Source organism: Equus asinus, chromosome 3 (assembly GCF_041296235.1).
Source record: "Equus asinus isolate D_3611 breed Donkey chromosome 3, EquAss-T2T_v2, whole genome shotgun sequence".
Taxonomy (NCBI): Eukaryota; Metazoa; Chordata; class Mammalia; order Perissodactyla; family Equidae; genus Equus; species Equus asinus.
The window spans coordinates 96,142,622-96,253,352 of record NC_091792.1 but is presented as its reverse complement, the minus strand read 5'-3'; the positions used below and the strand labels follow the sequence as shown (position 1 = coordinate 96,253,352).

The window sequence follows — 110,731 nt, the reverse complement described above, 5'->3', positions numbered from 1 at the left end:
ATATTCGCAAACGCCAAAACTTTTCGTTTTTTAGGCGCTAATTTTGCAGGGGTTGCTAAAAAGTCCCTGGAAGACCACGCAGAGTTAAACTTATTTTTGAAAGGGACTTTTTTCAGTATATACCTAAGACTGACACAAAATTCTTGCTATTTACCACCTTTTCCTTCTTTTATTTTTCTCGCTATCCTTTATTATGAGATAAGAAAAAATACCCAAATTTGGAGTCGGATAAACAGGCACTGACGGATTACTTAGTTAATAACTTCTGTGTGAGACAAGAACTACACAGACAAAACAATAGAAAATACAAGAGTGTAATGTAAAATGGTGTGCTACAGTCTATAATTACTAACGGGGCACGGAGGACGTACAGGTCAACGTAAGAGACTGTAGCCCCAGAACACCATGGAGGAGGTGAGACAGGTTGCAGGGGAAGCAACAATCACTTTGGAATCAAGCAGTCCTGGTTTTAAACTCTGGCATCTCCACTTATTAGTGTTTAACATTTATCAAGTTTATTTTCCCGTCTACGAAATAAAAATGACAAAGCCCAGGATTCTGAGGGTTACGTGAAGTGAGGGGTGTCAAGCAGCTACATAGTCTCTGCCTCGAATGTTAATTCTACTTTATTCTGCCATGCTAGTTCTACTTTATTCTGCCATAGTCAACACCACCCCGTATCTCCCTCCTCAAACTCAATGCTTAGGATTTAGCAAGGCGAGCGGCAGGAAATTAGCAAAGGCTTGGAAGTGGGAAGGTCTGTGGCCTGTGCAAGGAGCGTGAGAAAGCTGAATGATGCACAGGCTTTGTTGGGGATCCGTAGGTGAGTCCAGTTTATGAGGAGTCTTGAGAGCTAGTGTGAGAAAAAATCCTCATGGTTAAGTGATTGATAGTACTGTGGGGCACCCCAGGAAGGAAGAAAGGAGTGAGGTGGGGTACTCAAACCTGGTTGGATTTTGGGAAGCGAAGAATCCCCCCAAAAGGAAAAAAATTCCCAGTTTATTCTACAAGGTTAGTAGAACCCAAGGTAAACAGTACCAAAAAAAAGACCCCTGGGGGTTGGGAGGGGGGGTTCCTTCTTTCTCACTGTGATGATTTTGTTATGGAGACAAAACTGAGTATTAAGATATCAAACCCCGGTGGTGCAGCCGTTAAGTGCGCAGGTTCCGCTTTGGCGGCCCAGGGTTCGCTGGTTCGGATCCTGGGTGGGGACATGGCACTGGTGTGACACACCATGCTGTGGTAGGCGTCCCACATATAAAGTAGAGGAAGATGGGCATGGATGTTAGCTCAAGGCCAGTATTCCTCAGAAAAAAAAAAAGAGGAGGATTGGCAGATGTTAGCTCAGGGCTAATCTTCCTCAAAAAAAAAAAGAAAAGAAAAATCAAAGCCAGTAATGTGGTAGTAAGAAGAATTCACACTGTGACAAAGTATGGTTTATTCCAAGAATGGTGGTTTAACATTAAGAAATCTCCTTTATTAAGTTAAATGAGAAAAGCCAAATGATATTCTCTAGGGATGCATTGTGTAACATTCAACAGTCATTTCTAACTGTTAAAAATTCTTAGTAAACTAGAAATAAAAGAACATTTCCTTAATTAGATCAAGATAATCATCAGAAAACAGCAGTAACATCATACATTAGAGTCAAATGGCAGAAGTATTCACATTAAAGTCTGGGACCCAACAAGGACGCAGGGCTGTAACAGCTATTATTGAACATTTTTTAGGGTGTCCCAGCTAAATGCAATTAAATGAAAAAAATAAAAAAGTAAAAAGAGTTTTAAATACTGGAAAGAAGAGACTAAATGGTCCTTATTAAAAATAATCACAAAAGAGCTCAGTGTTGTGGTTAATTGCTCTGGAGCCAGACTGCTGGGTCCCAAGTTCTGGCCCTGGCACTTAATAGCTTGTTACACTTAATAGCAAGTGTAATCCTGGGCAAGTTACTTTCCTCTTGCATCTCAGTTTCCTCAGCTGTAAGTAGGGAATAGTGTATACATCATAAGGTGGTTGTGAAAATTAATGAGGTAATATGTATAAAGTATTTAGAAAAGCGCCTGGTATGGGATAAGCACTCAGTGACTGAAAACCGTTAACAATCAAAGCTACAATACAGTCTAAAATATAATCTAATTTTTTACTTTTTCAAAGAAAGGATTTTAGCTTCTAAGAGCCATTGCTGTTCAAAACATCTGTATTTCAAAAGAGAATCTTTGCTTTACATTGACATGATGGCTTTTCCAGATGAGCTAAAAACATTTATTCAACAAATATTTGTTGATCATCTACTGGATCCCAAGCACTGTGTAAGGCCCTGGGAATAAAGTGGTGAACAAGACAGAGCAACTCTATCCAAAGGAACTTTCCACAGTGGCAGAACTGCTCTTTATCCACACTATACAGTACAGTAGCCATTGGTACAGTAGCCATTAGTCACATATGGCTATCAAGCAAATAAAATGTGGCTAAGGAATGGAAATTTTCATTTTATGTGTCATTAATTTGAGTTTAAATAGCCACGTGTGGCTGATGACCACAGTATTGGACAGCACAGTTTTAGAGGAAGTGACAGACAATAAACAAGTAGAAAAAAATTAAAGCTTTTTAAATAAATAAAGTTTCTGAGGGAAATATCAGTACAAAAAATGAAAAGATGGTGGTCTAGAGGTATGAGTTGGGTAGAATTATCAAGGGTCAAAACAAAACCTGTCCCTGGGTACCCATTACATGCTAGGCATACTACTAGGTACAAAGTATACACTAGTTAATAAAATTTTCTTTAAGTTAGTTTCCAAAAGATTGTTCAGAAGTTCCTTTGTTCATAAGTCTATTTGTCATAAGTCCAGGATGTCTCTGTATAAGCAACCAACATGTATAAATCTATGTAAGTGTTATTCTCGCCTTTATTTCTTTTTCATTATTATATAACTCCTTTTATAACAGATCCATAATCCCTTGTCAACAATTTCAAAATCCAAAATGTTTCAAAAACTGAAAGGTTTCTGGAAGCTTATGACAAATGCATTTAGCAGGAAAATCTCGCACGCTATGATATAAGATATTAATATTCTTTGCAACATTCAGTGTGAATATCCATATACGTCAGTGCAGAAATATGAGTGTATTTGGTTATGGGGCTTGATTAAGGCCAGAGGGTTTGGAAGGAACTTTCTGGGTGATGGGAATGTTTTTAACCTTGATTGTGGTGGTGGTAGCATAAGGGTATACAATGGCCTAATCTCATTAGATACACTTAAAATGGATATGTTTTATTACATGTAAATTATACTCCATTAAAATTGGTTTTAAGGAAAAAAATGAGAGTTTTAAAAATTGTTTGTGCGTGTTCTTTTCTAAAATCCAAAATATCCTCTATTCCAAAACACATTAGTACCCAGGGGTTTGAAATGAGAAAATGTAGATCAGCATCACTTTGAACTCACCCTAGGTTTTTTCACTTATGGTACATTTTGTGATTAATAATGTCAAACCATCTAAGAAAATAAAATTAACCACCAAAATTATTGGTTGGTGGCAAGTAGAGTTCATTTACTTTTCCTCTGGCAATAAGATTTATTTTCCTGTGTAATAGTTGTTTTTGTTTTTCTAACTAAAAGGATAGAAGTAGCAGACCCTCTGTAATGTTCCGATGTACTTGTACCCCTGCTAGGGGTATAACTGTCCCTGTGGCCAGGAGTGGGGTTTCTCCATGAAGGAAGTAGGTATTGCCAATGTTAGTGATCCTCAGAAGAGGCACATCTTGAGACAGGATATGGGAACTTGAAAGAAGGCCCACAGTAAGAAAGGGAAGTGTTTCTCTCAGCCTTGCTCATTTGGATCTGGACACATAGAGTTTAATATGTTTGAAGGAATACACCCATCTTTCTACCTAATAGAAGAAAAGTCTGCCTCTAGAGAGATGGGAAACTAGATAGAGTTTTTTTTTTTTAATTTTAAAACATCTTAAAATTCTTCATGATTTATAACCACAAGCATTTATTTTTCTCATGAATTGGCTGGGCTCACTGATCTAGGCTGGGCTCAGCTAGGCCAGGTTGGAATGCAGGCTTATGGTCGGGTTCCCATTTGGTTCCATATATCCTACTTCTGGGGCCCAAACTGATAAGGCATTAGCTACCTGGGGCATGCTCTTCTTCTAGTGGATCCCAGGAACACAACAGGAATGACTGGAAATATGATATCCTTTCTAAGGCTACCCCTCACCCTCAACCAACTGGCACACTGTCATTTCTGCCAATGTTTCATTGGCCAAAACAGGTCATATGGTCAAGCTCAACATCAATGAGACGGAGAAAATATATTCTATCTACTCTAGTGAGAGGTACTGCAAAGGTACCTGCAAAGGGTGTAGATGTACAATTCTAGAACACAGAAGGAATGAAGAATTGGGAGCAACGATCCAAACTACCACAAGAGGTAACGATGATGATGCCTTGCACATTGGCCTGAACAGTTGTAGCATAGTAGGAGGTTGGAACACTTTAATACCTTATAATCTTCATGAAAACATCCCATTTTTTGGACGTAGATAAATGACTCTTCAGTCTTTTGTAAACTGCGATACCTACAGAGCATTAACCTGTTTATTCCAATCAAAGTGCTGTTCTTTGTTCCTCCAAGGTAAAAATTCTGGAGCTGGCACTGGCCTGGGGCCTGTGAACACACAAAGGTACCCACAAAGCTATCTGCTACGTAGTTGTAACTTACTATCTATAGTAAATAGGCTGCTTTCAGCTGTAAGTCAGAGAAAACCTCAGTAAAAGTAGCTTATATAGCTCATAACTACCTTTATATCTATAAAATAAATAGTATAGACATAGGCTTTTCTACAATAATTCAGCAGAGAAAAGACATCATCAAAGACAGTGGCTCACACCTCCTTTCCGTGCTACCATTCTCAAGGTTTTGCCTTTGTCTTAGGCTTGCCTTCTCATGGTTGTCACCTAGCATCATACATAGACATAATACACACAACACACAAAAATCAGCCACAGAGAAGAGTATTTCTTCCCATGCACCACATTTTTTTTATCAGCAGGTTAAACCCAAGAAGACTTCCCATCGTGATGCACTGGTCAAACCTGGACCATATATGTCTTAAACCATTCATTAGCAAAAGGGAGTGGAATTACCATGAATGACCTACAGCAGGGGTCAGCAAATTAAGGTTCACAGGCCAAATCCAGCTCATGGACTGTTTTTGTTCAGCCTACAAGCTAAGAATTTTTTCGTATTTTTTTACATTATTAAAGGGAAGAAGAACAAGAGGAAGAGGAAGAAATAAAGAGACCACATGTGGCTCACACAGTCTAAAACATTATTTGGCCCTTTACAGAAAATGTTTGCAGACTCCTGTCCTAGAACAATCACGATTCACCTTAGGGGATGAAGAAAGGCCTACCTTGTCTGCACACCACATCACGTATGTGTAATTTCCTTCTGCTTTCCCCAACCCTTGAGTAAAATCTTATTAACCATTACTGAATGGCCCCATTATTTACCACTGCTAAGGTAAATTAAAGGAAAGGTCAATGTCCACAGGTGTGTCAGAATGTTATGAGAGAGCAGTGGCCATTCATTTCTGTATTGTGGGAACAATAGCGTTTAGTGAAAGATCCACAAAGGGAGTGTGCATCTCAAGGGAAAACTCTGAGAATGTAAGGTGCTGACACCTTCCCTTCCACTGCCAACATGTCACTCCCTTGTCTTCTGGACTGCGGAATTTGTGACTAGAAGTCTGTTTCAATTCCTCTGTATGTAATGTGTCTTTTCTTTTCCCCTGGCTGCCTTTAAGATTCTCTCTTTATCTTTGGTCTTCAGCAGTTTGAATATTGTGTGTCTAGGGGTGTGTATGTTTCATCCTTTTAGGGAGGACCTGAGATTCCCTGGATGTATGGTATGATATGTTTGATATCTTTCATAATCTTTGGGAAATTCTACTGATCTCTTCGAATCTTTTTTCCTGCGTTATTCTTTCTCTCTTCTCCTTCTTAGATTCCCATTATACGTATGTTGGGATCATTTTGTTCCACAACTCTTGGATGGTCTATCCACCCCTTCCACTCCTTCACCCTCACATTCTTTTTTCTTACTTTGGTCCTTAGTTTGGGTCCTCTCCATTGACTTTGGGTCCTCTCTATTGACCTGTCTTCAAGTTCCCTGATTCTTTCCTTGGGCTGTGTTGAGTTTACTCACGAGCTCATTGAAGGCATTCTTTATCTCTATTGATACGTTTTTTTTATTTCTAGCATTTCCTTTTTATATTTTCTTGTAGTTTCCATCTCTCTGTTTTAACTCATCTTTTCATTCATGTTGCCTACATTTTATATTAGAGACTTTAACACATTAATCATAATTACTTTACATTCCCTGTCTGATAGTTCCATCATCTCTAGATTGCTTTGTCTCTTGAAAGTGGTGCATGTGTTTCCTATAATTGCTGATTGAATGCGGACCTTGTGTGTAGACAGGAGAGGCTGAGATAGATATTATTTATGCTTAGAAATGGGCATGCATCTTTTTCTGCTAGGCTGTTATTGTAGGAGGTTGAGTTAGTCTAGTCAGGAGTTGAGCTGGGCTTGGGTTTTATTGTTGCTATGGTTATGTTCAGTGCATCATCATTTTCAAATTCCTCTAGTTATTTTGTGCCTATGGTTAGGACTGCTTTGCTAAAGTTTCCTTCTCGATGCTGCTGTCCTACTTTCAGCTTTAGGCCTTCTCTGCTCCTACCACTCAGAGAGGGTCAGTCTAGCTCATGCCCTTCTCCAAGCAGTAAACTGCTTGTTGCTTATTACTAGACTGGTTGTAGGGGTGGTGGGAAGGAAGACAGCTTTTCTGTGGTCCTGTTCCAACTTCATTTTTAGGCAGGTTCTGCGTTCCTAGGTCTCGGTGATCCTGACCCTCCCCCAGCATTATGACTTGTAATAGAAGGCCGAGGACAGTTTCCAGTCCCTCCCGCAGGATTAGAGGTGTTTTTCCTTTTCCTATTTCTCCAGCTGTAATGGGTCTCTACCTGTCCCTTGGGGAGAACAGGCTTGCTGCCTTTCTCCATCAATGTAAGTCTCTTTTTCCTTAGCGGGGAAGAGCCTGGGCTTCTTCCTCCCTTTCCTGAAATGACAGCCACTCCTCTCCTCTAGGCCTGTAACACCCAGGAGTCTTCCTCTTGTCTGCCACCCTGTCCTCCGTCTTTGTCTTGTCTGCCCAGTGGAGGTCCCTGGAGAGGTGTCTGGGAGTGGATGTGAACTCCCCTTATGATTGTGGCTCCCATAGGGTTCTACAAGCATGCCAGCCCACACTCAGTCTTTCACAATTTATTAAAAAATTTAGCAGAATTCTCCTTTCCTGCTTGTATGGCTGCCCCATCTTCCTTCCCATGCTCTGCCACAGATAACCCAGTGCTTGCATCTCATCTGTGTTTAGAAGCACCTGTCTTTTCTTGATTTCATGCTAGTTGGTTATCCTGTGACCTCAGCTCTCTTACTGGCTCAATAAAAGTTACGATTTTGTAGATAAACTAGCTTATTGTTTTTGCAGTGAGAGAAATGCTCTTTCCAGCTTCATAGACCTAGGCAGAAGCTGACGTCCTCCAGGACTTATTTTATTAACAGAGTCTGAGGGTCTCTATTGTTGGACCACAATTCTCATCATAGTTTATACCCAGGACAGTCCTTCTACTGACTCTCTTAACCTACCCCTTCCTACCTGACTTTCTAGCTCCCAGAACTCTTGCTTTACAACCCAAGTTTCATTATCTGCTTCTGGTTGTTCCCACAGTTGGTGGCAGATTTGCACCATCTTCTCTGCTCACTGACGTTAGTTCCTACTCAGTCTTTGGATTTGTATAATCCTTGATTTTAGTGCCACCCCTACAAGAGAGAGATTGAGACTGAAACAGTATTACATTCAACGATTCTGGGATTTTCTAGGTCTCCTAATTACTCAACTGTGTTCTTCACTCAATTTAACAAATATTTTTTGAGTACTTACTAAACATAAGGCACACAGTTCTGGATACCAAGTAGTTTACAAAATGAATCAGGCTATCACATCTCTTTTCCCCTTCTCTCTCACTTCCAATTCAACTACATGACCCCACTTGAAACACGAATATATGGGAACCAGCAAACACGCACAGTGGGCAGTAGATGGCATGAGTGAGGCCTCAGGTTAGAGTGAGGATAGAGAGAAAGGGAAGAGGATTAGAACACACTGGATAATGGAGAGAGTGTAGCCTCCACGTGGCAGGATAGGACCTGCCCTGGCACTGTTCTTTAGGGGACCTGCTGGTAATCCTGACCCCAAAGGAGCTTTGGGGAAGCCGAACAGTTGTGTTGAAACTTCTCTTCCTTGGAGGCTGAAAGAGTACTAGTCTTCGAATTACTAGAGAAGATGGAAGACAACTTAAACCATAAATAAATACATAAATACACAAATAGAAGCACTTGAGATGACTAAATTCAATACATACACACAAGACTAGGGAACAAAAAGCATGCTTTTGTTCCCTTTTTGAGATTTTACATGCAGTGAAATGCACAGATCTTAAGTGTACAGTTTGAAGAACTTTGATAAATCTATACACCCATTTAACCCACAACCCTATCAACATATAGAATATTTCCATCACCTCCTGCTACTTCCCAGTAAATTCCCATCCTTCCTCATTTCCCCTCTGGGCAATTTCTGATTTTTTATCATCATGGATTAGTTTTGTTTGATTTAGAACTTCATGTGGATAGAACCTTATTGTAAGTAGTTTTTTATGTCTGGCTTCTTCCGCTCAGTATAATGTTTTTGAGATTCATTCATGTTGTTGCGTATATCTGTGGTTTTTTTCCTTTTTAATGCTGAGTGGTATTCTATTAAGTGACTATACAACACTGCTTATTCACTCTCAAGACAACGGATGTTCGAGTTGTTCTCACTTGGGGCTATTATAAATAAAGCAGCTATAACATTTTTACACAAGTAAACATATGAAAATCATGATTTTTAAAACATAACATTGAATATATATTGAAGGAGAATGATTGAGTCTTACTAAGTAGCCTGAAAAGTAGAAAAGGTATCTCAAAACAGAGCAAAAAATATAAAGAGAGGGGCCTGCCCTGCAGCCGAGTGGTTAAGTTCCAGTGCTCCAATTTGGCGGCCCAGGGTTTCACTTGTTGGGATCCTGGGCATGGACATGGCGCCGCTCATCAAGCCATGCTGAGGCAGTGTCCCACATGCCACAACCAGAAGGACCCACAACTGAAAATATACAACTATGTACCAGGGGGCTTTGGAGAGAAAAAGGAAAAATAAAATCTTAAATATATATATATATATATAAAGAGAGAAATTATGATGAAAAAGTCAAGTCACTTTGAAGATAAATCTAAGAGACGTGATATATGACTATTCTGAGTTCCAGAAGAAGAGATAGGAACAGATGAAAAAAAACAGAGGTAATAATTAAACAAATACTAATAAAAAATTTTCCCGACCTAAAGATAGACTTGCGCCTGCATACGAAAGGGATCACTGAGTTTCAGGCAGGATCAATGAGAACAGATACTCCTAGGCATATCCTAGGAAAATTCCTATAAAGAGCAGAACTTAAAAACTGCCACGTGGAAAGAACAAGTTATTTCCAAAAAGAAGAAAAACAAGAAGAACAAGGATGAGGATGGTGAGGAGAAGAAGAAAGATGGGGAAATAACCGAAGACCAACCAAATGAGAACAAGCAAAGGCTATTTATTCCGAGTTTGCTATAGCAAGGGAACTGGCCACCATGGTTTGCGTTTGACAGTGACTCAAAGGCAGGCAGAGGAATGGGAATGCTTTCTAGTGGGAAAAGGGAATTCAGGTATGCCCTGATTGAAGGCTGTTGGCATGGGGAAGCCATTGGCTGGCTATCTAGATGTGGGGTATCCTGTGTGATTGGTTAGGGGAGCATATTTGGTTTTCTCTGATGGATCCTTGGTCAGAAGTGGGGGCAAAAACTAGGGAAGCTGTCAGTTATTGATCAAGTACTGGCCATTTGTGGCTGATGGCTACAGGAGCTGTTGTTTGGCTTCCTGGCATGGGTGCTGCAGATAGTGAATTGATTTCCTGGACTTGTTGCTACAGATGACTGGTCAGAGCTTTATTTATATATAAAAATAAGTGGTCGGGCTGTTGTCCTTATATCAAGAGAGGGAAAATGAAGAGAAGGGGAATTTGTGCTGAGAAATTTACTTTGAATGTATATAGTAATGTAAGTGAATAATGACAATGTAACTAGAAATAACCAAGTGATAAATTAAAGGTTCCTAAAATAGAAGAGACGTACTGCAAAGGCAAACCACATACTTGCTCAAGTGGAACAAAGTACCAATCTATCTCAGTGAAACCTAGGAGTTAGATGGGGGTTGAGGGGGAGCAAATAAAGATGTTTTACTTTTTTGAAGTAAAGGGTGGAAAGTGTGGAAGCAAAAACATTCTGAGTCTCATTTATTGAGGTGTGATAAAGAGGGTGACGGGCTAAAGTGTCTAGAAAGGAGGAAATAGCTGAAAACTTGTTCTCATGTAATATTAGAGAAAAAGTGATAGTGAATGTCAGAGGAGGGAAGATAATCACTAATTAAATTGAAAAGAAGATGATAGGCTGCTTTTTTTTAAAGCTTTAATGCACATTTTACACTAGTTACACTGAAAAGAAAATGATAGAGGATGTGACAGAACAACATAATAAGAAACAGAATAAATGGCTGAATTCGGGAAAGAATTAGAAATAAAAATACCATTTTAGAAATGAAGACTAAACCAGAAGGAAACCAGGAGTAAACGAAAATGACAGATAATGCCTAAAAAGAAATAGAGTGAAAAGGAGGAAGTTTTTAAAAATAAAAAAGATGTGAAAAAAGAAATTAAAGATTTTGAGAAAAGGTGACTAATATTAAAGACAGGTAAAGAAGATCCAACGTATAGATAATAGTAGTTTCTGAAGAAAGAAACCAAAGGAATAGAACAAGTACAAAAATGTATAAAAAAAGATAATGTTGTTGAAAAAAATGGAAACTACCTATTGAAAGAGCACACTGTTTACCTGAAAATGACCAACGCCAACACATAGCCTAGTAGAATGAGCAACGTTAGAGGAAAAAATTAGGGCACATCTAGACGAAAAGAGTAGGTGACTATTTATAAGGGAAAGAAAATTAGACTCACATGAGATATCTTTCACCAATGTTTCATGCCACGGAATATGGAGTACTGTACCTAAGATTCTCAAGAAAAGTGAGTCAAGGTTTATTATCTCTAACAAAACTAATTTTCAAACATAAAAGCCACAGGATGTTACCAAGATGCAATGAAATGCAAGAATATGGTTTCTATGAGCCCGTCCTGAGAAATCTATTAAAGTCACTAGCTTCAGACAACCAAAAGGACTAGAGATATAAGAGCTGAGTAACTCATGAGTTACTTATGGTGAGCATTAAATATGCATTACTTATAGAACTAAGACTAGATGAGGATTAACAGGAAGAAAGTATAGTTTATAGTGCAATATGTGCTCACAATATAGATATAGTCAATTATAAAAAAAGAGAGGAAATGGGGAGTGAAATAGCGGGAAAACATTAAACTCTTTTCAACAGTCTTATTGGGGGTGGTGGTATTAGTATTGTTATTCTGAGGCTGTTGTGTGTATAATGTGGGATGAATGAAATGAATAATTGTGGAATATTCTGATTCTATAATTCCCTATGTACTTATGAACCAGGATTCTGGATGTGGAAGTAACAAGATACAGATGTAATATAGAAGAGGTTAAGTAAAACCACCTAAATTGGAAGTTTCAGTAATAAGTAACTCATGAGTGACTTATACATATTTCACCATTTCCTAGTTCTGTCCTATGAAAAGGTCCCAAAATGACCAATACAGCAGCAACAGCATCCCTAGCACTCAGAAGGTTTTTATCTATAAATATCATTCCTAAAAGGAACTAAAGGAACAAGGGATTCTTGGAGAACTGGCTGATTCTGGGTCTAGGCTGGGAAACACACAAAATGACTCTAGAACAATTGTGTCATGCAGCACTAGCAATATTTGGAATAAATGTAGAATAAGGATTAGTGCTCAGAAAACACAAAATATATACAATCAGCTAAGCTCTTTTTTCTTGTAAAGTGAGGTGTATTTGAGCTGGGCACATGGAACATAGAGTGGAAGATGTGTCAGAAAAGGACGCCAGGGGCTGGCCCCGTGGCCAAGTGGTTAAGTTTGTGAGCTCCGCTTTGACAGCCTGGGGTTCACCGGTTGGGATCCTGGGTGCAGACATGGCACCACTCATCAGGCCATGCTGAGGCGGCGTTCCACATAGAAGAACTAGAAGGACTTACAACTAGGATATACCTATGTACTGGGGGGCTTTGGGGAGGAAAACAAAAAAAGAGGCAGATTGGCAACAGATGTTAGCTCAGGGCCAATCTTTCTCACCAAGAAAAAGGGCATACCTTTAAAAAAGAAAGAAAGAAAGAAAAGGATGCCAGGATAACTTCCTTTGCATATTTGTAGGGAAATTGTGAGGCAGTAGAGACCATCTAGTTGATTATGTAAAACTGGGAGTTTCCTGGACAAGGAAATGGCCTCATCAGACAAGACTTTAGTGAGAAGAGCTGATATACTAGTGGTGTTGATATCTGCCAGAGCAGTGCTACTCAAACTTTAAGGTGCAAGAATTACAAGAGGGATTTTGATAACATGACAATTTTGACTCGGTAGGTAGAGGCTGGGACCCAAGGTTTTACATGGTGTAAAAAAACTAGGATTTGTGCACTTTCTTTGAATTAATTCAGATGTGCCTAGCTAACTTCTTGCTAGCAACTGAAAAGAGGGAGAGAATAAGCTCCTAGTGCTACCCAGGTTTGTTTTCCCTCACTGCTGTTGGCCTTAAACAAATAGCCAGTTATTTCTCCAGCAAAAATGAGTTTATTTGGGATCAGCAAAGAATTGCAATTTGGAGTCTGCAACCAGTGGCAAGCCACATGCAAGTTCCTAGCAGCAAAAGGAGGAGAAACTCTGCTTTAGACGGGAAGAGGAAGTTGGGAGGGCTATTGTAAACAGAGAGTTTCATTGGCTGAGTTGTGACAGTCTCTCATTAGCTTAGCTACTTCCTGGTCAAGAAGTCTTTCTTCTTCCTGTTGGGCTTTACTATCAATGTAGGGCATGAGAGCTCTGTCCCCACTCCTTTTTTTTTGATGAGGAAGATTGTCACTGACCTAACATCTGTGACAATCTTCCTCTATTTTGTATGTGGGATGCTGCTATAGCATGGCTTGATGAGTGGTGTGTAGGTCCACACCTGGGATCCAAATCTGCGAACCCTGGGCTGCTGAAGTAGAGTGTGGGAACTTAACCACTACGCCACCAGGCAGCCCCAAGAGCTCTCCCTTTTGGCCTCCCAACTCCATTTTAATGAGATTTTTGTTTATGAATTTCCACATTCCCCCCCCTTCTTTTCTTTTCTTTTCTTTTTTTTTTTTAAAGATTTTTATTTTTCCTTTTTCTCCCCAAAGTCCCCTGGTACATAGTTGCATATTTTTAGTTGTGAGTCCTTCTAGTTGTGGCATGTGGGACACCGCCTCAGCATGGCTTGATGAGTGGCACCATGTCCGCACCCAGGGTCCCAACCAGTGAAACCCTGGGCCACCAAAGCAGAGTGCACAAACTTAACCACTTGGCCATGGGGCCAGCCCCCACATTTTCCCCTTTTGATCAAGATCTTTCTCTGAAAGCATTGCTGATCAAGAGTCAGGTTTTTCTGGTTTCAGCAGCCTTTTGTCCCTCACCTTTCCTGGGTATTGTGTCCCATGTTGAAGGGAAAGTACACAGATTGGAAACTATTGTGGCCACATTTGAGTAACAAGGAGGGGTAGCAGGGAGAGCTCTCAGGCATTTTTCTTCTCCAAAGTCTGTATGCTATCAAGATCATAGGCACTGGAGAGCACCTGAAGCATTATGTCATCATCAAAGGTTTGGCAAACTTTTGGCAGGCCTGGTCCAGACATCTTGGGAAAGCCGCCTCATCAGATGTCATCTGCTGCAGTTTGGGAAATCTTTACTTTCATGTCACCAGATGATGTGCAGGTCCAGGCAGGGTTTGGTGCTTTCTTCAGGTGTGTCACGTGAATCCAAGAGTCTATTCCTTACAGCGGCACAAGGGTTAGTTACCAGTACCTGATAGAGGCTTTTTCAGCAAGGTTGAAGAGCATCCTTCTGAAGGGGTCTCTGCCAATAAACGAAATCTCAGCTGCAAGGTGTGATGCTTAAGGTCTTTGTCTCCCTGGAGTGCACTGTGAAAAGAGCACTCTAACCAAACATAACCAAAACGTGGTTATTTTTCATAGAAGCCTTTGCAATACTGGAGTGTATCTCCTTTTATCAGCTGAGGGTCAAAAGAAGTAGGAGTCAAGTGCTTTGGGTGTCCTGTGACTGTCTCCAAGGGTGAGAGCTTATGAGTTCCAAGGGGGTGGATATGAGGTTTAGAAGGACCAAGGGCAATGCTTTTGGCCAAGGTATTTGGAGGGTCTCTACGAATTTTGCCAATTCAGTCTTCATAATGCTCTTAGTGCATTCCACTAAACCAGAGGATTGAGGGTGGTAAGCGCGGTGAAAGTGTTGTAAAACAGGCCAAATAGTGCAGTCTTGTTGAAGTACCTGACCAGTAAAATGGGTTCCTTGATCACTATGAAGCTTGAGAGGAGTTCCCCCGGTAAGGCTAATCCTTTTCCAAAGGACTTTACCCACAGGAGAGGCAGTAGGCTGTCTACAATGGAAGGCTTCAGTCCAGTAAGCAAACATACAAGCCATGACTAAAATGTGTTTATATCCACGACATGGGGGAAGTTGTATGAAATCTATTAGCCAAACCTCAAATGGTCCATTAGGCAGTCTAAAATGTCCAAGAGCAGTACAACAGGCTTCCCTAGATGATATTTTGGAGAAGTAGGACAAGGGAGGTAGACACTTTTTGTGGCCTTGTTAATATTTACCCACCAATGTTGATTCATGAATGCCATCATTTTGTCAGTAGACTAACAGTTAAATGCATGTGCAGTGGTTAGGAACGGGAATTTTAGAGTCTCCAATAGGACTGGGTTGTTAGTTGGTCCAAACCAGACGTTTCTCTTTTTATAAAACCAACAACTGTTTAATTTCCAACCTTGTTCTTTTCTGAGGCCAGTTGTTGGGCTTCTGTAGCCAGTTTTTCTAAGTTTCCCTTTGAGGAAATATCCCTTTGGACCATGACAGAGGCTTGGCTGCTGTTGGTTCCTTTAAGGGATGCATTCCTTGCAGAAATATCAGTAAAGTGATTTCCTTTAGCTTCCAGAGAGTCAAGTTTAGAATGCCCTGGGATTGTAATAATAGCTAACGTGGCAGGTAAAAGTATAGCATCTAATAATTCCTGAACACAGGGACCCCATTTTTAATTTTATTTTTAATTTTTAATTTTATTTCTGCTAGAAGTAATGAAGCCACGTGGCTTCCACTACATTCTGAAATCATGAGCTACTTTGAAAACCTATCTACTATCAGTACAAATATTGGCAGATCTGCCCTTGGCAAAAGTACAAGCCCATGTAAGAGCGTATAATTCAGTCTGTTGGGTCGAAGTAGCCATAGGTAAATGCGCTGCCTCAATGATATCAAAAGGAGTAGCAACAACATACCCAGCATAGTATTTGCCATTGCCACCCTTTAAATAACCATCAGTGACCATGAGAAGTTGGCGTGACCCAAAGGAGCTTCCTGCAGATCATCACAAGGAGTCAGGAGGTGAGCTGTCAGCATTAAGCAGTCATGAGGGACTTTGTTGGTAATGCAGGGAGCAGAATAGCAGAGTTAAGGTTATTAGAGTGTAAAAGAGTTATGTGAGGAGCAGTTAACGAAAGGATTTCATAGGAGGTGAGGCGGTTGATGAAAAATGTTGAGTGTGATGAGAATTCAGGAGGGCTTCTACTGCATGAAGCACAAAAGTGGTTCAAGGGGATTTCACAATGATTTTCTTGGTGGCTTTAACCAAGTGGGCAGTAGCAGTAATGGCTTAATGCAAGGGGGTATCCCCACGCCACAGGGTCCAGTTGCTGGCTATAACACCCTATGGGTCGATGGTTCTCCCCATGTACCCCAAGGGCATTCCCTTCCTTTTCATATACAAAAAGGAAAACGGGAATCTGATAATTGGGAGGTTCAAGGGCAGATGGGTTCATTAAACTTTCCTTTAAGGCCTTTAAGTCTATGTTGTCTGGTTCTTCCCATAAAATTGGGTTGAGGTTGCCTTTCTTTAGTAAAATATATAGAGGTTTGGCCAGAAGAGAGAACTCTGAAATCTGGTTTCATCAATAACCAACCAGCCCAAGAAAACCTTGCAGTTGGTGCTTAGTTTTGGGTTTGGGGAAATTTAGGACACCATGAACCCTGTCTGGATCTAGGTGTAGCCTTTGTTCTGATGTAAGATGCCCTAAATATCGAACCTGGGTTTGGGCAAACTACAATTTCTCCTTGGTGACTTTCTGGCCCTTCAAGGCTGAAAGCTTTAGCAAGTGGAGGCTGTCTTCCTGTGAGGAGACTTCGGAGGGAGATCAAAGAAGCAAATCATCCACATATTGCCACAAAGTAGAGCCCCTAGGGGACTTCACATCATCGAGATCAGACTTCAGGATTTTTGAAAAGTGGGAAGGGCTCTCAGTAAACCCTGAGGCATTACTGTCCAGGTGAATTGTGTTCCGTCCGAGTAAAGGCAAAAAGGTGTTGGCTAGCTTCATCAACCAGAATGATGAAGAATGCTACATAAATTAATTACTATAAAGGATTTGCTTCCAGTGAGAATGGATGTCAGTAGCATATAAAGGTTAAGAGCAACAGGGTGTCGAGGGATAACAATGTTGTTTATTGCTTGGAGGTTCCAGACAAACCTCCACCCTCAGCCCTTGGGTTTTCTCGCAGGTAAAATAGGAGTATGACAGGGACAACACAGGGGATAAGGAGGCCTCGAGCCTTGTCATCCTCCAGTATGGGCTTTATACCTTGAAGGGCTTCTTTATTTACAGGGTATTGATTAATTCTGGGGAGAGGTTTTGAAGGATCTATTTGAATCTCAGTGGGAGCTGCACTCTGAATTTTACCAACATCAGTTGGAGATTTTGCCCACAAAAAGGGTAGTAGTTGATTCAACAGAGACAAATGAACAGCGTTTCCAGAATCAGCTATAGTACCATCAGAAGCAGCAGCAAATGAAAGATGTCAAAGGAACAATTTAATTCACCTGGTTGGCTGTTTTGATGACTACTGTTAAATTCTAGAATTATTCCCCCTTTTGAGAGAAAGAAATTCTGGCATGATGCTTTTCCAAGATGTCTTGGTCTAAGAAATGAACAGGGGTGGAGGAACTAAGGAGAAAAGGGTGTGTGTCTCTCAAAGGGCCTAGACAAAAGGGAATAGGTTTTGAGATGGAAACCTTTTTTCTATTTTATTTTTTACTGAGGTTATGATAGTTTACAAGCTTGTGACATTTCAGTTGTACACTATTATTTGTCAGTCATATTATATGTGCACCACTTCACGCTTTGTGCCCTCCCCGCAACCCCTCTTTCCCCTGGTAACCATTAATCTGTTTTCATTGTCCACGTGTTTGTTTATCTTCCACATATGAGTGGAGTCATACAGAGATTGTCTTTCTCTATCTGTCTTATTTCACTTAATACCCTCAAGGTCCATCCATGTTGTTGTGAATGGGACGATTTTATCCTTTTGATGGCTAAGTAGTATTCCATTGTATTTATATACCATATCTTCTTTATCCAGTCATGAGTCGATGGGCACTTGGGTTGCTTCCACGTCTTGGCTATTGTGAATAATGCTGCAATGAACTTAGGGGTGCATGAGTGTCTTTGGATTGTTGATTTCAAGTTCTTCAGATAGCTATCCAGTAGTGGGATGGCTGGGTCACATGGTATTTCTATTTTTAATTTTTTGAGAAATCTCCATACTGTTTTTCATAGCGGCTGCACCAGGGTGCATTCCCACCAGCAGTTTATGAGGGTTCCCTTTTCTCCACATCCTCTCCAACATTTGTTGTTTTTTGTCTTATTAATTATAGCCCTTCTGATGGGTGTGAGAGCTCATTGAAGTTTTGATTTGCATTTCCCTGATGGTTAGTGATGTTGAACATCTTTTCACATGCAGGAGGCTTACTTTTAAAAAGAGGTTCTGATAGGTTCAGATAAAGAAGAGTGGGGAGGTTCAGGGAAAAGGGGAAGTCTGGGAAGAGAGTTAGCATCGGGGAACTGAGGGTATAGAGGAGGTGTAGACCACATAGAAGGGAATGTGGAAGATGGTGTCAGAGGTGGGGCCTGAGACACGGAAAGCTGGGAAGAGGAACATGAGGCTTTGAAAGCCATTTTATCTTTCTTTAATCATTTGTTTGCCTCTGTTAATCTTAAAATTTTATTTTGCAAAGAGGCAATTTTAGACTCCTGATAACATCTGGAAACCTCAAAATACCAATTGAAACAGGTGTTCCATTCAATTTTGGGAATTACAGAGCTATGGCTGTCCAACTTGGTTTTAAGAAAAGTAAGTCTTGGGAGTTCAAAAGTTTCCCACAATGGCCACTGGTAATCTAAATCACTTTTGGTTAAATCAGTCCATTTAGTTAGAAATATGCATGAGCAATGACCATGGTTTTTATACAAAAAATTGGCTGGGATTCCCATGGGGGGCACCCTCAAAATATTTAGATAACTGGGATCCCAATTCTCAGAGGTTTTTCTCTAGAGTAAAATAATAATTCTCAAACAGCCTAAGCAGCTCAAACAGCTTAAACAGTTGGCAGCTCAAATGGCTTGAACAGCTCAAACAGCCTGCAGGCTTAATACCAGCCAGTCCCTATAGAACAGTCCAATTTCATTAAGCTGGACGGAAGGTCGAGAACAACACCTTGTTGTTCCAGTGAACGGTCCAGTTCCAAAGGGAATCGGACCCAAGGCTGGTCAATGCAGTTCCAAAGGACAGTCTGCTCCCAAGGGAGTCAGGCTGAAGGCTGGACAGCACAGTTCCAGTGAAACAGTCTGAAAGTTGGGCTGAAGGGTAGCACAGTTTCAAGTATGGGAACAGACCAGTTCCAAAAGGAATCAGACTGAAGGCTAGCGCAGTTCCAAGGAACGGCCTGATTCAGAGTCAGGCCGAGGTGCCACCGGAGTACTGTCACACAAACAAAGCCTTAACCAGAAAAGGACGAAGCCTTAAAATGGATCTCAAATAAAGCCTGGAGAGCTTCAACTGCAAAGAGGGTGGAAGCTCAGATCCAGGAGGAAGACTTACCCTCAAACCCCAGGGTCAGCAAGAAAATCACGGAGCTCAACAGGCTCTGTTGTGTGTACTGCACCCCTTTACTCACCAGCCTCCAAGTCGTTGGAGGTCTTCTCTGGATCACAGTATGGTCCACCAAAGTGTTGACTTTAAACAAATAGACAGCTAGTTATTTCTCCAGCAAAAGTGGGTTTATTTGGGATCAGCAAAGAATGGCAATTTAGGGTCCACAACCATGGTGAGCCATGTGCAAGTCTCCAGCAGCAAAGAGAGGAGAAACCCTTTTATAGAGGGAAGAGGAAGTTGGGAGGGCTTTTGTAAACAAGGAGTTTGAGGAGTAGTGGCTTCTTGGTGGCTGAGTTGTGACAGTCTCTCATTGGCAGAGCTTCTTGCTGGTCAAGAAGAGGACGTCTTTCTTCTTCCTGTTGGACTCTGCTTTTGACGTAGGGCATGAGACGACCCCCTTTTGGACTCCTGACTCCATTTTAATGCAGTTTGTGTTTATCAATGTTCACACTGCTATAAGTAAAATCTAATAATATGTAGCAATCTCTTAGAAGTTGGGCAGGGGTAATGAGCAGTCTGGAAAGGGAAGGCATTGGCATGTCAAAAAGTTTAGTAAAACTGCTGCCTACAATAACTAGGAAGGCAGACAAATCCCTCCCTAGCTTGTAGCTCTAGTGGAGGTATTTGGAAAGAGCCAGTGCGTGTGTGTGGCTGCATCTTTTTGCTTTCAGCAAGGTATTACAAGCAAGTCTGAAGTCAGAGTAAAAAGAGAATAGAATGTCTAGAAATTCTGGGGCTTCACTAAGTTGAAAAAGCCAACTGTTTATGTACCCCTAAACAGCAGAAGAGAAGACTTGGCTTAGTGATTTCTCATAGTCCATTAAGACTTTTTGGTAAAAAATAAAATAAACAAAAAATAAACAAAAAACAACAGAAAACAAAGATAAGCTGAAGCAAAAATCAAATGAATAGACTTCTCTTCTCATTTAAGCCTATTGTTTCAGATGATTTCAAGGCTTCCATCATTAAAAAGAGGACATTAAGAATGGACTGAGCATGGAAGCCAGAAAATAGGGCAGGTTTAACAACTACTAGAAAGAACTTTGGATGTGGTTACTGGCAGCAGAAACTGTCTGGAAGCAGCAGAGGTTACTGAATACTCAATGAAATTATATATATATATATATATAAAATTTATATATATATATATATACATAAATTGAAAAACATGGCCTAAAAAAGCCCTCAATTGTTCAAGCCTGGGGGCATTCCCCCAAACATGTTGGGAATACTCTCCAACATCCAGTTAGCCTGTATCCAGAGGGCAAAGCTTGGGCCCACAAAACACAATGGACAACGGAGATCCTCTGGAGGGGAGAACTAGGGTCTAACTAAGGAACTTAACTCCACTACCAGGGTAGTGAGTATTCATAATTCCTGCCCAGGATTCTAGCTATAGACCAGGACCTGCTGTATGTTTTCCTTTTTTCCCCCTGAGTTTTAACTGGGGTTATCCTATTCCTGTCCCACTATTGTTTTGTATTACTAGTGCAGGCATGGGGCAGATAATTTGTTTTGTAGTGTATATGTATCTGCACCATGACAAGCCATATCCCACCCTGCTGGAAAGGACTGTGCGTTATCAGACATCCTGGATTTTGAGCTGATATAGAAACTGAATGGGAAACTGAGCTCTGGAGGAGTGTAGGAGGTGAGAGTGTTCTACTGTAGGAAGGATACACAGATATTTAGGGGGTCAGGAGGACAGATTGCAGTAGAGACTATTGATTGTTCCTCTAAAACCATCATTTCCTTTTTCCTGGGCACAAGACTGCCAATTGGAAACTCAATTTCCAGCGTCACTGTTGCTAGGCATGGTCATGTGACTAAGTTCTTGCCAATGGAGTGAGATCTGAATTGATGTGGGCACTATCCACATTACTTTCTTAAAAGAACTTCCTTATTCTGGTCTTCTTTTCTTTCCTCTTCTCAATAGAGGGAACATGCTAATTATAATATATCAAGCTGACAAAATTAGAAAGTTTGACATTCTTTGTAGGCAAGGCTGTAGAAAATTGCACTCCTACATGTTGTTGGTAGGAAGGCAAAAAGGCACCATCCCTATAACATGCAATCTGGCAGTATCTCTCAAAATTGTAGGTATATCCACCCTTTGACTCTCTTCTTGGAATGTATTTTACCTGTACACATATAAAACAATGCATGTATAAGGTCACTCATTGTAGCATAGATTAACTAAAAACAATTTAAGCATCTAGCTTGAAGATTAAATAAGCTATGGCATCCCCTCATTATGTAATACTCTCCAGCTCTACAAAACAATGAGGAAGCTCTCTGGATTTATGGTAAGATCTCCAGGAAAAGTGAAAAAATCAAGGGCAGACTAATGATATGGTGTGTTATCTTTTGTGAAAGCAAGAAAGGATAAAAATGTACATTTATTTACTTGTATTTGCAGAAAGAAACTCTATAAGGATTCCTGAGTAATAAACATCATTACGTATAAACGTAGGGTGACCATATAATTTGTCATCCAAATAGAAGAGTTTCTAGAGTGGACGAGCGTGTTATTAATAATTACTCCAGAACAACAGATGGAAAATGCCACTGTCCTGGACAAACTGGGATATTATCAACCTAAACAAAGGATACGGAGTGGACGGGGGAATGGGTCATTTCTCATCGTATTTTACAAAAGTATCAGTCTTTGGTGAATTGGAAATAAAAAGAACTCGTTCTTAAAGAACGAGGTACAGCAAACCACGGACGTGAGACACGGAACTTAATGAAAACGCAGTAGTTTCGCGTACCCGACATTTACCGGAGGTGCACAGGCGCCGCCGCTCTCTTGGAGTTCATCGTCCAATCCGAAGTGGGAGCGTGCGAGCCTGAGCCTGTGGGAGAGCCACGGCGGGCGTCGGGCTCGAGGAGTGCAGCTTCGCGTCACTCAACCCTCGGGGCGGGCCTAGCGCAGGCTCCCACAGCCGACGCTCTGGCCCCCACAGGCGCTACTCGGTGGCATCTCGAGTTTCCTCTGGCTGCACTCTGGAGGACTACACTCGGTTTCCTTCTGGCCGTGAGAGGCCCAGCAGCCTGGGCTGAGCTGGAAGAAAGATGGCGGCAGCCGTGCGACAGGATTTGGCTCAGCTCATGAATTCGAGCGGCTCTCATAAAGATCTGGCGGGCAAGTGAGTATTTCCCAGGGCATGGGAGGTGGGGAGGGAAACCCCAGCTTGTTCTCCTTGGGCTGATGGCGGCTTTCGCGTGTGAGGCTTGGAGCCGGCCTGAACCCCAAGCGGGCGGGCCTCAGGTCGGTTATGGAGGCAAATGTTGGGAGCAGCAGAAAGCTGAAGGGGACCTTGTGCAGGGAGCCCTCTGGGCCATAGACCTAGGGTGACTGTCAACTCTTTCAGTCCTTGATAGCATCCTTACCGGTCTCTGGAAACGCAGTCGGAGGGACAACTGCTCCCACGGCCTTCTCTGGCGCCTCTTCCCACCGCTCGCTGGCTTCTCACACCGAATTCTCGCCTCTTTTTGGACCTTCTTCCCCCCTTTTCGCTTGAGGGAAATTTATGTTCTGGACCTTGATGCAGAAGTCCCTTTTACGGGGAGGCGGCTTCTTGAGGCTGGCGGGGGCTGAGGAGGTATGGCCGCTGTCACGTCGTCCGGAACCGCTCGGACCATCTTCTCTGGGTCCTTGTGTTCTGGGTACTCTCTCTCCGCCACCAACCCTGCAGAAGGGCGCATAGGCAGCATGTCCTCATGACGTGGGTCAGGATGTCTAGATTAGTAATGTTTGCAGGAATCTGGATTGTTTAGGAATTTTGTCGGAATTTATGTAGAAGGCTTAGGTCCACTCCAAGTTAAAATTTGTGACTTGTGCCTGTTCTGCCAGCGGTTAGTCAGCAGTGTTAATCGTAGATAGATGTTGTCCGTTTTCTCTTCGTAGATTTCACGGTACTATTCTTTTATAATGAAGTGCCTTCCGTTTAACGTATGCTTCTCAAATTGATCCGAATATTTACATCCTGACAGCTGAGATCACTTTGATCTGTATTGGTGAGATACACCTGCTCTAACCTGGCAGTTGAAACCGTGACGGTGTTTTACGTAGGCTGTGCTGCCTTTTCTGTGGTGGTGGTAAACGGAATCCACTTTTATCAGTGGGAAACTTAGCTGTGTATCTTGGGCTTAACTATTTTGTGCTGCGATTTCTCCCTCAGGACAATGGGGATAATTATAGGACTTATTCTTGTCTGAGGACAAAATGTGTATGTGTGTTTATATACACTTATATTATACTTATATCACTTAGAACACTATCTGACGCTTAGCAAGTGTCACAAGATTGTTGTTGTTGTTATTATTACACAGCTAGTAAATATGTAATGACTTACTCCATCAGTTGGAAATAAGTTGAATATGTCTTCATGGGTTAATCTTTTTTGCATGTAATTTTTTTAGAATAGATGGAAGTAAAACTAGCTTGGCCTGGCCTGGTGGCAGCAGTTAAGTTCCCACGCTCTGCCTTGGTGGCCCAGGGGTCACTGGTTCAGATCCTGGGCATGGACCTATGCACTGCTTATCAAGCCATGCTGTGGCAGGCGTCCCACCTATCAAGTGGAGGAAGATGGGCATGGATATTAGTTCAGGGCCAGTCTTCCTCAGCAAAAAAAAAAAGGGGGGGGGCAGATTGGTGGTGGATGTTAGCTCAGGGCTAATCTTCCTCAAAAAAAAAAATAAGTAAAACTAGCTTATTTTTTCCCCATGCTTGCTTTCTTCTTTGTTTGCTGAAGAAAAATAAGTGTGTTAGTTATTAGAAGAGATATAGTTTTTCAAGTATTTGCAGAATTCTGAAACTTAAGCTTAACATTTTTTTCCTCAATTCTGAATTGCAGATAAACAATAATACCTATCCTCATAGAGCACTTCAGTTATTTATTGTTGTATAACCAACCAAAAACTTCGTAGTATAAAACAGCTATTATTTCTCAGGATTCTTTGGGTCGACTAGGCTCTTTTGCTGGTTTGGTCTGGGCTCACTCATGCAGGTGCAGTCAGCTGGCAGCTCAGCTGGGGTTGGTAGGGTAAAACGGACTCAGATGCACCTTGGGCTGTTGGCTGGGTCTCTCTCTCTTCACATGGTCTCTCATTCGGTATCTTAGCTGAGGCTTCCTTACAGGGCCACAGGAGTGTTCTGGGAGGGTGAGAGTGAAAGCTGCAAGGTCTCTTACAGCCAGCCTTGGAAGCCTCACGGCATCAGTTCTCTTGTACCGGCCAAAGTCAGTCACAAGACCAGCCCACAGTCAAGGGGAGGGGAAATGGAGTCTACCTCTTGATGGGAGGAGTAGCCAAGTTATATGGCAAAGGGGCATGGTCAGAGGGAGGCATGATTCATTGGGGCCCCTTACTGTAAGAATATACCACATGGGGTTATTGAGAAGATTAAATGAAATAATGTGCCTGATAACTGATGGCAAGTGTTTGTGAGATAAGTCTTGGCCTTGCCTGGTCCTTTCTGGGCAAGAATGTGTCAGGGTATTTATTTTCATAACCCAACAGTTCTGCCAGCTACATGCTTTGTGAGAGAATCACTCTTGAAATATATCAGTAGCTTTAGGGTTTATGTTAGGAGCTGAGTTAACAAAGGATTTCATATTAAGGAATGATGGAGAAAGTTCATTCTAAAATATTGATACTCTGTCTTCCTACCAATTAGCAGGATATCTATAATGGAGTAGTCATTCAGTAAATGTTGGTTGAATTGAAGAGTAGCTAGAAATGTGCAGAGCTTCTATTTGAACCCAGGTTTGTCATTTTTTTTTAAAGATTTTATTTTTCCTTTTTCTCCCCAAAGCCGCCCCCCCCATTACTTAGTTGTATATTTTTAGTTGTGGGTCCTTCCAGTCGTGGCATGTGGGATGCTGCCCCAGCATGGCCTGATAAGCAGTGCCATGTCCGCGCCCAGGAGCTGAACTGGTGGAACCCTGAGCCGTCGAAGTGGAGCAGACGAACCCAACTACTCGGGCACGGGGCTGGCCCCTAAAAAGCTCATTTTTAACCTTAGCCGCATATACTACTATTCTTACCAAAACTTCAATTAGAAATGCTTTTCTATAACTGAATTAACACAGCAGTTTAAAATTGATATAAGAAATTGGCCTTATGAGAAGCATTTTTTCAAATTTTATTTTTTGTGTGTGTGAGGAGGATTGGCCCTGAGCTAACGTCTGTTGCCAATCTTCCTCTTTTTGCTTGAGGAAGATTGTCCCTCAGCTAACATCTGTCCCAGTCTTCCTCTCTTTCATATGCGGGATGTTGCCACCGTGTGGCTTGGTGAGTGGTGTTTAGGTCCACGTCTGGGACCCAAACCCGTGAACCCCAGGCTGCCAAGGCAAAGCACGTGAACTTAACCACTACGCCACCGGGCTGGCCCCCTTGCAGATTCTATAGACTGCTTTTGCACATATTATGTGTTGTGTTCAGTATCTCATATAAAGCTTTAGGAGGAGAGTGTTGAGAGAGAGATTTGAGTAGATAGCTGTTGTGATAGCCTGTCTTATTCAATTGACTAAAACGTAGTTGGTTCTTCAAAACTCAGTTCAGATGTTATTTCTTCCAAAAAGCCTTCTCTGAACCGCGAGCACATAGTCATACCCACCCCACACAGGACCTGCCTGGTTAGTTGCTCTTCCCTATGCCCAGTGGCATCCTATATTTGCCTTCACCATAGCACTTAATTGTTTGAATTGTCTGTTTACCTGTCTGCTTCTCCAACTAGAATATGATCTCTTTGAGGGCAGGTGTGAGGTCATGGATTATAGGTCTTTGTTGAGTTATCCTGTATAAATAGGACTCTTGTTTCTTTTCTTTTTTTCTCAGTTCTGGGGTAGGGCATGTACCTGGAGCAGTATAGTGGGCCTTTGGAATATAAACGTTTCTTTTCTTTTTTTAAAAAATTTTTTAAAGATTTTATTTTTCCTTTTTCTTCCCAAAGCCCCCCGGTACATAGTTTTGTATTTTTAGTTGTGAGTCCTTCTAGTTGTGGCACGTGGGATGCCGCCTCAGCATGGCCTGATGAGTGGTGCCATGTCTGCGCCCAGGATCTGAACCAGCAAAACCCTGGGCCGCCGAAGCGGAGCTGGTGAACTTAACCACTCAGCCATGGGGTGGCCCCTAAACGTTTCATTTTACAAGAAGCTGTTAGCCTGGAGAAAGGAAAGTAATGGGAGACCTTTTAGCTGCCTTTGACTGTTAGAAAAGCCATTTTGCAGAAAAGAAAATAGACTGCTCTGCCTTGCAGAGGTAGACTTTGGATTAGAACTTTCTAATGATAGAGTGGAGTAGAACTGTCAAAAAATGGAGGATATACACACACGTGCACACACGCAACCAACCAACCAACGGAGGATATACTGTATAACCTCAAAGGCCCCTTCCAGCGCTCAAAGGGGCCTTCCAACTCAGATTCTCTGGATCTCTGTTATTCCCACACACAACAGTTTCAGTGGTTTCCATCTCGAGTGAAATTCCCTGACATCTAGTGTTTACTATGTGCCAAGCACAACGTTACTTACATTTTTTAATCCTTAACAAGTAATATTATTTACATTATGTATGAAAAAACTGAGGTACAGAGGTGAAATACCTTGCTCCAAGGTCACATAGCTAGCGGCAAAGACAGTATACAGCCTGTCAGCTTGGCTCATAGCCCTTAACTCTAAGCACATGTACCTTTTGGCCTTTTTCACCAAACTAGACTAGATTTCAGATAGTGATTTTTGTGAAGTTGAAATATTTGGAATGCTTAAAGATCAACCTCATTAGGAAAGTATTTTTCTCTTAAAAACTATATTAGGGGGCCGGCCCGGTGGTGCAGCAGTTAAGTGTGCATGTTCCGCTTTGGTGGCCCGGGGTTCGCTGGTTTGGATCCTGGGTATGGACATGGCACTGCTTGGCAAACCATGCTGTGATAGGTGTCCCACACATAACATAGAGGAAGATGGGCACACATGTTAGCTCAGGGCCAGTCTTCCTCAGCAAAAAGAGGAGGATTGGCAGCAGATGTTAGCGCAGGGCTAATATTCCTCAAAAAAAAAAAAAAAAAAAGGGAAAAAAACTCCCCTATATTAGCACTTACCTGTTTTTAAGACTTTGTCTTTAATTTTCTGCAGCTTCATCATCATATCTATGTGAATTTTTTACTTATCTATGTCAGTTAGCTTTTGCTGTGAAATAAACCACCCCAAAACATAATGACTTAAAACAACACTCATTTATTTAGCTTACAATTCTGTTGGTTGTCAGTCTGGCTGGGCCCAGCTGGATGGTTCTTCTCTGCTCCATGTGTTCTTTGTTCCACGTGGGCTCCCACATGTATCTGTAGACAGCTGTGCTTCTGTGTTGGCTTGGGCAGTAGAGGTGACTAGGCTGCATATTTCATTATCCAATAGGTTAGCCTGGGCTTGTTCATGTGGCAAAAGCAGGGTTCCAAGAGATAAAATGCATGCACGGCCTCTTGAGGTCTAGATTCGGAAGAGGCTCTTCACTTCTGCATTCTGTTGGTCAAAACAAGCCCAGATCAAAGGGTGGGGAAATAAACTCTACCTCTTGATGTGAAAAGCTCCGAAGTCACATTGTCAAGGGGCAGAGATAGAAAGAGTGAAAGAATTGTGGCCTCTTTGTAAATGCCCTACTGCGTTATCCTGGTGGAGCTTTATTGTATTTCTTGAATTAATGAATTGGATTCTTTTATTGTCCTGAGAAGTTTTCAGCTATATCTGTTTAAATGTTGCCTCTGTCCCATTCTGTTTTCTCCTCTAGGACTCCAGTGAAACCCCTTTTAGGTCCCCTTACTGTGACCTCTGTCTCTCTTACCCTGTTTTCTGTACTTAACCTTTTCGATGCCTTATTCTGGACAGGTTCTTCTAACCTGCTTTATAGTTTATCATTTCTTCAAGTGTGTCTAATCTGCTGTTAAGAACTCCATTGAATTTTTAAGTTTGGTTATAGTATTTTGTAGTTTTATAGTTTTTGGTGACTCTTTTTTCAAATGACGCTTTATGATTATCAGTTTCTTGCTGAAAGTTAAAGCTTGTCTTTATTTCCATAAACATGATAAGCAGAATTGTATTACAGTCTTTCCGATGACTCTCGTATCTGGAGTCCCTGTTTGTTGCTACTATCTGTTGCTTTTCTTGATTCTAGCTCATATTGTCATATGCCTTTTAATCTTCATTTCTTTAGCAAATTATTTAAAAATGTATTTTTAGAAACAGTTGGAGGGCTAGGATATTATTACCTTTCAGTGAGAATGTTCATTTCCTTATGCCAGGCACCTAAGGGTGCTAGCAGTCTAGGACCAAGACTTCAGAATTTTTTGGTTTACCTACATGACCGTTGGAATAGAATTTGTAACCTTATTCCACTCCTTACTCCAAAGCGCTAGTGTTTCCTCCTTTGGCAGGCAAGGAACTCAGATCTCTTTTATTCTAACTCTAATAGTTGGCAAGAAGTTGCAACTTGCCTCTCAGTTTTTCCAGCTGATGGCAGAACTCCCCAAAATAGAGCCCACACACTCCTCCCAACCAGAAGTGCCGCTTTGCCTCTCAGCTGTCTTTCCACAGTCAGCAGATGCTTTCAGGCAGAAGCTACGGTTCACCTCTTTGTGCTCTTATTCTCACCTGTTTTCTCTTTCTTGTTAGGATTTTATGCTATTAAAAAATTTTTTTTACATTTCTTTCAGCTTTTTTTTTTAAGATTGGCACCTGGGCTAACAACTGTTGCCAATCTTTTTTTTTCTGCTTTTTTTCCCTCCCCAAATCCCTCCAGTACATAGTTGTGTATTTTAGTTGTGGGTCCTTCTAGTTGTGGCATGTGGGATGCCGCCTCAGCATGGCCTGACGAGTAGTGCCATGTCTGCACCCAGGATCCGATCAAGCGAAACCCTGGGCCACCAAAGCGGAGTGCGTGAACTTAACCACTTGGCCACTGGGCCGGCCCCCTCTTTCAGCTTTTCGTCTTCTCTTTTTTGAGATAGAGTTGATCCAATCACCTAGTTCACCATTACTATAAGTGAAAAATCTATTAATACATACCTATTCCACTTATTTTGATCCTAAATAGTGACTCTGGTACATTTTCATGTGTATATGTTTTATTTACCTCCAGATTCCTTTCATGTGCCAAGAAATCAGAAACTGACATACCAAAGTTTACATAAATAATAGATGCTCAATAAACATTTGTTAATGATAGATGGATAGGATAGATGTTAGGTTCCTTAATTAATGAAATTTACTTTCCTCCATAATATTTTTTTAGGGAAGAAATATTTGGTACTTGTCATGTTCTCCACATCAATCACCTTTTCCATCTCTTCCATTGAGTGCATGTTGAGTGCTCATTAAAAAGCTATTATTATCCTCCATGAAGCCTTCTCTGACTTATCTAACCCATTTTGGTTTTACTCTCTTCTGAATTAAAATATTATCTCTTCACTTGTCCTATCTCTCATATTGTTCAGATTTATTGTAACTTTTGTTTTTGTTTTATTGTAATTTAATACTTGATATATTTTTTAATTTTTATTTTCCCAGCTATATTATAAGATCTTCAAAGACTAAAGTTATTTACAATTTTTTTATTATCCTACACAGAGTCTCATATAGCATCTTAAAAAGCCTAGGTGCTCAATTAGCATTTTTGGATGATTTCATATGGCAGTATTAAATGGCTTTTTAAATCTCTGATTTAAAATAGGTTCCTTGGTCATTCCATATTATTATTGTGAAAAAGTAAGTTCCTGTTCTTAGGTAGTAGAATGTACATATTAGAGAAGGAGCAAGGCAGCGTCCGGCCCCACTTTGCGCCTTACTTTCCTGATCTATGAAAGTTGAGAATTTGAGTAGGCAGTTTCTAAGGCTTTGGCAAGTTATGTAATTTAGACAATGTAAAACTTGTATGACTTTTCAGATTTTTTTTGTGTGTTCCCAATATACATTAGTTGATTGATAAGTTTTGAAACTGTGTGTTAAAAGTTAGATTAATGAACAAATTTCTATAAGTGAGACATTGTCATCCTTGAATATAATATTATTAGTATAAAATAATCTGTGGGGATATAAGAGTAAGAGGGCTTAGCCTTGATTTAATTGAATATGAAAAATCAGCTAATCAAAAAAGAAGCAATAATAAACCATTGAATATATTAACTAAAAACATGCCCAGGCAATAAAGTAAATGTACAATATAGATATGGAAAATATTATGTGTGTGTGTGTGTGTGTGTGTGTGTATAGAGAGAGAGATTCTATATAAATGAATTTTCAGATGACTGAATTTTATCCCAATAAATAAAATGAATAAAATGTTATCAATACTGTTGAATATTTGAGTGCTTATGATGTGCCAAGTACTGTTCTAGGCATTGTGTATATAGCAGTGAACAAAACACACAAAAATCCCCGTCCTCAGGGAGTTTAGATTTTTGAAGGAATTTGTCATTGCCTAATAATTGTCGTTGTTCCTGTTTTTAGCGACTCTCTCATCCTTTTTGGAATGCTGATTTGAATCTTATGGGATCATGAATATTAGGCAGAATAGTTATTGGAACTGAATGCAAGTAAAGTGTTAATAGGCACTGACTGACTGCATAAAGAGTGTGCTCTCAGTGAGTTTGGCTTGGTGGAGTTTATTTTGTACACCCTAAGATGTTCAGTCTCTAATATTTGGTTTCATTGCCTGGTCAACATTATCCTATTGTTGGTGACCCTAGATCCATTAGGTCCACAAGAGAAAGAGTTTTGGGTCACCTCCAGTAACGTTCTTGTGTGTCTATGTAATATATAGTTAAAGAAAATAAGAAAATGTAGCTTATCTTTTAAGCTGTTTGAAAGGAAATTGACTTTTTAGTTTAAATTCAAAACTAAAACTTTCAAGAAAAAAATTGCAGCTTAGATCCAGTAACTTAGAGTTATAGATGCACTGTTTTTTGTGATGGACTTGAAAACTTTTTAAAAATTATGTTATACTGTAAGGAGAACTAAAAGTGGCACCTTAGAATTAGAGATTTCGTCTTTCTTGTGATGGACTAGAAACTTAAAAAAAAAAATCTGTGGTGTGCTGTAAAGAAAACCACAAACTAGAGCCCCATGAGAGGAACCAGGGTAAATAGAAATGAATAACATCAAAGTTAGCATTAGAAGAGATAGTGCCCTCTGAACGTTATTTTTGTTTGATATTGTTTTAGGTATCGCCAGATCCTGGAAAAAGCCATTCAGTTATCTGGGGCAGAACAACTAGAAGCTTTGAAAGCTTTTGTGGAAGCAAGTAAGTGGAATGAACATTGCATGTTTGCCTTGTATTACTGAGTTTTAGGACTTTAAAGCTTGCTCTAGCCTTGTTTTATATCAAATTTTCAATATAATTTGCATTGAAATTGAATCAATATGCATTGAGATTGATTGATTTTAGAATTTAAACTATTTACAACTTAGTTTTTTTCCATGAATTGTCTTCATTACATTCAGAGTTACATTCCCAATTAAGCTTTTGTGTAGTCATTGATACAGTAACCGATGGGAGACAATGTAGCATAATGATAAAGAGAATAGTCTGGATTCGAATCCTGGTCTGGCTTGTTAGCTGTGTCATCTTGGATAACTTATTTAACCTCCTTGTGCCTCCTTTTCCTTGTCTGTAAGATGAGGATATGATACCTACCCTGTAGAATTGTTGGGAGAGTAAATGAGTTAATATACATAATAAAGAGCTTAGAATAGTACCTGGCCTATAATAAGTGCTGTACAAGTGTTAGCCGTTATTAATGTTAAGAACACACCTTTTGAATGGGAATTAGAAATTTCCCTTCTTCAAGACAGGCTTCCTCACTCCCTAACTTCAAACATATCCAGTTATCTTGGAAATTACTCAAAATTCAGGCTGGAATTTATACTGAGTTAACAATATTAATGATACTTGGTAGTGCTTTACACTTTACAGTGTGCTTTCGCACACATTATCCATCACACAGGATACCCCTTTTAATACCCCTGTGACTAGAGAATGTAGGTATAGATATTCCTGTATAATATATTGTAAAACGAGTCTCAGGATTAAGTAAGTTTTTTTTTTTTGACTAGATTCAGTTAGTCAGAGGCAGAGCCCAGACTAGAAACTAAGTTTTCGGATTTATAGTCCTTGTTACTTATATTTCCCTGAGAAGTGCTAGTTTGGGTAGTAATTTCTTTCTAACAGTTATAGGTGCTAATGGCATTTGTGATGAACCTGTTTTACCAATTGCATCCAGTATTATTCAATAATGAATTCCAATGAATGTGCTATAAACTGATTAGTTACAAGACCTGTAAGTTACTGCCTCAAAAAATTGGGGCCTGCAATGTGAGACAAACTGGCCATGGTTTCAGAAAACCTTAGAAATGTCTTTATTGAGAGCATTGCTGTGTAGTAGCAAAAGAACAGTACTTTTTATAAACTTGGATCTTTAATATAAACTTTGTATTCTAACTTTTTTGAAATGCGTGTGTATTGTCTAATTTTTTTAATTTTAATTTTTATTTTATTGAGGTCATAATAGTTTATAACATTGTGAAATTTCAGTTATACATTATTATTTGTCAGTCACCTTATGCCCACCCCAACACCCTTCCCCTCTGGTAACCACTAATCCATTCTCTTTGTCCGTGTGTTTGTTTATTTTCACGTATGAGTGAAATCATACAGTGTTTATCTTTCTCTCTCTGGCTATTTCGCTTAACATAATATCCTCAAGGTCCATCCATGTTGTTGCAAATAGGACGATCTTCTTTTTTTATGGCCGAGTAGTATTCCATTGTATATGTATACCACATCTTCTTTATCTATTCATCAGTCAGTGGGCACTTGGGTTGCTTCTACATCTTGGCTATAGTGAATAATGCTGCAGTGAACATGGGGGTGCATAAGTCTCTTTGAATTGTTGATTTCAAGTTCTTTGGATAAATACCTAGTAGTGGGATAGCTGAATCATATGATATTTCTATTTTTAACTTTTTGAGAAATCTCCATACTGTTTTCCATAGTGGCTGCACCAGGTTACATTCCCACCAGCAGTGTACGAGGGTTCCCTTTTCTCCACATCCTCCTGCATTTGTTGTTGTTTGTCTTGGTAATTATAGCCATTCTAACAGATGTAAGGTGATATCTCATTGTAGTTTTGATTTGCATTTCCCTGATGATTAGTGATGTTGAACATCTTTTCATGCGCCTGTTGGCCATTTGTATATCTTCTTTTGAAAAGTTTCTGTTTATATCCTCTGCCCATTTTTTTTTAACTTTTTATTAAGATTATGATAGTTTACAACCTTGTGAAATTTCAGTTGTACATTCTTGTTAGTCATGTTGTAGGTGCACCACTTCACCCTTTGTGCCCTCCCCCCACCCCCCCTTTCCCCTGGTAACCACCAGTCAGTCTCTTTGTCTATATGTTAACTTCTACCTATGAGTGGAGTCATACAGAGTTCATCTTTCTCTATCTGGCTTATTTCACTTAACATAATACCGTCAAGGTCCATCCATGTTGTTGTGAATGGGACAATTTTATCCTTTTTTATGGCTGAGTAGTATTCCATTGTGTATATATACCATATCTTCTTTATTCAATCATCAGATGATGGGCACTTAGGTTGCTTCCACGTCTTGCCTCTGCCCATTTTTTGATCATGTGATTTGTTTTGTTGTTGTTGAGTTGTTATATCAACCGAATGTTTTTTGAACCATCATTTATTTTCACAGTAACTGCTGATTTAAGACTTAATTTATCTAAGCAGTGGTTCACCAGCATAATGCATTTCTTGAACTGTAATAATAGTGATGACAATAACTAACATTCATTGAGTGCTGTGTGCCAGATACTATTTAGAGTGCTTTATATGTATGGCATTTAAGCTTCACAACAGCCTTATCCACATTTTACAGATGAGGAAACAAGCTCAGAGAAGTTTCATGTCTGAGGGTGTTTAATCAGGAGTCGTGGAAACAGTGATTCCAGAGCTTTCCTCCTTAATCACATATAATACCCATAAATATTTATAAATAATGTCATAAAATATGTCAATACAGGGGCCAGCCTGGTGGTGCAGCAGTTAAGTTCGCATGTTCCACTTTGGCGGCCTGGGGTTCACTGGTTGGGATCCCAGGTGTGAACATGGCACTGCTTGGCAAGCCATGCTGTGGCAGGCGTCCCACACATAAAGTGGAGCAAGATGCGCACGGATGTTAGCTCAGGGCCCATGTTCCTCAGCAAAAAGAGGAGGATTGGCAGCAGATGTTCGCTCAGGGCTAATCTTCCTTAAAAAAAAAAAAAAGGTCCATACATCCAGTGCTGACTTAAGTTCTTATTTGTTGTTTTTATTGGGAAAGTACAAGTGGCAGTAACTATCACTACTTGATTTAAATTTCATGAAAAGTATTTCACTGTTTTCTTCTTTAACTCCTTTTTGTAGCTAGGTGGGATATAAGTAAATAAATAAAAATATAGGTGTTTCTGTATCTTCATTTTGTAGAAAAATAAGAGAAAGGAAGAATATAAAATTCCCAACTGTTAAACAAAATGCTTTTCCAACCTTTTTTTTTTTGAGGAAGATTAGCCCTGAACTAACTGCTGCCAATCCTCCTCTTTTTGCTGAGGAAGACTGGCCCTGAGCTAACATCCATGCCCATCTTCCTCTACTTTCTATGTGGGACGCCTATCACAGCATGGCATGCCAAGTGGTGCCATGTCCGCACTCGGGATCTGAACTGGCGAACCCCAGGCCGCCGAAGCAGAATGTGTGAACTTAACCGCTGTGTCACCGGGCCAGCCCTAACCATTTCTGTTTCTTAGAAAAGTTATGATATTTTTGCTGTTTTGGTGTAGTCATCAAATAATTCAGCATAGGGAAAATTTATTCTGTAATATAAGGTGATAGGGGTGTGGAAATCCCTGAATGATGCATTGAAGGTTGCACTAACATATATTGTTTTTAATATTAATTTTAGGTAAAGATTGATTACTTAATGAAAAATTTATAAATTATTCATGTTTTCTTATCTCTTTTTTTTTTTTTTTGACAAGTGGTAAATGAGAATGTCAGCCTCGTGATCTCTCGACAGTTGCTGACTGATTTCTGCACACATCTGCCTAACCTGCCTGATAGCACAGCCAAAGAAATCTATCATTTCACCTTGGAGAAGATCCAGCCTAGAGTCATTTCATTTGAGGAGCAGGTAAAAATCTAAAGCAGTGATTTTTGAACTTGAGATAATAGCAATTATTTTGAGAGATATCATTAAATTTTTAAAGGAAATAATCGTTCAATTTCATTTTTGCTACAACAGTGTGCCAAACAGCTTTTTACAATGTAAAATCAAATAAGTGTTAGGATGTTGTAACTCCAGCTGACATTTGCTCATATATTACAATTTGATTTTATGAACCAAATGTTATTCTATTTTAAAGAGAACTTTCTAAAATCAGTAAAATTGTTAATTATGCAGAAAACTTAGGAAAACTCCAGCGTTATATATGCAGTAATATAAAAGCAAAACTTACTATTTAAATTATTACCATAATCCACATTGCAGAAATGTATTATTTCAGTTCACTATTTTAATATTCTATGAATGTAAAATTCATAGAAAAATTTGGGTGGTCTTGATAAACTTTTACTATTTAGTTACCATCTTAATATGTTGGATGAGAGCATTGTCATAATAGTTAAACTTAGCTGTTTATTTTAATTATTTACTAATGTCAGTTGAAATAATTTAACATGTATACCTACTGTTCCAGGTTGCTTCCATAAGACAGCATCTTGCATCTATATATGAGAAAGAAGAAGACTGGAGAAATGCAGCCCAAGTGTTGGTGGGAATTCCTTTGGAAACAGGACAAAAGTATAGTAAATAGTGGATATTGGATGGAAATATATAATTGTTCACTTATGTTTTTTCTTATATTCTAGTGCAGGAAACAATAAACAATTTAATAAGTGAAAAATTTTGTAGGATATTAGAAGGTGAGAAGCACTATGAAGAAAAGAAAAGTAAGGGGCAAAGCGGAGGACTCGTATCATTAAGTAGGGGGATTGGAGTGATAGGGTGGTCCCGATATCACCTTCTCACACACTTGAAGGAGGTGAGGGAGTGGCACTGAGCTATCGGAGGGAAGAGTAGCAGTAGGTCCTCTTAGAGAAGATGGCTAGTGCAAAAGCCCTAAGATGTCAGCGTGCGTGGAGCGCTTTGAGAAGAGCAAGGAGACCGGTGTGGGTGGAGTGCAGTGAGTGAAGGGGAGAGAGACAGAGGAGGAGATCAGAGAGTACTGGAGGCCAGATTATGTGGGTCTTGTAAGCCATCGTAAGGCCTTTGGCTTTTCTCTAAGTGAAATGAGGGGGAGCCATTGGAGGGTTTTGTACAGAAGACTAACAAGATCTGATTTATATTTTAAAGAATCATTCTGACTACTGGGTTGAGAATAAACATGTTATGATAGAAGTAGGGACATTAGTTAAGAGGCTTATATACTATTGCAGGTGACATGGAGATTGTGAGAAATGTCAGATTCTGGATGTGTTTTTAAGGTAGAGCTAGGGATTTCCTGACAGCTTGGATATGGAATTTGATAAAAGGAGCCAAGATGAGTCCTGATTTTTGGTCTGAATAACTAGAAAGATAGAGTTGCTATCTACTGGTGAAAAATAAGTTTTGAGGGAAGGTGAAGAGTTCCATTTCAGACATGTGATAACCAAGTGGACATATCTAGTAGGGAGTTGAATTTATTAGTCAAGAGTTTAGGAGAGAGGTCTGGGCTAGAGATCTACATTTTGGAGTCATTGATGTATAACTTAAAGCCATTAGATTGGATGAGATTTCCAAGGGAGGGAATATAGATAGAGAAGAGGACTAAGTACTGAGACCAGAACATTCCAACTTAAGAGCTCAGGGGCAGGAGGAAGATACAGCAAGTGAGAAGGATTATCCATTCAGGTAAGAAGAAAACCAGGAGAATGTGGAGTGTGATGTCCTAGAGCCAAAGGAGGAAAATGTATCAAGAAGAAGCGAGTGATCAGCCATGGTGTTGATAGGTCAGATAAGATGAGGAGTGAGGGTTAACCTTTGGAGTTAATAGTGGGGGTCATTGGGGACCTTGACAAAAGCTGTTTTGGTGAAATGGTGGGAGTGAAAGCTTGATTGCACTAGTTTGAGAGAGAGTGGGAAGAGAGGAATTGGAGATGGTTAAGTATGGGCAGCTCTTTGGAGAAGTTTTCACAAAAGGGACCAGAGAAATAGGGTAGAAGATGACAGCAGAGGTTAGGTTAAGAGATTATTTTTTCTTTTATGATTCAGTGGAAAGTAAAAATTTGATGTAAGAGGGTAGGCGAGAGCATTCTTGCAGGAGTAGACAAGAGGGAAGGAATCTAGTGGAGGGATAGGCTTTAGATAGAGGCTTAGAGTTTCTCAACCTTGGCACTGTTGGCATTTTACACTGGATAATTCTTTGTTGTGGGAGCTATTTGTATATTGCAAGTTGTTGAGCAGCAGCCCAGGCCTCTGCTTACTAGATGCCAATAGCATCACCACCCCTACTTATGACAATCAAAAATATCTGTAGACAGTGCCACGTGTTCCCTGTTGGACAGAATGGCCCCAGTGACCTATGTTAACAGCCAGGAACACAGATTATGTGGGTGCAGACATTAGTGACGTGGTGATGGAGTTTGGGCACGTACTCTTTGATTACTTCAGTATTCTTAGTGAAGTCAGAATCAGAGTCTTCAGCTGGAAGTGTGGATGGGAGTGGGAGTTGTGAGGTTGAGGAGAGACAGGAATATGAGAAGAAATTCTCTAGGAGAGTAAGACAGTGAATGAACTAGGATTGTATAGAATATTTGGCAGCATTAAGGGCTCATTCAAAGGTCATGGTGATTAAAATGAGATCAGTCAGATTGGTTGGGTGTTTTTTTCCATCAGAGTTCATGGATGTGGGAAAGGAGTGGACAAACTGTTGGGTTTAAACAGAGTTATGATTTTGCCCAAGTATGACAGCAAGAGAGGGACGAGGAGTATGAGTGTATATGCAATTCAGTGATTATAGTGACTGACCATAGGAGTTAAGCTGGGTATGAAGGGAAGTGAGGCCCTTAGGGGAAAAAGTAACAGTGTAACACGATCAGTGGTTTGAAGGTCACAGTGGGTTCAATGGATGGCTGGGTTTGGGATACTAGAGAAAGTGAGATGGGAAAACAAAAGATTAAGATGATAGTTTATTCAACCAGTCTTACCTTTTTATATGTATTTTTAAAAACATTTATAGTTCTTTGAAACATTCCTGCAAAGTATATTGTACAAGGATGAAAGATGTGAGAATCTTGGTTATATTATTAAACACACTTGCCCTTTCACTTGGCAAGTTTAAAAATACCAATTGTGAATGACTTAAAAATAATTTCAGCTGCTTCTCTACTCTTTGACCAGATGAACGAGGAATTCTTTTTTGTCTTTGTTAGTATTTGTGGTGATGAGGCAGACACTACTTCAGGCATCTTGCTTCTTAGGCATTACTTATTAAATTGTTACGCAGTGATACTCCTTGAAAAAGCAGCCAGTTTATACAAAAGCCTTCTTATGTAGGTGTTGAATTTTGCTGTCCAAGACCCTCTTGTTAATTTTTTTTTCCTGATAGTTTGAAAAGGCTGGGCTTTCTTGATTGCTTTGGTCTTGTTCTGTCTGGAGCATTTTCTCCCTTGCACAGAGCAATTGATTTACATTCACTGGTATTTGAAATAAATGTAAAATTAGATATTGTTCTTTGCGGTGATGGGAATTATCATTTTGATAGTACTCTAGCATTATCTTTGTGAGGATACCAAAGAACTGAAAATTTTAGTGGTTTCCTACACAAGTTAAAGTGATTAAAAATAGAGTTTGGATAAATAATTAGGACTTTTTTCTTTAAAAAACGATTTCATTCTGATTATGAAAGTAATAGATACAATAAGCACATCATAAAATTTGAAAGTATAGTCCTGTTTATAGCAGTTCATGTAAATTTGAGTTGTGAATGGAAATAATATAGTGCAAAATATTAATAAAATATAGTTCATGGAAAAAATTGAATTAGTATAAAAAATTTAAAAGTGAAGAAATAATTTCAAAGGTGAGGCCAAGTGAGAATTGTAAACTCTGTTCTTGCCACATGGTGGCACCACTTTTGCTGGTAAATAGAAAAGATTTTTTTTGTGAGGACTAATCTTGAATTCTTTTAGTTTTGAGTTATGTGAGGTCTTCAGTTATATATTTCTTGCATAAAATGTGACCCCTGGGATAAAGAAGAAAATGAAAACCACCTGTAATCTCACCACCCAGAGATGATTGCTATCTTGGTATATATGTATAGAAATACATTTTAATGGTGTTTCACATAGTTTTATACAGTTTTCTCACTTAGCAAAAATACGTGATGACTATTATCACATATTAATGATTATAATAACTGTATATTTATGTACCACAACTTAATTGATTACCATAAATATAAGGTGATTTTCATTTTCTTCCTATTTTGGATATTTATGATTAACTTTGCAAATGAATATCCTCCTTGTACATACATATGTGTGCACATCCTTGATTATTTTCTTAGGATTTATTTTCTAGAGGGAGAGTATAGTGGATAAAGAGTAGATGCATTTTAAAGAATTCAAAGGGTTGTTGGAGAGAATATTGGCAAATTGTTTTCCAGGGTGGTTGTATTCATTTATAGTCCTACCAGTAGTATATGATGTACTCCTGAACTGGGCATTTTTTCTTTTTAAAATCTTTGACTTGTGAGGTGATTTGAGGATTAGAAGAAGCTAAAATGTAGGGACCAGCCCCGTGGCCGAGTGGTTAAGTTCGTGCTCTCTACTTAGGCAGACCAGGGTTTCACCGGTTCCGATCCTGGGCGCCGACATGGCACTGCTCTTCAGGCCATGCTGAGGCAGCGTCCCATATGCCACAACTAGAAGGACACACAACTAAAATATGCAACTATGTACTGGGGGAATTTGGGGAGAAAAAGAAGAAAAAAAATGGCAAAAGTTGTTAGCTCAGATGCCAAGCTTTAAAAAAAAAAAAAGCTAAAATGTAATATGACAACAATGATAAAAATAAAAATTCAATAAAACTTACTTAGAAATGTTTTGTAACTTTTCTATAATGTAATGCAGTAAAAATTTTGATTCTGTTAACAAAATATATAAGGAAAAATGTATAATTATATATATATAAATTATTTTCTACCATGCCTAAAAATTTTCTTGATAAAATATTTGTCCTTCTGTGGTTTTCTGTTATGTCCTAGACAGTACAATGTAGATTATAAACTGGAGACATACCTGAAGATTGCTAGGCTATATCTGGAGGATGATGATCCCGTCCAGGCAGAGGCTTACATAAATCGAGCATCATTGCTTCAGAATGAATCAACCAACGAACAGTTACAGATACATTATAAGGTAACAGATGAGCTGATTTGGAATTAATTTTGTATTGGAGAATCCTGCTATACTAAGATGCTCCGGAACATCTGATAAATGCTATTATGTATTAGAAATTCTCTCTCTCTCTTTTTTAGTTTTTGCTTTTGCTTTTTAATTTCCCCCCCTCATTAAAGCATTTTCCCTCTATAGGTATGCTATGCACGTGTTCTTGATTACAGAAGAAAATTCATTGAAGCTGCACAAAGGTACAATGAGCTCTCTTACAAGACCATAGTGCACGAAAGTGAAAGACTAGAGGCCTTAAAACATGCTTTGCACTGTACCATCTTAGCATCAGCAGGTAAACTCATCATTTATGCTTTAATGAACAGTCAGTTAACTTTGCTTAATAATTTCAGGTTCGTTACTCTTGGAGGATTTAGCAAGGAACTATTCTTCAAGTGGATGTCTTATTGATGCAGTTAGGGTAGGTTTAGTTTAAACATTTAAACACAAAAACAGCAATAAAATTGCTAATTTAAAAAAATTTAAATGTACATGTATTAGTTTATTACCAACATGTATTAGGAATAGTTAAGAGAAATAATATGAAGTTTAGTTCTCCTAAAATATCACTGAACAAGTGGATATCAAATTAAGTGAAAACTACATAGAGGGAAACAAAAATTAAAATCTAGAGATCGGTGATAAGATAATTAATGTACTGGTTTTGGGATTTTTTTTACCTTTCAAACCTCAGTTTTAGACCTGGCATTTATCCTTCACTAAATATAAAAAATAAACTATTATTTGTTCTTTTTACTAAGTTATAGCATGTAAACTTATAAAGCAGAAAGGACATTGAGAAGAAATGCTGATAGTTCTAAACCATGGCTTTTCTAAATCATTTTAGAATGTTTATTCTTAAACTGTGTTTCATTGAGAGCCTAATGACATTTTCAGTCTGCAGAATTCATTCTTTATGAAGCAGTGATCTTATTTATTTTATTTTTGTTACTGAAAAGGCGTTATATAAACGTGATAGTGCTTCCTGTTCTAAAGAACTGTTAGGGGTTTCTTGTATTTCCTTCAATAGAAAAGTGTGTATGTATCTGTATCCCCTTTTGTTATACACAAATGATAGCATGATAGACACACTTTTGCAATTTGCTTTTTTCATGTAGCTGTGTGTCTTGGTGGTCTTTATATGTAAATATGTACAGCCTATTCTTTTGTATCTTCTATTGCTTGGCTTTATCATATTTTATTTAGTTAACTACAAACAATGCTGTAGTGATTATGCACATATTTGAATTTATGCATAGGTTAAATGCTTTGGTCCAGGGGTACATACATTTAAACTTTTGATAGAAATTATACTTTGCTCTTTAATGTTACACTCCAAACAACAACGTCCTGTGTACCTGATTGCTCACACACATATATATTACCAATTTGTAATCTTTGCTAATGTGGTAGATGAAAAATAGTATCTTATTCTAGTTTTAATTTTAATTTCATTTATTATGAATGCTCTTTAGCATCTTTTCATGTTAAAAAAATGGTTGAAAAACATGTATTTTTTTTGAGTGAATTATTTGTTTATGTCCATTAGCCATTTTTTGAGTTTTTGTCCTTTTCTTGGTGACTTATAAAAGTTCTTTATGTATATAAGAAAATTAACCTTTTTTTTTTTTTGCCAATTTTCATCTCTTTTTGGCTTTGCTTATGACGTTTTTGCCATGTAAAAACTTTTAGTTTTTATAAAGTTCAATGTATTAATCTTTTCTTTTTTTAGCTTCTGGGTTTTGTTGACTTGCTTAGAAAGGCCTTCCCTATTCTGAAATTATATAAATTCTCTCCCGTGTTTTCCTCCAGTACTTTAGGCTTTAGGTTTTCAGATCCATTGGTCTCAGGACCCCTTTACTCTGAGAAGTTGAGAACCCTAGAGAGCTGTTGTTTATGTAGGTTATATCTATTGATTACTGTATTAGAAATTGAAATGAGAAAGTTTAAAAATGTTAATTCATTTAAAAGTAACAATAATTGATCCATTACATATAAACATAAAGGACATATTTTTGTGAAAAGAACTATATTTTCCAAAGCAAAAAAAGTTAGGAGAATGGGATTTTTACATTTTTTCAAATCCTTTTAATGTCTAGCTTAATAGACAAAAGCTGAATTCTTAAAAGTACTTCTGTATTCAGTCTGTTTTGTGATATTGTTTAGTGGAAGTATGTGAAGAAAATCCAGCCTCACACAGATGTGTAGTAGAAAAGGGAGGCATATTTAATGGCTTTTTCAGATTTTTATGGATATTGTTCTTTGATACTATACTAAACTTGACAAGTGGTATAATATTTTATGCGTTAGGTGTGATGTGACGTCTGAAACCATATCAGTGAGATTTTGCACTCTGTTATGTTAAAGTCTTGGTCTCTCTTGCGCTTTAAATGGATCTTTTGCCAGTGCAAGATTTTGTACTATCATGTATTGGTTATTTGGAAAACACTGGTTGGCTGAGTTAGACAGAGCTTCCACATAGTGATGTCCTTTATTATATAGAAAAATTACATTTGAATATAGTACCACTGAGCTCATTAAAAAAAAAGCTTTAAGTATTAGAAAGCTGTCAGGCTCATGGTGGCAGATACAAGTTTTCCAAAAATTATTTTTTCTTGAAAACTTTAATTTTATCAGGGGCAACAAATATTCTTGGTTGGTGGAGACAGACTCACTTTGTTAATTTTTAAGAAAATGTCTGCCGGATACTCAAGTCTGAAAAACCATAATTTGTCAGTTGTTATTTCAAGTAATTGGTGTTCTATGGAAAAGAAACACTGGTTCAGCTTGCAGTGTTTCCTTGGGACAACCATTGTTCTTCGATTTGCAGCAGAAGTGCTTTATGTGCATTTCCCACTTTGTCACACAAAATATTAAAAAGATGTATTCTCAAGTGTCAAGATTTAACAAATAATTTTTACTGCTGCAGGGACATTCTTAAGTGAAACCACCATTTTTTGTTTTGACTGTGTGTGACACAATACATTTGGTGCCACTGCCTTGATTTGTGTTGTGGTACCAGTAGTTTTAGCCACCATTGCTTTTGCACCACTAGTGCAAATGTCAACACAGTGAAAAAAGCAAAGGATGTCTTTGTTTTTTTAAAAAGAAAATGGTGTTCACATCAGTGATCTGTTGAAAAGGCCTTGGGGACCCCCTTTGAGAACTGCTGCTTTAGGGTTTCATTTAGTACCTTCCTACTTCCTCCTAGTTACTACCTCCAGCCCCCAACTCTCCGAGAGTAATCATTAGTATAGATTAGTTTACCTGCTTCTTGAATTTACCTGTAAATTTTAATCTATTTGGATTTATTTTAGTGTAAGGAATGAGATAGGGAATTAAGGTTTTTTTTTCTTCATGGCTAGGCATTGGACCTAGCATCCTTTATTGAATAATACATCTTTTTTTCCCTATTGATTTGAAATGCGTTATAGTAAGATTTCTGGACATAATATTCTCTTCCATTAATTAGTCTATTTATGAATATACTAGTACTATGCTCTTTGAATTATTGTAGCTTTATAGTATGTTTTATTATCTAGCAGAGCTTCTCTCCTTTCATTATTCTTTTTCTAAATTTTCCTGACATTTTGTCATAGTTGCTTTCTCTCTCGTTTATACACATGCACACGTTTTTTGATGTATCGTTTCAAAGTAAGTTGTAGGCCATCATGACACTCCTTCTTTATATATCATCATGCATCTCCTAAGAATAGGAACATTTTTCTATGTACTTGCAATACCATTATCATCCCTAAAAAAATTTAACAAGTGATTTTGCTATAGAAGCTAGCATCTGGTCCCTGTTATCATTGCTTCAGTTGTCTCAGGAATATCTTTTACACTTGCCTTTTTCCCCTGAACAAGGAAAAGTTCATATGTGGCATGTGGTGATTATGTCTCTTTAGAATCTTTTAGTCTAGAATAGTTTCCTCGCTTTTTTCCTCCATCTTTATTGAGATATAGTTGACATATAACATTGTATAGTTTCCTCACTTAAAAAATACTCACTTTTTGAAGAGTTCAAGGAAGTTGCTTTGTAGAAGTCCTTCATTCTAGATTTGTCTGATATATATTGTTTACTTATTCCTAATCCTGTGTATTTCCTGTAAACTGGAAGTTAGCCAAACGTTAGATTAACTTCAGGTTAAAACTTTTCTAGCAAGAATTCCTCATAGTGACGCTGTGTAGTATGCTTGCTGTTGCGTCCCATCAGAGGGCACGTGATGTCACGTTGTCCCACCATTATTGATGCAAATTTGGTCATGTAGTTAAGGTAGAGATTCCACTGTAAAGGTATATTTTCCTCTTTGCATTTTGGAAATCATTTATGGGATGCTGCTTTGACAACTCTAAAAAATCCTGTTCCCCAACTACCTTTCAATAATTTAGTATCTATTAATAATCCTTGCTTGGTTCATTATATTGTGTGCTGAAAAATGTGATTTACTACTAATTCTATTCTTCTGCGTTTGTTAGCTGCTATTCTTCTGTAAGAACTTTCCTTTTGATTTTCTTTCTTCTTTTAGTATCATTAAGGACTTTTTTTCTGCTTATTTTTCTGTGTGTATAATATATACACAGAAAAGTGTACAGCTTGGGGCTGGCCCAGTGGCATAGCGGTTAAGTTGGCATGCTCCACTTTGGCAGCCCAGGGTTTGTGGCTTCGGATCCTGGGTGCAGACCTACACGCTACTCATCAAGCCATGATGTGGCGGCATCCCACATACAAAATAGAGGAAGACTGACACAGATGTTAGCTCAGGGACAATCTTTCTCAAGCAAAAGAAGGACAATTGGCAACAGATGTTAGCTCAGGGCCAATCTTCTTCACTTAAAAAAAAAAAGTGTACAGTTTGATGAATTGTAACAAATGAACATTAGGAATAGTACTGCTATGAACATTCTTGTATATTTGACTCATTTTTTATTTATTCCGTGTGTTATAGTAAATTATATTTATAATTAATTTGATGCTCAAGTTCCAAATATGACCAGATCATGTCTTTTTGACATGGCCTCATTTTTTGAATGGTTGCCTACATTGTAGCATAAAAGATGCCTTAGACTCATTTTGTATTTCTCCTGCCCCAGACTTGAAATCAGCTATTTTTCAAGGATCCCTAGTTCCTTTTAATGAAGATACCAAGATTGGGATGCTAGGTGTGCTCATTACTTCTGGGTGTCATTGTGGTTAGGCTCTTACTGTATATAGAGCTAGAAAATATTTAAATAGAAAAAGGTTGTTCAGGGCTGGGCCCGGTGGTGCAGCAGTTAAGTTCACACGTTCGGCCTCAGTGGCCCGGGGTTCACCAGTTCATATCCTGGGTGTGGACATGGCACTGCAAGGCAAGCCATGCTGTGGTAGGCGTCCCACATATAAAGTAGAGGAAGATGGGCATGGATGTTAGCTCAGGGCCAGTCTCCCTCAGCAAAAAGAGGAGGATTGGCAGCAGATGTTAGCTCAGGGCTAATCTTCCTCAAAAAAAAAAAGAAAAAGAAAAAGTTTGTTTATAGAATTATTGCCATTAGTTTGGTTTCTGTAATGTCATCAATTGTCATGTAATTTTTCACCATTTAAAGATCCTTGAAAGTATAAATTGAAACTATGAATATTGTTTCCAATCTGAGAAATATTTGTTCATCTTCTATAATTTTTCTTTTTCGTGAGGAAGATTGGCCCTCCACTAACATCTGTTGCCAATCCTCCTCTTTTTGCTTGAAGGGGATTGTCCCTGAGCTAACACCTGTGACACTCCTCCCCTATTTTGTATGTGGGATGCCACTACAGCATGGCCTGATGAACAGTGCTAGGTCTGCGCTTGGGATCCAAACCCGCGAGCCCTGGGCTGCCAAAGTGGAGTGCGTGAACTTAACCACTACACCACCAGGCTGACCCCATCTTTTATAATTTTTTTTTTATTATTACCAAGGGACTGCATGTTCATTTATTGAAATACAAATAAACAAGAAGAAAATAATACCTATAATTGGAATCACTCATAACATTTTGGTGTAAACCATATTCTTCACCTATGAATATACAGTTGATCCTCATTATTTGTAGATTCCATATCTGTGCGTTTGCCTACTTGCTAACTCCAAAATCAGTACTCGTGCTTTCACAGTCATTTGCAGACTTACACAGAGCAGCAAAGAATTGGAGTCCCCTGACTTATGTTTCCAGCTGAGGTTGAACAAGGTAACCCTCTGCCTTCTTGTTTCAGCTCTCATACTATAAACAAGTGTCCTTTCGGTGGTCAATTTAACACCATGGGTTTCACATTTTGTGCTTTTTGTGGTTGATTTCACTGTTAAAAATGGCCCCTAAGCATAGTCCTGAAGTGCTCTCTTGGTTCTTATGCATAGGAAGTCTGTGATGTGCCTTATGGAGAAAATACGTGTGTTAGATAAGCTTAATTCAGGCATGTTTTCTGTGAGTTCAATATTAATGAATCTTCAATATATATTAAATAAGGTACCTTTAAACAAAAACACACATGAACAAAGTTACATATTGATCAGCTGACAAACATGTTGTGACCGGAGGCTCGCAGGAACCCAGTCCTGTGTTCCCACTAGGGCAGCAGTTAAGTAGTCCCTGATTCAGTGGTGGCAGCAACTTTTTAGAACGTAACTACTGCAAATAATGAGATTCCACTGTATATTTTAGTAGGCAAAAAATAGGTCGTGCGATATTTTTCATTGAAGACATAGATGGTGAGAATATTTGATGTTCATTTGTTTCCCTTAGGACAGCAGCGTTCTCGGATGCTAGCTACTCTTTTTAAGGATGAAAGGTGCCAGCAACTTGCTGCTTATGGGATCCTAGAGAAAATGTACCTAGATAGGATCATCAGAGGAAATCAACTTCAAGAATTTGCTGCCATGCTGATGCCTCACCAAAAAGCAACCACAGCTGATGGTAATGATCATGTTTTATAAGTGTGTGGTAGTAAATATTTAGGTACACGTTAGTGGAAAGTATGTTAAATTTGAAGCATCTCGATGTCTTCCTATAATATTTTTATGTAACAGTTGATGATTCCTTTTTTAAAAAAGGAATATTATATTGACTGAAGATGAGTATCATACACAGATATGGGTTTGAAGTATAAAAATAGCTCTCTTGGAAAGTATTGTGGAATGATGCATTTTTTGGAAAGGCTAAGGGCAGAAGAATTATAGGCTATGCTTATAGTGCCTGGTTTTTTAAAAACTCGAACCGTTTGATTAGGTACCTTAATTAACCTTAAGCATCAGTTTGTAGTAGAGCATAATGATCCAGTCCTATTTTAGATAGAGCAAAATTTGGCACAGTAACTTGCCCAAGGTTGTTCAGGATGAAAGTGTTGCCAATAAAAATAGATATTGGTGTCGTGTTTCCTAGCCAAGGGATGTATTTGCTTAAGTTGAACTACCTTTGCCAGGAAATAAGTTTTTAATAGTTGCTTGTTCATAACATCAATTATTTTAAGTATGTTTGTCTACAGAGATTTGAAAGTAGCTTATAACAATAACATATGATACTAAAAATATAGATGTAGGCCATCAGAAACCTGGAAAAGGTTAAGATAAATGTACAGATCTGTTAGACTCACTGCCTTGGGTTCATTGTCATCCTGTATTGAAGAGAATTCAGTCGTAAAGGGTTATTTATGTAGGGGCTAGCTGAAGGTTGTATGCTTTACCCATCTTACAGCCCTGGATTGAATGAGGGGATTATTTTGACCCCCTATTGAATTTCTTTATTTAATTGTCCTTTAAGAAGCAAACCAAGGGATTCTCCTCTTTCTGTCTAAAGGAGGGTTTTTTTCTATAGGATATTCTTTATGGATATCCTCAGGAAAATTTCCTTTACAGTCTTAGGATTAGTTGTGATTCTCCTGAGCAGTTGGTTTTTATCTTATTTAAACACACCGTGAATTAATAAACTGATTGGTTTTCTTATTTTGGTTGGCTACGAGAAAGCTTAAAATTAAATTTGAAGCCCACCTGTAAATAGTGTGTGTTTTGATTGTTGCTTTTGACTTTTAAATTCTCGTGTCTTTTGTTCTGTGTATTCTTCTGAGCAGCTTTAAGTTCTTTTTGCAGGAAGATGTCTGACAAACAAGTTAAAAGCTAGATAAATAAGAAAAAGTTTCCAGAATTGAAACAGTTAGCTTCAGATTGGACTTTGAGCTTTCTGGCTGTGAAAGAAGCATGAAAAGATATAATCAGAGAATTTTTTTCTGAAAAGAGGGATACTCTCTAGGATCTCTGAGGGCACAAATGATTCTCAGATTTTTCACACGGGACTGTATACGGCGTCCAGGGGTTTTGTCATCTTCCTCTTGCATTTTAGAACTTTTTGCTTTCCTTATTTCTTCTTGGACATTTGTGTTTATTGGCGTTACAACCCTAGGCTACCAATCTTGAGACATAGTTATTTTTCTTTAGTTATAATTCAGTGATTTCTACTATATTCCCAGAGTTGTGCAAAATTAATACCAATCTTCTGCTCTATAGATTTGTCTATTCTGGGCATTTCGTATAAATGGAATCATGTAATATATGCTTTTTGTGACTGCCTCCTTTCATTTAGTGTAATGTTTGCGGGGTTCATCCATGTTGTAGCATGTATCAGTACTTCATTCTTTTTTTTTTTTTTTTTTAAGATTTTATTTTTTCCTTTTTCTCCCCAAAGCCCCCCGGTACATAGTTGTGTATTCTTCGTTGTGGGTTCTTCTAGTTGTGGCATGTGGGACGCTGCCTCAGTGTGGTCTGATGAGCAGTGCCACGTCCGCGCCCAGGATTCGAACTAACGAAACACTGGGCCGCCTGCAGCGGAGCACGCGAACTTAACCACTCGGCCACGGGGCCAGCCCCAGTACTTCATTCTTTTTTACTGCCAAATAATACTCGAATATATGGATGTACCACATTTTATTTCTTTGTCAGTTGACAGACATTTAGATTATTTTCACTTTTTTGCTATTAAATAATACTGCTATGAACATTTATATAGACTTTTTTTGTGGATGTACATTTTTAATTCTCTTGGGTCTATACCTAGGAGTAGAATTACTGGGTCATATGGTAACTCTGTGCTTAATCTTTTCAGAAGCTACCAGATAGTTTTCCAAAGCAGCTGCTCCATTTTACATTTCTGCCAGCTGTGTGTGAGGGTTTCATTTTCTCCGTATTCTATTCCACATTTATTATCTGTATTTTTGATTTAGCCGTCGTAGTGGTTTTTTGTTTTTTTTTTTTTTTGAGGAAGATTAGCCCTGAGCTAACATCTGCTGCCAATCCTCCTTTTTTTGCTGAGGAAGGCTGGCCCTGAGCTAACATCCATGCCCATCTTCCTCTACTTTATATGTGGGACGCCTACCACAGCATGGCTTGCCAAGCGGTGCCATGTCCACACCCGGGATCCAAACTGGTGAACCCTGGACCGCCGAAGCAGAATGTGCACACTTAACCGCTGCGCCACATCATGGTCAGCCCCTCACTGTGGTTTTGATTTGCATGTCGCTAAGGGCTAATGATCTTGAGCACCTTTTCATGTGCTTATTGGCCATTTGAATATCTTTAGAGAAATGTCTATTCAGATCCTTTGCCAGTTTTTTAATTGGGTTATCTTTCCTTTTGTTATTGAATTATAATTATTCTTTATATGTACTGGATCTGATCATTATCAGATAAATGATTTGCAAATATTTTCTCCCATTCTATCTGTTGTTTCTTTACTTTTTTGATGATGTCCTTTGAAACACAAAAGTTTTTAATTTTGATGAAGTCCAGTTTATCTGTTTTTTCTTTTGTTGCTTGTGCTTTCAGTGTTGAATCTAAGAATCCATTGCCCCATCCAAGGTCATGAAGACTGGTTCTGTTTTCTTATAAAAGTTTTATAGTTGTAGCTCTTACATGTAGGTCTGTGATTCTTTTTTTTTTTTCTTTCTAGTGGTTGCCAAGATTTATTGAATGCTTATGATGTGCCATATACTCTTCTAAATTTTTTACATGGATGCTTGCATATAATCCTCACATTGACCCTATGGGGTAGACACTGTTTGTTTTTTTGTTTATTTTATTGCGGTCATAATGGTTTATAACTTTGTGAAATTTGAGGTGTACATTATTATTTATCAGTTTCTGTATAGACTGCATCATGCTCACCACTAATAGTCTAATTTTTATCCGTCACTGTGTATATGTGCCCCTTTACCCCTTATGCCCACCTGCCAACCCCCTGTCCCTCTGGTAACCACTAATCTGTTCCCTTTATCCATGTGTTTGTTTATCTTCCACATATGAGTGAAATCATATGGTGTGTGTCTTCCCGTCTGGCTTATTTCCGCTTAACATAATACCCTCAAGATCCATCCATGTTGTTGCAGATGGGACAATTTTGTCTTTTTTTATGGCTGAGTAGTATTCCATTGGATTTATATACCATATCTTCTTTATCCACACATCAGTCAGTGGGCACTTAGGTTGCTTCCATGTCTTGGCTGTTATGAATAATGCTGCAGTGAACATAGGGTTAAATAAGTCTCTTTGAATTGTTGATTTCAAGCTCTTTGCATAAATACTCACTAGTGGGATAGCTGGGTTGTATGGTATTTCTATTTTTAATTTTTTGAGAAATTTCCATACTGTTTTCCATAGTGGCTGTACCAGTTTGCATTCCCACCAGCAGTGTATGAGGGTTCCCTTTTCTCCACATCCTCTGTAACATTTGTTGTTTTTTGTCTTGATAATTATAGCCATTCTAACAGGTGTAAGGGGATATCTCATTGTAGTTTTGATTTGCATTTCCCTGATGACTAGTGATGTTGAAGATCTTTTCATGTATTTGTTGGCCATCTGTTTATCTTCTTCTGAAAAATGTCTGTTCGTATCCTCTGCCCATTTTTCGATCAGGTTGTTTGTCTTTTTGTTGTTGAGTTGTATGAGTTCTTTATGTATTTTGGAGATTAACCCCTTGTTGGATATACGGTTTGCAAATATTTTCTCCCAGTTTGTGGGTTGCCTTTTCGTTTTGTTCATAGTTTCCTTTACCTTGCAGAAGCTCTTTAGTCTGATGAAGTCCCTTTTGTTTTTTTCTTTTCTTTCCCTTGCCTGACTAGACATGCTATTTAAAAAAATCCTTTGAAGACTGATGTCAAAGAGTGTACTGCCTGTATTTTCTTCTAGGAGCTTTATTGTTTCACATCTTCAATTCATTTTGTCTTTAATCCATTTTGAGTTAATTTTTGTGTATGGCATACAATAATGGTCTACTTTCATTCTTTTGCATGTGGCTATCCAGTTTTCCCAGCACCATTTATTGAAGAGACTTTCCTTTCTCTATTGTATGTTCTTAGCTCCTGTGTCAAAGATTAGCTGTCCCTTTATCTCTTTTTAATCTATCCAGCCATTCTGTGTCTTTTGATTGGAGAATTCAATCCATTTACATTTAGAGTGAGTTTTGATATATGAAGGCTTAATACTGCCAGTTTATCTCTTGTTTTCAAGTTGTTCTCTCTATTTCCCTTGTTTCTCATCCCATGTATTTCTGAGAACCATTTCAATTTGGTGATTTTCTCTGATGGTTTTCTCTTTATTTATCATTTGTGTCTCTGTTCTGATTTTTTCATATAGTGGTTACCATGAGGTTTGTGTAAAAGATCTCTTAGGGGCCAGCCCAGTGGCATAGTGGTTGAGTTCATGTGCTCTGCTTTGGCAGCCCAGGGTTTGTGAGTTCAGATCCCAGGCATGGACCTACACACTGCTCATCAAGCCATGCTGTAGCAGCATCCCACATACAGAATGGAGGAAGATTGGCACACATGTTAGCTCAGTGATAATCTTCCTCAAGTGAAAAGAGGAAGATTGGCAATAGATATTAGCTCAGGGCCTGTCTTCCTCACCAAAAAAAAAAAGATCTTGTCGATGAGATAGTCCATTTTCTGATAGCCTCCTGTCTCCTTAACCTAAGCAATTTCCATCCCTTTCCTCTTCCCAAAGTTATTGTTGTCACAACTTATTCCATTTTGTGTTGTGAATTTGTGATTAAAATGAAGTGATTATAGTTATTTTTGATGCATTCCTTCCCTTTATCTTTAATTTTATAATTGTTTGCTAACTTGTTCTGATAGAGAGCTGCAATTTTCTGATTTTGTCTGTCTATTTATCTCCTTGCTCAAGGCTTTGTAAACTTTTTCTTTTTGTTTCAGGTATGAGGGCCTTGTTGATCATTTCTTGTGGGTGGGAAGTCTTTTGGTGATGAATTCCCTCAACTTTTGTTTATCTGGGGAAGTTTTTATTTCTCTATCATACCTGAAGGATAGTTTCGCTGGATAGAGTATACTTGGCAGGAAATTTTTGCCTTTCAGTATTTTGAATGTATCTTTCCACTATCCTGTAGCCTGTAAGGTTTCTGCTGAAAAGTCTGCTGAAAGCCTGATAGCTGTTCCTTTGTGGGGTATTTTCTTCTTTGGTGCCCTTAATAGTTTTTCTTTGTCATTGACTGGCTGGTTTTGCTGATATATGCCTATTATTTCTTTGAACAAGTTCTCTGCTCCTTTCTCCTTCTCTTCTCCGTCTGGAATACCTATAGTCCTTATGTTGCATTTCCTAATTGCCGGATATTTCTCAGAGAATTTCTTCGTTTCTTTTTAGTCTTAGTTCTCTCCTCCTCCACCTGAAGGATTTCTGTATTTCTGTCCTCTAAATTACTAATTCTGTCCTCCATAATGTCAGCTCTGTTTGTTTTTTTTTTTGTAAGATTCTCTCTGAGCCTAACACCTGTTGCCAAGCTTCCACTTTTTTTTTTGGCGTGAGGAAGATTAGCCTTCAACTAACATCTGTGCCACTCTTCCTCCACTTTGCTTGTGGCTTGCTGCCACAGCATGGCTTGATGAGGTGTAGGTCCATGCCCAGAATCTGAACCTGTGAACCTGGGCCACCACAGCAGAATGTAGTGGACTTAACCACTTCACCACGGAGCTGGCCCCTCAGCTATGTTTTTTAAGGATTCTAGATTGTTTTTTGTCTTGTTCATGTGTTCTGCATCTCTAGCATTTGTTTGGTTTTTTTTTTTTATAGTTTCAGTCTCTTTTGTGAAGAATTCCTTTTGCTCATTAATTTTATTCCTTAGTTTGTTCAACTGTCTTGCTGAGTTTTCTTGTAGCACATTGAGTTGCTTTATGATAACTATTTTGCACTCTCTGTCATTTAGATTGTAAATTTCTTTGACTTCAGGGTTTTTTTTTTTTTTTTGAGACTTGTCATTTTCCTTCTGCTCTGGAGTGTTAATGCATTTCTTCATAGTATTTGATGGAGTGAACCTTTGCTGGCACATAGTTGTAGTATCTGGTTCCAGATTCCGCCTGCCACCACTGGTGGGGAGTGAGGCAGGAGCTGTGTTTTCTGGACCCACCGCATTCTTTGGAAGTTGTGCCAATAGAGCTCTCTGTGTTTGCCCACTGGCCACCACTACTTCACACACACAGGCACAGGCACTCTGGTACAGATGTGCTGCCCTGGCCAACTGGCCTATTTGCCTGGGCCGATCTGGTGTGCCAGGCAGGAGGTGGGTGCTTTCTTTCATGCATGCAATCCCATGTGATGCTGTATTATCCCTCTCTGCACTCACTGGCAGCCCGCCTGTGCTGCTTGGCTTGGTGGAGGTGCTGACATGGTGTCTGAGCCACCTCAGTGTGGGGTGTTCCCATGGTCTGGGAAGCAACTCTGAGAGCATAAGTGTTCCCACAGAGGGCTGCCTGATCACCCATCTCCTCTCAGTCATGCACCAGCTGCTGCGTGACATCCCATGCCCTAGATCACTGCTGTTGGGGAGGGGGAGGAGATTCACTTACCTCCTTCCACTGCTTCCCAGGGATCCCGTCCCCCCACCTTCAGGGGTATGGCTGCATGGATCTCTTAGACGTCAGTTTGTGCTGTGTGGATGTCCTCTTTTGGTTAATGAATGTCCTTTTCATTGTATCTTAGCGAGGATAGACTAAGGGAACAGCTCACTCCACCATGATGCTCACATCCCCTTTCATTTACTTTCAGTTAATTTTTATAAGTGGTGTAAGGTAGGGGTTCAGCTTTGTTCTTTTCCATCTGGATCTTCAGTTGTCCCAGCATCATTTGTTGAAAAGGCTACTATTTCCCCATTAAATTGTCTTGGCACCCTTGTTGACAATCAATTTTCTGTAAATGTGAGGGTTTTTTTCTGGACTCTGAATTCTATTCCATTATTCTGTATGCCTGTCCTTCTGGCAGTACCACACTGTCTTGGTTGCTGTATCTTTGTAGTAAGTTTTGAAATCATAAAGTGTAAGTCCCCAAACTTTGTTTTTTTTCAAGATTGTTTTGGTTCTCCTGAGTCCCTTGAATTTCCATTTGAATTTTAAGGTCAGCTTGTCAGTTTCTGCAAAGAAGCCAGCAGGGTTTTGTGTGTTTGTTTGTTTTTTGAGGAATATTGGCCCTGAGCTAACATCTGTGCCCATCTTCCTCTACTTTATATGTGGGACACCTGCCACAGCATGGCTTGATAAGCAGTGCTTAGGTCCACACCTGGGATCTGAACCGGTGAACCCCAGGCCCCCGAAGCGGAATGTGTGCACTTAACCACTGTGCCACTGGGCCGGCCCCAGCAGGGGTTTTGATAGGAATTGCAGTGAATCTGTAGATCAATTTGGGGAGTTTTGCCATCTTAAGGATATTAAGTGTTGCATACATTTCTGTTTATTTAGATCTTTAATTTCTTTCAGCAATGTTTTGTACTTTTCAGACTATGAGGTTTATATTTTTATTCCTAAGTGCCTTGTTCTTTTTGATGCTATTTTAAACAGAATTATAGTCAGCCCTCTGTATCTGCGGGTTCTACCTCCTTAGATTCAACCAACCACAGATTGAAAGGCCTATGATGGTTGTGTCTATGCTGATCATGTACAGACTTTTTTTTCTTGTTATTATTCCCTAAACAGTATAGTATAACAGCTATTTACATAGCATTTACAAGTAATCTAGAGATGATTTAAAATATCCGGGAGGATGTACATAGGTTACGTGCAAACACTGTGTCATTTTATATGAGGGACTTTGAGCATCAGTGGATTTTGGTATCCACAGGGAGTCCTGGAAGCAGTTCCCTCCCCCTGGATTCCCAGGGACAACTGTATTTTCTTAATTTCATTTTTGGCATGTTCATTGATGCTGTGTAGAAATACAACTGATTTTTGTAATATCTTAGTCTGTTTTGGCTGTTTTAAAAAAATATCAGAGTAGGTGGCTTATAAACAACAGAGACTTATTTCTCACAGTTTTTGAGGCTGGGAAATTGAAGGTCAAAGTGCTGGCAGATTCAGTGTCTGATGAGGGCCCACTTCCTGGTTCATAGACGGCTGTCTTCCCACTGTGTCTTCACATGGTGGAAGGGATGAGGGAGCTCTTTGATGTCTCTTTGATAAGGGCACTAAACCCATTCATGAGGGCTCCAACCCTTGAGACCTAATCACTTTCCAAGGCCCCCATCTCCAAATACCATCACGTTAGGGATTAGGTTTCAATATTGAATTTTGTGGGGATACAAACAATCAGTCTTTAGCATGTAGATACGTATATTTTTACAAGTTTCACCTTTAGCAAATTTCAGTTCTGCCATTACTAAGCACTAGTCCTATTTCAGAGCTGCTGAATTAGTGAAGTAATAATTATCTCACTTACCACATAAATAATTTTGAGAATTAAGGTTTAAAAAAGTAACTACCACATTTTTATCTTTCATTTTTTCCCCCATCTAAAGATACAACCCTTCCAATTGGGTGTATTGCTGTACTGCTTTTTAAAAAAATTGTGGTAAAATATACATAACATAAAATTTACCCATTTAAAGCATTTTTACAGTGTAGTTCAGTCACATTAAGTACATTCCCATTGTTGTGAATCACTAGCATCCATGTCTGCAAATTTTTATCTTCTCAAAGTAAAACTCCATACTCATTAAACATTAACTTCACATCCTCCCCTCCCTCAGCCTGCTGTACTGTTTACTGACATGGAGTAGACAGGGAGAGGAACAGGCCTGAGGAGAGAAAGCAAGAAGTCCTCTTTTGAACATATTAAATTTGAGGTGTTTATAAAACTTCCAAGTAGAGGTCTTATTTAGAGAGCTGGATGTATAAACCTGAGCTCAAAAGAGAGATCTGGATTAGAGAGAGGTATGTGATAGTCATCAGCATATCGATGGTATTGAAACAATATAGAAAGAAAGAACAGATGAGGGTGTAAAATTGTGCCCTCTAATTTTCGAGCTAAGAGTGAGAAGGAAGAACCAGCAAGGGAGACTGAAAGATAGGAGTTAAGACATAGGAGTTAACTAGAAGAGTATAGATAGAAGTCTAGAAAAGGGCAACTGGAACATTACGAGAGAGGGGTTCACAGAATGCTTCCCTTGGAGGCTCTAAGTATATCTTGTCCACAGCACCTGTCATAGTACTTGGCCTGTAGTAAGTGCTCAATAGAAATATCAAATAAGAATGGATAAGGGGTCAAAAGGTACAAACTTCCAGTTGTGAGGTAATTTCTGGGAATGTAATGTGCAGCATGGTGACTGTAGTTAACAATACTGTGTTGTGTATTTGAAAGTTGCTAAGAGAGTAGATTTTAAAAGTTCTTATCACAAGAAAAAAAATTTGTAACTGTGAAGTGATGGATGTTAACTAAATTTATTGTGGTAATCATTTTGCAATATATACATATATCAAATCATTATGCTTTACACCTTAAACTAATACAATATTATATTATCAATTATATTTCAATAAAACTGAGGGAAAAGAAAGAATAGTGTGAGCCGAGCAGTCTAACACCTTCTGGATGGGGCCTTAGGTCCAGAACTCTGTCAGGTCCTTTGTTACCTCCCTTGGGAGGATGCCATGCCTCATCTCTCATATGAAGGGAGCGGATCCAGCCTTCTAGAAATTTTTCACATTCCCTCAGAGCAAGGTGCTTGTGGGGTGCCCAAAAGAATAGAGATCAGGGACTTTTTCAAGCTTGTAGAACAGGTTGCATGATTGTTTTGCCACTGCTTGCTAATAGAAGTTTATGCTTGTAGCAGGAAAAGAAAAGTTAGTGAATCCGGTAGCCAGCCTAAGGAGGCAAAACCCCCCCAAACCCAAAGGGTTTAATCTATTCAACTAGTTAGTAACTACTTGCCAATCACTCATTTTCTAAATATGGTATTTGTATTTAATTGTATATTAAACTATATCAAATAAGGCATTTTGGTTACTTTTTAAATTTTGATAGGAGAAATAAAGACAGTAGTTATGAATTATTATAAGCCTAGAAGTTTTAGAGGAAAAGGATGCATCTTTTAAGAATTTAAAACTAGTTTCAAACTTTCAACTGTTTAATTTATATTTATTTAAGGTTCCAGCATTTTGGACAGAGCTGTTATTGAACACAATTTGTTGTCTGCAAGCAAATTATATAATAATATTACCTTCGAAGAACTTGGAGCTCTTTTAGAGATCCCTGCAGCTAAGGTATTTTCTTGTTTCCAATACATAAAAAGAAAGTTGAGACTAAACTATTGAGGTAATGAGAAAATAAAATATATAATTGATAAATGTTGGCAGCTTCAACAAAAAGATACATAAAAAGCTCAGGTAAATGGAAATAAATTATTTGAATATTAAAATAGTGCTATAATGGAATTGTCTGTGTTTTGGTTTTTTTAAACTGTACTTTATGATAAAGTGACCTCAAATGAAAATCTTAAAGGGTTGCAGGTTATGATACCCATTTTGTGAGAATCTCATTGTTTAGAGTCTGGGTTTTTGTTTTTGTTTTTTCCTTTGGTGAGGAAGACTGGCTCCGAGTGAACATCTGTTGCCAGTCTTCCTCCTTTTGCTTGAGGAAGATTGTCCCTGAGCTAACATCTGTCCAATTAGTGTCTGTTTAAATCCACTTCTTAGTGGTTTCTGATTTCTGACTAACTTAAGATTTTGATACATGCTTTAGTTCTTTTTTCTGCCCTAGATTGACTCAAAGGTTAAGTATTTCATCTCTTTGAGAGAATGACTGTGGTGATACTCCAGGCTCGTCTATTGTAACTTCTGTGCTCAATTTAACTTAAGAAGTTGACTGAGTTACTATGGAATTAATTTCATTCTTAGTCATGATAAGCATTTAATTGGCTATGCACAAGTTCCAACAAAGTACCAGTAATATTTAGTGGGTCTTTCAGGTGTTATTTAAAAAGCATTCTCTTAATTTTAAATAATAGTAAAAGCAAGCAGTCAACCTTCACTTTACCTAACTTGCAAACCTTAAAGTCCTGTAGTTAGGGGATCATGTCCCCTCTTATCTATTAGTGGAATTTTAATTTAGTGTTTTCTAACACAAATCCTTTACATGTACACATTGAGTGCACAGTAAAGGAAGTGGAACAATATGGGAACCAAGGCTTTAGTTACCATGAAAAGAGGCTTTCTTCTTAGGCTTTGAGGCATGGTCCCTTGCTGAGACTAAGGGACATGAGTATATTTTTAACAATAAATGCTAGTCACAGTCTGTTCAGGAGTGATTCAGGGTTGATTGCGAAGATGGTCAGTATTACTGAAATAAGTCACAACCCAGTTTGCTTACATAGAGTATAGGGAAACGTGTCTTTAGGAGCTAGGTAGAGGACCTTTTGCTCTCCTTTAATTGTCTTTTAAATTCTTCTAATTCCCTTTTAAGTTTGAAAATCTATTCTTCCTTTCACCATTTCCTTCAAAAATATTATTTTCTTAAAGAGTTTTTGGGGTGATAAAGACTGTGAAAATTGAAATGAAATAAGAAAAACTAGTGGTTTTTTTTGAGGTATGGATCCCAGTGAGAAGAAAAATTGTTAGTTTGATTTTCAGCAGAGGAAAATCTATAAGAGGGATAGATTCTTGTCCCAAATCTCACAAGAAAAACAGATCCTGATTAACTTAAGATAATGGATTGAACCTGGAAAGAATTGGGGTGATTTAATAGGCAGATTTCCAGGATTTACTCTTGTGATGAATGGCAGATGAACACATATGTACAACTTAGGGGTGGGTGGCTAAACCAAGAGCTTTCAGTTCTCATCATATGAGACTAACGATTAGATGTGATAATTAAAGTGTCTGAGAGTTTGTTTGTTTTTTAACAGGCAGAAAAGATAGCATCACAAATGATAACAGAAGGCCGTATGAATGGATTTATTGATCAGATTGATGGAATAGTTCATTTTGAAAGTAAGAAGTTTTGCTTATTTTTGTCATAATGAAATGGCAGTAAAGTGTTATATGTTTATGATTAAAACATGTTGAATAATTTCCTTTGACCCAGAATCTTACGACTGGAATGAGCTTATTTCCCAAAGAAATAATTTAAAGTAATTTTTATGAATTTATATTCATGAATCTACTTAATGGAGCGTTTTCTATCCTGCAGAAAATTTTGAAACTGAAGTAGTTATATCAATACATTCATTTACTCATCAAACATTTGTTGACCACATACCGTAGATCGGGCATGTGGAAATGACAGTTACATTTCCTATTCAGCAGCTCATTCTAACAAATGCCCTTTTATCTTTCAGGCCTCATCTTTCCTTTTCAGCATATTCAATAGGGTTGATCACTCACTCCTTTTTGAACCCCTCGCTCCCTTGGCCCCCATTGTCTTGACCTCTGTCATCTTCACCCTGTCTTCCTGCCTTCCCTCCTCCTTCTCCAGGCATGCTTCCCAGTCATCTTTGTAGATTCTGTAGTGCCTCTAATTTAAATGTTGGGTTGCTTAGGGCTTACTCCTAAGCCTTCTTCTCCTCATTCTCCTAAGTTTCCCTAGGTATCTCATCTATTCCCATTGACTCAGTTACCATCTCTATGAAGACAATGCTTAGATTTACCTTTCTAGTCTACATCTCACCGAGTCCCAGACCCAGTGACTCTGACTACTGAGCTTTTCCCACCTGATTGTTTCGTGAGCATCTCGGAATGAACATATCCAAAACTGAATTCATTATCTCCCCTCCATACCTGCCTCCCACAACAACAACCAACTCACCAGCCATCCAAAAACTGCATTGTTCACTTTCTCCAGCATTTCTTATCCTTGACCCCTATTCTTCTTTGCTGCCTGGAATCCTTTCAATTTTACCTCCTAGCTGTATCTGGAATCCATGTACTTTTCTTCATTTCTTACTATCACCAGCCTATTCTGAACCCCTACAACCCCTTCTGGGTTTGGGGAAGTAGCCTCTTGACTTTTTTCTCACATCTACAATTGCTCCTGTCTAGTCCATTAGCCCTAGTATAGCCAGAGTCATTGTGATCTTTTAAAAATGCAAACAAAAAGAAAAAATAAGTAAAAAATTATTAAAGCATGTTACTCTCTTCCTTGACACACTAATGAATGGCTTTCTCACTGCTTGTAGAACAAAGTTCTAGAAAGTCTCCAAAAGCTCCCACATGATTTTTTTAGCTTTCTCTTCTCAGTCCAGCCATAGAGGTCCTTTTGTTTTTTCCAGCATTGTAAATTCTTCCCTCATCAAACATTCTGAAATATCCACCCCTCTCCACAACCAACCTCTCAAGCTATCTTCTATTTGTCCCCATGTCTTAGTTTGAGAACGTTACTCACTAATGATTTTCTTGACTCCCCAGGTTAGGTATAGCTTTAAGTTATATGTTCTTGTCACCCTGAATTCCTTCCTAGCATTAATCATAATTATTTTCATTTCTGTAGCTATTTGTCTAAATGTCTGTTTCTACTTCCAAGCTAAGCTTCCTAATGGTAGATGTTAAGTCTCTGTTGTTCTCCATGGTATATCCAACATCTGTTCCAGTGCCTGCCACGTAATAAGTGGCAAATAAATCAGTATTGAATAAACAAACATAGTATATGATGAATAATATAGCAGAGGGGTCACTAAGTGAAAGGACAACTTAAATTAATATATTCCCACTTCATAGAATGTGGAATATTTTTCTTGGATTTAAAAAATTACAGTGATAAATATGCTGATAATAACAAGCAAAGCATTACAAGGATAAAGAAAGGAAGAGTTCATATTATCTTTTTACTTCCACTCCCTTCCTCTAATCCCAGCTCCCTGGCATGACTAATAATAGTCTAAAGTCTTGTGTCTTTCTACATGCTTGTACAGATAAGTAAAACCATAGAGAGATTTTTAAGTGACGTTATAAAGTACATAGTATTCTACAATTGTTTTTAAAAGTTAATGTACCGTGGACATGTTTTCAAGTCAGTAGATACAAATCTAATTTGTTTTAATAGCAGCTAGTATTTCATGGAGTTCGACTATTCAGCTGCTGATGGCCATTCAGGTGGTTCCCTGGTGCGTATCTTTATGTCCTGGTACACTTAGTTCTACAGAACAGAGTCTCAAAAGTTGCATCCTTTGTGGCATACATCTTTTGGTTTTTAATAGCTGCTACCAATTTGCTCTCCAGAAAGATGTAGCCATTTATACTTTCACCAATATGAGAGAATGAGTCAATAGCTGGTTCTTCTTCTTTTTATCTTTTGCCAGTTGATGGGAGGAAATATTAAATTATTTTTCTGTTTATTTCCTTGGCTGTAGTGAAGTTTGATAGCTTTACATGTATTAGCCATTAGCGTTTCCTCTTCTATGAACTGATGTTACTTTTTCTTGTCTATTTTCTTCTTCCCCCAAGCCCTCTCCTTCAGACGTCCCAGGGTAAATTTGCTGTAGCTTTTGGCTTAATGATAATTTTAACTCTTTGTTTGCTATGTGCATTACAAATATTTTTCTTATTCTATCAGTTGTGTTTCTGTAAGGCAATGCATACCATAAACACATTTTGTGGCCAAATGTGTCCATTTTTAATTTTATGGCTTTTGAGTTTCCTGTATTGATTAAGAAGGTCTCCTTCACCTTGGAGTAAAACTAATATTTTTCTAAAATTTCTAATATTTTTATTTGTTGTATATTTAAAATTTTAATCTGTCTACAGTTCATTTTTGTGTATAATTTTAAGCTATCATCTAGTTTTTTAAAGGTGGATCGCCAATTATGCAAGTATCATTTATTAAATAAAACATGCTTTCTGGTCTGTGACTTATATTAAGTTTCACATGTATTTTTAGATCTATTTTTATATTCCACTGATCTCTAACAGTATGGTAATAAACCAATTTATAGTAAATTTTACTATTGGTAAAGTAACTACTGTCCCTCTACTTAGTTTTTTAATTGAATTGAAATTCATGTAACATAAAATTAACCGTTTTAAAGTGAACAACTCAGTGTCATTTAGTTTATTCACAACGTTGTGCAGCCACCATCTCTACCTAGTTCCAAAACATTCCATCTCCCCAAAAGGAAAGCTGTGCCCATTAAGCACTTACTTCTCATTCCTCCCCCTCCCCAGCCACTGGCAACCACCAATCTGTATTCTGGTCTATGGGTTTATCTATTGATGGATATTTCATATAAATGGAATCATGCAATATGTGACCTTTTGGCTTCTTTCACTTAACATAGTGTTTTCATGTTTCATTTAGGTTGTAGCATATAGTCAGTACTTCATGCCTTTTTAAGACTGAATAATATTCCATTGTATAGGTGTACCACAATCCTACCACTGGTTTTAATTTTCAAAATTATCTTGGCTATTCTCAAACATCAATTCTTCCATGTTAACTTTAATAATTTTGTCCTGTTTAGAAAGCAAAACAGAGAAAAGGGGGATTGTCTTTGGAATTTTGTTAAATTTATATATTAATAGGAGAGGATTGATATTTTTATGATATTGCATCTTTCCATCTGGGAATGTGATTTGGTCTACTCAAGTTATTTTTATGTTTTTAATTTAGATTTTTTTTTTTTTGAGGAAGATTAGCCCTGAGCTAACTACTGCCAATCCTCCTCTTTTTGCTGAGGAAGACTGGCCCTGAGCTAACATCCATGCCCATCTTCCTCTACTTTATATGTGGGATGCCTACCACAGCATGGCTTGCCAAGCGGTGCCATGTCCGCACCCGGGATCCGAACCAGTGAACCCCGGGCCGCCGAGAAGCGGAACGTGAGAACTTAACTGCTGCACCACCGGGCCGGCCCCCTTAATTTAGATTTTATAGATGTTTTTCTTCCTTAATTCTGTGCCCATTTTTGTGAGTTTTGGTGCTGTTTTGAATGAGATTTTCCCCCCCCAGTTTTTTATTTCTAACTACATATTGCTGATATAGAGAAAAACCTGCTAGATTCATGGTGAGTTTTTTGTTCTGGGTTTGAATATTAAAATATTTATCCTTCAGAGTCATGGTAGAGACAGCCTTGAATATATAGATTTACTTTCCCCAGTAGGTGGCAGTGTCTTATGAGTCAGTAAACATTGGGGATGAGACAGTTGGCTTCAGTGAAGCTGTCTTATTGCGGTTGTGGTTGAGATTGGTTGGTTGGTTTTATTTTGTTTTCGTGAATAGTAATAATATGTATCTGTGTGTATATATACTTTTGTTTTATATTTTGTGCCAGTGATTTGGGTACTTTTCTTAATTATTGCTTAATCAGCTTAATTTTATTAGCCACAATTTTTGGAGTAAACTTCTAAGAATTATACTACTGTATTTATCTTTTAACTCACATTTGCTGTGAATACAAAGGAGTAATTTCAACTTTGTACATTATTCCTTTTTTCTTTAGCACGAGAAGCCCTGCCAACATGGGACAAACAGATCCAGTCACTTTGTTTCCAAGTGAATAACCTTTTGGAGAAAATTAGTCAGACAGCACCAGAATGGACAGCACAAGCCATGGAAGCCCAGATGGCCCAGTGACTCCCTGCAGAACCTCTGTGCACACTACATCTTTTTCCTTGTTGTACAGATTGATTTCACTCTCTCTCCAAAGCATTTGCATCATGACCTTACATATTTCCATTCCTTTTATGCTGGATTCTATTTAAAGAAGACATTATCAGAGCAGGAAGTACAAGCATTTAAAAATACGTAGTTCCCATGTATTCAGGGTCTCTGTGCATCAAACTAAGATGTTTTGAAAGCTTTTTCTTTAAATGGAATAAGTGAAATATCTGTGGCTGAAAAGTTTGGGATTTGTGATAACTTTGTAGTCATGTAAAACTTAAGTGCTTTGTGCCTCTCCAAATGTGATTATTCTAATAAATGGAGAAGTGAGCCAAATAAAGTAGTACTTTGTTTTCAATTAGTAAACAGTGTTTTGTTCCTTTTTCCTTTCAGTTAGCAGATAGTGATTTATACCATATGCTAGAAATGCAAAGATAAGCCATACTGCGTGTTCTGCAGGCATTCCCAGAGTCTCAGAGCCAGTAGACAGAAGTGTAAATCCTGTAGTCGTACCAAGTACTGGAGCACACGAGCAGGAGCTTGTCATTTGGCAGAGAGGGATCAGGGAAGGCTCCTTGGAGAGGGTTATTTCAACTTTGCTTTATAGAGAAAATGAGGAAAGGAATTTTTTTAAAAAGTTTGTGGGTGACTACCAGTTTGAGCTCCAGCGTGTGAAGAGCTTGGAAGTCGTCACTCCATCTTGACAAGAAAAAAGCTGAACAGGCTGAAAATCAATGGCTTTTCTTAGATCCACCAGAGAAGTGAGGTCACAGGGCAAAGCACCCCCGTAGCCCCCCACTCCCCCCACCCTTCACCCCCCACCAAAACTGGAGAGACAGGCAAATAGAATCACAGTAGAGATCAGCTTGCCAGGAGCAGGATCTGCCTGAGCTAGTAACTGATATGGACAGTGAAATGGTAGCTTTGACAAATTACTAGAGGCTGAGTGTGGACTAGCTTGACAGTTAAAAATCCCTGAGGGCCCAGTCTAAGGGAGCCCCCCCATTTTCTAGGATTTACCCCCAGGAACCCCACCAAGTTCTCGTAATTAAGATCAGGGATCCCGTTGTGTTTCAGGCAGGGCAGGGGAGGAGAAAGCACCTATTTGAAATACACCTAGAGCATTTTCCACGACAGCCTGCCTCCAAGGGAAACTACTTTACCAGAGCCTTACCTGACCTGGGGCAAAGGCAGTTAGACGGTTCCAGCCACCGTTAGTCTTCTCGTTCATAGAAGAGGAGGGAAAAAAGGCTAAGAAACACTTCCGAAGGTCATAGCCCAGGGACTGAGGCCAAGTAAAAACTAGATGTCAGATTATAGCATGCTTCCCAAATACCTTACCACCACCGCAACAGAGCTCCAGGACAGTGTGAGTGGATTATGACTGCGAGCTGCAAGACAGGCTCATTAAGAAAGAATTCTTAGGAAAACAGCACAACAGGGAAGAAGAAAAACAACAAGGAAAATAGAGGAAACAGAAGCCTCTGCCACTTACCAGCTGCAGCAAACATTAAGTGCAGCCCAGCTCCTGTGTAGATTAATATAAATTCTTATACTGAAAGCCTAATTGCCTCAGTTCCTATTACCAGATACATCATGTCTGGCTTTCAACCAAAACACAACAAACCATGATAAAAAGCAAGAAAAAACACAGTTTGAAGAGACAAATGAAGCGTCAGAACCAGACTCAGATATGGCAGGGATGTTGGAATTATCAGAAATTATCAGGAACTTTTAAAACAACGATGATTAATTTGCTAAGGGCTCTAATAGAAAAATGAACGAAATTATGAGATTGACCCTTGAAATTAACTAATGCCATAAAGACACTTTATTAAGAGCAAAGAAACAGAATCATGTTAGTAAAATCCTTTATTTGGTTTATATTTTAAATGTAATACAAAATTTATAAGCCAGAAAATATAATAATATGAAAGCAAGGAGAAACTAAGCTGGACCATTTAGCAAAACTAAAGGAATATTCATTTAAAATAAGTAAAAGTTTCTTTTTTTTTACCCCATCGTTGTGATTAAACTCATCTATCATATTTCAGTTGCAAAAGGTAGAGAAGTACTCAAGCTGAAGAGGTGCCTGCTGATTTTAGGTGCTTCCATCAGAGCGCTTCACCTAGAAGGCATACACAAAGAATAGGTTGGAATTTTCTCAATCTACTTTTTTATTTATTTTTTTGAGGAAGATTAGCCCTGAGCTAACATCTGCTGCCAATCCTCTTTTTGCTGAGGAAGACTGGCGCTGAGCTAATATCCGTGCCCATCTTGCTCTACTTTATATGTAGGACGCCTGCCACAGCATGGCTTGCCAAGCGGGGCCATGTCCGCACCCAGGCTCTGAACCAGTGAACCACAGGCCACCAAAGCGGAACGTGCAAACTTAACTGCTGCACCACCAGGCCGGCCCAACTTTTTTTAATAAGCATGTAATTTTAGAATTTTATATTCACCAAAACGTTGCAAAGATAGTATAGAGAGTTCCCATATACTCTGCACCAGTTTCCCTATTGGTTAACATCTTACTATGGGAGGTTTGTCACTATAAATGAGCGAATGTTGATATATTATTACTAATCAAAATCTATATTTAGATTCCTCAGTTTTTACCTAACGTCCTTTTTCTGTCCCAGGATCCCATCCAGGACAGCACACACATGCAGAGTCGTCATGTTTCCCTAGGCTCCTCTAAACTGTGATGGTTTCTCAGACTTTCCTTGTTTTGAGTAACCTTAACAGTTTTGAGGACTACTTGGGTATTTTGTAGAATGGATCTCTGTTTGGGTTCGTCTAACGTTTTCCTCATGGTTAGACTGGAGCTCGGGGGTTTTGAGAGGAAGCCCACAAAGGCAAAGTGCCATTCTCATCCCATCATTTCAGCGGTCCCTGCTGTCAACATGACATCACTGATGATGTTAACTTTGATCACCTGGCTGAGGTAGTTTTTCCAGCTTTCTCCATTGTCAAGTTCCTTTCCCCTCCTTTTCATACCAGACTCTTTGAAAGGAAGTCACTATGCAAACCTACACTTAACGAGTGGGGAATTACGCTCCATCACCTTGAGGGAGGAGTATCTACATAAATTATTTGGAATTCTTCTGTACTTCTGAGAAATTTGTTCTACCCCATTTATTTATTTAATCATTTATTTATATTGGTATGGACTCAGATATTTACTTTACACTTTGGGTTATAATCCAATACTACCTTATTTTGTTACTCAAATTTTTCCAGTATTGGCTATTGGGAGCTTTTTCAATTGGTTCCTATATCCTTTTGTCTCAATCTATTTTTTTTAACATAAATCATGTTATTCTTTGATCCTTGTGTCTTAATTCTTCCATTTCAGGTATTTGTATATCTAAAGGTTTATTGTCATTGAATGATGGAGGGTCCGAGTTGATGAGCCAGAGTCAAGACCACCAAGCTATTTTACTTCAAACCAGTTCAAAGAAACAGTAAGATCATTTCTCTGAGGTTAAGAAAAAAAATAGTTCAGATGTCATGTTTCATTATTATGTATGTGTGAGTAGATATTTCATCCAAATTGTCTCATCTATCTGTTTAAATGAACAGTGTTGAAATGGTCTAACTCCACATCTTTGCTTCTGACCTCATCCTGTCCAGTCTGTGCTATATACCATTATCAGATTGGTTTTCCTAAAGTATAGCTCTATTTACTCCCTTACTTAAAGCCTGCAGTAACTCCCCATTGCTTACCAAAAAGGAAGGCCAAATCATTAGCCTAGTATTCGTGACATTGCATGCCAAAGCCCCCAACTCACTTTTTAAAATCTTTCAGTTCTCATTATTCTCCTACTTAGATCATATGTTCCCACCAAGTTGGACCTAAGCTGATAAAGATGTTTTCCCTTTTTTTGCCTCCTTAGTTTGCCTGATGTTGTTGCTGATTAGAAGCAACATGCATTTCTATTAATCAATCAAGATCACATCTTGTGTCACAGGTCTGTTTGCCCATTTGATCCATTTCCACCCTTGTCTGCTCTGCTCTGTGCCCTGGGAGGCTGACCTGGGGACCACAGGAATACTTTTCTGCCCTCCGCCCTCCTGGTGGGTTCAACCAAAGGGAAGCCCAGAAGGACATCGGAAAGTGAGGTCAGGGTAATTTTTCCCTTGACTCCTTCCTATCGTATGGGGTTGCCTCAGGCTGCTCTTGTCTCTCTATTGAGAGGTTATTGAGAGGTTACTCTTCCTCGCAAGGTGGGCTTCACACAGGTCTCTCCTTTGGGATTCACGTAACTGCTCCTTCCTCTCTTGCCTGAGGCCTAGGGGTGGTAACAGTTCAGTTGTTGCTAGCCCAGGTTGCTGTACCATCCCTTGTCATTTCCCTACACCTCACATCATAGTTGATTCCAACTCCTAGTGACCTTGTGTAGAGCAGAGCTGAACCTCGCATCTTCCAACATTATATCACACAATGCTCTGCTGCTATTCAGAGGGTTTTCACGCCCAGTTTTTTTTCCCCTGGGAAGTGGATGGCCAGAGTGGTCATGGTCAAGTCCTTCTTCCTAGTCTGTCTAGTCTGGAAGCTCTGCTGAAACCTGCCCACCATGGGTGACCCTACTGGTATTTGAAATACCGGTGGTATAGCTCCAGCATCACAGCAACACACAGCCGCCACAGTAGGGCAACCGACAGACGGGTGGTGTAGTTCCCTGACTGGGAATCAAACCCAGGCCATGGCAATGAGAGCACCCAATCTTAACTGCTAGACCACAGGGCTGTGAGTACTCTTCATTAAATCCTTGAATTATCACAATTTCAGTGCTATTTCCCATTGTGACGCTGATACTTCCTCTTTAGAATCAAAAACCACTTCTTTCCAGAAACTTTCAGTTATGCATCTCACAGAATATGATCTTTTCTTCCTCTGAACATAAAATAGCACTTTGTTTAAAGGCATTAATTTATTTAAGCGCTTCTCTAATCCCCTCTCTTTGAGTATAAAGTCTCTAAGGACAAGAGAACCAGCATATTTACTTTTGACTCCCACAGCACCTAGCAGTTCCTGCATAGCACTAGGTACTTGATACATTATTTGCTAAATAAATGCCTTTTTAATATGTATCTTCCAAGAGTTATTTTTGTTAACTTACACAGAGTTCTCATTCACTTGAGAAAGGAAGTGAGATATTGCAAAGAATGGAAAAATTGTTTTCTTTCCATACTTAAGATATATTCTAGACAAGACTGACAAAAATCATGTTGATGTCTACTTTACTACATCTTCAGTAATTAATTCTGAGACTCGTGGAAAAATTAGTTGGAAATGACTTGATCGAATTTCAGATGGCGAAATTCTATATCACATTTCCAAATATTTTGTATTCTGTATCCACTCTTTCCAAAGTTCACCCTCTCCAATAGGACTTATCTGTTTAACTTCACCTCATGATTGATAAATGCTTTATGCCACAATCAATCTAAATAATACATAATATATAATTTTCATTTGCTCTACTACTTTGTAATTTACCAGTGTCTTTTGTCAATTTGTCTTGGAAGGGAGCATGTGTACACTTCTTTTGTATCTCACCATACTCTGGTATTTTACAAGTTGTGAGTGCTTCATTTAATACACCAGCAGAATTTGGGAGAAGCCTAGAAAAGTCACTGTCCCTTTATTTACTAAAATATGGTTTCAAAAGATAGAGCTATTATTATGGACTGAATATTTGTGTCCCCCCAAAACTCACATATTGAAACCCTAACCCCCAATGTGATGGTTTTAGGAGGTGGGGCCTTTGGAAGATAATAGGTTAGGCCTCCTTGATGAGACTACTGTCCTCATAAGAAGATCACTTTCTCTCCATCATTTGAGGACACAGCAAGAAGGTGGCCATCTGCAAGCTAGGATGAGAGCCCTCACTGAGGAACTGAATTGGCCCACATCTCTATCCTGGATTTCCCACCCTCCAGAACTGTGAGAAATACATTCCTCTTGCTTAAGCCACCCAGGCTGTGATGTTTTGTTATGGCAGCCCACACAAGCTAATATAGCTGTCTTCTCCATGAAAAGAAATCAAAATCAATCTTTATATTAAGATATTTGAAAGACTTAAAGAATTGTTATTATTGAATTATTATCCAAAATAATGCATCATTTACAAAGCTCTTAATTCTATTTCTAAAAAATCCATGGATGCTGGGACTTACCATTAATTTTTTTAGAACATATTCATTGCTCTCCTTCTGTTGATATCTCTCTTGATTTGGCAAAGAGAACATTGAGGACAGCAAAGGGTCACCATAAAGTCATCACAAATGGATCCCTGTTTGAAAATATAAAAAAAATAGAAATGTAAAATCCACTTATTTGAGAATTAACGCTTGTGGATTTTCAAGATGTTTTGAAGAGAAGTAGGAGGTGCTGATCCTTTGAATTCAGAGTTTGGATGGATACATTTAAGAAAATGTTAATTAATTTTTCCTATAACTCCTGTCTCTTTTTATGATATCAAATGTTTCCTATACTTTGTAATATTGAAAATAGAAGATATCCAACCAAACTATCAATATAAGAGTAAAATAGAGTTTCAGGAAGTAAAATCTCAAAATTCTTTTCTCCCACACCCCTTCCCTGTCTCAGGAAGCTTCTAAGAGGATGCCTCCACCAAAAGGGGGGAGGAAACCAAGAAAGAAGAAGAGACGGGATATAGGAAATAGGAGTCCAACACAGCTGAGAGGCTCATGCAATCTCCAGGGTCATGGTGAGGAGATCCCAGGGTGAGAGCTAAGCTCCAGGAGTGGAGAGCAACTAGTTCAAAGAGTAGCAGGTCAGTGAGCGATTTCATCAAGAAGACGAAAATGGTAGAATCCTGATGTGTTGTTGAATGTGTTGAGAAGAGATTTAGAAAACTGGGAAGGAGTTTGGAGTTGAATTACTCATTGGTAAGTGGAAAACTCCTAATGAAAAAGGCAAGAGTTATTAATACTAGGAAAAACAAAGTTTAGCAGGAAAAGCAATCATAGGCCACTACATGACTCAGCTCTGAAGAGCAAACACAGGCATCAAAATGTAAGCACTGAATATGGATTTTATCAAAATGACATATAACTATAGCTCTTTCCTCTTCCTTTTGTTCTCTTTAGTAGTTTTAGATGCTCCCCAACTTATTTTCATCCTATTGGTGATTACCCTTTAATTTTTACCCACAACTTAAAATTATACTTATGCTGAGATTCATCCAAGTTGTTGGGTGTATCAATAGTTCATTCCTTTTTATTGCTGAGTAGTATTCAATTATATGGATATATCATAATTTGTTTATCCACTCACCTGCTGGGGGACGTTTGGGTTGTTTTTAGATTTTGGCTATTACAAGCAAAACTGCTCTGAATGTTTCTTGTCAAGTCTTGGCATGGATATGTATTTCCTTGGGTAAATATCTAGGAGTAGACTGGCTCAGTCAATTGGTAGGTATAGCTTTAACTTTTTTTTTTTTGTGAGCAATATTTGCCCTGAGCTAACATCCATTGCCAATCTTCCTATTTTCTTTTTGTCTTGAGGAAGATTAGCCCTGAGCTAATGTCCGTGCCAGTCTTCTTCTGCTTTGTATGTGGGATGCCTCCATAGCATGGCTAATGAGTGGAGGAGGTCCACGCCTGGGGTCTGAACCCGTGAACCTCAGCTGCCGAAGCAGAGTGCACAAATTTACCCACTTGGCCACGGGGCCGGCCCCCATCTTTAACTTTTTAAGAAACTGCATTTTACATTCCCACCAGCGCTGCATGAGAGTTTCAGTTCCTCCATATTTGCCAACACTTAGTGGAGTTTAGTCTGATTAATTTTAACCATTCTAGTAAGTGTGTAGTGGTATCTCATTGTGGTTTTAATTTGCATTTCTCCAATGAGTAATGATGTTGAACATCTTTTTATGTGCTTATTTGCCATCTAAATATATTTTTTCTAATTTTATTTTATTGTGTTAGAAACACTTAACATGAGATGTACCCTTTTAACAAATTTTAAGTGTACGCAACACATTAACTTGGATGAATCTCAAAATAATTATACCAAGAGAAAGAAACTAGACAAAAGAGTGCACACTGTATTGTTCTATTATAGAAAACTGTAGAAAATGCAAACTAATCTATAGTCACAGAAAGCATGTCGGGGGTTACTTGGGGAAGAGGGGAGACGCAGGAAAGAAGGGTTACAAAGGGGTGTGAGTAAAGTTTTGGGGGTGATGAATGCGTTCACTATCTTGACTGTGAGGATGTTGTCATGGGTACATACGTATGTCTAAACTTACCGCTTATATACTTTAAATATATGTAGTCTATTGTAAGTCAGTTATAACTCAATAAGCTTGTTTTTATAAAAATGAAGAGAAAAATTTAATTTATTTATCAATGTCCAACAAGATAAGCTCTTTAGAGTGCCTTCATTTCTTCCTCTTCCATCCAATCTTCCAAATTTTGTAAAAACCAAATAAAGTTTTAGTTTCAGACTGTTACTAAATTTTCAAACTCCTAAGAAGCATTTAAAAAAATTATGTACTAAGCCTTTAAAAAACTTGCTAACTTTCATAATAAACAATGATAGCATAATAAATAAAAGAGCTCCCTCAAATCAGAAAGAAAAGACAAAGAACCCAATAAAACAATGAACAAGGGATATGTACAGATAATTTATATAAGAAATGCAAAAGCACAATAAATTTTCAAAAAGTTGCTTGATCTAACTAATAAGAATTAAACTAAAACAACAATGAAATACAATTTTTGCCTCTCTCATAGGCAAAATGTGAAAAAAAATATTACCTAATACTGGCACACATATAATGTTAATGGACTATAATATACAATCTTTTTGGAGGAATATTTCACAGTATCTTTCACATTTTGAATGTGCATACCTTATGATCTATCAATCTAATCTAGGACACTGCTACAAAAATACCAGTGCACATGCAAAATCATATGCACAACTATTTAAACTGCAATATTATTTAACCTTTCATCAATAAGGAAATGATTAAGTAAATTAGCTATGTGATGGAATAGTATGCAGACATTAAAAAGAATCTGTATTGCCAAAATATAGTGGGTCCACTGTATGTTAAGTGGAAAAAAGAAAACAAGTTACAGTATAGTATAATCCTCCCCCTTTTTTTTTTAAGGAAGATTAGCCCTGAGCTAGCATCTGCCGCCAATCCTCTGCTTTTTACTGAGGAAGACTGGCTCTGAGCTGACATCAGTGCCCATCTTCCTCTACTTTATATGTGGGACACCTGCCACAGCATGGCTTCATAAGCCGTGTGTAGATCTGCACCCAGGATCCGAACTGGCAAACCCTGGACCACCGAAGCAGAACGTGCACACTTAACCGCTGTGCCACTGGACAGACCCCTAATCTCGTTTTTTAAAAACAAAAATAAAACAAAAGAGCCCAGCAAAGCCAAAACCCCATGTGTGGATATCTATATCTATAGCTACATCTAATCTCTGTTTACATGCCTTATAGGCATAGAAAAAAACCTGAAAGAGATTTCACACTAAATTATTAATAAAGTTTATCACTGAGTAGTGGAATTGGGCATAAAGAGGTTAGATTTTCACTTCTTTATATACTTCTGTGTTTGAATCTGTCATAAAATTATCTATAACATTTATTATTTGGTAATTAAAAAATGAATAAATATTTTTAAATGAAAAAATAAAATAATTTCAATGAAATAAAATAAGTTCCTAAAATATTCTGCCTATTCATTTATTCCCTGTGATGGTTAATTTTATGTGTCAACTTGGCCAGGCTACAGTAACCAGATATTTGGCCAAACTCTATTCTAGATGTTTCTGTGAAAGTATTTTTAAGATGAGATTAGCATTTAAATCAGTAAACTTTGAGTGAAGCAGATTACCTTCATCCAATCAGTTGAAGGCTGTAATAGGAAAAGATTGACTTCCCCTGAGCAAAAAGGAATCCTGCCAGGAGGCTGCACTGGGACTCCGACTGCACCTCTGCCCAGCCTGCCAAACTACCCTGCTTTTTGGACTTGCCAGCCCCCACGATCAAATGAGCCAATTCCTTAAAATCTTTCTCTTTGCATATCTATGTCTATCTATATCATCACCTGTGTCATCATCTATATCTATATTTATATCCATATCTATCTATATCATCATCCGTATCTCCTTCTGGTTTTGTTTCTCTGGAGAACCCTGACTAATACATTCTCCTGTTACATACAGTGATGCTTATGGTGGAACAGAGCATGCTCGCGTGGAAAGTTAGAGTTGAATACTGACTCTACCACCAGTGCATATCTTTGGGTGAGTTACTCCACCTCTTAAAACTTTAAAGTCCTCTGGAAGATGTGGTGGACCTACCCACTTTACAGGGATGGTGCAAGGATCAAGTGAGGTAGCATATGTAAGGTATCTGGGGCATAATAGGTTCTGAATAATCCTCTTCCATTGTCTGACATATGTTGCAAATATGAGTTGTCTATTTTCTAGGGTTTTCAACAGAAACCCAGAAGGAGGTCACATAACTAGAGAATCTATTGCTACATCAACTGAATACAAGGTTGCACACGCTAGGAAACTCCTCCCCATGGCCTCCATGCTTATAACAACTATTTTGAATGCAGGTGCATATTTCAATGATACAATATTGTAAGAGACTCACAGGGATGCCATATCGGGTCCGGTAGAGGGTCCTCATCGCGACACTTGTTCCACAGAGACAGCATTCATTCATATCAGATGCAACTTGACATGCAAGGCACATGAAACAAAATGTGCCACAGAAACCTGGACACATGAAACCAGAGGGAAAAGTTACTCCACTCTGCCCCCACTACAGTTGAAAGTTAGTTTGCTTTCATGAATTTCGACAGTCCAAACCATGAGGCCCTTGCCACATACCCTGCTGCTGAGTCCATCCTCAATGCTTTTGTTCAGTGTTGCAGCAGCTTCTCCTTTCTCCTCACCCAATCACTTCAGGAATGAACGCACCTTGGAAAGTATGTATGCTTTTTGTAGTGCTACCTTCATCCATTTATTGAATAATTCACTGAAAGTGAGCCATATTCCAGAGATTATCCTCAGTACTGACAATGCCTCTCTCTGAAGTCTGGTCGGGAAGTCAGGTAGTAGGAAAATTTCCCCAACACAAAGTTACTTAAGATGCCAAGGGGCCCCCCACAGAAATGGGAACTTCAAGGCTCAGAGACGGAAATGCTTCTTGATCCAAATACTGAAAGATAATTAGGAATTTTACAAGTGGACAAAAGGGAAAAGAGCCTCTTTGAGATAACTTGGAAAGTCTTGGCAATGGCTGGTGTTCATTCAATATGGCTGGAAGCCAGGGATGGGATGGGGATGAAGCTAGAGGATGAGGCAGGTTGGGGATGGGACGATGAAGAACTGTGAGTGCTCAGAGGTGGTTATGAAAGTCATGAGGAACCACTGAAATACTGCAAGAAGGCTGAATTATTTGGTCAGATCTACAATTAAGAAACCCTGCCTTGAAGCAATTAAGCTCATATTAGAACTTATAATTCACTCACTAGTGGCCGGAAGATTAAAATGTTCATCTTTAGAGGGTTTTAGTAATGTAGTCTAATTATCCCTATGATTTGTAGATGTTGAACTAATGCCCTTAGATATGTAAGCCATCACCCCAGGGCATCCAGTAAGACAATGAGAGTGAATAACCAGACCCAACTATTCCATTTCCCAGGGAATGTTTTCCCTCTATGTTTTTCACAGTAATTATCTACTCCATTCCAAATTTCAATTTCACTGGTACGTTAAAGGTTAATGTATTTTCTTTCCTTGTCTCAGAACACTATGCAGACTTGAGCAGGCAAATAAACTTCAGAGGAAATTTTTTTGTAGGCAGGTTTATTTGTTTCTTGGTTGGTGTCGAGAACAAAGTGCTTTGATCCTCTCTGACACCCCCATCGCACCCCCAAACTTCCTTTCCCACGTTCACTTAGATCTCATAAAAAAAGAACAAAGCAGAGTCAGAGATATTTTTCCCAATGAGAAGCTAATTGCCTTTAGAATTCTTTATTCTCAGATATATAAAAAGCCTAAATGTACAAGTTACAATAATTCCTCTCTGAGCTCATGCTGAAACCATGGACAAAAACTCTCCGTGGTGCACTGGGCACAATATAACCAGAAAGTGAGTCTAATTTATGTGTGACAAGAAAAGTGTTCCATTTTTTTAAATCAAGTTAGACTTGAAATATCTCTTTTAATTTAATGTATGGTCTATTTATAATCATTAGGCCAGGACTGTTCATTGTTAGAATCATCAGCTTTTATACTGTTAAGCCCACAACTTATTTGAGGAGTAAGACTATTCTTTGAAGAGCTGGGGAAGCATCAACCTCTAATCAGCAGGGGCCTTTTTTCTGAACATCCTCGCTGCCTGACAGGCAGGTGCTCTGCAGGTCAGGAACTTTTACTGTCCGTAAGGGAAGAACGGGGGAAGGTGTGGTCTTCAGTGATCCACCTCCCCCAGCTCAGGGGGCACTTTTCCCAGCACTTACAGACACCGCAGTCGCTGAAGCAGTCGCACATGCCTGTCTGCCAGTTGGAGGTTTGGGAAACAGGACCACTTCCAGGCTGAGTCACAATGACCACTGGCGCCGCAGTTTGCATTTTCGATGCAGGGTCTTAAATGGCTGTGATCTGAAAAGGAGAAAGTTGGTGTAAGTTGCCTCAAGGTTGCTCTTGGAAGCCTGTTTTGAGGCACTCTCTTTGCAGGTGAGTGAGGCAATTTAGATCAAGTCGCTTGTTTATCTTGGAAGAACACAATCTCTATCTCCACTTCCCAGAGGACTGGGGCCCCTGGGGGGAAGGAATTCACTGAACTGATTAAAGGAACAGATGCTTCTTTTGGAGCAAGAGAGTGGAAAAGGGTGGTTTGTACTGTTTTTAGACCTTGTATCCTAGTAACCACACACGACAGGGCAACAAATGACCAAAGTGTGATAAAGGTCAGAAGTAGCAAATGATGGAGAAGAGGCTTCTTTAAAGTGGCCTCATGCAAAGGATGCTCAGTTATTTTGGATGAGGATAAAACCAGTTTAATTTTTTTTTATAAAGAATGAAGAAGCTTAAAAATGTTCTTTTAAATGTTTGTATCTGTTGAACATCATTACCATCAGAAAATAGCTCTAGGCACTTCCCTTCCCATTAGCAAGTGTAGTATGCAAGCATCATGTATTTTTTTAAGTTTTAATAAAATTATTATAAGTACAAAACAAAGAATACAAAATCTGGCTTTAAGTATTTTAAAAAACTTCTAAAATGAGAGACATTGAAAAGCCCTAAGGTTGAGAGAATAGCAAAAAGGGAAGAACAGATAATTCACAAAAGAACACATGAAAATGACCCTTAATGTATTAAAAAGAAAAGTTCAGATTCACTCAAGATTTAAGAAATGTAAATTAAACACTTGTCAGATTGGCAAAAATTAAAAAGTATGCACATTCTTTTGGCAAGGCTTTGACAAACAGGCACTCTAATATATTGCTAGTGGGAATGCAAACTGGTACAACCATTCTGTTGTTGGAAGGAATTTTGGCTTAACAAACTATGTATGCACTTACCATTGAACCCAGTGATCCCACTTCTAGAAATTTATCCTGAAGCTATACCTCCAACAATGCCAAAACACATATGCATGAGGTTATTCATAGCAGCATTGCTTTTGCAAAATATTGTAAATAATCCAGAAGCTTCTATATGGGAGAGTGTTTGAATAAACCATGGCACATCCACACAACAGAGTGTTATGCAGCTATCAAAAAAAAAGGACGAGAACAATCTCTATAAACTCATATGGAATGATTTCCAGGATATACTGTTAAGTGAAAAAAGCAATGCACAAAAGAGTATCTATTGTAGGATATCCTTCATGTAAGAAATAAAGGGATATAGGAAAACATACTTGTATCTGTTCAATTGTGCAATAAGAATTACAGGAAGAATAAAGCAGAAACAACTGAAATTTGCTACGTTCCAAGTAAATGGGGGAAAGGTTGGGAGAATGGAAATGGAGTAGTAGGGATGGGGGTGACACTTCTCTAAGCGTACCTTTTTGTATGGCTCTGACTCTTTGAACCATGCTAATATTTCACATATCAAGTCAACCCATAAATGGATAATTAAAACCAACTGGATGGGGCCAGCCCAGTGGCATAGTGGTTAAGTTCGTGTGCTCTGCTACGGAGGCCCAGGGTTCATGAGTTTGAATCCCAGACACAGATGTACACATCACTCGTCAAGCCATGCTGTGGAGGCATCCCACATGCAAAATAGAGGAAAATTGGCACAGATGTTAGCTCAGGGCCAATCTTCTTCAAGCAAAAAGAGGGAGATTGGCAACAGATGTTAGCTCAGGGCCAATCTTCCTTGCCAAAAAATGTAATTAATTAATTAATTAAAAGATTTATTCTACTCACAGGTCATAAAGAGGGAAGCATGGCATGCCCAGAAGGTCACACAAAGTCACCCAAAAGCCTGAAGTTTGGTAACTGCAGGTAGGGATAGAGCAGAGCAAGGACCCCATGGGCAAATGCCTTTACTTAGGGTCATAAGTGAGGTAGCTTGTGGCATGCAGGAAACATTCTCACTGGGTAATTTGAAAGTACCTAGGTCAACACAGCAAGGAGGGATGGGTAAGATGGGGAGGTCCTGTTAAAGCTTATGAACACACATGTTGGGCTGAGTACGCAGAAATGGGCAATAACTAGATAAAAGTTCAAAACAAGAACTCAGGGAGCCATTGAGGCAACAAATAACAGCTTTACATTACATACACACACACATTGATACAGATCTGTGCATATACATAAACATACTTCCTAGGTCTGTCCATTGAGAGGATCTAGAAGTGACAACAACCCAGTATCAATGAGCACACCTTGTGCCCAAATCTTGGCTTCTACATACCATTTTCCTACAAAAAAGAACTAGAGTTCATTGGAGAAATGACTGACTCCAGGCCTGGGGCAGGGAAAGGACAAGAAGAGCCTGGAACATCTTGTGGGACCAAACAGTAAAAAAGGGCTCAAAAATGGATTAGAGACAGGACCTCAAGGCCAACTTGATGGCTCTCTCAATGGCCAAATCTAAGACATTTTGATCAACAAAAGAATGGTAATAATGGATTATACGTCATCAACTAAAATAAGTTTCCATGATTCCATACTGATGTAAATAAAAGAATAAATTTTAAAATGAGGGAGAAAGGATAATGCTTTTTATGGTAGAATTCCTATTAATGAATGTAGAAGAAATGATGGAAATACAAGATCTCCATTTGGCAAACACCACAGTAATATTTGTTGTAGGTAAGACTCATGGATGGACGCTAAAATTAGTAGGTTTTGAAAGTATGATGAGAAACAAGATATTTACATGGTCTCGAAGTATCTCCCCACAGGTTACTTACTAATTACAAAGGGGAAAACAGCAACTTTATAGTGGAGAAACCTGGCAGACACTATCTTAGCCAAGTGATCAAAGTTAATATTACCAGTAATGGAACATATCAACATCATGTGCCTCTTCATTATTATGCACTGAAGGACACAACATCCCTTCTGTGTTATTCCTGTCAAAAATGCATAATCAGGATCTAATCACAAGAAAGTATCAGACAAACACAAAGGGAGGGATATATTGCAATATAACTGGCCGATACTCTTTAAAAGTGTCAAGATCATGAAAGACAAATAAAGACTGAGGAAATACTCCAGATGGAAGGAGACTAAGGAGACATGGCAACCAAATGCAATTTGGGATCCTGAAATGACTCCTGAACAGAAAAGAGACTGTCAGTGCTCTCGAGCCAGAGACCATGAAGAACACATCTGTAGTTGAACAAGTTGGATTCATTACTTGTTGTAGCAAGGGAGAAGGCACACTCTGGGGGAACTTCGGGGTGTCTCAGTCAGGGGATGGTAGAAAAGACTTTTCACAGGATTTAGGCTTTGGTTGGGTGATTTGGAGGAGGATCAAGGAAGTAGAGATGCTCCAGAAAGTGGAGTCGATTCTATAGTTGGTTGCATTAATAAATCTTAGCTATAGAGAGGGCTCACTACAGGGAGGTAACGCGGCAGTGGGTAAAACAGCAGCAGTCTCTCATGCTAGCCAGGAAAGGGAAGTGTTTGGTCTTTTGTGACTTAGATAATGTTTAAACTTCATCCGAGTTCAAATATCATTATGGAGTGCCAGTGTTTTTATCTTGATGGTCAGGGTCACAGAGTAGCCTTATCTGATGTTGATGCTCTGTGAAACCATTTGTGTGCAAGAGGAGAACGTCAAGACCCGGTGTGATCACCAACATGGATGGACCTTGAGGGCATCATGCTAAGTGAAATAACTCAGACAGAGAAAGACAAATACGTGTGATCTCACTAATACGTAGAATCTAAAACAAAACAGAACAAAACAAAGCACTGAGCTCATCGATAACAGAGAACAGAATGGTGGTTGCCAGAGTCGGGGAGCTGGGGGTGGCTGAAATGGGTGAAGGTGGTCAGAAGGTACCAACTTCTGGTTACAAAATAAATAAGTCCTGGGGGTGTAAGGTACCGCATGGTGACTGTAGTTAATAATACTGTATTGTATATTTGAAAGTTGCTACAAGAGTCGATCTTAAAAGTTCTCATCACAAGAAAAAAAGTTTGGGCTGGCCCGGCGGCACAACGGTTAAGTTTGCACGTTCCGCTTTGGTGGCCCAGGGTTCACCAGTTCGGACCCCAGGTGCAGACCTATGCACTGCTTGTCAAGCCATGCTGTGGCAGGTGTCCCACATATAAAAAAGTAGAGGAAGTTAGGCACGGATGTAAGCTCAAGGCTAGTCTTCCTCAGCAAAAAGCGGAGGGTTGGCGGTAGATGTCAGTCCAGGGCTCATCTTCCTCAAAAAAAAGAAAAACGTTTGTAACTCTGTGTGGTCATGGATGTTAGCTAAACATTGTGGTGATCATTTTGCAATATATACAAATATTGCATTACTATGTGGTAGTACTCCTGAAACTAATATATTATATGTCAATTATATCTCAATGGAAAAAAACCCAAACAAAACCCTGGTGTGAGCACCAGGCCAGCTTGCAGCAACACCAAAGCCTCGCACATAGCTCCAGGCCAGCTCCTGATGGCCAGGGCTGCTCTTTTCTTTCTCAGGACATTGGTGGAACAATTGGTAAAATTTGAATAACATATGTAGATTAATTAGTTAGTAGTTTATCAACATTAAATTCTTGGTTTCACTATTTGTAGTGTGGTTATATAAGACATTAAGAATTAGGGGAGCCGGCCCGGTGGCACAGCAATTAAGTGCGCACGTTCGGCTTCGGCAGCCCAGGGTTTGTTGGTTTGGATCCCGTGTGCGGACATGGCACCGCTTGGCAAGCCATGCTGTGGTAGGCGTCCCACATATAAAGTACAGGAAGATGGGCACGGATGTTAGCTCAGGGCCAGTCTTCCTCAGGAAAAAGAGGAGGATTGGCAGCAGATGTTAGCTCAGGGCTAATCCTCCTCCTCCTCAAAAAAAAAAAAAAAAAGACAAAGAATTAGGAAAACTAGGTGAAGGGTATATGGGAACTCTGTGTGCTGTTTTTTTTTTTTTTTATAGCTTTATTGAGATATATTTTACATACCACAAAATTCACTCATTTAAGATGTACAGGTCAGCGATTTTAGTATATTCACTGCTGCACATCCATGACCATAATCTAATTTTTGAATATTTTAGCACATTCCCCTAAAACACCCCCATTTCTCCTCACCTCCCCTAGCTCCAAACAACCTCTAATCTGCTTTCTGTCTCTATTGGTTTACTTATTCTAGATATTCATTCCTTCACTTACCATAATATTTTTTAAGGTTCATCCATGTTGTAGAATGTATCAGTACTTTTTCATGGCTGAATAATATTCCATTGTATGGATATACCATTTTGTGTTTATCCATTTATCAGTTGATGGACATTTAAGTTGTTTCCACTCTTTGGTTATCATGAATAATGCTCCTATGACTATTTGTGTCCAGGTTGTTGTGTGGACATTTGTTTCATTTCACTTGGGCATATACCTAGAGGTGGAATTGCTGGGTCAAAATGGTAACTTTCTGCTCAGCATTTTGGAAGGCTAGTGTGCTCACCACTATACTACCAAGGCCATGTTTAGAACTGCTTCAAACTGTTTTCCAAGACCACTGTGTTTTGTGTGAAGTTTCCAATTTCTCCGCATCCTGGCCAACATCTTTTACTTGCTGTCTGTGTGCTAATTTTACATTTTTAATAAATCTAAAATTATTTTTTTAAAACACAAAACGAAACAAAAAGGAATATGGGAAGAGGCGAGCCTCATAGGATTTAGAGTGAAAACTACAAAAATAATGTTAAAAACGCTGTAAAAATACATTCCCCAATCCAAGTAGTACACAATGTAAATAAAGCCATTATAATATTTTTGAACCGTGGGTGCATTTCCCCCTTATAATTCTTAGGCAATATTCTAAAGAAATTTCTCTTTTTTATATAAAATACCATAAAGTGCATTCAGAGTACTTGAAAGTTATTTTAAATTTATTAGGTTTGCTCTTTGATTTACACGGAAGCGGTTTTTGGTTTTGATTTTTGCCTTATTTTTAAAGAGGTACCATGACGGCCTTTTACTGCTCTTTTACAACACAAGAGAGAGGCGAACCATTGCCGATGTCAGAAAACAACGCGAAAGAAGTTTCTAGGAAACCAACACAAAACCAGGGTTCTGAGCACTCCCGGCGCGCAGCGTTCGCGGGCGTCAGCGTGGGGAGGAGGAGCCTGGCCGGCAGGGTAGAATCGCCGGGTGATGGAGCGACGGGAACCGAGCGCGCCGTGCTCCGGCTCCCTTCCAGGGCGGAGGGTCAAGGAGGCGGAGACCCGGCCGGACCGAGTGTGCGGGGAGGGGCGGGTCGGCGTTAGGGGGAGTCGAGCTGTCAACCCCTGTGCTGGTGAGCAGCTTCCGGTTTTCCTTGGAGCGCGGAGAGCCTAGCTGCCCCCGTTTAGGTGCACGGGGTAGGGGCGGCCTCCCCGGATGCGGGGGCCGGCGGAGGGCGCGGTGGGCTTCTCATCGGCTCCGACCGCTAGGCGCTCAGGTTGGTGACGGCGAGCGGCGGCGGGGCGCGGGAGGTGTCTTCCCCCGGGCACCCGCGTCCCGCCGTCCGCTCACGTCTCCGCTGTGCCCGGGACCGTCCAGGGCAGCCGGCGCCGAGCCCACGGGCAGGGTCGGCGCGATCAGAGGCCGGCCAGCGCCAGGGGGCTGCCCGCGGGGCCGCGGCGCCGGGACCCGGGCTGGTCCCCCGTCGGACGCGGCGGGACCCCCTGGCCGCCGGGCGCGCGGCGGGCGGGACGCGCGGGGAACGGGGGCGGGCGGGCAGGTCGGGGACACGGTGGGGCGCCACTCCCTCCCCGCACCTGCCCGCCCGCCCGCCGCGCGCCCAGTCTCGCCAGCCGTTCACAGGTTTAAAAAAGTTTTCAGATGGTGTGGGCTGCGCAGCTTACTTCTGATGGGAAAGTAAGACAGAAACTATCACTTCCCCACCGATTTTTACACTTGTTAGTGGGCCCTAGATTCTATTTCTGGGGCAAATGTCCATTTCCCTTCTTAATCGGAAGCTACGTGGGAACCACTTAAGCAATGGCCATTCTTCCCAGGACGCCTTCAGATGGCCAGACATACTAGCGTCCAGTTCTTCCCCAGATCCCAAACTCCAATTCTAAAATGATAGAAACCATAGTTTTGGGTGATGACTTCCCATATTTGGGGCCCAGGAAGAAGAGGCATTACAGGAAATGCTAAAATAAGTGTATATTTAAAATTTCCTTTAAAAAGTCAAATACCAGAAAAAGTTATGAAAGACTATACAACAGAATGCTGGGTGGTTATCTCTGGGTGATTGGCTGATAGATATTTTTTACTTTTATCTTTATAATTTTGTGTATTGTCTGAAAAAATCTTTTACAGTTAACATTCCTTTTATAATCAATACAAGAAATACTCATTTTGGAAACAAAAAGCAGATTCAGTGACTAAAACAAAAAGTAAAGAGGTCATGCTGATTATCCTAAAGCTGTTTGTATTTTCTTTTTTTCCCTTAGCCCCTAGCCAAGGCCTGGCACCCAGTTGGTATCTCAATAAATACCAGCTAAGTGATTGAATGAATATCCTTTCCACAGTCTCTGTCAGAGGAAGAACATGTTCATTTAACTGACTTATTTTTCAAGTCTCCGCTGTGATTTTTAATATAATGACAGCAATGTGAAGATTTCAGAATAAAAACTTCCTGCAATTATAGAATCATCCTTTGCTTCGCCTGCCTGGCCTCGCTCACTGTAACGCTGTATGGATTTGTGTATTCAGATAGGCTGCTGTTAGCCCTCATAGCAGTTTCAGACCTGAGCATTCTCTGAGTGCCTTTGAAGTCAGGTCAACAGTAATCTGTCTATCCTGTAGCAAGCAGCTTCATCCGAAATATCCATGTGCTGACCGCCAGTTACTTTGTATGGAAATGTCGATGTGAATAACCAAGAATCAATCTATAGATAAGAAAGATACTGAATGAGCTAATGCTGAGGACTAGCCCAGAAGTTGTTATCTTCCCTGGGGAAGAAAGTGGTCGGGAAAGTGTGGTTTATGGCAGGGTTATATACCATTTCGGAGCAAAGAACATACATCAAGCATGACGGGAATACAATTTTTTCCCCCCCAGAGTCACCAGGAAATGTGTTGTTGCAGTTTAGCACACTCACAGCAGGTCAGCTTGACCTTGGTTCTCTGGAAAGAAAAGCTTATCTTCAAAGAAGTCCTGGTATTGGCGTCAGAGAAGTGAGACCTGAATCCCTATCTTTAAAGAGTGCATTCTTTGCTTTGGGAAAATGCTGGAAGCAGATGTGCAATGCATGTTCTGTGGGCTATAAGTCAGGCTGCTCCGGGAAAAACAAGTTTTAGGCCAAATCAGATTTAAACCGGAACGGCTTGCCTGTATACTTCAACATGTGAAAATTTATTATTGTTATTTTCATCAAAAGTTTATTTCCGTAGCGTAGTGGCTTAAACAGTCTTCAGCCCAACAGTCAAAGCTCTAGGTTTCCGTTTCTTTCATTACTTCCAACTTCCTCTTTGAATATGGGAAATTGTGGGGGCCCGGACGCTTTTTATAAAGTTACACACAGAGAACTGAGCAGAGCGTGGGGCCCTGGGAGGTTTCTCACGCGGTTAGGAGTTATTAGTCTCTGGTGAAGGTTACCTACAGCGGTGGGGAAGGCTGCTATACCCAGCCCGGCCCAGCCCAGCCCAGCCCAGCCCAGCCCAGCCGAACTAGAGGAACCAGCGTCCCAAACTTCCATCTGACCAATTTAGCTTCTTCTGGAAAGGGTCTTGTAACCTCTCACGTGAGATTTCTTACTCGGGGAAAGATAGCTTGATAGTTATAAACTGAGAGGAGGAAGCAAACGTGCTCACTGTTACGCAGCTCTCTGGTTAAATATCAGTTCAAAATTCTGGGAATCCTTTAAGTTGCAACAAAATATAAAACAGAAAGGAATGCTGAATGTCCCAACAAGTGCAATTCTCTTTGCTTCAGGCATGAAGCATCCAATAGTTTTAACCTTAGGCATTTGAGGTGAGAGATTCACAGTAGGAGCGGGGGACAGATAACAAACAACTTCCCTGAAATCTCTTTAGTGCCAAGTGATGTTTCTAAGAATTTCTTGGGCCTTATCTGCAATCCTGTCTCACCTATTCAGTGGTCCTCAAAGCTGACTGTGCATAAAAGCCACGGAGAGCATGCAGATTCCTGGGCACTATCCTCCACGATTGTGATTTAGATGGGACGGGCTGGGGTCCAGGAAACCGCCGCTCCTATGCCATAGGGTGGTACCAAGTGAAGTAGAGAAAGGTGGCACTTCTGTGTAGACACAGCTTGGTGAGAATGAGAAAAATGGTTTCCCTTTCTCCTGGCAGATGCAACCTGTGCCAGGGCCTCCGACATGTCCCAGGGGCACAGGCTGAACTAGTCCTGCTTGCCCCTTCTCTGCCTTACCACACAGAGCCCTGGTATCCCAGGAGATTCCAATGCCGGAGGCTTTGCACAGCACACCTTGTAACCCATGGCCCTGGGCTTTTTAATTTCTTTTCTGTTATGAGTACTACAGATGCAATGCAACTCAACAAACATTTATCGGGCGCCCAATGTGTGTAAAAGCCTGTGTTAGGTTTGGTAGGGGTTAGGAGACGTCTGCAAGTCCCTCTCCACGGCCGGTAGCTCTGCCCGTCGCTGAGAGACCACACAGCTGTTTCATTTCCTGCCATCTTTGATGCCACAGGAGCAGAGAGTGATGAAAAAAGTTGCCGGGGGACCACTCAGGAAGAAGGAAAAATGGAGGAAGGAGAAATTGCAATGGAAATCTTGGTGGACGAGCTTTGAAGAATGACATTATGACTCCTTTCTTTTCTTTTTCTTTTGGTGAGGAAGATTTGTCCTGAGCTCACATCTATGCCAATCTTCCTCTATTTTTTTTATGTGAGATGCCTCCAAAGCATGGCTGATGAGTGGTGTAGATCCGTGCCCAAGATCTGAACCTGTGAACCCAGGCCGCCAGAGCAGAGCGCGGAACTTTAACCACCCGGCCACGTTGCCAGCCCCACAACTCCTTTCTTTAGAAGCTTCCTTTCATGGAATGGCGTCAATGCCAGGAAACTTTGTAGGTTTTGGCTCACATTTTAAATATCCTAACTTTATATGTTAGTCTTAGTTAGAACTAAACTTATGTCTGTCTCCTCTGCCTTGGAATACCTCACTTTTGAGGAAGGTTAATAATATTTATTAATATTAATCAGTCTGAGTACTAAATACATTGCTTGCATTTTCCTCTTCTGTCTAGTGTTTATTGATGTTACATTTTAATGTTTTTGCTTTGATGGAAACATTTCCGTTCCTTACTCTCTTATTTCATAAGCTATCGAATGTGAGATGAGAAGGGTAACCCCTTTCTTTATGGACATAAATGAAACCCCAGAATTTAATTTGGAAACATTTTAGTCTGTTTTTCTTTCTTTCACACTGAAAATTCAAGGATTCTCATGATCCCTTAGCTAAATCTACAAAATCCCATCTCTTGTTTCTAAACATTTCCAGTGGACAAAATCAAGTGACATATTTTCAAAGGACAAACAAATTAGACCAGCACAAGTAAACGTTCGTATGTATCGAAATAAAGAAAGAAATTAATGATCAAGTTAGTAAACACAATACCGCATATGTATTTCCTGCTGAAAGCAGTAGTTCAGAGGATTCAAGGCTATCTTACACTACCGTGAAAAACGTGGCACCTAACACATTTGGCATATACTTGTTGAACTTGACTAAATTTAAAGCAATTAGATAAGAAAACATTGGTCTTTCAGCTGAATCTCAAAACACAGCATATTAGAAATAAAAACAAGAAAATCAAATACTTTTAAAGAAAACCCTTTTTTTTTTTCAGTGCTAAGATAAGCTTTTAAAGAAGGGCACAATTTTAAAGTACTTACAGTTAAGAAACAGGTCCCGAGTAAGAAGTATCTTGTGGTTTGGGAGACAATCACACTAGACGTGAAAGATAACTGAAGGGGAGAAGCAGTGAGTTTGCATTTCTGTATGCAGGGTAAAGAACAGATTCACGGGTTTTTATTGGCCAGTGTAACTGAGATAGAAATGTTTTCAAGATAAGTTTCTATTCTCTTGAAAATGAAAGTGCTTCTTGCCAGAAAAAGTATGTGCCTTCTACGTTGTGCTAGGTGCACTCATGTATCTTTTTAGGGGGGAAGAGATTTGATTCGTTAGATAGTTTGATTGGTTTTACATGCCTGGCAGAGCTTACCAATTTAAAAAATTTACTTTCTCCCTTTAATACACTAAGTAATTATGACTTAGTGTCTATTTCTTGCCATATTTGGTTGAGGAGCTTGTAGACAGTATTTGGGAGAAAACAGGCTGTCTGGAATTCCATACCTAATCAGACATTTCTCCTTTTTATTTCTTTGCCTCCTGCTTCTTTGAACTCCTCTGTTTTCAAGCATTGATTAAATGCTTACTAAGTGTTAGGCACCGTTCTAAATGCTTTGCATGTATTAATTTATTGAATTCTCCCCACAATTCTGTGGGGTGGGTACAATTATTACTCCCGTGTGACTGGCGAGGAGACTGAGTCACAGCAACATTAAGTGGCTAGTAGGTGGCAGCTAGCAATTGGCTGAAACGGGACTCTCGTCTGTGCACTCCGGCGCCTGCATGGCGTGTTGCCTCACATTCTCGCCATCCGGTCCTGACACCAGCCTTACTCTGCTGGGAGAGATGTGCTGTTCCAAACCACCTGAGGTTGTGAGAGAAGGCTCCCACTCTCAGTTCCGAAAGGTGTGAATTATAGAATCAGAAATCTAAAGATTATGAGCAAGGATTTTGAAAGGAAGAAGTACAAACGTAAAAAAATGGTATAAGGAAATTGGACTTGATGTAGTAAAAAGAGCCATAGTTTGTCGCTGAGCTGACATGGGATAAAATCCTAGTGGTGCAACTTGTTAGCTCTGTGGCCTCTGAAAGTCAACTCAAGAATCTGAGCTTTGGTTTCTTCACTTGTAAAATTAGAAAAATAAGGCTTACCTGCCAAAGTCATTAGGGAATCATGGATAATGTTTGGCCCATTTTAATGCTCAGTATACGTACACTGATGTCGCTGAAAGATGCTTGAGATACCAACCATAATCTGAAATGATGGCATTTTTTTCCCCCACAAAGATCGCATCCAGTCTTGACAAGGTTTTACAAAATAGATAGACTTGTTAATTTTTGGTGGCATTATACATTGGCACTCTCTTTTTGGAAGGCAGGATTGGCTATACAGTACATAGCAGAATCAAAAAATATATTTATCCTTTGGCACTGCAATTTCACTAAGAGTGAGTGTCTTAAATTTTGCACCCGTAGGCACTCTATTAGCCTCACCCTGGTCCCAGCCCCGAATGAATACACGAAGGGGAGGGTCAAATCACATCAGCTCTGAGTTTAGCATTACGCTACCCAGAGTGGGGAATAAAAGAGCTGAGCTACCCAGCCCATCCCTTTGAGGGATGTTGGGGGCAACTGGAGAAGAACACAAGCTGCCATATTGCAGACAACTAGAAAAAGTGGACAGAACACAATGTACTAAGAATTAACCATTGGTGAGGGTTAGTGCGGGCTGGGAAAGTAAGCGTATTCTGTGAGAAGTAAACCTTAAAGGATGGGATTTGAACTGGTAGAAATGCAGAGGTGAAATAGAATGAGCCAAGATGAAGAGGGAGGAGTCATCAGGAAAGCCAAGTGGTTACTTTGCTGACCCAAACCTTTGACTTAATGGGGATAATGAGATAAATTTGAAATAGGGTCCATGCCCGAAAAGCTGGACACTTTACAGGTCCTTTGAATGTCTAATAGGCATCTCAAACTTAACAGGTCCCTCTTGAACCTTTGGATTCCCATCCTCTGTCACACACACCTCCTAACCTTCTCCATCTCAGCCACTGGTACCACAGTCCACTCATTGTTTTAGCCAAAAGCCTGGAGGTCATCTTTCACCAGCCCGTCCCTTCCATCAGCTCTTGGTTTTACCTCTAAAGCATAAGCCTAATCGATCCACTCTTCTCCATCTCCACTCTCATACTCTATTGCAAAACCTCCTTATTGCAAAAAACCTCCTTATTGTTTCCTTGCTTTCACCCTTGTCCTCCTACAGTAGATTCCCCACAATGCAGCCAGGATGATCTTTTAAAAATGTAAATCAAATTGTGTCATTCCCTGACAAAAACATTCCAATTGCTTTATTGTACTTGGAATAAAATCCAAATTCTACCATGTTCATTCTCCATTCACACTGGCATTCTTTCTGTTCCTGAAACAAAGCTCATTCCTCCTCAGGGCCTTTGCATTTGCTATTTCCTCTGTCTAGAATGTCCTTCCCTTGACTCTTGTCAGGTCTCAGTTCAGAGAGACCTTTCCTACAATCCTACTTGACGTAATTCCCCATTACGCTTCTTTTTGGGGGTGGGGGGGTGGGGTATGGAGTACTTAGCTCAACCTCAAGTCATCTTGTTTATTTTCTTTCTCTTCCACTCAGTAGGTCACTTCACATAATTTTGGGGGCAGACAATACATATCCGTAAGATTCACTTCCATCGTTCCATGTCGCTGGAGACCATTCATTTTGTTCAGTCTTTGCTCCATCCAGGAGAGCTCCCTTGGGATTGGGTACTTCTGTGCTGTTTTTACTCACAATACTTCTGACACCAAACGTGTGGGGTTTGCCATACAAAGCAATTCTCCAGTTCTCTTTGACACCGACTGGGTGTCCCTCAATTCAATTTAATTCTGACGTTAACTACTTGGAGTTAGCATCAGACCCATAGTTTTAGGGCTCAGTCCCACAAGACTTACCTCATTTCAGGTGCCAATCACAAGTATCAGGTCCCTGGGGCTGGCCCGGTGGCGCAGCGGTTAAGTTCGCACGTTTCGCTTCTCGGCGGCCCAGGGTTCACTGGTTCGGATCCCGGGTGCAGACATGGCACCGCTTGGCACGCCATGCTGTGGTAGGCATCCCACGTATAAAGTAGAGGAAGATGGGCACGGATGTTAGCTCAGGGCCAGCCTTCCTCAGCAAAAAAGAGGAGGATTGGCAGTAGTTAGCTCAGGGCTAATCTTCCTAAAAAAACAAAACAAAACAAGTATCAGGTCCCCAGGTGACCCCTACTTCTGTGACTACTTGGTCACAGAATTTGTAAATTTGGGGGGTTGCTACAACCCTCCTCTTCCTTTCAGATGTGATAATTTGCTAGAATGGCTCACAAAACTCTGGAAAACATTTTACTTACTATTACCGGTTTATTATAAAGAATACAAATGTACCGCCAAGTGAAGAGCTTCATAGGAGGAGGTCTAGAAGGGTCCTGAGAACAGGAGCTTCTGCCCCTGAGAAGTTGGGATGCAACGTCCTCAAGCGTGTGAATTTAGTCACCATCCTGGAAGCTCGCCAAACCACTTCCTTTAGGGGTTTTTATGGCATTTTCATTGCATAGGCATGATTAGGTTATTGGCCATCGGTGACTCTCAATCTCCAGCCCCTCTCTCCTCTCCAAAGCTTCTAATCAAGGCTTGATGTTTCTGGTGATCAGCTCCCCCTTCCGAAGCTAAGGTAACCGCCCCCCAAGTTACCTTATTAGCATAAACTCAGGTATGGTTGAAAAGGTCTTGTTATGAATAACAAAAGATACTTCTATCACTCCTATCACCCTGGAAATTACAAGGGTTTCAGAAGCTCTGCACCAGGAGCTGGGGACAAAGACCAAACATATATTTCTTATTATGTTACCGTGCTCCAGCCTCGGAAGGAGGTGGACAATGGGATGGCCACCCTACTGAACTCTATCTGTGGTTCATGGTGTGTGATGGAGAGGTTTCACATGGCTCTGCTTGGCTTTCACATGTTAAAATCATTGCATTTAAGCCTACAATTAAGTGGAGAGAATCAGGGGCCAGCCTGGTGGTACAGCAGGTAATTTTTGTACTCTGCTTCGGTGGCCCAGGGTTTGCCGGTTTGGATCACGGGTGCAAACCTATGCACTGCTTATCAAGCTGTGCTGTGGCAGGGATCTCACATATAAAGTAGAGGAAGATGGGCACAGATGTTAGCTGAGGGCCAGTCTTCCTCAGCAAAAAGAGGAGGATTGGTGGCAGATGTTAGCTCAGGGCTAATCTTCCTCAAAAAAAAAAAAAAAAAGTGGAGAGAATCATGTGGACCCATCATCAAGCTTCAAGAATTATCAGCTCATGACTAATATTGTTTTATTTATACCCACATCCAGTTACAACTTCTTTTCCCCCCTGTATTATTTGGAAGCAAATTTCAGACATTATATCATTTCACCAGGAAATATTTTAGTATGTATCTCTAAAAGATAAAGATCAGTAAATAACTTAGTATTATCTCTAAAAGAAACTCTTTAAAAAATAACCACAAAACAAAAATGTTACACTCCCCAAATTTCTTAATATCATCAAATATTCAGTGTTCAAATTTTTCTGATTATCTCAGAAATTTTTGTTTTTGTTTTTGTTTTGGTTAGTTTGTATCAAGATACAAATAAGGTGTATATATTGGCCTTTGTTGATGTATCCCTCCAGTCTTTGTAAATTTGTAGGTGGCCTCCCCCACTCCCGATTCCTTACTCCTTCTACCCTCCACCCCCCACACAATTTTCTGAGGGAATAAACCTAGTTGTTTGTCTTGAGTGTTTCCTACAGTCTAGATTTTGTAGATTATACCCCTATGATGTCATTTAGCATGTTCCTCTGCCCCCTTTATTTCCTGTAAAGTGGTAGTTAGATCCAGAAGCTTGATCCAATTTAGGTAAAATTTTCTCGGCTAGAACATTGAGTAAGTATTACTGTATACCCCCATAACAAGACATCTCATGTTTAGTTGTTTTTCTTTCTCTGATGTTGGTAGATGATCAGTGCCTGGTCCATTCTTTCATTAGAAGTTGCAAAACAGTGATATCCTAATGTTATCGTTCTGTGGCAGCCATGAGAACGTGCTGAGGAGATCTCCTTCTGCAGGGAGCGTAGTTAACCAAGCCTCCAGCTGCTGCGCTGTGAGATCCAGCGCTGCACTGGAACCGAGGCCATGCCTCCTGCGAGCTGCTTCTCCAATTATGCCGGCTCAACGCAAAGTTAGTGTAAGAGAAGCCATGTTATAGAAGAAAGCCGTGTTGGAACTGTGAATCACCCTGACTCACAGCTCCTTTGAATCTTTGCTTTGGTTTACCTAGAGAAGTAAGACTGTCTCCCGGAGATTTGCAGGCTTTGTAGATTTTATGGCCCCTCCCTGCTGCAATAAGATGAGAACTTTGTTCTTTCGAGTTCTCTAGGAACGTAATGGCCTTTGGACAGAGATTCTGTGTGTTGATATCTGTGACAACTGAAAGGGCTGGTGTGGCAACTCCTAGTCTGCAACACCAGGGGCTTCAACATTTCCTAACCCCCTCCTCTGTAACCCACTGGCCTATATAACTGCTTCAAGGTTCTGTGTGATGGTTCTTTCGGACATTAGTTGGCCGTCTTCCCTCTTGCTAGCAAGCTGTAATAAAAAGTCCTTTCTCTCTTACCACCTTGCCTCTTGACTATTGGCATGTCTTGTGGCGGGCAGACCACCTCCCTTGGGCGGTAACACAATGTCTGAGTGCAGTGGGAATATTAAGGCAGATGTGCTCCTGGGAGACACAGACTCCTTGGTAAGTTGACTTTGGCCAGCCTTCCTTAGAGCAGATTAGCATGCCTTCAGCCAGCTTTCTCTCTCACCTTCATTCTGGTGCTAGATTTGCATCACAATCCAACAGCTTTTCCAGCCTTTTCCAGCTCCCTCTGTATTTCTTTTCACGTAGTCATTTCCCCAAGGAAAACCCTTGCATGTTTCATCCAGTCTTGGCATCTGCTTCTCAGGGGACAGAGACTAACACACATAGCTTCTTCACGTATTGGCTGGAATGCTTGTAAAATGAGAAAATTCTCCTCATCAACAATTTGGTCACCTTAAGGTATAACTCCTATAAAAAGGCAAATAAATGTTTGACTTTTTCTCCTTTATTTACCAGTTTTCAAAATAATGAGTTGTTCCCTAGCATTTTTCACAAGTATCTAATGAGTTTAAAAAAAAATTCCAGTATCATTATGAACTCATGCATTTAAACGTATTTGGTATGTTTTAATCCATTGTAGTTCTTATTCTTATTGATGCTAAAATCGGTTTTTGACAAATTCCATGCTTTCTTTATGACAAGATGTTCCCAGCAAATTTAATATATTTTCTGAGACATATATATCTCAGACCTCAAATTGACCATTTCTCCAAGGAGTCCTGGCTTGTGAAAGTTTACTGGGGGATTAACATCTGTGAAAAGAAAAGAGGAAGAAGGATTGGGCGAGGGAGCCGTCAGACCACCATCAGACAACATCGATCTGCTCACCACATTTCTCCCAGCTGGGCAGCCAGCCCTTTCTCCCAGGGAATCTGGGTGGTGCATCCCAGTGCCAGCAACAGCACGTGACCCAGGTTAGCCAATCAAAGAGCTCTATATCCTTGGAAACAGTGATTGGACCAAAAGATTGGGCATATGACCTAACTAGGGGCAATTCAGGTTCTTTCTGAAGATTGTTATAAGGAGGCTGAAAGAAAAAGCTCTCTCTTTTCCCCTGTAATTGTTTAACTGGAATGAGAGGCTGACATTGACAGTGGCCATCTTCCTCGCTTCCTGGAGGACGTCTGACTGTAGCAGGAGAGAACAAATCCAGTGTGCAGGCAGAGAGAGGAGGGGAGAGAATCGAAGGAGCATTGAGGGTCCACTCCTCACCCCAAGGCCCTGACTTCTCCTAGCTCCACCTTAGATTCCATGAGTGTCTCAATAAACCTCCCAGCTATGCGAGCCAACAACTACCATCTTCCTCCACCTCTTCTTTTTTTTGCTTAAAGAAGCTTAAGTTCAATTTAACTCCTGTCACTTTACAGCTGAAAAACTCTTCAGTAATAATTTACTTAGGGCACCAGCCCACTGGCACGGCAGTTAAGTTTGCATGTTCCACTTCAGCGGCCCAGGGTTCACCGGTCCGGATCTCTGGTGCAGACCTACACACCGCTTGTCAGGCCATGCTGTGGCAGACATCCCACATATAAAGTAGAGGAAGATGGGCACGGATGTTAGCTCAGGGCCAGTCTTCCTCAAAAAATAATAATAATGATAATAATTTATTTAAAATTATACTGTCCTAGCAGTGGAAAATTACTCTTTGAGAGATCAACAAAGATTGATTCTTATCTGATTTGAACTCCCAAGTAAACAACAGAAACATCATTGAGGGAAGATGGTTTTTAGTATTCTATTTAAAAAACTTTTGTGGTTACTGGCAACTGTTTGGAGGATATATATGGATATATGTTGGAGAGATGGGAGAGATTATTTTTCCTCCAGGTGGCTAAATATTTTTTAAGAATTGAAACTATTGTGTTTTTTTTGCTAAGGAAGATTCACCCTGAGCTACCATCTGTTGCCAATCTTCCTCTTTTTTTTTCTTTTTTTGCTTGAGGAAGACTGACCCTGAGCTGAGCTAACATCAGTGCCAATCTTCCTCTATTTTGTATGTGAGATGCCTCCACAGCATGGCTGATGAATAGTGTAGGTCCACATCCAGGATCCAAACCCATGAACCCGGGCTGCTGAAGTGGAGCGCACTGAACGCAACCACCAGGCCACAGAGTCCACCTGAAGCAATTTTTGACTTAACAGAAAAGTTGCCAAAATAGGCACAGAGTTCTCATATGCCCTTTGCCTAGCTTCTGCTAAAATCAACATCTCGTATAACCACAGTAAGATTATAAAAAACAGAAAGTTAACATTGGTACAGTATATTAGCTGAAAGACAGACATTATTTGAATCTAAGTGTTTTTTTCTTTTTCTGTTCAAAGATTCAGTCCAGGATTCCACATTGCATTTAGTTGTCATCTCTCTCCTCAGTCTCCTCCAATCTGGAGAAGTTCCTCAGCTCTTCCTTGTTTTTCATGACTTTGGTGTGTTTGAAGAGGATGCATCTGGAATCCATCTCTTCTCCAAGGAGCCCTGGTTCCTTTCATTGGATAATGGTATTTGGAAACCAAGATCTGGGTGCTAGGTGGGCTCATTGCTATTGGGTTCTCATTGCTTTTAGGTTCCTTCAGTAAAGCTGGGATATATATGTATATTTACATAAACACATGAATATGTATACATATATATGTATATGCATATATATATGCATACATACATCTATGTTTATCTATCAACACCATGACTTCATATTGATACCTCTAATTCTAACCCAACACCACAAGGGTTAATTCTAGCCTTCCTCCTTGCTGTATTTGTAAGTTCTTTTTCAGACAATGAAAAATTTAGCTCTCATTATCTACAATATATTTACTTATTTGTTCCATCTAAGTGTGTACACAAGATGGTTTCAGAATTGCTAACGCGTACCTCCGAAAAACAAATTTACTAACTAGATTACAGTGTTGTTCACAGTTCTATTTGTGTTAGCTTTACAGTACCCAGTGAAAATGCTGTTTTCCAAAGTTATTTAGCTTTGTTCTTTTCTGTCCTACCCCCTTTAGTGTGGCTGTGTAAGACATACTCAGAAGAGTATTATTTCCTCCTCATCTCCGCTGCCCTATGACACTCCCATTGTAAGCCATTGTTACGTAACCAGTCTCTTTCATTTCTGGTTTATCTTTTTTTATTTGTTTTGTACTCCTGTGGAGAGGAACTGAGACGCAGCCGGCAGCTCCAAGTGAGCTCCCAGCTGAGTCCGCGGCAACTTGTCAGCCATATTGAAAGCAGAGCCTCCTTGTTCGGCTGCCTCAGCTGACGTCCTGGGAAAAAATTCACGGTGCACCATATCCCGTCCATTTCTAAAGAGACAATGATATATTCTCTTTCTATCATCTCTAATCTGTGATCTTTAGTTACATAAAGCATTTTTATATGATCATAAATAAAATTCACCTTTTCCTACTCTGGGTGTGATGCCAGAGTATGACAGGTAGCTGGTACATTTACATGTTCTTTTCTATTGTACTATTTTCTATTGTACTTTAATTTCTAGTCTTGCTTCCTCCAACGCGTGTCTTTGTATGTGCCCCTAAATATAGCATACTCTTATGATGATAAAAGGTGTTGAATAAACTGTTGTTAAGTGATGAATGAATAAATAAGTAAGCAGTATGAATGGATGCTGTATTTATCAGCAATTTATTTAACCCCTCGGTTTTTAACACACATAAAAATATGTAATGTTTAATTTGGTGGTTTATATAGACGAGGAGAAAATTCAAACAAAAAAGCTGTGAGTTGAGACAGAAAGTAGATTAGTGGTTGGCAGAGGTTGGCAGGGAGAGGGGTGGGAAGTGACTGCTAATGAATACAGAACTTCTAAAAAAGAAAATATTCTGGAATTAGATAGTGGTGATGGTTCCATATTTTTGCGAATATACCCAAAACCACTGTATTGTACTCTAACCGGGTGAATTTTATGGTATGTGAATTATATGGCAGTTTTTAAAAGCTATGAGTTAGAAATCCTTTCCATTGTTAAAAAGAAAACTAAGCTGGAGCTAAACTCTGTATTCAATGCATTTTTCTAATCAACATCTGGAATAATTGGAGCCATCATTCATGTCGAACAAAGGGCCAGTTTCTTTCAAAATTATAATGAATTAATATTCTTCTAACCAGAAAATTGGCCATGGTATAAATATTTTCATAGAAAAACTAAACATTTCCACATGTGAGTGATGGCAAAACATTTATATTTCTGGAAAGGCTTTTATCAGGTCGTGTGTAAATGCATCTTAATTTCCTTTGCTTGTAGCCTGGGCCCATTGTTGTAAACATTGTTAGAAAGCAAGGCGTTTCTCCAGATGAAGTACAATCCCAAGGGGACCGTGATGCCAACGATCATTTTGATTTATATCCCTTGTTTTTTAGCTAAAGCATACAAACTAAATACAAGTCATTAAGCCTAATGGGACTAGAAGACTGAAGAGTCCGTGCTGCCCGAATGCTGAGGAGCCAGCTCTGACAGTAAGCACAGTGTGGATGAAGCGGGTCAGCGCACATAGTTATTTCCTGAACTGAACACTCTCACAGGCGGAAGGAAAACGAAATGCGTAAAGACCAAATGATTTACAACTCGCTTGGGAAACAAGAAGGTTAATTTTACAAAATCAGTCTCTTTGGAAATCTATTTCTGCAGTTAAGTCTCCACCCACTTCCAGCTCATGCCTGCAACTTAAATCAGATTACATCTGGTGGAAGTACATTCCCTGAAGGTTGCAGTTGAGAATATGGTTTTTGATGATGAGTCAGTGCTACAGAAGAAGTTGTGACATTTGTTTCCCTGGGCAAACTTATCTGTACTGTGGGGTTCCTAACTGCGGATTAAATTCTTGTCCTTCTGCAGCTGAGTGGAAGACTCTCCATTTCTTGGGAGACACTGTCGTCATATTCAATGGCTGCAGACTTGTAGGTAGGCCCTGCTTTCTTTATGAAATCTGATATCTCTATTTAGGGAGAGACCAGGTATATGCTGCTGGTAACAGACCCCCACTTACCTTCCCCTCTTGCCCAAACAAAACAAAAAATTAAGAAACAAGAACCTTGGGCCATTCCAGTGGTGTGGCGGTTAAGTTTGTGTGCTCCACTGTGGCAGCCCGGGGTTCACAGGTTTGGATCCTGGGCATGGGCCTAGCACTGCTCTCAAGCCATGCTGTGGCAGGCGTCCCACATACAAAATAGAGGAAGATTGGCACAGATATTAGCTCAGGGCCAATCTTCCTCACCAGAAAAAAAGAGAGAGAGAGAAAAAAGAACCTGAGGATCAGGATATAAATAGCCTTTCAAAATAACCAGAACTAGGGACTTGAACAGGGTTGGGATCTTTTTCTGTTTCTTATCTTTGTACTTTTTGATTGCAGATTGGCCTTCTCTGAAGTAGGGAGAGTTGGCACGGCTCTGGGTAAACAAATCACTTTATTTATTTATTTATTTATTTATTTTTAGGAAGATTAGCCCTGAGCTAACATCCATGCCCATCTTCCTCTACTTTATACATGAGACACCTACCACAGCATGGCTTGACAAGCAGTGCGCAGGTCCACGCCCTGGATCCGAACTGTGGAACCCTGCGCCGCTAAAGTGGAACATGAAAACTTAACCGCTGTGCTGCTGGGCTGGCCCCAGACAAAATCATTTAAAACGATGAGACTCTTCTCTACAGGCTGGAGCAAAAACTGTAAAAATTCAACAGGTGATAGCACAGGCTTGCCTGGCACTTGGGAAACGTATGTTGAAGAGGGCACAACTGCCCCGGTGCGTCCCTTGGCCCCTGGGTGATGACTTAGTAGGAACCTGGGATCTTGGCAGTGTGCTCCTGGTTTCATTGGCATCACAGCGCTCTCAGATGCTCTGAGACTGCTGCACTCGGCTCTGCCATCGGGCCTGCAGCTCCTTGAGAGATCTCAAGGCTCCTCTCCAAAATCAAGGTGGCCTCCTGATTCCTCCTCGCTTCCTCCCCATCCCAACCAGGAAAGAAAATGAGGGTGTATGAGAGAAACTGTAGTTATGGTGGAAGCTTCCAGAGGTTTTAGAAACTATTTTATTGTGCAAACCTGCCAATTCTTGACCAGGGGGAGAAAAGAACAGTGTGAGACCAAGGCTTGAGGACGCCCTAGGAAAGCTAATAGTTTGTACCCCTTCAAACTCAAAACCATTTGCTCAACACTCTACCTCTTCCCCACATCGTGGAGAAATTTAATCTTTGTTTAGGATTTTTATTATTTTTTTTAAAGATTGGCCCTGAGCTAACATCTGTGCCAGTCTTTTTTTTCCTTTTTCTCCCCAAAGCTCCCCCAGTACATAGTTGTGCGTCCTTCTAGTTCTGCTACGTGGGACGCTGCCTCAGCATGGCTTGATGAGAGATGCTAGGTTGCACCCAGGATCCGAACCAGCGAAACTCTCAGCTGCTGAATCGGAGCGTGAGAACTTAACCACTCAGCCCTGGGGGCAGCCCCCTGTTTAGGAACTTGAAAACAATTTAAGATGCCAATGATGGCAGCAAATTAGAGTAACCACTGAAGAATTTGACAATTGTGACATTTTCTCAAGAAAAACTGTAAATGTATAACAAAAGTTCTCAGGGGCCAGCCCAGTGGCACAGCGGTTAAGTGCGCACATTCCACTTCGGTGGCCCGGGGTTCGCCGGTTCAGATCCTGGGTGCGGACATGGCACCCCTTGGCACGCCATGCTGTGGTAGACGTCCCATGTATAAAGTAGAGGAAGATGAGCACGGATGTTAGCTCAGGGCCAGTCTTCCTCAGCAAAAAGAGGAGGATTGGCAGTAGTTAGCTCAGGGCTAATCTTCCTCAAAAAAAAAAAAGTTTTCATTTTTCTTCAAAGTAGTACATGCAAATGATTACAAATTTTCAAATGATACAGAAGGTTTTACAATGAAAAGCAGTGGTTTCCTGCTCTGCCCTCCTGTTGTTGCAGTCTTGCTCCTCGGAGGGGAATGATTTCAATACAATCATTTCTGTTTCTCTTTTTAGTTTTCCTGGAATTTATCTTCATATCTCTGAATAATATATTCTCCTGTTATTTCTTGAGTAATAGTTTTAGACATTATCTACGACTTTCTGTGTGATTGAGGGAGATCCCGCATTTATAGCTTTGCCGTTCCTCCACCCTCTCACTCTGGCATCAGCACTATTTTCAGTTCCTATGTTAATTCCTTTATAACTTTAAATGCTACATGTAGACCTTTATTGGCAGTTCTTTCTGTAGAAAGATTCTGTAGACAGAATCCCTTGATTTCCTGTTTTGTAAGCTGAGAAGACTGATGAAACTGCCAGGCACAGAGGTTAATCAGACAACTTACAAAGGTTACGGAGTTAGTTAACTGCTGAGCCAGGCATTTCTTTTTCCTCTGAAGTTTCTATTCACTCTTTTTTTTTTTTTTTTTTTTTTTTTTAATCTCCTTACCTTACTTGCTTTAATCATCTCCTCAGTGCTGATTTCAAATCTTTGGAATTCTGTTTTCCCTGGATAGCTCCTCTACCTTCTTCCTCCAATTTGGACCAGCTGTTCTCTAGATCTGCTGTGTTTCCATCCACCTGACACAAGGTGTGTTAGATTCCAAATCATCCTTTCTCATGGTTTACTCCCTCATTTGAGCAGATCCTACTGAGTATGACTTCTTAAGACAGGGGGTGTGGAAAGTGCATTTCTTGAGTCCTTCCATGTCTGAAAAAACTTTCATTCTTCCCTCACACTTTATAGTTAAATTAAATTTAGAATTTTGTGTTTAAGATAAATTACACTATGGGAGGGATGGGATGGAAGTAGGGACTTAATCCAAAAGAAGAGGGGAAAGAGAGAAAAAGAGGTAAATACAAAGCAGAAAATAAGATGGCGAGTTTTTTTCTCTAAATGTATCAATAATCACATTAAATACTTTAATTGTAGAAAACAATTAAAACACAAAACTTAAAACATAAAAATTGTCCAGATTTTTTTGTGTGTCTATGAGAAAAATTGGCCCTGAGCTAAAGTCTATTGCCAATCTTCCTCTATTTTATGTGGGGTGCTGCCACAGCATGGCTTAACGAGTGGTGCTAGGTCTGTGCCTGAGATCTGAATCTGTGAGCCCCCTGGCCTCTGAAGCAGAGCACGCAAAGTTAACCACTACGCCACTGGGCCAGCCCCCATCAGATTTTTTAAATAAACAAATATAGCCATGTGTTTTTATCAAGATTTTTTTTCCTTCTTCTCCCTGAAGCCCCCCAGTACATAGTTGTATATTCTAGTCATAGGTCCTTCTGGCGGTGCTATGTGGGACGCTGCCTCAGCGTGGCCTGATGAGTGGTCCTAGGTCTGTGCCCAGGATCTGAACTGGCGAAACCCTGGGCCGCCGAGGTGGAGCTTTCGAACTAACCGTTGAACGGTTAGTGGTGGAACCGTTTCGAACTAACCATGAGGCCGGTTCCTCTGAGCAAGATTTACTAGAACATAAAACTGCACATAAACTTTAAAAGTTGAGAAATAGATAAAAGTCTACCAGGCAACTAGCCAAAAGCAACCTAGAGTCACTATATCAATATCAGATAAATCATACAATAAGGCAGCGAAAGTCAACAAACCTCAGCTGTCTGCGTCAACACGGGGGAGCTCAAAAGTACAATGCATGCAGAAAAGCAAGTCAGAAGAATACACGTGGTATGAAGCTATTAATTGAAATTTCCTATAATGAATCTGTATTTTATGATAAAATATATTTCAAAACCAAAATTATATTGGTAGCGATACATGCATATGTGGTGAAACTATGAAGGAAATCGAGGAAATTAGGGCAAAATGAAAATTACCTCTGATGAAGAGAGAGGGAGCAAGATCAGGGCAGGGCCCTGAGGGGTGTCTCAGGTACTGGCGACATCAAACATCCTCTGTAGAGTGGTGGGTTCCTGGAGGTTTGTGTTATTATTACTTATAAGTCATATTTGTGTGTTACTCCACTCTTGTCTATAAATCTCCTTTGGAATTTTGAAGGCATTGCTCATGGCCTTCTACCATGCTAAAATCTAAGGTCTCCACGTGCTGCCTCTTCAGTTCACAGCTTCTCTATCAGTTTTTCCGAGATGCAGAGAGAAGACCAATGGGGCAGGATTGAGTAGAGCCAAGAGAATTGGAGCCAGAGCCTGGATGAAACCATACCTGCATACCTGAACGAGCACCAAAAATATCCCTTACTCACTGTAATATTGGACAGACAAGTTGATTCTCTTATCTGTGCTTCAGTTTGGGTAAAATGAAGGTAATAATATTAGAGACATAAGTGACCAAGAGAGAGAGAATCCCAGGTTTCATGCAATTTACGTGAAATATCTTAGCCCTGATAAACAGATTGGCACTCCCTCCCCCATGGTTTAGCCCTATGGAGGAGAGTTTATCTTGGGCAAAGGGAGAATTGAACATCTCATCACTAAATGGTGATAAACTGGTGGCAGTAGCTAGCCATGTATGTGAACACTGGGGGTGAATTGAGTGTGTGCTCTCCCTGCACAGTGCCTTTGCACATGCTCTTTCACTCACTGCTGTACTGCCCTTCCTGTCCTTCTTGGCTAGTTATTTCCTAATCGATCTCCAAACCTCAGCCCAATTGTCAGCTTCCTCAGGAAGCTTTCCCTGACCTTGACCCTGTCAATCTTGCTACCGTCAGCTCTCCATACCGTGTATTCATGTCTGTTAAGACAACATCCCCCACTAGACCACCTCCTTCACATGGTTTTATTCTATGACCTCTGCATAGATTCCTCCCAAATTCCACCCCATACCCTCCCTCTTGCCTGTTCTCTTCAGAATGTCAAACTGTCCAGCATTTCCTCTGGAAACACTGTGTCAGATTGAGCACAGTGCTGGACTGAGGTATCTTGCTGCCCCAGGCACTGTTTTCCTGTTGGCAAAGGCTTGTTTGTTTGCTTCTACTGATTAAGTGAACTCTATTTCTGTTCTGCTATTATCTACTGTCCACCTTCATTATTTTTCTTTCTAAATGTTATGTTGTTTACTTGGCTATTTTTATTTATTTACATTGCATTTATATTACATTTATTTACATTAAACGGTACAAAAGTCAAAGCTATACAGGAGCATACAGTGAAAAGTAAGTCCCTTCCCACTCCAGTTCCCCAGTGACACCGTCCCCCTTTGAGAAGGTATTCACCGATGTCGGTTTCTTCAGAGAGGGTAGATGCCCCACAAGCATGTCCATCTAGATGTTGTTGTTTTTTTCTTACACGTGATAGTTGCACACTGTTCTGGGCTATGTTTTCTTCATTTATCTATTTTATATCTTATTTTATTTTTTTGAGGAAGATTAGCCCTGAGCTATCATCTGTTGCCAATCCTCCTCTTTTTGCCGAGGAAGACTGGCCCTGAGCTAACATCTGTGCCCACTTCCTCTACTTTATATGTGGGACGCTTATCACAGTGTGGCTTGCCAAGTGGCACCACGTCCACACTGAGATCCGAACTGATGAACTGCTGGCCACCGAAACGGAACATGTGCATCCAACCGCTGCGCCACTGGGCCAGCCCCTGTTTTTTTCATTTATCAATGTATCCTGAAGATATTTTTTTCCAACAAAATCTAACATGAACAGTAAACTCAAATATGCACAACCATTACTCTTTCAAAATGTCTTATATACTTTGTTTTATAACTTTTAGTAATTTCTTTTTTCTCCTGGTCCATTGTTAATTCCTTGTAGTAGCAGCCAATGTTTTAGAAAAGCATAACACACCCACAGAGCCGTCTCTCGGGTGGTAGAAGGGGATAAAGAGACAGAGTGGTATCAAGGAAGGCGATCCGCTTCCTGCCTGGGTCGCTGTCTCAGGGAAGACAGGCAAACAGCAGAGCCATTTCAATTCCATGTGGTATGTGCAGACAGGAAGCTCTGACATCACACAGGAAGCGTCTTAACCTAGATGGAGTCTAAGCTGGGTTCCAGTTGTCTCAGTCGTATGTTTCTAGATTGCCAACCTCATGAATTACATGTCAATGCTCAAGGATAATTTTATCAACATCTCCTGGGAATATCTTATTGCAACTTCCTATTACCAATTACATGCATGTGGCAGATTGTATTTTCCAAATATGGCCACCCTTATGTTCATTCCATCCCACAAACTCTTCTGATAGTGCAACTGATATCACTGATTCCTGTGGGAGTCAATGATTCCTCTCTTTAAATCTGGATGGAGGCTTGTGACTGTCCAACCAACGAAGCGGCAGGGAAAGTCATGTTACGTGACTTCCAAGATCAGTCATACAAAAAATCGTCACCCCCTGCATGCTTGTCCTTGGAACCCACCACTATGTTTTGGTGAAGCCCAAGCTACCAGGAGAGGCCATATGTGGGTGTTCTGGCCAACAGTCTCAGCAAGGCCCTCAGGCAACAAGCCAGCATCAACCTCCACATCAACCTTGTGAATGAGAGAGCTTTAGATGGTCGCGCTCCGCAGGCTTTGAGTCTTTCAACTGAGGCTCAGATATGATGAAGCAGAGACAACTGTCCCCATTGGTCCCGCCTGAATTCCTGACTCAGAAACCATGACAGACAATATATGATCATTGTTGTTTTAAGCCACTAAGTCTGGGGAAATTTGTTATGCATGAATAGGTAACTAATACAACGCACAAAACTGCTTATAAGGATTTGTTTTCTTTTTGTGGAAAGATGTGAAAAACAGGAATGATGGTGAACGTATTAATCTTTATAACTTGCACAAAATTAAAGCATAATACTTTTTATTTGGGCGTTGATGAAGTGACACTTTAAATTATCATCTAGTAAATGCTTTGAAAAGCCAAAAGCAGAGCAGTTGTAAGCATAACTAACACCCATGTCGTGCATACAGGGCTTGAGAACTCAAAACTGGAGCGAACCCCAGATATTAACACCTGTAGATAACAGAAGACTGACCACAGATCAGATCCAATAATCAGCGATATTCAAACTTCGGTGTGTTTCAGAGTCACCAGGTAACTGTGTAGAAATGCGACTCCCACCCTCGTTTTCCCTTTTGAGTATTTTCGTGCAGGGCGAGGTTTGGGATCCTCAGGCAAGTTGGCTATCGGCGGCATCAACTTCATCACATATTCGAAAGCATGTTTGAATTTGGGCAGTGGAGGCAGATTAGGCAGGGATGATCCCTCGGGGCTCTTGAAGGCAGACGCCACGTCATATCCACCCTGGTGTCTCCAGGACCACGCGGTGCACAGAGCACACTCAGGAGAGGTTGGCGGAGTGAAGCCACCACGGCGGGCACTGTTAGAGCGGGGGCACTCCCTCCAGCTTCATGCAGTGCCTGACTCCTGCTGAAGCTTCCCAAGCAAATGCTCACAGTTTAGGGAAGTGACTCATCTGTGAGTCCTATAAGAAATTTCGGCTTCTTTGGGGTTTCTTTAATGACTTGATACAGGGCATCTTGTAGGGAGTGAGCAGAGAAAAGAGATTTGGTGAGAAGTGTAAAGAGAAACATTCCGCACATGTTTTTGGTAAAAAGTACTCATTCATTCAACAACTGCTTTTGAATTTAAGTTCCGTGATGATGGGGCTATTTTTTTTTAAACCACCCTATCCCTAGAGCTTCAACTTATGCCCTGCAAACGGCAGCAATGATAACAAAGCCAACTATCTGTTCTCGGGCACTTACTAGGTGTCAGGTACTGTTCTAAGCACTTCATGTGTATTATTTCTTTTTATCTTTACATCAACCCGACAAGGTAGGCACTATTGTTATCCCCATTTTACAGCTCATAAACTGAGGCTCAGAGAGGCACAGAGAGGCCGCTCAATAAATACTTATTGAGTGAACTTTTTGTGGGGTGCTTCCTATGTGCTAAAGCTCTCTGCGCTCTGAAGCGGGTAAAGAAGTGAAGACGACATTGTCTTGTCTCGCGGAGTGTAGGGCCTGAGTCTTGCTTGCTCAGTAGAAACCCCCAGGCCGGTTGCAACCATGTGTCCTTCTGGCTCCCTTCTGGGCAGGCAGCCCAGCTACCGGGATTAGTAACGATCTGGGCCTGGCCAGGCCAGATCCCTTATCCCACCAGAAGAACATCACGTCTTACAGGGACACAGAGCCCCTCCATGTGAGCTACTGTTCCTGGGAATGCTGGTCGTGCCAAGGATAGCCCTCTGGCAAGCATGTACCCTTCGTTCCTCTGCCTACTTAAGCGAGCGTCTGCTAGGGGGCGGCTGCGGGCGTCGGCATCCTTCTGTCCAGCCGGTGACCACTGAACACGCTCCCGTAAGTAGGGCCCAGTAAACCTATGTGTCTCGTTCGCCGTCTGCAGACAGTTTCTTCGGTCTTTCGGCTCGATATCCTACCGCCCTAGCCCAGCTGGGCCTGTGGCGAAACAGGGAGTTTTCCGTCTTCTGTGTTAATCTGTTCTGTGAGATTCCAGATCACAGTGCCGAGAAATGTGGACAGGGCCTGTCTCCCTCCGTGCCCTGCTTTCCATCCTGCCATGAGCTCCGATTCTCGGCTGATCCTCTGAGAAGGCGGGGCAAGTCAGCATGTCCCCAAAAAAGCGGCTCAAGGATGAGATGACAGCCGTTTCCCGTAGGATGCCAGAATGATAGTTTATTTCTACAGAAATTCAGATAACTCCTTAGCAGTCAGTTTCCTAGAAATGATTATTCAGTACAGGGTCAGCGCCTGGAATCTGACTGTCAGTGAGTCCACTTTGGGCTTAGAGGTACACAAAGAGGGAAGCTTTCTTGGTCCTAGCCTCCTCTCCCTCTACCCGCAATGCATTTTTCTGGCCGTTAAACACGCCCCAAATGTGGAAAGGAATGACTCAACAGTTTCATGCCCCCAACATAGTTACCCTTTTGTAGCCATCCTGAGCAGATATCATTTGCCCCCCCAAAATGAGAGAAGCTCTCCAAAGGTCTCCAGTTCTATTCCAGAGGCCAGATTTGGGGGTGCCTCTTTGTGTCTTATTTGGTCCCTCACTTTTGACACCCTCTCTTCTATCTTGCTGGGTTTCACTCTCCCCACACAGTTGTTCCCTCTGAACTTTGCTAACATTTCGTTTTCTAACTAAGGTCTAAATCTCCTGCTGGCCCTAGACTCTCTTCTTGTCTCCCTCTGCACTTCCTTGCGGGTCTCATTCATTGTCGTGGATTCAAGCACCATTTTAGCACCAATGAATCCTAAATTTGTGTTTCCACCCTGAGTCTCTCCTTTGACTGACAAGCTTTTAACATCTGCTTTCTTGACTTTTTCCCTTGGATGTCTTCTAACACCTCAAACTTAACAAGTCCCAGTTTTAGATTTTCTCAAAACCTAGCCTCTCGCCCCTCTCCAGTCGTCCTCGTTTTGCTCAGTGGCTCCACCCTCCACCTGGCTGCTCAAGCTGGAAAAGAAGTCATCCTGAGTTTCTGCCTTTTCTTCATATCCCACAGTCTAATTCATCAGCATTTAGCTTTTCTTGATTGTGTCTCTCAGGGTTTGGACCCACATACTCTTGAAGGCTGGAAACATAAAAAAATGGCTATCCTTTAACTGTCAGAAATGTGCATCTTTTGCTCTCAGTGAAAATTGCAAATTTGTGGGGAAGATTCTTCTCTTGTTGTGAGAGAAATAATTTTCTTTTCAGTTTTAGAAAAAAAATTTTTAGTTTGAACTAATCATCACCAGATTTCTTTTCTTTTTGATGAGGAAGATTGGCCCTGAGCTAATACCTGTGCCAACTTTCCTCTACTTTGTATGTGGGCTGCCTCCAGAGTATGGCTGATGAACAGTGTAGGTCCACACCAGGATCCGAACCTATGAACCCCAGGCCAGTGAAGTGAAGGGCGTGGAACTTTAACCACTCGTCCACAGGGCCGGCTCCCCACTACATCTTTTAAAAAGCGTTTCTTCAACATGCTGGTCCAGGGTGCTCAGAAGCAGAAAATTAGTCTTTTTTTTTTGAGGAAGATTAGCCCTGAGCTAACATCCACTGCCAATCCTCCTCTCTTTGCTAAGGAAGACTGGCCCTGAGCTAACAATTGTGCCCATCTTCCTCTATTTTATATGTGAGACACCTGCCACCGCATGGCTTGATAAACAGTATGTAGGTCTGCACCTTGGATCTGAACTCGCAAACCCTGGACCGCCTAAGCAGAATGTGCGAACTTAACAGCTGTACCAGCCGGCTGGCCCCACTAGCCTGGTTTTAAATGTAAGTGACTTAGCAGTCATGTCTGAATCTGGACACACAAAACAGCAAGTGCTCCCCTCCACCAGCCACTCTTGGGTTTAACAGATCAGACTGCAAAGACTTGAGATGCACTGTATTCTGAAAGTGGGTAGACCGGGAGAATGCTGGAATAGGGGCTAAAGGAGCATAAAGGCATAATCATTTAGGGGAAAGTGTATTGGTTTCTGTTCTTCAAATTTAACACTAGCGATCCATCAGCCTTAACGTCTCAGACAAACACATCTACTCTTGGTCTGAATCAATAAAAACAAAAAGATGCACAATGAAGTGAACATTCTTGGTCTTGCTAAGATAAGACCAGTCTCCCTGCCAATAACCCCCTTCCTCACCCTTCCCCCCCCCCCCCCCCCCCGTCTTTGGGAACATGGGGACTTTGATGAAGTTATCCAAAGGCAAATGCATCAGAGTAGGGTATTAAATATGCTACTTAATAATCTAGAAGTTTGTGCCCTGGTGGTGGTCTGGAAGACGTGGTGGGCGGGGGACAGAGGCACCAGGGAGGTGTTTCCATGAGATGCCATGAGGAGCAGGGAGAGGAGGAGACATTTTGGTGAACTCTGAGCCTGGGGGAGGAAAGAAGCCGGGAGAACAGTCTCTGAGGCGAGCACAGGATTGCTGCGTGCCTGCTTTTATTTTTCTCCATTAGACAGTCCCGTATTGAGGCTTACTTCTGAAAGCAGAGACATGCCATCGAGTGACTTACTCGTAAGTGTCCTTGCTCACGCTTCAGCTTATAATGTGCGCTGAGAGCAGGTGGCACACCACTTGGTGTTTCTGCTGAAATCTTCTGATCACCAGCCTGCCTGGGTCCCCAGCCCCAAGGCTGTGATTCCACCGGGGCCGCACTGAGGACTGCAGCTCTGTGAGGAAGGCAGCAGTCTGCATGCTCCTCCAGAGGCAGCCGTTGTGCTCTCAACCTGACGTCTCTCACCGTTTAAATTCCTTCCCTGCCCCCGCCCAAAATTCTTGAAACCAACAAAGGGTACAAGCCAACAAAGTACTTTGCAGGCACAGTGGACCGCACAGCTAGGCTCCACTGCTTCCTGGAGATAGCACTCGTTGTTTATTTTTATTCCAAATGATAAACAGATCTGTGGCTGTGTTATTATTGTCTTCTTTCCCCTCTTGGCACATGAATAAGGTCAACGTTCACTGAGGCTTTTTGCAGTGCTGTGTTTTGAGAACTGACATTAGGGAGCACAGTTCCTTTCCGAGTTCACAGTGTACGTGACCAAACTTAGGTGAGATTTTGGACTCGAGAAATTAGTGATGCTTGTGTGTGTTACACTTTGTAGTTGAGAAACCCTTTTCCTACACCAGCATATTGCTTTTTTTAAACCTTAAAATCTAGTGAGTAGTAGGAAAGCCTTATGGGAGGAAACAGGCCCAGAAAGGCCGAGTGATCTGCTTGAACTCCGCAGCTGGCAAGGCCGTTCGTTGTTGGGCTTGGA

The 110,731-nt window shown here is 40.1% G+C and overlaps 2 protein-coding genes across 4 annotated transcripts; one reads left to right on the top strand and one right to left on the bottom strand.

Moving 5' to 3' along the window:
• Positions 1–22,232: 22,232 nt before the first annotated feature.
• COPS4 (COP9 signalosome subunit 4) lies at positions 22,233–65,172 on the top strand. 3 transcript variants are annotated; one of them, XM_014865196.3, is made up of 10 exons: positions 22,233–22,578; positions 31,641–31,720; positions 35,505–35,656; positions 36,222–36,325; positions 40,770–40,923; positions 41,098–41,248; positions 47,708–47,878; positions 58,366–58,481; positions 60,122–60,206; positions 64,646–65,172. In XM_014865196.3, exons 1-10 carry the CDS (start codon positions 22,505–22,507, stop codon positions 64,777–64,779), a joined length of 1,221 nt encoding a protein of 406 aa, XP_014720682.1. In that variant the 5' UTR covers positions 22,233–22,504; the 3' UTR covers positions 64,780–65,172. The 3 variants fall into 3 exon arrangements, with proteins under 3 accessions (XP_014720682.1, XP_014720684.1, XP_014720685.1); XM_014865198.3 differs by lacking the exon at positions 47,708–47,878 and having other exon boundaries at positions 22,262–22,578; XM_014865199.3 differs by lacking the exon at positions 60,122–60,206 and having other exon boundaries at positions 22,262–22,578; positions 64,646–64,847.
• A 1,488-nt stretch (positions 65,173–66,660) lies between these two features.
• LOC106846424 (placenta associated 8) lies at positions 66,661–88,531 on the bottom strand. The gene is made up of 5 exons (XM_014865195.3): positions 88,392–88,531; positions 77,349–77,490; positions 75,473–75,597; positions 70,993–71,108; positions 66,661–66,934 (listed from the first exon to the last, which is right to left on the bottom strand). The coding sequence occupies exons 2-4, from the start codon at positions 77,458–77,460 to the stop codon at positions 71,004–71,006; spliced, it is 342 nt and encodes a 113-aa protein (XP_014720681.3). The 5' UTR covers positions 77,461–77,490; positions 88,392–88,531; the 3' UTR covers positions 66,661–66,934; positions 70,993–71,003.
• Between the last annotated feature and the right edge of the window lie 22,200 nt (positions 88,532–110,731).

What these genes read in the sequence shown, in the direction of transcription:
- COPS4 (XM_014865196.3), top strand. Translation starts at nt 22,505, where the DNA reads ATGGCGGCAGCCGTGCGACAGGATTTGGCTCAGCTCATGAATTCGAGC. An exon ending in AGTTACAGATACATTATAAG is followed by an intron (nt 40,924 to 41,097) that starts GTAACAGATGAG and finishes TTCCCTCTATAG; the next exon opens with GTATGCTATGCACGTGTTCT. An exon ending in TACCATCTTAGCATCAGCAG is followed by an intron (nt 41,249 to 47,707) that starts GTAAACTCATCA and finishes TGTTTCCCTTAG; the next exon opens with GACAGCAGCGTTCTCGGATG.
- LOC106846424 (XM_014865195.3), bottom strand. Translation starts at nt 77,460, where the DNA reads ATGCAAACTGCGGCGCCAGTGGTCATTGTGACTCAGCCTGGAAGTGGT. An exon ending in CTTCAGCGACTGCGGTGTCT is followed by an intron (nt 75,598 to 77,348) that starts GTAAGTGCTGGG and finishes TCATGTGTCCAG; the next exon opens with GTTTCTGTGGCACATTTTGT. An exon ending in GGACCCGATATGGCATCCCT is followed by an intron (nt 71,109 to 75,472) that starts GTGAGTCTCTTA and finishes ATTTTCAAACAG; the next exon opens with GGATCCATTTGTGATGACTT.